The following is a 143280-nucleotide window of genomic DNA, read 5'->3' as shown; positions in this document are numbered from 1 at the left end:
CCAGCAACCACCGACTGGTAAAACATCCTCAGGAGCTTCCTGCAGATGTTAAAAGACCTCAGCCTCCTGAGGAAGTACAGTCGGCTTTGGGCTTTTTTATACAGGTGCTCTGTGTTATATCCAACACATAGCTAACACCTTAAAACAGAATTAGTAGAAAGCAGATTTATGCAGCAGGTGAAAAGTTCAGTGTCAACAAAAGCGTAACATCATACATGTTCTAAATGTTTAACATATTTGAGCGTTTGTTGCGTCTGTTTGTCCTTTTTCTGTATTCTTTCCAAAAGATGCAGGAGGCCTTGTAAATACAGATTACTACTGAGCCCTTCAGTTCCTTAAGACTTTGAATCCAATCATTCAGTGGATGTTAGTTATGAGAAAGCTATTACCAAATGAAAACAAACTAACATTGATACATTCAAAAAGGCCAATGCAGAGTTATGTTAGCCATATTAGCTGTCTTTCATCTGTCTTTGGTTCATCGTGGCTTTATAACACGCAAGTCTTCTCTGGCTGTTCACAGTGTCTGAAACCCCAGACCGACGAGGACGATGTCCACGCCAAGTTTGCCAAACTACTAACTGATCTGAACAAGGCTGATGCTCCATACTCCCTCAGTCTTGCCAACAGACTTTACGGGGATCGGTCCTACACGTTTCTCGAGGTGTGAGAGGAAACCTGTTGTTACTTAGACTTACAATAAATGACTAACCTGTGCAGTGAGCCCTGTTATAAGTCATGAGGCCAAAGCTGTGCACGTTTCTCCCTGCTCCCTGGATTTTCACTTACACAAAGTTTAGGACAGTAATGCTAATTTAATACCATGAAGTTGGCTACATCTAGTCAGTAGTAGTGGTAGTACACGTTCACTGTATTTACTGGAAACATTTCACAAGAATATGTTCTATGATAAAAAACAGACAAGTCTTCATAAAACACAGCAATAAAATAGAAACATTTGCATTAAAACTAAATAACACAAAAACAGTAAAACTGAAAAAATAGAACTAAACAGATAAAACAAAAATGAAATATAATCATTTTACAGTTTTATTTATTTACAGTTCATAACAAGAGACAAGGCACCATTTCTCTCCTTTGTGTTCCAGTCATCACAGCAGATTAAACTTTTAAAATATTTGCAAATAGTATAAAGAAATATATAAAGAAGTAAAACACTAATTTATTAATACTTAGAAATACTAAAATGTACATTTGTCAGCAAAAACTGCTGCCATCTGAACCGAAACGTTACAAACCAGCTTACCCACAATCTGTGTATTTTTCTATGCTGGCTACTTAAATTGGCATCCAACAAGCTATTTGCTTTAATCTTTTATTAGACAAAGGCTGACTGGTTAGTTCAAGCTTCAACTGCATCCAAAGGACTGAAAATGTTTTAACACAGTGACTGAACTTGATTGAAGTCTCCGTAGTTTGTTGAATCTGTTTCGAGTGACTTATTTTCACAATTCCAGGAATTTTTAAAAGGCACCAAAAAGCATTACAACGCTGAGCTCGAGTCTGTGGACTTCAAAGGAAATGCAGAGGAGGCCAGGGTCCACATCAACAGCTGGGTGGAGAAGCAGACACAAGGTAAGCATAATGTAACTTTAAATGATCTCCACTGTAAATCCTTGGGGATCAGTTGTGTTGTGTTCAGTTGAGACATTATTACCGGATTGTCCACCGTCCACATTATTTTCTGTTTCCAGTTCTTCCAGTCTAATTTCTATTCAGTATTAAGCAGCACTATCTCTGGGTTTTACTGTTTGGTTTCATGCTATTAATAAAACCATCACAGCAGTATGTTGCTGTAAATAGCAGGCCAATTCTTCTATTCTTATTATATTATGTGATGGGTACTTCTACTTTGATCACTTGTGTCTTTAACATATTTTTATTTTTCAGGCCCATTTAGGATTGGCTGCTATTGATTCTATATCTTTATATTATCTTAAGTGCAGCAGGAAATTCATTCATTGTTTTTATAAAAGCGCGATACAAATACAGGCCATTTATAAATCTACCATCTATAATAATAGGATACAAGGACTTTCTATGAGGGTTATAGGACTGTGGTGCCACCTGCTGGAAATGAGACAATCTTAATCCCAGTTGAAAGAAGACATTATTTTTGTAGGAGCCATTTTTGGGTTGATACCTTATGTTGCCGCTAGAGGTAACCTTTTTAAGTTTCTTTTTTTTAAACTTTATTTAACAAACAATGAGTATACAACATACGAACAGATGAAGTATACAAAACAACAGAACATGAACACAAAAAGCCAAGAGTAAAAGAAAAAGGTAACAATTATAAGAATACACGCAAAAATTCACATACATGTATTGTTTTGAGAGCCTTTGTGTATGGAGTGCCAGGACTGCCATAATGCATTAATTAAATACACCATTAAATAATTAATTAAATGTGTCAATAATTAATTAAAATTGGAATTAATTAATTAAATAAATAGTTATGACACATGTAATTAATTAATTATGTATTTCACATTTTAATTAATTATTGACACATTTAATTAATTATTTAATGATATATTGATTTATTTCATTTTGGCAGTCCTGACGCCTGGCTCTCATCTTGAAATAATTTTATCTGTCAGCCTCACCCATCAAACTCAGGGGGCGGGGTTAACGCTGATCGAGTCAAAACCATTGCTTTGGCCTGGTGGCCATTGTTTCTAGCACACAACAACCGGCATGTGGAAGCTAACAGAACTGAGCTTTGAAAAACCCTGTTTGTGTGTTACCAAATACCGTTTTAATATTTTTTTAGCAGAGAATGTAGTGGTTTAATCTTCATGTGTCTGGTCGGTTTGTCAAGATACAGCCTCTTTGCAAAAGTGTTTCGATGATTTCGGAGATGTCTGCCCAGTCTCACGGCAAAGCGTGGGATAGACCCGCTCGCCTCGCAAGCAATCCCACCGACAAAGCGCAGGCCCCGGTACACAGCTGTAGTAAACCCCCGCTGACTTCTTTTACTGAGGTTATATTTATCGATGTTTTATTTCCTGATGTTCTTATGTGTCCTACGTGTTTCAGTCGCCAATTCTGAATTATAACTAACATTAAAAACATGTTTAAGGAGGAGAGAGAGCAAATAAATCTGTTTAACATCTGATCTTTGGGTTTTTGTTCAGTAATCAGCGTGACCTGTGTATAAACGCATAAAAGAGATAACGTTGGTGTTTCCGTCATGTAGTAACTGCTGGCTTTAACTGTACAAAGGTTGTTCGACACTATGAAACACATACAGACTTCATGATGTTCGGCTAATATTTTTATTGCGAATATTAATCATGAGGGTAAACGGCCCTGTACACCACGGAGCGAGGTCAGCATATCCACGATATCCACGATATCCTCAGCTCCATGAGTTAACACAGAGTTTCCCAGCTGACTATCTAACTGCCAACTATTCCAGAGACGTGAAAATATACAGCATAAAGAAAAGTGTAAGAGACTCGGCAGCAGATTAGAATAACAGTTATACATTTAATAAATCACCAAATGAATCCAAGAAACGAGCAAACCTGTTCCGACAATTTGAGTTTGTATTCCCTCAGCTGCAGACTCGCTGCTGTTTAAATGTTTGAAAAGGAAGATTAGATATAAACAAACGTCAAACATAGACTCAGTCTGCCTTCACATTTGATATATAGTGGCTGTGTCCTGTTTTAAGATCATACATGTAAAATTGTTGTCTGACCTCCGTCGATCCAGCCGCTCAGTCCGTGGTTACCATGGTTACTGCATAAGCAGCTATAATGTTAACAGCTGGCACTGAGGAAACCTCCCGGCAGCATGGGTGTTTATGTTTTTCATTGCAAAAGAACTGTCTGAATGGTTAACTGAAGTTAACTTGGATAAATTATAGTTAAGGAGTATCACAGATAACGCCTACGTGAGCTGTGCGACTGTTCGCCACTACACTGAAATCAGCAGGCTATTACTGAAATACACGTGCTATATCATAAACTATGATATAAATAGGGAGGTCCTATTAACATGTTTAGTTTTAAAGGACACCTTCCTGCCTTTAGTCTCCTTCATGAGCAGTATTAGTTTTCTTCTAACATCCAGAAGTCTGCACCATGTGTTTCATAGTTTGTAACAAGCCTTTGACAGGTAAACATAACATGACCGAAAAAGCAAAAAAAAAAAAAAGAGAGAGAGAGAGAGAGAGAGAGAGAGAGTGTTGACATAAGAAGAGAAAATGCTCTCAATTATGAAGACAGGCAAATGGTTCATTTATGTTTGATGTGTGTTTATTCCTCCCTAAATATCGTCGGTGAAGTTTGCCATGCACGTCAGATTTTCCTGCGCATTTTTATACCTCTGCCAACAGAGAGAGAAAAAAAATCACATTCTAACAGACAGCTGGTGCTTAGAATACAGTTGAATAACTATTAAAAAACAGATGATATAATATTTCTGTCCAGGTTGCAGACTTCATGATGAACATGCTGTTGCAAACTCTGCTTCTCTCGGTGGAAATGCGCCTTCTCTTTCCTCTTTGTATAAAAACACTTTAAAAGTCAGTTTCATCTCAAAATTCACTGTTAAATCCAAAACACACCAGATAAAGAAAAGCGAATAGTTCAGTCTAACACATGTGCCAGTGAACCATTAAACGTCTGTGAAACTATGCAGTTATGAAACGTAACTTTAACCTCAGCCAAACCGATTTGCTCAGTTGTAAATAAAACAGCGAAGTAAACGTGACCCGACAGACAAAACCTGAGTGAATGAAGTCCAGCGTGAGAAAAATGTCAGCTCGTTCTTTATGTTACAGAAGCACAGAGACACAAGACCAGGCGGAAAGAGACGATCGTTCGGTGAAAATGAGAATCTGCGAATGCAACATGTGGAACACGGAGAGTGGAATATGTAAACAAACCGGTTAACGTAACCCCCTGGGTGCACTCTGCATGCTAATTGTTAGCAGAGCTAGTGAAATCTCTGAAAACATCTGAGCACTTTTGCAAACATGTTCTATGTTGACAACCTGACCAGACATACGGCGCGACATTCGCGGCTAAAACACTGTTAAAAGTGTAGCTGGTGACAGAAAAATGGGGTATTTTAAAACTACACCACCACCATTGCTGCCTGTGATTTGATCTGCATTCTGGGATAACTGGCTGCCCCAAGTCTACACAAGCAATCGATTTTCTAGGATCGACCTGTTTTGACTTACTTTGCACGGCAACCAATCAAATGTTAGAGAAGCTGCATGGGCAGCGTTAACCCCGCCCCCTGAGTTTGATGGGTGAGGCTGACAGATAAAATTATTTCAAGATGAGAGCCAGGCGCCAGGACTGCCAAAATGAAATAAATAAATATATCATTAAATAATTAATTAAATGTGTCAATAATTGATTAATTAAATGTGTCAATAATTAATTAAAATGTGAAATACATAAATAATTAAATGTGTCAATAATTGATTAATTAAATGTGTCAATAATTAATTAAAATGTGAAATACATAAATAATTAATTAAATGTGTCAATAATTAATTAAATGTGTCAATTAATTAAAATGGGAAATACATAAAATTAATTATTTATGTATTTCACATTTTAATTAATTATTGACACATTTAATTAATTATTTAATGGTGTATTTAATTAATTCATTATGGCAGTCCTGGCACTCCATAGTGGTTACATATGATTAGAATAATTCAAATGCAGTAAGTATACACGTTTTTCATATAAATATAGTCTAGAACTTAATTATTGTCTGTAGCCCACATAATTACACACTTTAGTTACATAAAACATGTGAGTTTCTGTATAGCCTGTATAATAAATAAATATGTAGCCCAACAAGTATAAAATCCAGAAAGCTACACAACATGGGACGGTTCATTTACCAACACAAGTCTAACTTATGTTTCACACTGTTAGAAAACAATCACATTGTTACAGCTTAAATGACACAAAATGTCAGAAATCTGCACTGTCATGAACAAAAATTTAAACCTAATTTTTCATGATTTGTTGGATGAACCCACTGAGGTCTGAAATACAATCGGCCATTTTTGACTCCTTTTGAGTTTACGTTTGTGTTTCACCCTCAGATTGTTTAATTTTATTTTTTCCCCTTGCCTTGTTTGGTGTCATTCTTTTCAGCTCAACTGAATTTAGTTGTTTTTTTCACTGACATACTGCATTAGTATTACTGATCTGAAATCACACAAAGAACTTAAAATCCTAGTAGTATTTTTTTACTGTAAAAAAAACACAGTATATTTTTATAACTTGAAATGCAAATATAAATTGTACATTTTGTAAACATAAACAACTATTTATCTAAAAATGCAGCCAATACACCTGCCGTTTTTGTTTTCTTTTTCATTTTGTATAAGAATTTAAAAATATTGCTACAACTAAAATGAGAGAACAATTAGGTGTCGCAATAAGATGCCCCACAAATGATGTGTGCCAGTAAAAAAAAGTTTGTCCACCAAAAGACAGAACAGCACAGGGATAAACCTGCAGGCCTGATAACAGCAGGTGTATCACTCCGCTGGTTTTCTACTTAGTGACAGTGTTTACATTGCAAATGTGCCTTTGTGACATTCATTAGTGCCCTACCTGACACACAAAACAAAACGACTACACAACAGAACAACTACACAACACAACACACTAAGTAAACACTCCACACTAAACGTCACAAATCTCCCACATCTAAAAACTCTCTCTCTCTCACTTGCTTGCTCTGTCTCGCTGCCGTTACCGTCACTCCTAAAACTTTTCCCTCTTCCTAAACAATCAAATCCCACGCGTTGACTGTTTTTTTTAATTGGTCGACATGGTACATTTAGGAAAGTGGTGGCTTTTTTTCTTTCTTTACTGTTTTCGTGCTGTCCTTACAGAATGCTTAAAACACACACAAAAACGTGACGACAGTATTTAGAAAAAAGCGTGGCTTATATATATATTATCATAACTCTGGATTTACTGGCCTGTAATTGAAATTTAAAAACTTTGAAGTCCGAATTTTCAATGTGGCTGAAATAGAAACTCAGCATGGCTGCAGCTTGTTGCTGTGTCAGCTTACATCAGTCATGTGATTTGGAGGTGCAGCGTGTCCGTAGACCACAGAGGGTTAATAACACTCACCTTCCTTCCATTTCCAGAGTGTAACATCCACCCACCTGTGTAAAAAGCCAAATTCCCATGGTGTTGTTCAGAATGTGCTCTGGCACAATCATAAGCATCGCTTGCTACTGAAAACAAGAAAAAAGCCGGTCCTGCTATGGGCTGAACCATTTGTTAATGGTGGAGGGGGGTAACACTATGCAATATTTTCAGTTTTAGCATTTATATTCACTGTTGACTGTAACTACACTCAAACTGTTAATGCTATCTTATTTTAATAAACAACACTGTCATATGCAAAACTGGGGTGGCACTTGGGGTGGCAAGGGATCATTTTAGGGTGACACTTGCCACCCCATGCCACCCTTCTAGGTCCGCCCCTGTCACTGTTATAGATGGATGAGTTCATTGACCTACTTGTGAATCTAGAGAAAGTTCCTCTCCTGTTTGTCTCCTGGTTTGCTTCTGCAATCTAAGATAGATATTTATGCACCGTAGCTACAATTCTCTATAAATATACTGTCCGTTCACGGTTGTAGTCCTGCATTCATTATGCGGTTTAAAGTCAGTTGGTTATCCTTACATTTCTTCTACAGTCTCGCACCCCTCAAATTCATAGTTACTTTGGATTATACTGAGCTTTTATATAGTCATCCCCATGTCAGAAAGCTTCCGCTCAAGTCTAATGCTATGAAAGCATACAAACTGTACTTTGTTTTTATTTTGCTGTGTTGCATTATGCATTTTTTAAATCTATATATACACATTGTACTGAAAACATCCTTGGAATCGCACTGGTTGCTTGCAAGTTGCCACAGTTGCTTGTAGTTTGCATGGAAGACTCCAACTTGTCTGTAAATACTTGTAAGCTCATGACAAGTGCTCATGTATGATTTTTAGTGTGAATGTAGTAACTTAACAGTTTTGGTAGTAATACAAACTAATGTATGTTCGTTGTGTGTGTGTGTGTGTGTTTGTAAGGAAGCTGCAGTGGCACCTAAAAATACAGCCAAGGCTACGGAGGCTGTTGAACCAATTAAAGGTGCTGCAGTTGACGGTGAGCCAAAAGTCTTGGCTTCCAAAGCAGAAACGGCCTCAACCACGCAGATTTGTATTTAGATCAGCTGGGTAATTTGCATCCTATCTAAACTACCACTATTGAACTTAACTACATTTCCTTTATTCCAAGACTCTGTGACTGCAGAGAAGATCTCAAAGGATCAGCCGGTCGCTGTTACCCACCCAACATTTTGGGAGCGGATACAAGAGCAACTGCGTCCAGAAAGAATCCGTAAGAAATCCCCAAAGATCTGTATGAAAGATTTCTCAATGTGAAGATATTTTCTATTTTATAATTATTTTTTTGTTTTTCTTTTGCTCTGCACTTCACAGGTTGTCTCAAGACAGTCAAACTTCCCAATTCAAAGGTAACATTAAAAAAACACTGTAAGAAAAACATGCTTTATCAAAGTGGTTAAGTTTTGATCTGAAATAGTTCAATTTGTTTTACAAGTTTGTAGTTGGGTTATATCTCATTGTCAGGTGACGCTCAAGTAGGTGTAAATGTAGAAAAATGTTAAAAATTCACTAGGGGTGTCACAATACCAGAGATTTTGTAGTCAGTATAGACACCAATAGAATTGCACTATTCTTGGTTACCAATTTAGTATTGTAATAAAACAATTATCTCATGTACTAACACATACTAAAAGTCCTTTATTGAAAAGCTAGTTTAACATGTTCAAATTATATGCTCAGTCATCCAGGACATGGTGGTTTTGAGTGCTTAAAAAGGTTTTTCCTTCCCAAGTTTGACATGTGCAATAGTGCTGTTTACACATTGCCTTTTGTGAATCAGTTATCACTGTTTATGGATCCACCTTAAATGAAAAGTACTTTCATAGCTGACTCTTACTGCCTTTTTTGTCAGTGAGTCAAGGTAGAGCTGCACTACGTGAAAAAAAGAAGTAAAGGAAAATTAGCATCAGAAACATTTTGTAATAGGTACCTGATTGTGTTCATAGTTGTAGACAGTGCTCAAAGTGAGGTTTATAAGTTAATGTTTGCATTTTTCAGATTTCTGTCTGGAATTGTAAACTGATCCTGAAATTCTTTTCATTTGCACAGCTTGTTTCGCTTGATTACAAGGTGCTGTTAATAAGCAACCTGCCAGAGTATCACGATGGCTGTTATGCAGAGGAGGACATCGCCGGTCTGCTCACTCGACACCGATTTGAGTATTACGACGACACGATCTACGTTATACCACAGGCACGCATGGTAAGCACCAGTTTGCATTGGGCTGGGTTATGACCTTCATTTTAATGGCGCTCTAAATCTCTTTTGTAAGATGACCTAACTAACATTTAGTTAGTTAATACATATTTTGTGAGTGCCTGTCTTCATGGTTATGCAGTACAAATCAGTGTTTGGTGGTTTGTTTTTCCTTCAGGCTTTTGCCCTCATGCCGACAGCAGTGGCAGCTAAAAACATCGTGCTAGTATCAGAAAATCATGATTTTATTCTCAATGGGTCTAAACTTCGACTGCAGGTTGAGAAGGGCAACATTTTAATGACGCCGGTAAGCACTGTGTGTAGATAATGCAATCTACTGTTGTGACAGATGTTATTAAAATTATTTGAAAATATTTGTTTCTGCTTGTTTATTTAAAGTGTGATTATAAATGTAAAAAAATATTTCTTTTTGTAGAAAGAAAAATACCTTTAAGCTGAAATAAATCGAACCGAATCCGAAGTGATGTAATGATTTTGAACTGTTTTTTTCCTTTCAGCTTGAGTTTTATAAGTCTCTGATGAAACGGCTATGCTATGTAAGTAATGCACATATCTCAGAAACAAAGACTGCACTAGAATACCTTTAGATTTATTGGTCAGAGTATAAAGTCATAACTGGAAGCACTCACATCCAAGTCGAAACACCTTGAAAAATGGGGACATACCCGGTTTTCTCGAAGCAGCAAGTGACTGACAATGGAGCACGATTAATCTACATCAGGAACATCTCGCCAGGCGAGTCCCGGGATCTCAGAGAAGCTTTGAAAAAAATGGATTGTGTAAGAAACTACCTGCCTCTTCTCAACAAGGTATAAACACACTCATAAATGCCAACAAGTGCATGTGTTAGAAGTCTGTGAAAGGCTGTATGAGATATGTGCTTGTGTAAGTGTAATCTTAACCATACAGAAAAATTGACAGATTAACCACACCAAACTAAAGGACATGCACCAACCTTCATAAATCCATCCTTACAAAGAGATAATGTGTCTAGATTTGGATGCTACTTATCTTGAGGAAAGCACAACTGCAAAACTATAGCGATAGTAAAGAGAGACTGCCGATAAGCTGCTCGCTGAGCAATTCTTCATATGCTCATGCGCACTAGTATTTATCACATTACAGCATTAGTGCAGGGGTCATGTTGAGCATGGCTCCAGTGCATCATTGAGCCAGGATTTCTGACTTTTGAATCCAGTGAACTCCACAGTAAAGCTGTACTTAGTTCACTCTTTCCACGTGTGCTTAGCACTTATTTTCTAACATTTACAATGTGAAGGTAAAATGTTCAGAATACATTTTCTTTCTTGTGTTTCAGGTGTTTATCGAATTTCAGTCTCTTCGTGATGCTGATCGCCTTGGCGTTTGGTACAGCCTTCTGAAACGGGCCACCGGCCACAAATTGTCAAGGCTGAAAATACCACAGTGTGGATGTACCTCACTGCGTAAGTGTTTTTTAAATGGGATTTTAAACAAAGATGATTTAAATGAATAAAAAAGATGGGTTAAGTTAATGGAAGGTCATCTGGTAAGACCTTTCTTTCGCTTTCTGTTTGTGAAACACTCGTGAATAGATTTTTCAGTTCTCCCCTGGGCTGTGGATAAAGTGCAGACAAAACTGCTGATTTATTGTTGTTCACAATAAATCATTGTGACACATTCCCTCAACTTTTATCCACTAACACTGTGATTCTGGTTCCCACAAATCCTTTGATGCTCATTTGCCTTATTATCTCTCTGACCTCTTTTCTGGCCCCTCCAGAAATCTTTGCTCCATCAGTGGTCAATTTCCTTCTGCTTGTCTCTGCCCCAGACACATGAACCAGAGCCATTACTTAAACTGCACTTTTTCAGTCTGGCATTTGATCTAACCCACTAATCATTGTTTTTCTGATGTCTATGATACCTTGGGTATCTGTAAAGGTGCTTAAAGTTCAAATAAAAGTCAAAACATTGATATTACTGGATCATTGTAAACATTAAAAATCAGGAATCCTTGAGTAAATACCAAGAGGTGTCCATTTTTCCAAATACTCACCTCAAAAACCACATTTCTTTTTTTCTGCTAAACTTGGTTTCATTTTGTCTTCTCTATGTGGTCAGTAATAATAATAATATATATTTTTTAAAAAGTACCGCAAAGTTTCTCTTCAAATAAACTTTGGTTCTTGAACCTTGTGTCTTGCAGAAAGCCCAATCTCAAGGTTCTACGTTCTCCACGATCATGTTGACCGGTTTGCCAGAAGGAAACTACAGACAGGAGGATGTCACCAAGCTGGTGTGGCGTTACGTCCCTGATCAGACTGTTCAGACTCTGTACTACAAAATAATCGTTTTATCACTGCAGAGGAGGGTGAGGAGTAGACCCAGCAGGCTGATACAGAGAAATTTGCATTTGCAAATTGAATTCAATTTAATGATTAATATTGAATGTTTCCTCTGCATCATTTTTCCCCTCCAGGCCTTTGTGTTTTTTAACAGCTGGGATGCGTGCTGCGATTTCGCCAGGGATTACCTTAAAAATCCAGTTACTGTTGGAGAGTGGACGCTCAGAATCCACATTGTTTTACAAGACATGCTTCCTGGTACAAGTGAGGTATGAAAATGGAGCAATCGGGGGCTGTTAAATCAGGGGCATGCTCCTGTTTCACTCAAACTATTCAGATCCCAATCAAAACAGATTTCTCCTCTAAGGAGTGAGCACAGCATCATCCTTCTCTGGGCTAATATTAATAGAATGAGAATACTTTATTGATCCCTAGGGGAAATATATTGGTTACAGTACAAACAGTAACAAAGACAGATACAAGAAGTAAGGAATAGCACAATATATACAATATATACATACATATAAGTCACTTATTGATAAATATCTGAATAAGAAATGGAAAAGCTAAAAATATGCATGAATTTCAAATCAACTATTTATTGTTACTTTGTCTGTATTTGTTCCTTTTTGCAACAGCAGCACAAAAGCTGCATGAACTTTATCCACTTTTCTGTTCATAGGCGACAACCCACGTCATTCCGCCACCACTTTAAATTTCCACAGAGCTCCTTGTGAAGTCAGCCGCGTGTAAACTTTAAAGACCCAGACATAGGTTATAGAGTGTTTTACTGACTATTAAGTAATGCCCTTACTTATTTTGAAACTTCAGTCGCTGCTAACCTTCAAGCTTCAGCGTTTCCCATCTCAAGTTTCCTTGTGGGCTAGCTATTCAGGAGCTTTCTGAGAACTCTCTCCACAGCTACATGTTAAGAGGAATTGAGGTCTGACAACTGTTGCGGAAAGTCACTGAGTGTTAAGGATGGTGAGTTAGTGAACCCAGACGCGGACCTCTCGTTAAAGTTGAACAGTGTCTTTATTTACAGTGAAGCCAATCCACAGTTATCCATAGTGCAAGTCCCTTCAGTGCTCCTCTCCCCGTCTCTCCTCGTGTGTCCACACAACTCCCGTGAATCAGTGACGTCTCTCCTTCCGTCTCGTTCGCTTCCTGGGAAAAGGCAAAACAGCCACGATTAGCCTCCCTCCGCTATCAAACACTTGCTTTACCCTTGCTGAGCTCGAGTCACTACCAGGCTTGGTGCAATACTCCAGCGCTGTCTGTCACTCAGCCACACCATTAAATAGCTCTGCCAACGACGGTGGATGATTGGCAGCAGCTGGCGAGGAATCAGTCGCAGGTGGGACAGCAGGTCAGAGCGGCAGCACTTCCGGCTCGGAGATCTCCCATTGCTACGCGACCGCGTAACAATCGCAGCGGAGCAGGAGAGGAAGAAACAGAGCGAGAGAGAGGAGAACAAACACACACATACACACAGGTCGCCGGTCGGGGCACCGTCAGACCTGACACTGAGACTCAAATAGCATCAAATAGTTCCTGCAAAACCTTGGTTATATGTTGTGTCGTTACTGTCCTGAAGTATGAATCTTTTGCCACAAAGATGCAAACCAGGATCGAGTCACTTCTCACTTACAGTGGAGTCCAATATTTATCTTATTAAATGTGGTCAATAGAACATTAAAAACACTCTAAGCAGGAGGAGAGTTATTCAGTATTTATTGTACAAACAGAGGATCAGTGATTGATGTAATCCCCTTTCATCTTCTGCTCTTTTCACAGGAGAGCATGTATAGAAGCATGATGAAATGGAGCACCACTGTAAGTCAGCAGTCACATAAATCTGTCTTGTAAAAGCAGCAGGCTCGGGTCTCCCTGATCTTAACGCTGGTTGTTTTTCAGCATGTTCTGGAGTCGGAGTCTCTGGAGGACCGGCTGCTGAGTGTGGAGGTCTCCGAGGTGAATGTGGACCTTGTCATGATGATCATGGAAGTGGTGGCGTCCATTGCTGCTTTTGTCAGATTCTTGCCGCTTGCCAACAGGGTACGATTTCATAAACACGTGCAACTGTTTTATGTTTTACAGAAGGCTGCAAGGCTTGTCATGGTGTCTGCTGTTCTTTTCATATTGAGAAACATTTTAAATGAGTCTGAAGGAGACTTTGTGTTTTTTTTAACACGAGTTGAGCAAGTTTAAATATTCCATGTACAGACAGTCCCTGCGGCAGGCAATCTGAATTTGACATGCCTTTGCAAACACTGGTGAAGAAGGACTGCCTGAAATGCAGCAAGTTCTCAACCAAGTAGTAATCTTATGACCTGTTCAGCCTTTTGTCCTGGCCCATCGAGCAGGGGAGATCCCTGCAGTTTGAGGCAGCGCTAAGTTATTCTTTTAGTGTTTCTTGCCCAGTGGTTTTATTGTTCAATCAAAAAGTTTGCAAAAGTATAGAAATATGTTTGCACTTATTTCCCATTTGCAAGTTTAAAACCCCAAGATTTTTTTTTCTTTGCCTTGTACTATCGTACAGGGCAGTAGAGAAACTCGCCAGGACAAATTCTTTATCGCCCTGTACAATACAAATCGTGCCTGTAGCACACCCATTGAGTACCACTGTGTTGCTCAAATATCCTTTCTGTTTTCTCAGATATGCATTGAGATGGCCGAACCTGGTGGATTAACACAGGTGATGGAGAGCAAAGTCACCAAGGACTATTTATCTGCTTGGTAAGTGTGTCCCACAATCAGAAGTGAGAAAAAGAGGAAATTTATTTTACACTGTGTTTGTTCATTTTCTTTAAAGTGTCTTCATGTCTGTCTGACCGTGTGCTTTTTTCTCTCCTCTTCATAGGAGTAAAGCTGGACGTATTGAGTCGTGAGTATCTTTCTTTTTCAGGTTTAGTGGCAGAGTCAAATATACCATACACTCCTCAAGGTCGTCTATAGTAAACAGTTCCCAAAGATGCAAAAAGAGAAGAATGTGATTTAGATATAAGCAACTCTAGATTAGGAATTTGAAATGGAATTTCTTATTTCACATGAACATTTTGTGACAACAAACCTCTTTTCGTGGTAACCTACTGGCATCTTTGCTTTTAAATTCCGTTTGAAGAGCCTGAAACAGCGTCTGCAAGACTCTGGTGACAACAAAGTTAACCTCAAAATGAAAACCAAGAAGACCGCAGAATCGACTGATGCAGTGACCAAAGGTGACTGCCAGGCGGAGAGCCAGAGGACCGAGGAGGAGGCAGTGACCCAGCCCGATGCTGCAGCCGCCCCTGCTGGACAGCAGCCAGAGCCCAAGTGTCCTGATGACGAGACACAGGAGGGAGAGGAGAATGATGGATGGAGCATGGCCGACATTAAAGGTACAAAGAGCTGCTTTAAATCAGCAAAATACACCGCTCTGACAGCCAAAACACAGTAAAGTGAATATAAAAAGAAAAGTTGTGATATTTTATGGCTCTGATCTCATATTTGTGCTCCTCACTGTGCTACAGACATTCAGCCTGGTGGTAGTAATATATTTTACATATGTGGTGGTTAAAAAAAGCTCCGTTGGTGCGATGACTATATCCCACACCATCACCAGCCTGAGATTTTGATACAAGGCAGGATGGATCCAAGATTTCTGACCCTACCATCCTAATGTCACAGCAGAAACTGAGATTCAACAGACCAGGCAGCGTTTTTATTTTACAGCGTTGCTGAGCCTGTGTGAATTGTACCCTCAGTTTTGCGTTCTTAGCTTAGAGAAGTCGAACCCAGTGTGGTCTTCTGCTGCTGTAGCTCATCTGCTTCAGTGTTGGATGTGCTGTGCGTTCAGAGATACTCTTGTGCATTGTAATAAGTGGTTGTTTGGCTTGCTCTGGCCTTCCGGTCAGCGTGAAGCAGTTATTTCATTCTCCTCTAAACTCAAAAATGCATTTCCTCCAGGGAACTGCCACTCACTGGATATTTTCTGTTTCAGACGATTTTATGTAAACCCTAGAGATGCTTCTGTGGGAAAATCCCAGCAGATCAGCAGTTTTTGAAATGCTAAGATCAGCAAACATGCCACGTTTAAGTGACTTAAATTATTTTTCTTCTTCATTCTGATGCTCAGTTTGAATTTCAGCAGGTCATCTGACCATGTCTACATACCTAAATCACTAAGTTGCTGCCATGTGATTGGCTGATTAGAGAGTCACATTAATGAGCAGTCAAACAGGTGTACCTAATAAAGTGGCCGATGAAGGTTTCAGCTTTTCAAGTAAATCGAAATCATTTGTTCAATTATTATTGAGTTATAATTGAATGTTTAAATATTTTATAAACCCAGTGGCTCCTGTAGCAGATTTGTTGATGATTAACGTGTCGCTCTTTTCATTTTCAGTTGTGGGTAAACGCAGGAGGGAGCTTGTCGGACCTGAGGCAAAGCCATCTCGCTCTCAGTCTCCGTGTGTTGTAGCAGATTTCAGACTGCCTCAGTTCAACCCTAACAGCCCCATCGGTCAGACACACACACTCTAAATTCAAATGTGTTGTTAATACTTGTCTAATCTTCCTGTTTCTGCTTCTCTGCAGGTCAGGAGTTTGTGGTCCCTAAATCAGGATTTTTCTGTAACATCTGCTCTGTTTTCTGCCTGAATGAGAAGACCGCCAAGGAACTCCACTGCTGCAGCCAGAAACACTACGACAACCTGCAGGTACGCACGCACATACATATACACGATTCAGCACACAAAATCACACTGTTGGCCTAACGATGTTTGTTTTCTCGCTTTTCTGTTTTTTTAGAAATATTATGAGGAACGTCGACAAAGAGCTACAAAAACTTTGTCTCAGACGTCTCCAGGCTCCGGTTCTGACTGATGGACCTGATCTACTGTATTTTTAACACATAACTGTGCAGAGTGTATATATATATGTATATGTGTGTGTATGTGTGTCCTGGATGACTGTGTACATGTTTGGGGTTTTGTGATTTGTTTCTTCCAAACGGCCGGCCGAGAGAACGTTTAAAAAAAAAAAAAGGACATTTATCATTTCTTCTCCAGCCAGCCAGCCAGCCCTTCTCATGGTTTTTACAAAGTACACAGCACAGCAGATTCTGCAATATTCTTACACATCAATTACACATGGAAACCTACCTACCTACTTCTGTCTTCATTCTAAACAATTACACTTTCTGGAAAGTGCTTTCAATAAAACACAAAACAAAACCATCTTTTCTTTGCTTTTTTTTATTCAACATCTCTTCACGGTGTAGTGAGGAAGGCCAAAAACAAAGAGAGCCTATCATGGTAATATTCAAGTAGGCGCACTTTTGAAGTGGTGAAAGGCAAAGGCATGAGTGCAAGCCTAATAAAAGGTAATAGGAGAGATGTCGAGCCGGCAGAGGACTTGGCAAGAGCAGGAAAAAGCAAAAAGGAAAGGCGAGTGCACGTCTCCCCGCCCCCCAAGCCAGGCCGAGAGAAGGCTTGAAAAAAAAGGACATTTATCATTTCTTCTTCAGCCAGCTGTTTTTCTCATGGTTTTTCCAAAGTACACAGCACAGCAGATTCTGCAATATTCTTACACACTAATTAAGCATTGGAAACCTACCTACTTCTTTGTTCATTGTAAACAATTGTACTTTCTGTAAAGTGGTTTGAATTATAGAGAAAAGAAAAGTATGTTTTGTTTTGTTTTTTTTCTTCAAGATCTGTTCACATGTACTTAGCAAGAGTGAGTACACAGCGTTAAAAAATGGTACTTAGTGTAGTGAGGAAGGCGAAAAGCAAAGAGAGCATATGAAGGTAATATTGAAGTAGGCGCAGTTTTGAAGTGGTGAAAGGCAAAGGCATGAGTGCAAGCGTAATAAAAGGTAATAGGAGAGATGTCGAGCAGGCGGAGGACTTGGCTGGAGCAGGAAAAGGCAAAAGGGGAAACGCGAATGCGCATCCCCGCCCCCCAAGCTAGGGCCGTGGCAGCGAGATCGTGGGGGTTCGAACTGGCGGCGCTCTGTACCAGAGTGCTCTGCCACACATCATACGCCAAACGGCCAGCCGAGAGAACGGTTAAAAAAAAGGACATTTATCATTTCTTCTCCAGCCAGCCAGCCAGCCAGCCAGCCAGCCCTTCTCATGGTTTTTACAAAGTACACAGCACAGCAGATTCTGCAATATTCTTACACATCAATTACACATGGAAACCTACCTACCTACTTCTGTCTTCATTCTAAACAATTACACTTTCTGGAAAGTGGTTTGAATTAAAGAGAAAAGAAAAGTATCTTTTGTTTTGTTTTTTTTCTTCAAGATCTGTTCACATGTACTTAGCAAGAGTGAGTACACAGCGTTAAAAAATGGTACTTAGTGTAGTGAGGAAGGCGAAAAGCAAAGAGAGCATATGAAGGTAATATTGAAGTAGGCGCACTTTTGAAGTGGTGAAAGGCAAAGGCATGAGTGCAAGCCTAATAAAAGGTAATAGGAGAGATGTCGAGCCGGCAGAGGACTTGGCAAGAGCAGGAAAAAGCAAAAAGGAAAGGCGAGTGCACGTCTCCCCGCCCCCCAAGCCAGGCCGAGAGAAGGCTTGAAAAAAAAGGACATTTATCATTTCTTCTTCAGCCAGCTGTTTTTCTCATGGTTTTTCCAAAGTACACAGCACAGCAGATTCTGCAATATTCTTACACACTAATTAAGCATTGGAAACCTACCTACTTCTTTGTTCATTGTAAACAATTGTACTTTCTGTAAAGTGGTTTGAATTAAAGAGAAAAGAAAAGTATGTTTTGTTTTGTTTTTTTTCTTCAAGATCTGTTCACATGTACTTAGCAAGAGTGAGTACACAGCGTTAAAAAATGGTACTTAGTGTAGTGAGGAAGGCGAAAAGCAAAGAGAGCATATGAAGGTAATATTGAAGTAGGCGCAGTTTTGAAGTGGTGAAAGGCAAAGGCATGAGTGCAAGCGTAATAAAAGGTAATAGGAGAGATGTCGAGCAGGCGGAGGACTTGGCTGGAGCAGGAAAAGGCAAAAGGGGAAACGCGAATGCGCATCCCCGCCCCCCAAGCTAGGGCCGTGGCAGCGAGATCGTGGGGGTTCGAACTGGCGGCGCTCTGTACCAGAGTGCTCTGCCACACATCATACGCCAAACGGCCAGCCGAGAGAACGGTTAAAAAAAAGGACATTTATCATTTCTTCTCCAGCCAGCCAGCCAGCCAGCCAGCCAGCCCTTCTCGTGGTTTTTACAAAGTACACAGCACAGCAGATTCTGCAATATTCTTACACATCAATTACACATGGAAACCTACCTACCTACTTCTGTCTTCATTCTAAACAATTACACTTTCTGGAAAGTGGTTTGAATTAAAGAGAAAACAAAAGTATGCTTTGTTTTGTTTTTTTTTCTTCAAGATCTGTTCACATGTACTTAGCAAGAGTGAGTACACAGCGTTAAAAAATGGTACTTAGTGTAGTAAGGAAGGCGAAAAGCAAAGAGAGCATATGAAGGTAATATTGAAGTAGGCGCACTTTTGAAGTGGTGAAAGGCAAAGGCATGAGTGCAAGCGTAATAAAAGGTAATAGGAGAGATGTCGAGCCGGCAGAGGACTTGGCAAGAGCAGGAAAAAGCAAAAAGGAAAGGCGAGTGCACGTCTCCCCGCCCCCCAAGCCAGGCCGAGAGAAGGCTTGAAAAAAAAGGACATTTATCATTTCTTCTTCAGCCAGCTGTTTTTCTCATGGTTTTTCCAAAGTACACAGCACAGCAGATTCTGCAATATTCTTACACGCTAATTAAGCATTGGAAACCTACCTACTTCTTTGTTCATTGTAAACAATTGTACTTTCTGTAAAGTGGTTTGAATTAAAGAGAAAAGAAAAGTATGTTTTGTTTTGTTTTTTTTCTTCAAGATCTGTTCACATGTACTTAGCAAGAGTGAGTACACAGCGTTAAAAAATGGTACTTAGTGTAGTGAGGAAGGCGAAAAGCAAAGAGAGCATATGAAGGTAATATTGAAGTAGGCGCAGTTTTGAAGTGGTGAAAGGCAAAGGCATGAGTGCAAGCGTAATAAAAGGTAATAGGAGAGATGTCGAGCAGGCGGAGGACTTGGCTGGAGCAGGAAAAGGCAAAAGGGGAAACGCGAATGCGTATCCCCGCCCCCCAAGCTAGGGCCGTGGCAGCGAGATGGTGGGGGTTCGAACTGGCGGCGCTCTGTACCAGAGTGCTCTGCCACACATCATACGCCAAACGGCCAGCCGAGAGAACGATTAAAAAAAAGGACATTTATCATTTCTTCTCCAGCCAGCCAGCCAGCCAGCCAGCCCTTCTCATGGTTTTTACAAAGTACACAGCACAGCAGATTCTGCAATATTCTTACACATCAATTACACATGGAAACCTACCTACCTACTTCTGTCTTCATTCTAAACAATTACACTTTCTGGAAAGTGGTTTGAATTAAAGAGAAAACAAAAGTATGCTTTGTTTTGTTTTTTTTCTTCAAGATCTGTTCACATGTACTTAGCAAGAGTGAGTACACAGCGTTAAAAAATGGTACTTAGTGTAGTGAGGAAGGCGAAAAGCAAAGAGAGCATATGAAGGTAATATTGAAGTAGGCGCACTTTTGAAGTGGTGAAAGGCAAAGGCATGAGTGCAAGCGTAATAAAAGGTAATAGGAGAGATGTCGAGCCGGCAGAGGACTTGGCAAGAGCAGGAAAAAGCAAAAAGGAAAGGCGAGTGCACGTCTCCCCGCCCCCCAAGCCAGGCCGAGAGAAGGCTTGAAAAAAAAGGACATTTATCATTTCTTCTTCAGCCAGCTGTTTTTCTCATGGTTTTTCCAAAGTACACAGCACAGCAGATTCTGCAATATTCTTACACACTAATTAAGCATTGGAAACCTACCTACTTCTTTGTTCATTGTAAACAATTGTACTTTCTGTAAAGTGGTTTGAATTAAAGAGAAAAGAAAAGTATGTTTTGTTTTGTTTTTTTTCTTCAAGATCTGTTCACATGTACTTAGCAAGAGTGAGTACACAGCGTTAAAAAATGGTACTTAGTGTAGTGAGGAAGGCGAAAAGCAAAGAGAGCATATGAAGGTAATATTGAAGTAGGCGCAGTTTTGAAGTGGTGAAAGGCAAAGGCATGAGTGCAAGCGTAATAAAAGGTAATAGGAGAGATGTCGAGCAGGCGGAGGACTTGGCTGGAGCAGGAAAAGGCAAAAGGGGAAACGCGAATGCGCATCCCCGCCCCCCAAGCTAGGGCCGTGGCAGCGAGATCGTGGGGGTTCGAACTGGCGGCGCTCTGTACCAGAGTGCTCTGCCACACATCATACGCCAAACGGCCAGCCGAGAGAACGGTTAAAAAAAAGGACATTTATCATTTCTTCTCCAGCCAGCCAGCCAGCCAGCCCTTCTCATGGTTTTTACAAAGTACACAGCACAGCAGATTCTGCAATATTCTTACACATCAATTACACATGGAAACCTACCTACCTACTTCTGTCTTCATTCTAAACAATTACACTTTCTGGAAAGTGGTTTGAATTAAAGAGAAAACAAAAGTATGCTTTGTTTTGTTTTTTTTCTTCAAGATCTGTTCACATGTACTTAGCAAGAGTGAGTACACAGCGTTAAAAAATGGTACTTAGTGTAGTGAGGAAGGCGAAAAGCAAAGAGAGCATATGAAGGTAATATTGAAGTAGGCGCACTTTTGAAGCCAACTAATTTCCGAGATGTGGGACTAATAAAGGTTTATCTTATCTTATCTCTGCTAACATAGCTGTAAACTTTTACAGCTATTACAATGAAAAGAAAAAGAAATAAGGTTTGAGTAAGCATTGAGCCACCAACCAACCTAATAATGAAGTGCCTAAAAATACAATTTAAAATGACTCTTTGCTAGGTATGAAAATGTGCCCGATATCCTCTGAAAAACTTTGAAAGAGCTTCTGAAAGTCTGGACAGCTATTACTCAAAAACACTTAAAGTTTGGCTTCTTTGAAGCAGAGTACAGTACTGTGTAACGCAGACACTAAAGCTGATGCGCCAGAATGTCATACGAACGATTCCTTAAATACATGGGGGAGCAAGCGAGTCAGATACCAAGGGCACAAAGATGAAGCAGGTCTGATCAGCAACAGTTTATTTCCCGAGGCAGTAGAAATAAAACAACCCAAATACTAAGAAAAAAGTATACACCAAAGGCCTATCTCCCCTCACCACACTCCCTGCCGGTAACTGATGCCCTCAGGGGTTGGTGCGTTGGTGGTTCTTGGTGTCCGGGGCTGGGCGCTCAGGTATGTACCAGCTCACTCCCAGTGACTACTTGGCGGGGCCTGGTGCCTGTTGCTCGGTCAGGCCTCTTCCGGGGCAAAGGGGGCCCTCGGGCCTCCGGCCTCTGGGCCTGGGGCTCGGTTCACTCTGGCACAGCTGGCCGCCGGCAGAGCCGGCGGGCACGCCACTGCAGCCCCCTCTGGCTTCTGCTCCGTGGCCACCAAATGGGACAGGCAAAAAAAAAAAAAAAAGAAAAGAAAAAAGTATACAATAAAATGTTCTCCATATGCTAAAATTCCCACGGAGACTAGATAAAACAATTCTAAAACCCATAAAAATACCATTTTCTACTTGCACTAAAATCCACTGGTGTAATTGTCCCACAACCCCAGATGAATGCTCATTATGGGTCCACCAGCAGGCCAGAAATTCCTTCTCCAGAGCGGGCTCCACGCCAGCCTCATCCCAGAATGACGAGGAGGAGCCTCCTGTCCCCCTCTCGTCCCTTCACTGGACCCGTCACATCCCAGCCCACCTCGCATTTTGCACCGGAGTCTGTCCCTATCAGCTAATTGTCCCATGCCCAGCCAATCCACAGTGGATTAAAACAATGTAGAATAAAACGCTAAAAACCATGCAATACGAACATTAGAATAAAATCATGCAATAAAAACTACACTCGCAAATAAACGCTAAAATCAAAATAAAACCAATATAAAAGATAAATACAAAGTTCCACTGTGTGACAACTGTACTTGAGTTGTTAACAGCAGATGCGTAACACTAAAAATATATCTATAATACATAATACATAATAACTATATATTATTATGTATTGTGGCATGAATTATATTACTTCATGCCATTTATATATAAAAATATATAATGCAGGTAAAAATAAGGACCATTTTGAAAACCTCACAGTCAGAAACTGTGAAATCTTTGCTTTAATCGAGAACTCGACACCTCATGTTTCAGGACACTTCTTTGAAGGCGAAGGGCATCTTCATTCGTGCAGTGGTCCCAGACTCTCCAGCTGCCCGGTGTGAGAAGCTGTTACCAGGAGACAGGATCTTGGCTGTTAATGGAATCAGCCTTCTTGGACTGGACTACCAAAAGTAAGAAATCTATCATATCTCATATTTTAAGAATTTGGCACGAGCAACTTTGTTTTCATATCTTTCCCTGTTTCAGCGGGAGGGAGCTGATCCAGTCGTCAGGGGCCAGACTGAGGTTACTCGTGTCCAGATCAGACTGGATGGCTAAGATTATACAGAATGAGTGCTGACGCTACATTTGCTGAGAGACTTGTGACACACCATCAGCACTTAAAGATGATTCTGAGAGCTTTTGGAACTTTCAAGTTAAAGGATATGGACAATTTAAAGAAAATCTTCAATCTTCTATCAGGTTTTAGATGTTTTGCAGCTTTTTAATTTACATCACAGTGGCATCATAGTCCTTTTTTGTGTATGGTCAAGGTTACATTAGCGTTATCATTTCCATTGGTAGAAGACAAGACCTTTTCTCTCCATGCTCTCTCCAACTACAAGACCATCACCACAAGAACAAGAAAGCTGATGCAATAACACACATGGAACATTTTTCACAGTGTTATTTAAGTTCAACTCTCTTGTTTAGTCATTAGACATTTCTGGGTCCAAGTATTTCTTCACTTCAAAAGAAGCAGACGAGCCCTGAGGCACTACTGGGAGTAAAAAGCGTGGCTGTTCTCCGAAGTTTTGCAATATCATTTAACATTCAGACATCCAGAAGTAAGTAAGTTAGCTTGTTGACATGTTGATATACCATACTCTGATTCAAATATATTTTTAAAAACAACAACAAACAAAAAATTAACATGTAGACCACTGCAACAACTGTAAAGGTAAATGAAGACAGAAATCTGTCTTCCAGCAATGTTTGGAGGCTTCTTGACATATGATCATCTGCTACTTATGACAATAAAGCACATATAAGCATATCGACTAAGTGAAGATGTAGGATGTGGATTCAGTTGTTCTTATTGTACATGTCAAAGAGAAGGCTCTGAAAATGGACAAAACTTCAGTCAAGAGAACATCTGAAATAAGACCATCTAAAACAATGTGTTACTGGATGGTCTGGATTTCTTACCATGAACAAGTCCTGAATACTTTGAAAAACAAAGGGTTTTTTCTAATTGTATGTGTCTTGGCCCTTCATTCACATGTCAGTGTTTAGATTTTCAGACGTTTTTTTTTTTGCATTTATATATGGACAAGAAAAACAAAGATTTTGTCACGCAATGTCAAAGTTGTACACCTTTTTGATGACAAATTGTGTTAATGTTTGTAGGTTTCTTACTGGCTAACGTGTCTATAAACAGTTAGGATTATATCACTGCAGCAAAAGTGGAGAAAAAAAAAAACAAAAGCAGAAAACCCCTTTTTTAAAAATAAAATATGCAGATTAAAAGCCACTTATGCAGTGCCTTCACTTTTTCAGACTGTATTTTTTATATTGTCTATGGCTGCATATCAATAACTTGTAAAAAGAAAGATCAAACTCAACTTAAGAGAAAGTTGTTTATTTTTCTTCAATCATAATTGGAAATTTCTCCTTCACATGTTTATATATACTTTTTTTAATTTTTAAATGAGAATGGACAGAACCAAGAGACAGGAAAGAGAAAGAAGGAAAGAGAAGCTGGGAAGTGAGTTTACAGAAGGAGAGGGAAAAGAAAAATAGAGAAGAGGGATAGAGAGAGAAAAGACGCTGTAATCATAGCAACAACCAACATATGCATAAGTAACACTAAATAATAAATACTGCATGTTGCCGAGCAGCACACAGTACTAATAATGCACGATATGTTTAGAGGCAGCAGCCAACCCAGACAGTGTGTGTCTGTGAGGAACCATGGGCACAGCTGTGCTTGTGAGCATGTTTGTATTCAAAAGGTTTCTCCATGTAAGTGTCTAATAGTACATGTGGGGAGCCATAGTCCTGCCCCCCCGGACATGAAGCAGACATGGAGGAGATCCAGGCCATAGCCATCCAGAGGCCCCCCAGAGCACGGGAGCCCAAAGGGGGACCACCACAGGGGCACCTAGAAAAGAGCTGAGGAGAGCCCCAGACAGGAGTCACCCAGCAGCCACAGTGGGCCTTCAGCGATGACCATGCAGGCAGCCAGCCAGCCAGAGCAGACCGAGTCCTGGTCCCAAAGATCCGCGAGCCCTCATTGTAATTAAACATTTTGAGCCATCACCTCAAAGCAAGTCAAAATCAAATTTACAAGATTCCCTCATTTCTGTGTACTCCAACTGTGTAATCCAAAGACATGACATTAGTGTAAGTGGTAACTCCAAATTGGCTAAAGGTACGAATGTCAGTGTGAAGGGTTGTCTCTCTCTTATCCCTTTGGTAATTGGCTACATGGCCACAGTGGGGATATGCTCCAGCCCAACTGATACTCTGAATTGGATAAATTGGTAGAACAGGTCACCTACTAACTAGAAGGTTGGTGGCTTGATCCCAGTCTGGTCCAGTCTGCATGCAAAGTATCCCTAGGCAAGATAGTAAACCCATGTTGCTCTCCGATGCATCCATCGGAGTATGAATGTTAGGTAGGAAGCACTTAGAAACAGTAGAAAAACATGCTTGTGCGAATGGGTGAATGTACAAGTTGTGTAAAATGCTTTGAGTGCTCAGGATACGGTAGAAAAGCGCTATATAAGAACTAGTCCAGTTACATGTTGCTGATTTGCTAGTTATGTTATAGTTGAGAAACTTGTAACATCACACATCATTTAAAGAATTCCACCCACATTTTACCCACACTGGTTTGCCTGTTTTCTGTTAACAAAGTCTGCAGACACAGTCAGTTGCAATCAATACTTTTGTTACCATGCGGATGGGAGAGCAAACAGACAGCCAACACGATGGTTGCATAGTCATGCACCTCTTTTATAGCATCACACAAACATCTCACATAAGCTCTATCGCTATGGTATCATGACGCACTCATAGCACACTATGCTCACAATGCGATGAGCCACTTTTGCATTATCTATGAAACAGTAGGTGGTTGTGTGCCAGGAGCGTGCTCTGTTCATTGCCCCTCACAGTCAGCAGATACATGTTAATCATGTTATGTTATGACGTGTTCTGCATTACATCCTGGTCTCTTTAAGGGCAAAAGTTATAAGGAGGTTATACTGTTGACATGTAGAACACGAGGCAAAGCACGACTTCATAAACAAAGGACTTGAGGTTAATTGACATTCCGAGCTAAAATTTTCCATTACAAGGGATAACCAGTTGACAGGGGATCCCATAGCCACAGCACTCTACACAACCCTGACCCATCTGGAACTGAAGGAGATTTATGCCAGGCTTATTTTCATTGACGTTATGTACTGTAACAGGGCGGCCCTTAGCGGCTTTATCTTCCCAGAGCCAACCACGAAGCCCAAGTACTCCACTTCTCTCTTGGCTATGGAGCACTTCTTGGGATTGATAGTCAGTCCAGCCATTCTAATGGAGTGTAGCACCTTCTGTAGGTGAATGACATGCTCTTCCCAGGACTCGCTGTACACCACCACATCATCCAGATATGCTGCAGAGAATGCTGACACATCTCTCAGTACATGGTCCATTAATCGTTGGAATGTCGCTGGCGCACCTTGAAGCCCAAATGGCATGACTTTAAATTGGTACATACCAAAAGGAGTTTTGAAGGCTGTCAGCTCTCTCGCTTCTGGTGCCAAAGCCACTTGCCAGTATCCTTTACACAGATCGAGTGTTGTAATGTACCTTGCTGATCCAACTCTCTCCAGCAGGTCATCCACCCTGGGCATTGGGTAGGGATCAAACTTGGATACTGCATTCAAATATCTGAAATCAATACAGAATCTCAGGGTGTCATCTTTCTTTGGTACCAAAACAATCGGGCTCACCACTCACTACTTGACACCTCAATGATTCCCAGGTCCAACATCAGTTTTATTTCTTTCTGCAGCACTGGCACCAACCGTTCTGAAATTCTGTAGCTCTTTTGTCGAACGGGTGCATCCTCCTTCACCCGTATCTTGTGCTGAACCAGTGATGTGAAGCCTGGTGTTTCTCGAAAGAGCTGTGGGTCCACGAGTGGTTTTATATCAGCCTGCTCAGTAGGAGACAAATGAGAAAGGTCAACTGAAGCACAAACTTGAATGTTAGTTGGAAAGAACTTCTCAGTCACCTCCTCATCCTTAACTGAACGCACCAGTAACTGATAGACCGGCTCTTGTCGGCTGTGGAATTCCTTCAACAAGTTCATGTGAAATGTCCGATATTTTTTAACTCTTTCTGGCATATTCAGCTCATAAGTGACTTTACTCACTTGTCTGACGATCTCGTATGGTCCATGCCATTTTGTCAGCAGCTTGTTATCGCTGGTGGGAAGCAATAACAGTACTTTCTGACCTGGAAGGAAGACCCTATCCCTGGCCTTCTGATCGTACCATGTCTTTTGATGTTTTTGTGCAGCTTTCATGTTGTCTTGCATCAATGATGCCATTTTCTCCAACCTCTCTCTCATGGTGATGACGTAGGCTGCGATGTTTTCGCCCTCTGCTTTGGATTCCTCCCAGCAGTCCTTAAGCAGATCCAGGGGGCCTCTCACTTGGCGACCATATAAAAGTTCAAAAGGCGAGAAGCCAGTGGAAACCTGCGGGACCTCCCGGTAGGCGAACAGAAGGTATGGCAGCCATTGATCCCAGTCAGCACCTGTGTCAGAGACAAACTTACGCAGCATACTTTTGAGAGTCTGGTTGTATCTCTCCACTAGCCCGTCCGTTTGGGGGTGATACAGGGTGGTCGTAAGTCCCTTTATCCCTAACAACTTATAAACCTGCTGCAACAACTTGGATAGAAAATTCGGTCCACAATCAGTCAGAATTTCTCTTGGTATGCCTACCCTAGAAAAAAGCTGCAGAAGACAATTAGCGACGTGACGGGCTTTAATTGATCTGAGTGGGAAGGCCTCAGGAAACCGTGTCGCATAGTCACATATGACTAATATGTAGCGATGACCTGTGAATCTCCTCTCTAAAGGGCCCACGATATCCATGCCTAGCCTCTCAAACGGTGTTTCAATAATTGGCAGTGGTTGCAACTGGGCTCGTGCTACTCCTTTGCCTGAGGTCAACTGACAATTTTCACAGGAACAGCAAAACTCAGAAACTTGGACATACATCCCTGCCCAAAAAAAACGGCTACTGATCCTATTCAGTGTTTTGTGAAAAGCCATATGACCTGCCCATGGAATTGAATGACCCAAATCATAACTTTGTTTCTTAACTGTTGTGGGAGTGCTACAGCTTCACACTTCCCCTTTCTCTGGTACAAGATGCCTCCTTTAATCAAGTAAACAGTGTCTGCAAGACAGCTTACCTGACCTTGACTAGCCCCCTCTACCTATGTTACCTTCTCAAACCAGGGTTTTAGAGTAGGGTCGCTTCTTTGGAGTGCACCTAAATCTGAGGGAACATCAAACTCAAGTTGGTTATTTGGCTTAGGGAACAATGCTGTACCCTTTTCCCCTGAGCCTTTGAACTTTTCTCTTCTTTTCTGAGCCCTAGACTTCCTAATCTTCCCTGGCTCTGTTTCGAGAGACTCCTCAAAAAAGGGTAGCTCTTTCATCATTTCCTTTGCACTTTGTGCCCTTGTGACTACATGACAGGGTTTAAATGGCTCAACTGTCATATCTAGAGGAAGTGAGCTTCCAGATTCATCACCTAAGCCTTGAATGTCTTTCTCAGCACTCACTTGAGGGTCATAATCTGACTGATGTATTAGATCAAAAAGAGTGGGGATGTCATTACCAAGTATCACTGAATATGGCAAACTGGGAACCACAGCTACCACTAACAAGTGGGTTTGACCTCCCACTGTCAGGTAAACCTCAGCAGTGGGGCACCTGTGTTCGTCTCCATGCACACAACTTATTGTAGCCCCAACCCCACTTAGCTTTTCTCCTGAAATTATGCTAGAATGTACAAGAGTTTGGAAGCACCCAGAGTCAAGCAAAGCTTCCTCTTTACGCCCATTAATTAAAACAGGGACAGTACAAGCTTCCTTTCCTACCGGCTCTGTGGCTGGTCTTGGAACTGCACACAAAAGAGATGGTTTTGACTTAAGGGCAGGGCAAAATTGTTGTGTATGGCCAAAGTTATGACAGTGATAACATTTAATATCCTGAACTGAAGACTTAAAGGATTTCTTCACATTGTGAGGTCTATGAGAAGGGAGCTGCCTAGAACTAGAAAGATTTCTAGCCTGAACTTGACCAGAACCCTGTTCACCCCCAATGGACTTACTTGGTTGGGTGTAGTGGGTCTCCCGGCTGAAGTAGGTGCTCTTGCTTCCTTTTCTGGCTGAAGTGAAAACCTCTGCGAGGCTAGCTGCTTCCTTTGCCGTCTTCGGATCATGCTCACGTATCCAGATCTCCAGCTCTGGGCTAACCATTCTCAAAAACTGCTCCAGAATTATCTGCTCAGATATTTCTTCTACAGTTGATTTTTCAGGTTTAATCCATCTTGAAAACGGGTCTTTCAATCTTACATAAAGTTCACGTGGCGTCTCACCTGGTTCAACTTTCAGAGATCTGAAGCGGCGTCTGTAGGTGTCAGCAGTGATCTCATATTTTACCAGAATTGCCTCTTTCACCTTATCATAATTCTCAGAGTCTGTTAAATCCATAAGAATGTAGGCTGTGCGGGCTCTACCTGTCAACAGGGGAACCAGACGAATAGCCCACTCATCTCTGGGCCATCGACACACGTTTGCCATTCTTTCAAACGTAGTCAGAAAATGTTCAATGTCATCTTCTGTAGACAGAGGAAAAAGTTTTGGTTCACTTAAAGACTTGGACCCACTGGCCACTGGAATGTCTTCACCTTTGAATCCAAGTTCTTGTTCTTCAGATGTTGTAGGGGGCGCTGGCGCCTCTGGTGGATCAGGCTTATCAGTTACAGCGTTAACTTGTAGCTGGATTTGCTGAAATTGATGCTGCATGCCTTTCCACCTTTGCTCCTGACGTGACAAATCCTTCTCCCACTTTTGGTCTCTGGCTGCTTGAGACCGCATAAGAGATTTCACCAACCCTGTCAACTCCTCCAATTTGTCCTCAGGGCTTGTTGCTGCCATGGCCTCTAGCTCAGATGAAGCTCCAACTCCTTCATCAGGCTGCTCCTCTTGGCCTGGCTTTCTTCCACCTCTTGTCATCATCTTCTCACTGTGCCATGAGTGACACACTTCTGACACCACTTGTAACAGGGCAGCCCTTAGCGGCTGGAAACACAGTGAGATGGACCAAGGCAAGTGTAGTGGAACAAAAAAGCATTTATTTCCTATACAGCTCCCCTTACAACAATTAATTTGTCAAGCTTCTTCACAGCACAAAAAACCACACTCTAATGACAACTGGTAGTGATGGCCCGCTTGAAGCTGACGCTCCGGAGCGTGTGTCGAAAAAAACAACACACTGGTTCAGAAGCACTGTGTCGAGGCTTGCTTCGTTTGGCAAAAGTCACGTGACCAGTGACGTCCGAAGCTTCATTACGCACGTAACTGCTTCGGTACCTGATTCAAACAGATATAAGGAAGTGAATCATCCACGGGATTCGTGGAGTGTGTTGATGGTGACAGAGAGCGAAGAGGTGATCATTCCACTGACAGATATGGAGCCAGCGAGGAAGAGAGGACGTTCTGGCGTGTGGGAATATTTTGAGTTGATTTTGCTCAATTCATTTTATCTGCCGAAGTGAAAAACTTGAAATGTCCAAAATCATGTTTTCATAATGTAAATATCATTACAGCATATGACTTCAGGAACACTTCCATGTGATTTAAAGCTGATGAAGACTACAAAAATGTATTTGACACTATACGTACATGACATTGCTACAGTTTAGAAAATCATTTTGTTTATTGTTTTTAGGTGATAGTCTGCAGGACCCAGGAATACCTGCATATCTACCAACTTGCAGTGTAGTTCCTGCACTCCACAGCCTCTTCTGTTCCATGCAAGTGGATTTTCTCCAGGGCAGGAGAAACTATTTCTAAGAAAAGAAACAGACTCAGCCAGCGCACAGTAACACTAATCCTCTTTTTAAATGTAAATAACAAAAGGGCTACCTGACATTGATCATGTTTTTACTTTGCAAGTTCTTGATTAGGGGTGGGTTTTGATTATCGCCTTTCTGATTACAATCCATGCTAAATTGAATAAAGTGATATTGATTCATTAAAATCCCGTGTCGATTTGTAAATTAACGTTATTATGCCTGAAACGCCAGCATCTCAGGTTAAACCTCACAACATGTCGTCAAACACCATGCAGCTAAAACAGTAACTGGGAGCAGGTTTACGGATTCTGCATACAAACGTGAACACAGAGCGCGGACCCGACGCGTCAGAGTCAGATTTTGGTGCGTCGTCGGGTCCGCGCTGTGTTTGCCTCTTTTTTTTTCGCTGGCTTCTGCAGCTGCAGGTTTCATAACTCTCTGTTTACATCTCTAATTAAGTCTCACATGTGTCAGCTTTCTTTTAATAGATACGAAATTATGGATATATACTGTTAAATGATCAGACTTGTAATATTTCTGACTGAGGCAAAACTTTCCAGATTCCAATCAAATTGAATCGGATCCTGTATCGAATCAAAATGATTCTACAAATCAGTGACGATGCAGCCCTACTCAGCTTCCTAAGCATTTTCCCTTTCCAGTTCACAATCAATCCCACCCCTAGGTCAAAAATATGTATAGGACAATTGGCCTCATCTAATATTTTGTATGAACCTGTCCAGCTGTCCAGTGATTAAACGACAAGTAGATGGAGGCAGGACTTCACAGCAGGGGCATACTCCATAATGTGCTGTGCATTATCATATGTATATTATATATATTGCTCACTTATTGTATTTACCAACATCAAGGAGTTATGAGCAAAGAAAGGCCACCATAGTGCATGTTTAAATAGGGAAAGTTTATTGATCAAAATGTATTACGCAAATACGCATTACATTTTTTTTCAGCCCCCCAATCGAGAAAAGAAAACCAATTACATGTTCAAAGCAACGGAACGGTGGCCCAATATCAGAGAGAACTCCACTCTTGAGTGAGCAGTGATAATTGAGCAGTCCGTTTTATTTTGCAGATTCAAGCTGCTCTTCAAAATTTTCACCACCAGATGTCACCGGAGAGGACTGTGTTGAAAAGCTTCGCGTAATGAACCGTTTTTCAATACAAGCTTCAGTGCTTCGGAAAGCTTCATTTGGCCATCACTAACAACTGGCAGCCTTAAATATGTTCAGCTGTCACAGACTAAACCATTATTCCACTCTCAGGTAAATTCTTAAATCCCAACCTTCCACCACAATATCCAATATATCAATAAGAATAAATAAATACATAAATACATTTTCACATTTACATATTAATAAATATTTCACACTTTAATGTTACACCAAACCCAATGTTATAAAAACCCAGAAACCCAAGCACAACAAGATTCACCACACTCTCTTTACCAATGGTCTCTCCCGGAACCTTTAAATGGTGTCTGGACCCCAGGGGAAACATTTGCCCAAACACCTTGAAGAGGACACAGGCAAGAAAGGTGAGTAATCATTATCTTACAAACACTTATTTGCACCACTTTTATCCCTAGATTTCACACACACACTTGCATTAGTTTTCCTTACTGGTAAACCTTAATCAAAATCTCAATCACCATTCTTTTCTCCTGACAGACAACTAGTGATGGGCAGATGAAGCCCCATGAAGCACTGAAGCTTTTCATCCAATTGGTTCACCCCAACGCGAAGCTTCATGAAGCTTCATTTGCTCTAGCAGGACACCTACTGGACGTAAAAATAATAGCTGGCATGAATTTGAAGAGTGTGGCATTTTGCACACAGCCTGTAAATGTCAACAACAAAAGGAGTGTGTAAAACATGTATATTGTAGTGATGGCAGTATACTGTGTATATTTATACTGGCAGTATGGGAAATGATTATTTGGAAATGCTTGAAATGGAAATGATCATTTACTGTGAGGTGAGGTGTGGTTGGGGTGTGGACAGTAGTTGTGCTTTTGTAACGTTGAGGTATGGACAGCTACACACTGAGGCTTTGTCCTGCCTGTTCACATTTTATTCTGTAAAAACTAAATTTTCACTGCTTTTATGACCTTTTTAGTGGGGAGAACATAGCTAGGATTTAATGATTTAACAAATCTTTTGAATCCTTTGTCCTCCACAATGCTAAATAGCTGGGAGTCCTCAATCACCATGCTGACCAGGTCTTCATCTATTTGAGATTGTTCTCCTGAGGAAAGACAATAAAGATAAAGCACAAATATAAATATCACACACGTAACTTATAACAGTTGTATAATATTGTTATATCATTTAGTAACATTACTGCATCCTATATTATCATTGCATTTGATGGGTCACCTGGTCTTGCTCCACAATCGGTGTTCCCCTTATTCTCATGCAAAGCTCTGTAGTGCCTAAGCATGGATGAGGTGTTGTTGTCATATCCCAGCTCCCTGGCACATAGCAAACACTTCACCTTGTACAAAAGTCAAGACAGCTCAACATAAATTGTATTGCACCATCAGTATCATGAAAATACATCTTCTGTAGAAATTTACATACCTTGTTGGGAGGAATAAGATCAAAATGTTCCCACACAGGGGAGGACATCCTCCTCTTCTTAGCTGGCTCCATTCTCTCCTGACTTTCCTCACTCTCATAAACCTCCATACGGTCTCCAAACTCTCACTAACCGCAACTCTCCATCAAACACCCACATTTTTGAATGAAGTCTGAGGGGTTTATATCGCTGTCATATCTCGCGGCAAAGTTCGAACCACTTCATGAACCAGTCACGTGGTACAGCCGGGCAGCGAGGCTTCGGACGTCATCATTTTCAGCTCCTCCCATAAATGAAGCAAGCCTCGATACGCGCTTCGCGGAAACGCCCCCTCCATTACTCGACACACGCTCCGAAGCCTCGATACAGAACGTCCCATCACTACAGACAACCACCACATTCCTTGATGAGGAGCAGCTGTGCAGGATCTGAAATAAGGCTACCAACTGATTTTAAAATTCCCAATAAATAGTCAATAAATATTTAAACTTCTTGTGTGCAAATCCATGCTTAAAGTGCAATGCTAAATAAAGTGTTTGATAAGGTGCTTTTAATAAAGTGAAAGGTGTGCTCTAAAGTGCTATACAGATAATATAATATAAATAAATATAGTAAGGGAGTCCTCTTCCTTACATGTACATATATACATATATATATATTTTCTAGTATTTCTGATATTTGGAGAGTTGTGTAATCATTTGTACGCATGCTAAAAATCCACATAAGTACACCACCATAACCAAAAAAAACCCACACTGAACCTTTCAGGCAACATCAGCCTGGTTGCTTAAATGAATCTCTGCGTTCATTGTTGATCCCTTGTGGGCGACACAAAGTCTCACTCTGTACTTCACTTACTTGGAGCTTGTCTTGTTGGAGGAGGGCGATTTTTACCCCTCACTTTTCCTTACAACCTGCATCTTGTTTGCTAGAAGAAAAAAGGTACTCATTTAGAGAACATGTTGACAGTCGCCAAGCAATACTTTTGACCTCACATAGTTTAATAAAAAATGGTTGCAGATTATCAAAAGTCTTATCCAGGAGAATACATTCTGAACACCTGTACGGAGATTGCTAGTCACGCAAAACATAAGAATTACGAAATTAAACGTAAACTTGGAATTCCTTTTGTCCACATTCCATTTGTCATTTTGACACACGGTCCACACACTTTGACACACTTTTCTGCTCAGGTATAGCCAATGGCGTGTCCAGCGGGGTGGCCTGGGGGGGCACAGGCCACCCCCCCAACCAGACTGGCCACCCCAGGTGCCACCCCAAAGGCAAAACAATAAAATTCAATCAAATATCAAATGTCCGATTATGTTTTCACGGTGACGCTCAGATATCCGAGTGTAAGTGAATGCAGCATCGGCTTCTGCGCTATATGCATCACGTTAGCAAAGGTAGGAGAGCCAAGCACAAAGAGGCACTGCAGGAAACAATTTTTCGGTGAAAGAAAATGAGGACAGAATAAATGTCCCGGTAAGTAATATTAAGTTTGTTGAGTTTAGTAAACTTCGGTGAAATTAGAATACCAAGGAAAAAATAACACTTAAAGAATTATTGCAGCCGTGGAATATTTCAGACAGTATGCTACTGAGGGCAGCTAACATAAGAGTTATGAGTTATAAGATATAATCTAAGTCGTAACATTGCTGTATGGAGCTGCAGATTTGGTTGCAGGTTAACATAGCTGGACTGGCCATCGGGCTTATTTGACTTATTTTTTATTTTTTTTGTAACGGCATGAACAATGAGAGGTGGTGGATTGGCCAGATGCAGGTCGATGTGTAGAAATAACTCCGTTGTTTGGTGGTGGCTATGGCGGGGCTTCCACAGAGGCAACAGGTGGATGAGGGAAGGGGAGGCAGGAGGAGAGCCCCGAGGCAGCCGCCAGTCCGAGTGTCAGGTGAACTGAACTTCAGGTAAGAAGTTATGACCTGCAGTCTATCTGGGTCAGATATAAACCAAGTTTAGGTGGAGTTTATTTTCATGTTGCTGACTTTTTACCCTCAGTTACAATAACTCATACTGCGTTCTAGCCAGCTTGATGGAGTTTTTAGGTGGGTGGGTGCTATGATGTTACTGATAGTGAACTTTATTTTATTCATAAGGTTAGTAGAGTTGCCAACGGCTCCTTAAAAAAATGGAATGGTCCCTCATTCAGAGAAAATATTACACGTTTCGTATTGAGCTGAGAAGAGACGCAGTTTGTCCCGAACTTCAGCTAGAATGCAAAAAGACACAAAGCTGGATTTATTCTGTCGTTATGCGGCACAGCTGCTTCTTCTCTCATTCTCTCCCCTCCCTCTCCTGTTGCTACTTCAATCATGAAACTCATCAATGATCAGCTGATCGTCTCTCTTGTTTGTTTATCGCCCACTTTGCGCCAGAAACAGGAAACCAGCAGATGTCGCGCTAAACAACAGCAGCACGTTTAAGCTTGATCAGCTGTTGTTAGAATGTATTTAATATGAATTTCTAGTATCAGCTGATGTTTGCTGGAGCCACAGCTGTAAAGCTGCTGGTCATGATGTCAGTTTGGATATGTGGTAAGAGGGAAACATGAAACCAGGAGATGTCCTTACTGAATCATCAGAGCTGAACAGGTGATGGAGAAACAGGTTTACCTTTTAGGTGACATGAATGAGTTGAAGTTATGAACTGTTTCTGAGAGACAAATAACACCAGGATCCTTTTTTATGTAGCTGACAGCTGGTAACTGTGCAGGGGCGGATCTAGCAAAGTGTTGCCAGGGGGCAGGTAGGGCATTAACAGGGAGAGGGGGGCACAAAGAAATACTTTTCTTTCTTATTCTCATTTAAAATGTCTCGCTTTTATTAAATAATTATCTAAATCTTACAACCAAAGTTTTTATCTGACGTAAAATGTATAGAAATCATACATATACCAACAAGACTGTACATCACTGTCACAACAGTGTTTGTTTTCATTCAAAGTCTTTATGGCTTTACTACCTGGTGGGTCAGTCTGTAGTCAAAATGCCCGATTTTCTGTCCCAGTCCAGCCCTGCAGGTTATACTGGCAGTGTCACCATGCCAGCTGAATGTATTTTATCATCAGCCAGTGCTGTTCTTTATCAATATTACCAAAGTTTACCATAAGGCAGCATAGAAAGTATTTACTTGCTTTCAGGTTTTATTCAAATGTTAGTCTTTTCAGTTGTGTCTCCACTTTTTTCCTGTTTCAAAATCAAACACCAGTTTGTGAGAAGATTATCTTCTTTTTTTAACAGGCAGAGAAAGTTTTGCATTGGAACTGGCTAATTTGTCAATTGTTTGTTACAAATGTTCGTATTTTAATATTCAAAAATGTTTTTGCCCAAAACATATGTGCACTACATGTCAGTAAAAATACTATGCAAATATTGCTGTCCTTGAATGCTGAGTAAACACTGACAAAGCACTGATTGTATCTCTTGTACTTTATCAACGCAGTATCTAAAAACTTTGCACCGTAGTGGTTAAAATCTCATTCTAATAAGAGTTAAAAGTGCATTTGGTTATTAGGTTTATAGGATTATTGAATTATGGTTAATGGTTGGTAGAATTTTTTTTTAAAACATTATCTGCCAATTAAATCTGCCACCCTTCTCCAAATCTGTGCCCCTACCTGGCCCCCCCAACAAAAATTTTCTAGACACGCCACTGCTTGTGATAGTGAAGATTGCAACTGTGTGAATTATTCTACATGGAGGAAGTTACATAATGAAACAGTCCAGGAATTTTGCATTGCCTCACATAGGCTGGTATGTAGAGAGTACACGTCTACTGATAATGATACACATATGTGACACAAGACTTGCTGGCAAGGGATCATTTTATTACACATGTGGGATGTAGGATTTTGCATGTTACTCTTAGCAGTTCTAAACCAGCAACATTAGCGGCTGCAATAAATTTGACTGCAGAATTGGAACTTATTAGAGGTTTGCAAAATGGCCACTTTGCTCAGGATAGTAATGTAGTTGTAGAACAAAAGTCAAAGAGGGATGAGCAGCTGGAAGTTTTACTTGGTGTAGTGGAAGGGAGAGCGGTTCAGTGCCTGAAATTGGAGCCCACGCATTTTGCTTCTATTCCCACAGTTGTCTAAGGAGCTTGGAAAGAAAAGCGTCTGGACTTCTTTGAGTTGCTTGAAGACGTTTCACCTGTCATCCGAGAAGCTTCTTCAGTTCTAAGCAGGGGCGGATCTAGAGAAATTTTCTTAGGGTGGCATGAGGGTGGCAAAGAAATCAAATGGGGTGGCAAAATCAAAGCCTTTTTTTTTCTCCAAACACACATGTAGGTGGTTATATATGGTTAAAATGATTCAAATGCAGTAAGTATACACGTTTTTCATATATATATATATATAGTCTATAACTTAATTATTGTCTGTAGCCCACATAATTACACACTTTAGTTACATAAAACATGTGAGTTTTGATGTTATGTACTGTATAGCCTGTATAATAAATAAATATGTAGCCCAATAAGTATAAACTCCAGAAAGCTACACAACATGGGGCGGTTCATTTACAAACACAAGTCTAACTTAAGTTTCACACTGTTTTTTGTTAGAAAACAATCACATTGTTACAGCTTAAATTACACAAAATGTCAGAAATCTGCACTGTCATGAACAAAAATGTAAACCTAATTTTTCATGATTTGTTGGATTAACCCACTGAGGTCTGAAATAAAACCGGCCATTTTTGACTCCTTTTGAGTTTACGTTTGTGTTTCACCCTCAGATTGTTTAATTTTTTTCCCCCCCTTGCCTTGTTTGGTATCATTCTTTTCAGCTCAACTGAATTTAGTTGTTTTTCACTGACATACTGCATTAGTACTACTATTACTATTAATAGTACTATTACTGATCTGAAATCACACAAAGAACTTAAAATCCTAGTAGTATTTTTTTACTGTAAAAACCCCCACAGACATCTTGAGTAAATTTTTATAACTTGAAATGCAAATATAAAATAATTGTACATTTTGTAAACATATACAACTATTTATCTAAAAATGCAGCCAATACACCTGCTGTTTTTTTTTCTACAACCATTTAAAAATATTACTAAAACTAAAATGAGAGAACAATCAGGTGTTGCAATAAGATGCCCCACAAATGATGTGTGCCAGTAAAAAAAAAGTTTGTCCACCAAAAGACAGAGAACAGCACAGGGATAAACCTGCAGGCCTGACAACAGGAGGTGTATCAGTCCGCTGGTTTTCTACTTAGTGACAGTGTTTACATTGCAAATGTGCCTTTGTGACATTCATTAGTTCCCTCACTGACACACAAAACAAAACGACTACACAACAGAACAACTACACAAGACAACACAACACACTAAGAATCCACTCCACACTAAACGTTTCTTTACTGTTTTCGTGCTTTCCTTAGAAAACGCTTTAAACACACACACACAAAAACGTGATGACAGTATTTAGAAAAAAGCGTGCCTTATATATATTATCACAACTCTAGATTTACTGGCCTGTAATTAAAATTTAAAAACTTTAAAGTCATAACTTTCAATGTGGGCTGAAATAGAGACTCAGGGTGGCTGCAGCTTGTTGCTATGTCAGCTTACATCAGTCATGTGATTTGCAGGTGCAGCGTGGACCACAGAGGGTTAATAACACTCACCTTCCTTCCATTTCCAGAGTGTAACATCCAACCACCTGTGTAAAATCCGAAATTCCCATGGTGTTGTTCAAAATGTGCTCTGGCACAATCAGAAGCATTGCTTATTACTTTTCTTTCCAAGCTCCTTAGACTACGATGACCTGGATGACTGAGAACCTTCACAGACATATTCCCAGTTATTCCCACTCTTCTCCCTCAGCCTGCTAGTTCCAGTAACAGGAGAAGGGTTTTGGTAGTGTGACTGTAGTCCACACATATGGTGAAATTGCCCTTATTTCCAGGAAAGGAGGCGTGCATAGGGCCCAATACCTGTCCATCCCAACCCTTTTAGTATCTGTCAGAGGCTTGGAAAGTGCTAAAGAAGGTTCTGAATGCATCGATGGTAAATTAGGTGGGTTTGTATTGGTTATTACAGGGAAATCATATTCCATTATACCTAAATCAGTTTGGTTCTGTATTACTAAGGGGGGGGGATCTGATTTGCAAGAGTATAGTAATGGGGGGGGGGGGGATCTGATTTGCAAGAGTATAGTAATGGGAGTGAAGAGCAGAAAATGGGGGGCTATGCATATTCTTGGGGGTTGTCAGTATGTTAGTTTGACTCTTTAGCCCTAGTTGCTAATTTCTTTTGGTTTTGTTAGGTTTTGTGAGGTTTTGACCTCACAAAACCTAACAAACGCATTTGACAGACATGGTAGTTTTGCATTCATAGATGAGGCGACGAAGATAGATAGAAAGGGGACTGGTGTTCTAGTGTGACGAGGGGAGGCTAGTTCCCTTCCTTACTTAGTATAGGGCTGGGAATAAGATGCCACCTATAAGTCCTTGCGGACTTTAGTTGCCATTGTAGCGCCAAAAAGTCATTGATTGAATTTAAACTGCTATAAATAACTTTTAAGCCTATGTATATGTGAAACGTACATTAAATGTATCCCTCATGAATGATATCAAGTTATCTTGAACCACAAACAACATTCCTGTCACAAGGTAGAAGCCTCAATCAGTTTTTTGACAGAGTGACTTTAATATATCCGTTATTTAACCCATACAACATCTGATTGACATTAAAAATGTGTTTTTTAAGACCGATCCGGCCAAAGGATAGCAGAAATATAACAATAGATCTATAAAGATATTTTAAGTGGCCAAAAAGGACGGGATTGGTTAGGTGCAATAACACAAACATATTTAAAAAAACATGTAATTTTTTTTTTATATATAAGCCCTTTGCAAATCATGTACACTAAAGTCTTTTTACAAATATAAGTAAAGACATTACACATAAAAAACACTGAAACACAGACCAGATCAGATCCCAAGGGAGGTCTGGTGTTTCTGTAAGATCCGTATCGTTGTTTTATTGTCGGAGGGAACGTAGACGGGGAGAGATGATCCAAGTTCAGGCTGGGAGCTGTAATCGGAGCTCCAACCTAATGGTTTTCACTGCTTGCAGTGTCAATCATTTACATGCGGTTGTTTGCAGTGTATAGATCCCTTTGAAGTGTGCTGTTTTTTGCCCTCCCTCGGGTACATAGGTGGCCTCCCTTCAGCCTTTGTCTGCGATCCTCGTTTTAAAGTGCCAGCTGTGAAATAAAGTTTTGGGTCTTAGCTTGCGTGGCAGTGTTTTATTTTCGGCTCTCTGACTTATAATTGTGAATATTACAATATAAGCTCTGTTATCAGCTCCAATAACAGCTCTATTATCCCAACAAACAATGAAAAATAAATAAATATATTGTGTATTACTAAGTCCGTAAATTTTACACGAATCGTTCAATGATTACTTTTTTTTTTTTTTTTTTAAATTAAACTTTATTTACAAACAACAGTTTAACATACAAGGCACCATCATTAATCCGATTATGTTACATCCTCGGTTGAGCATTATAGCAAAACAAACAAACAAACAAAACGAACAAAAAAAACCCCAAAAACAACAACAATAAGCACAAAGTTAAAAGAGTTAGCACAAAAATAAAGAACAGTCATTGAAGGATTCGAACCAAAGGCAAAAACTAACGTGCAAAAAAAGGGCAGATTATAAAATAGGGAGTTTTTTGTTTTTTTTAACATAGGTTAAACTCTTTAAATAAAACAACAAGTTTATGGGCTTTCTTGTTATTCACAAGTTTCAGCGATTTAGCCCAGAGTCTAAAGTCATTCAGCCATCTGTTTATACATGGTTTAGCTTTAAAGTATCTGCATTTGTGAAGAAAAAATTTTCCCATTAACAAAATCGTCCTAATCAACAGGTCAAAATCTGCATTCTCAGCAAGTATTCCAAATTTTATTACTGTCACCGTCAAATGTGGTAACTGAATTCTCCTGGACTGTAGCCAGCTCCACATGTCAGTCCAGAAGGAGTGCACTGATTCACAGTTGAAAAACAAGTGATCCAGACTTTCAATATCATTTTCACAAAATGTGCAGGCGTTCACATCTAAATTAAATTTCCGTCTTAAGAATTCATTGGTTGGATAAACCTCATTAATGATTTTAAAGTGAACCTCTTTTACTTTAGGGGAAAGAGGAAGTGAAATATACTTTTTTCTTATCGCCTTAACCTCCATGGTCTCAAATTCTTTAAGGATATAATTTCTTTTAACCGGATTAGGGAAAATTTCGTTTATCAAAATATTCCTGATCACTTTGTTTGTAAACCTGCTGTCACCAAATTCAACTCCAGCTATGCAGAGCTGCCTCAGTCCAGGAGAAATTTTAGAGTGCACAATATCTTCTTTTATCATTGATCTCAAAGGGACTGGAATGGCTTTCACTAGGGATTTATATCTCTTAACAGTACATCTTACATCAAATTTCTCACAAAACGTCTCATGCTTTAATAAGACCCCATTATCATCCATAAAAGGTCTATACAGGCCAGAACATCCAGACTGGCCAACAGCCTGTATCCACAGGCTGTGAGGCTCCTGAACTCTCTGCCCCCCTCTCACGGACAATAACCATATCCAACTTCTTAATAGCAATGAACTGGTCTGCATTGGTGCATCATATCTTTATTCTCTTCCCCCTCCTGCCCCCCCCCCCCCTCTTTCTTAAATAGATAACTATCATATCTGATATCATATCTCACAGTACAATAATATTGAATGGGTTGCATTGTTGTATTTTGTCATGTTTCTCAGGTCTTTGTCTGAATTTCTACGAACATTATTGCTAAGGATTGTCTTATTGCATTGGAGTCACACTGGGTTAAATATGTACACTTGGGTTTTAAGGGGTATTTATTATTTTCTTCTTTTTTGGGGGTTGTATGGAAGCCCCAAACGCAATTTCATTGTTCTTGACAATGACAATAAATAAATAAATACTAAATACTAATACTAAATGAGCTACAGCCCAAATCCCTTTAGATCTCCATTCATCCACGTACACAGATTTCCTACACAAACGAATATACCTGTTGTTCCATATAGGGGTATTGTGAGGAGTAAAGTTATGTTTGTAGATTAATTTCCAGTAGAGAAGGACCTGCTGATGGAAAGCTGAGAGTTTAACAGGTAACGAACTGCAATCAAAGTCACAACGTAACAAAAAGTCTATTCCACCCATTTTGCCAAAAATCACACTGGGAATAATGTTCCAAAAGGAAATAATGTTCCAAAAGGAAGTTCAATGATTACTTGGTCATGAATGCTTGAGCTTTGACAAAGAATCGCACACTTGTTGGAAAGTGACGCAAACAGAAGCCAGCGCGAGACCACAGGAGAAGCGGGAGTTGCGCTACAGTCTCGAGCTACAAAAACAGTGATAGTGCGTTAAGTTGAGACAAAGTCCAGCAGTTTTTCAGCTCGAAGCTCTCAGAGCTGTTTTCAGTGAGCTGCTTCTGCTTGTTGAAGCATGACTGAGACAGAGTTATACACGCTGTACAAAGGCGTCTATGTGCCTTCAAGTCTCCATCCGCCCGAGAGCCTCAGGTACTACGAGGAGTTTGCGTTTCGTCCGGATGACATCCTTATTGTAACGTACCCCAAGTCTGGTGAGTGATCGCGGTTCGACTGCAAATGGTTTCTTTTATGCTAAAGAGGGGTTTGTTTCAGTAGGCTGGAAGAGGATTTTTCAACCTGTCGTTTTCTTATTATAAGCAGCAATAACACTATATAATCGTCCTGGCGTTGGTCTAACACGTCGTTTAAAACAAGGATTGCTCTTAGTTTCCATTTTATGCGACCACGTTAATGGTATGTATTTAGCATTAAATTTCATTGTGGGGTTTATTTTAAATGTGGGAACCTTGTTGGAAAGCTCTCATCCCCGACTGTCCGTTGAGTCTCCGGCAGAAACAGGTCTGTCAATGCCCGGCGTCTAAATATATGCAATTCACTCCAAACCTGAGAACCTCATTTCTCTGGATCACCAGTGACCGTCTGCCACAAAGTTATTGACGATGCTTCCATGTATATTTATGCCTAATGTCTTTGAGTTGACTACAGTATAGAAGCAATGTATGAGGGTTATAAAATACATAAATTACCTGTTTTATACACTGTTAGAAAAAGCATCTTGAAAAAATGGTAATATTCCGGCAGCTGGGGCGCCAAAATACGACCGTATAATTACAGAAAATAACTCCCGCATAAAAATACGGTTATTTCCAGTAATGAAAATACAATTAGTTGCGCTAATTTGACATGGGATTCTGCCTTTTCCAAGTGCTTTTAGACATTAAATTAGGAACATTTTTACGTGATCAAACAATGAAATTACGTATAAACAAGGTCACTGAATGTGGAAATATGAATCATAATACGTAAATGTACAGAAATATACAGTTAACAGTTGGTTTAAATAATAATTGATTGCATGCCCTGGGACAGACTGACAGAGGCGAGGCTGCCATCACTAGTAGGCGGTAGGTGAAGAGTCTTGACCACGGACACAACGACGGAGAGTGTCCGAGCCGGGGCGTGAACCGGCAATCTTCTGATCACAAGGCGAACTGCCAACTCTTGAGCCCCGAACGCCCTAACTAGTAATGATAATAATACTTATGTGATGAAACACAAGCTTATAGGGATCGTGTTATATACTTTTCCATAGCATTACATTTGAATTCAACAGTTCAATCTTTCAAATAACGGACAGATATTTGTGAGATCATGATACATTTGTGAATGTATTTTAATAATCTAAATATGCATATGCACAGACAGATACATTTAATAATCATAACTGTTGTGATATTTTGATACCACGGTAGCATTTACAGGATATTGCTTTATAGTGAAAACTGTTACTCAATAAGGCCCATTTACTAGTTGTTTTTCTCTTTCTCTCTGACCCAAGAATTGATGTGTAAGAATCACAGGCTGGTACCCCAAGGTACCAGCCTGTGATTCACAGAGACGAGACGACTTCCTTACTCCCATCCTCCCTTCCTTATCTTTTAGAAAAGAGCTTGTTAAAAAGCCAGGTGGTTTGTTTCAGAATTCACTAATGAAAGAACTCTGTATTCTATGTCTAGGAGTGTATTTTGCTGGGATGATCATAAATTGTAGCTGAAGAGAGAAACTACACAAAGGATACTTCTTTGCTCACAAGGCAGGAAGACGTTTCCTTATTTGGTCTGTACCGGTTTGAACTGAGAATCTGCTGACACACGAACCTTTTTCCTCTATATAAGCTGTTGTATGATAAATAAACCTCTGAGTCAGTTTGGAATGACACCTAGAACGGTCTCCGTGTCTTGTTCTTCTGAACTGCTCCCGGTACTCCGGCCGGTACCGTGATTGCCCGTTGATCATGCATGAGAATATTTTAATTTTGTTATATGTTAAAGGATGAACTCTGCTTATTGGTGCCCACGCTTTAGGAGGAAACTCGATCTATGACAGAGATTTCCTTCAATGACAATTATGTTGTATTACATTACAGTGATTTAACGTTAATTTACATTCAAAATGTGAAGTCAAAGTCTATTTACGTAACTTTAATGATGTTCTAGAAGAACAGAACATTACTGTAAAATGCAGTAAAATACCTTCATATTAGGGTTTTTTCCTACGGTCGCAGCCATACCCGCGACCTTGTTGTTAGTTCACATTCATTGGCCGATGCCTAGCGTCATGTTATTTATATTAATTGCAATTCCTACCTCTACATTTCTTTTTCAAAATATATAATTAGCACAGCGCGTCCGTGCAATGTTTTACATTGTGGCATGCAGAGAAATCTTAACCCCAAGCTGGTAGGGGAGCTCTTTATTAAAACACTTGTGGTGCAATGTGCCTCAAGGTTCAACAACAGCACAACAGAAGTCACTCATGGTACAGCACTCTCTCTACAAAACAACTGTCAGTGACGCTGCACCACGGTGTAAACACAACATTCAAGATAACAGTTTAAAGTAACGTAACCATAAACAATGAAACAAGAACATCTAAACAGCAGCACATGTCCCAAAGCATGATGGGAGACACTTCTGGATGTATTTTTACGATCTAAATATGCATATGTACAAAAAAATTTATTTAACAAACAAGTAAATTGTGTTTTATTACATTTACAGTGATGTTATGTTATTTTACATTTGACATGTCAGATCACAGTCTACTTATGTAAATGTAATGATGTTCTAGAAAAACAGTACACAACTGTAAACTACACAGTAAAATAATTTGACATTACTATTTTTTGGAACAGTGTAATACAGTTACCGTGGCACAGAGCAGCTGTACCTGTATTAGTGCATTATACCTGCATCCTTTCTTCATGTTATGTACAAACCCCTCGTAAAAATAATTTCAGTACATTCTATTTATCAAGATGAGCAATAACATAAAAAAAAATCACAGAACCACTGTTTGGCTGGTATTTCTGAAGAGACGGACCCTATATACCCTATGAATGTGCTGTGTGGTACTAAGGCTCAAAAATGTCTTCTGGCACTTTTCTTTATGTTTTTGTTAAAGGTGCTGTGACAATAGATATGACTTTACATGCTACTTGCCCTTTTAACACAATGAATCACGTCTGGTTGATTTTTAGTCATAAAGCCACAGACAGCAGAGCTTTTCTACCAGCAGCTGGGGGTGGCTGTAGCTCAGCTAGTAGAGCAGGTCACCTAATGATCAGAAGGTTGGTGGTTTGATCCCCGGCTCCTCCAGTCTGCATATCAAGTATCCATAGGCAAGATGTTAACTCCTGCTAACTAACCAGTTGCTCTCTGATGCGTCCATCAGTGTGAATGTAGTTAGAGTGCTTGTGAGAATAGGTGAATGTTGTATAGAGTGCTTTGAGCACTCTTGGGGAGTACGATATAAGAATCAGTGTATTTACAACTTAAAATGTGATGTTCAGTACCAGAATGGTGTTTTTTACTTGCAAAAACAGAGGAATACAAGTGAAGTTTTATTAGAGTTTGGACATATTTTCTACAAAGTATTTGTGAACACCAAAAACAATCAGCAGGCGATGGATGGATTTAAAAGGACAGACAGGAAGTGGACTAGATCAGCTCTGTCTTAGACAGGGACTTTAGCTTGGATAAAATTAAAAAAGTTAAATAAATACAGTGCTAACTGAAGAAAATGGATGGCTTATTGTAGTTTTAGTTTAAGCTTTCTCATTATTACAAGAGAAGAATGCATATTTAGGGAACTGTGTACAACTGGTTCATTGTCAAGCCAGCATTCAGTTTTGCTAGAATGGCAGGACAGATCTGAGCAGCACAAACGAAACTTTTTGCAGCACAAACCAGCACAAATGTTTGACATCAACTTTTTAAAATTTGACACTCAAGTTTGCCAGTGTCATGAAATGAGGTGAGCGAGTTTATGCTGACTACTGTGGGCCTATAGTAAATATTTGAATACTGCATTAAGCTCGCTTTGTACAGAAAGATCTTTTAGTAACAGACTCGTGAGTAGAACATAAAATGCCCACAGACTGTCCGGACCATACTATGCACAATCACAAGGTAAGGCAAACAAGTGAAACATATATCTGGTCTACTACATTAAGGTGAAAGATTCTGGAACTCGCTCATTTCTAAACCCTGGTTATTGTCACGGTTCTGGGTCTGGGGACGCAGGGTTTATGTTTTCTGGTTTTTGAATATTCTTTGATTTAGTGTTATTCATGTAATAGTCTTTGTATTTCTTGTTTCTTAGTTATTTTCTGTAGTTTCTATGATTTAGGTTGTGTTTATGCCTTTGCTGTATTCCACATTTCATATCTAGTCACCCTTTTCTCTATGTTCATGCAGCTCCTCTGTCCAGACTATGTTCCCTCCTTCTCCCTAGTCAGTCATATCTCCTGGTCTCAGTGTCAAATCCACGTCATACGTTCACACCGATCATGCTATGACAGTGTGAACGGCACAAATCCGATATTTTCAAATCCGATCTGGGTCACTTATGTGGTACTGAATCCGATACATATCCGATGTTTCAGAAAGCGACTGCTGTTTGAACGGTCAAGTCGCATTAAATCCGTCTTTTACGTCACTGACACAAGACAGACGCCAATTATCAGCGCCGGAGAAGCGCCCGATAAGACATCGTGAACGCTTCCTGGCCATCCGGTGAAACTGCTGGGAAGACAACGTTGGAGAAACGTGAACATTTTATTTGTACTGTATAATCTGCAGATTCTGACAGAAATCTGCAACTATCCTTTGAAGCAACGCTCCTCTAAAACAGCAATAAGGATAATTATTAGGTTATTTACATTATTATGGAAATAACAAAATTGGGAAACGTGAAGTCCGAAGTCTTTATATTAAGGGCCATCAGTCAAACAATAGTTTGCTCTGGGTCTAAACAGAGCGCGTTGTGTGTGACGTCTTCTTTTGCGCATGCGGGCCGCTTTGAGCGTTCACACTAGAGCGCGTTTGCTGTCGCATTTTATTTGTAGTGTCAACAAGCAGACAAAGAAATCGGATTTGATCAAAAAATCGGAATTGAGCATTAAGACCTGCAGTGTGAACGTAGCCTTAGTCTGTGTCTCATGTTTCCTGGATTATTTTGATAGGTCCTTGTGTAGTGCTTGCTTAGTGTGTTTAGGTTTGCTTCCTCCCTGTCTCGTTATGTTTGAGTACTCCCAGCTGTGCTGTCCTCCCGTGTCTCATTCCCTCATTATCCCTTTGTGTATTTAAGCCATTTGTCTTCCTCTGTTTGCTGCCGGATTATCTGCGTATCTCCCCTTGTGTTTCTATGTCTCGCGTTTCCCATTCTCCAGGTTTCCATGTCTCAGGTTTCCATGTCTCAGGTGCTCAGGTGCTCAGGTCTTTAGTTTCTTTGTACTTGTTTTTAAGGTTTCTCCCAGTTTAGGTTTCACTAATTTAGTCATTGTCACATTTGGCTTTGTTTGACTTCTGCTCCGCCATAACAAAGGCTCACTTTCAGTTCAAGTTCTGTTCCATCTCCAATGCTTGCGTTTGGGTCCTCTCACTCATAAGGAATACCGTCGTGGTCATAAAGATTGTAGCTAGCCGGCTACAAAGCCTGGTTTCCGGCTTCCTCTTTGTAGTGGACTTTCTCCGACCTTTGATTACGTTTCTCCTGAGCCTGGAAATTTAAAGTCTGTGTTTTCAGAAACAGAATCATCTGCTCTAAGGACTTAAAGAACTGTGTTACTCCCACTCCTCCCTGTGCTCACTCCTCCCTGGTCTGGAATAATAATTCCAAAGATTGTTTATTCTGAGACTGCGTGACTGTGAAACTGGGCTCCTCAGAAACTGAAACTCCCCTCAGAGGCTGAGCCTGTGACCTCAGCTGGCTCTGCACTCCTGGAGGCAGTGCAGCCTTCTTCTCCTCCTCCGTCAGCTGGGAGCTAGGCGAGTTCATCCAGCCAGCCATCCCGATCAGATTGCATAGGCTGCGCAGCCCCAGCTGCTGCATCCTGAGCCAGCTGTGTGCCCTGCACAGCTCCAGATAGCTCTGCTTCAGCCAGAGGTTTCTGCACCTGCTGGCCCTGTTTCGCCTCAGCCGAGCCCCTGCAGCCTCCTGTTTCAGCTGGAGGCTCACATGAGCCCGCTCAGCCATTGCCTGCCTCAAGTCGCACCATACAGTTTATACCACAACAATAAAATGTATTATTATGACTATCTTCTTCAGTCCTGCTGTCTCCCTGCCGGATCTTCTCCTCTTTCCGTCCTCGTCTGACCTCACCTCGTATCTGCTCCTCTTCCTGCAATAACAGAAGACGCCTCCCTGACTAGCCTTGATTATTAATATTATGCTACTGATTCTATTTATTATTTAAGTTTGGGAAATTCTGTTCGGACACCCTCAGCCCAGTATGATGTGTAAGCGTGTTGCAAAAACCCTCTGCACTCTACATGTTAATCAAGATAATTCAATTCAGTCGAACCGCTGAGCTCTAATATTGGGAGGCCCAAATAAAAGCTAAATCAAAACATGAGATTGTTTCTTTTTTGTAGGTACGACATGGATGCAGGAGATGCTCCCTCTCATCATCAGCGGAGGGGATCCGGCCTCCGTTGAGACTCTCCACAACTGGGACCGTGTTCCATGGCTGGAGGAGAATCGAGCCCTTACCCTCAACCTTGAAAAGAGGCCGTCTCCACGCATGTTTACAACTCACTTCCACTACAGCATGATGCCGCCATCCTTCTTTGAAGTTAAACCAAAGGTAGGTCTGCCACATAGTTTGGTTTGTGGGTCATTAAAGCTGTTAATTCAAATGTGAAATGGGATGTTTTATGGGTCTCTTTAATTCCTGCTATAGAGTAGCAGCTTCTCCTCCTTAATAATAAATAATTGGCATAGATATGCTGGGATTCATCCAGGCATAATCTAAATTGAGTGGTTTAAAACATGAATGTAGCACAGGCAGCCAACATGTACTTGTAAAAGACATGTAGCCAACAGCCCCTAATATTAGCCTGATAAAACACTGAGTATACAACTTGTCGGAGAAAAATGTGAAAGTCTTTGTCAGGTTTCCTCCGCACAGAAAACTGATGTGGAAAGAAAATGAAGTAACTGAAAGAACATTACAACACAATTTAAAAGACACAACAACAAGAACAGAGGATTTGTCATTACTCACCACTGACAGCTTCTTATGAGACCTCAGGCTATTACTTAGTAGTTCCTATAAGAAATACAGGGTTTGTATTCTGCTGTGCCTGTGTCCAAGTGTCTGGCATGGCAAAGTAAGCAACCATACAAAAAAAATCACCAGTGAGAAGGTCTGTGATTGCATGTGAAGGACAGGTTATGAACTCAAAGTGCTTTGTCTGTGTAATACATACATTGTAGTTTTATTTGGTCATAGAGCTACAAACTTAAATGTTGAATATTTAAAGTGAAGTAATGATTTGTCATTACTCCAGGTCATCTATGTCATGAGGAACCCCAAAGATGTGTTTACGTCTGCTTTTCACTATTTCGGGTCAACTTCGTTCCTGGTGAAACCAGGCCCACAGAGCGAGTTCCTCCAGAAGTTCCTAGATGGAGAAGGTTGTTCTTTTTTTTTACTCTGTATTAGAACAGCAGGTGACATTTAGCCTTTTATTCAGTTGTATTTTACAACTGGTAACAAGAGGAATAAGGATTGATGAAGTTGAACCATTAATGCAGAGACGTTTGCTATTGTATTCATAATAACTCAAAGGGAATCTTTTCTTTGTCTTTCAGTTATATTTGGTTCCTGGTTTGACCATGTGAAGGGTTGGCTCAATGCTAAAGATAAGGAGTCCATCATGTACATCTCCTATGAAGAACTTTTAAAGGTGAGAACAACTGCAAATGCTTTCCAAATAATTTAAACACGAAAAAAAGAGTCAAACACTGAGATTCGTGGTAAGAACATGAGCTGAACGGTGTTTGTCTGCACGGTGCAGGACCTGAAGGACTCTGTGGCCAGAATCGCTCAGTTCATGGAGAAATCTCTGGATACTGGAGTAATAGAGAAGATAGCAGACCGATGCTTGTTCAAGAACATGAAGAAAAACAGCATGTCGAACTACTCGGCTGTTCCTAAAGAAATCATGGACCAGAGCAAGTCTGAATTCCTCAGGAAAGGTGTGTTTTTGTAATACTACTGAGAATGGTTACCGCACCCAACCCCTCTCCCCCCGTCAAACCCCCCCGAAGTATGTTGGTTTTGAAGCTGTACTGTATGGTGAAATAGCATGAGTTATATCTCTTATCCACCCCCCTATAACTTCGACTGGCATGTCTAAACAGGACTCTGGGAGGAGGTGAATGTGGATGTAGGTTTTAAAATGAAAGTATGCAGGCAGGAAAATGTTGGAGTACCTTGGATTATTGGTAATTCTTTTTGTCCTTGTGTTCCTCCTTTGCATCACCGACCCAGCGCTCTTTTATCAGACTTTTAAAGGTTCTAATTGGTGCAGAAAAAGTTTTGACTCTGTGTTTGCACCTGGACGTGATACCTAGGTTTTAGAAATGAACCAAGAACTTTCTAAATGATCACCTGAGATAGGGTTTGGATTTTTAGCTTATAAGCCTGGTAATAGTACGTAAGGAACTGAGAAAAACTGTAACAGAATTTTACATTTACAACCTAAAATAATAGACACAACAGTTCCTTCAATTTAGGTTTAATTCTTCTCTGTGTGTTGTGTTTCAGGAATTGCTGGAGACTGGAAGAATCAGCTAACAGAGGCAGAAGCAGAATGCTTTGATGCTGTTTACAAAGACAAAATGAAAGATGTCAAATATAAATTTGTTTGGGATTAAAAGACTAAATGAAAGTCATTTCATCATAGAATTAGAGAAACAAAGTAGAGCATTAAATGGTTTGTTGATATGTATTCATGACGTAATTTCGTAGTTATCAACATAAAACTGGTAACAGCATTCTGATTGGTGCAAAACCAAAATCAGCTCTGTTTAAGTGAAACCCTGGTGGAGTGAGGGAGTTGTCAGGGTCGATGTCAGTGATGATGTTGAAAGAGTCCGCGAAATAATTTTCCACTAGGCTAGAGAACTGTGAAACTTAAAATATCCAATGTCACTGAATGAGAGTGGCAATAGGACCAGTAAAATGTAACATGTATTTGTTTATTCTATGCCATTTTGTTTTCTGCTTCCAAACTTTCAAATGATGTACTTTTAACTCAATACCATTTATATTAACTCTTAAGTTGCTTATTCTGCAGATTTTAAAGCATAAAATGTGATAAAAAGCTATATTGTTACAGATAAAGCTACCCCCTGATGCACAAGTAATTAAAAGCATGTGATATAAACATTCAAAAATTATGATCTAGTAATATAGTGCATATATTCTGCATAATTAAAGTATATTCTAATGCTCAAACATTTGTTCCATTACTTAAGTAGATTTATGCCTTTATTCAATATGAAACAGTTTTTACATTTGGGTGCAATGCCACTTTACATATAATACTTTTGCATACGCACACAGGTCTGCACAAGTATGCAAGTTTTCCTGTGCTGTGTGTTTTTCTGGTCAAATGCTCTGAAGTGTCACAAGGAGTTATGCTACCCTCTGTAGCTCAGATCGTACATCTTGTCTGTTAAAGTGGTCACTGTGCCAGATTAAAGTCCTAAAATCTTGCCTAAGTCATGTTTGTTAAATGTTACTACATGTACAATATTGTTAGAAAGAATGTACAAGCTAGCAGTGTATGGGACATCAATGATAACGTGGTGTAAATCATAATTGAGTTCAATGCAATGTTACATCACCAGTCATCTGAAGGCTGTTACGTCCCCTGGCTAGTCTAGGGGGTTGAAGGGACGAACATAAAGGTGGATAGAGAAGGAGGAGCCAAGATGGTAATTTTAGAAGGTTTATTTAATACTGGTGATGGGATTTGGGGTCAGACTGAGGTATAACGTCAGGGAGAGCCAAGGCCAACATAACAAACAAAACATCCCTGATGTAGAAATAAAAGAAACTTACCTAACTCCAAAGAAACAACATATACAACCTATAACCATAACCTACCTAACAACACATAAACAGGAGAAAACAGGTTGTCAAAACAAAAGGCAGCTCTCCCCTACAAGCCGTCTGAACATGAAAACAACAATGCTCATACAAGATCCAAAGGCATGCAAGCCTGCACAGGTATGGCAACCAAAATAGCCAGAAGGCACAGAAGCACAGCTCCACAGACCTTAAATAGTGCTCTGCTGATTACCAATTAGCCGGACTCTGCGCAGCATCCAATCGGGACAGAGGAGGTGGAGCCTGGACAAAACAAAGGGTTAGTAGGGAGAAGAGACATCCTCCTGGGGGATGTAACAAGGCACTTTAGATTATAAGGTAAAGATCATTCAGTATAAGACAGAAAACAGCAACAATCAGACTATCCCTTATGAAAAAGCCCTTGGAGAGAGTGGGAAGGAAGAACTATTTAAGCATGAAAATACATCTTGCAGAACCGGACTCAGTCTTCTGCCATGACGGGCTGTGAAGTGACCATAAAGACACAGAGTAAAACAAAATGTATGAGAAGATAAAACCAGTGACGGTTAATGGTGTCATACTGATTATCATGTTTGCTTTCACAGCAGTGGGATTGCTGAGCCTCACAGAAAAGAAGGTACTGTCAAGAAAGAATTAGCAGACCCAAAATGATCTGCTTCTTTAGCTTGCTATTTAACCTTCAGTAGCAAGCTGCAAACCTTAACTAAGCAATCATTATGAAGTCATTTGGGCTCATAAACCAATAAATGGTTTAGACAGGGTTTTTTTGTGTGTGGTTCTGAACAGACAGCCTTTGAAAGGTCATGCTGTAAAAGCTGGCTGTAACTGAACGCAAGATTGTTCCATAATTGTTTGTAGTTGTCTGAATCACTACTGCAAATCCTTTTTCTAATAACTAAGTGCAGGGTGGAGTTTAGAAAGAAATCTATATCTGTAAAATTCTTTCTTTGTCAAAACGTGAACTCTTTGCTCTTTCACGTGGGTGCGTAGGGAAAGAATTTACTTAAACTAATCATAAGTAACGATTATGGAATGCCTCTTTCCCCCCCATAGTTTCCACCGCTTTTCTTTTCTTCTTTCAAATGTAACAGATTGCAATCTTTGTAAATATGTAACTATTTAATGACTTAATTTTTTGTATTTCCGTTTACTCACACTTGCAAAATCTTTCCTCTGCTCCACTTAAAGTCAGAGGAAAACTACTGTGCTTTGTCCTGCAGTACACAGTCCTTTTGCTATTTTGCAAAGAACAGTTGTCCAATTAGCGCCTCATTCTATGTCACACCAGTTTTTACAGTGTAATGTCCCTGATGACACATTCTGCTTGCGTTTCAGGGTGACACTGATAATAATACAATTATAAGCAATTCATATATTTTTCATTTGTTTTTTCCCCCCCAAAAAATTGGCATTCGGTTGTGGAAATACTTCAGCATTCTTGAGTTGCGTAAAATTGAGCCAGAGATCATTGTAGGACTGAGCAGAAGATCAGCTGTGCCATCCCTTTATGATTTCAGTATTTTACTGAATAATTGTCCAAACAACGAAAGGGTCACAAATTAGGGCACAAACAGATTTTATTTAATTAAAAAATGAGGGAAGTCAGATCCCTCTTCCGTGGAACCAGGTCCCACTTTTGGTTCAGGAGACAGGCACCCTCTCATCTTCAAAAAAAGGCTTAAAACTTTCCTTTTTGCTAAAGCATATATTTAGGGCTGGATCTGGTGACACTGAAGCTCCCCCTGCTGGGGACATCAAGAAGCACTGTGTGTTTATAGAGCAGTCTGTGTTTAATCATTAGTTATTATTCATCTCTGGCTCTCTTCCACTGTCTTTTATCCTATTTTTATCCTAATTATATTATGGCTGCCCCTCCCTGAGTGTCCCAGAGGCTTTTTTCTGTTAAAGGGGAGTTTTTCCTACCCACCACTGCCAAGGCTCATGAGGTGCTGTTTGATTGTTGGAGTCTGTTATTGTCTATTATTGAACAGTGTTAAACTTGCAGTAAAAGTTGCCTTGAGGGAACTATTGTTGCTGTTTGCTGCTATATAAATTGAACTGAAACTGAATTTGTCCAGAGTCTGTTGCTATCTGGGCAACTAATCTCACAACTGTCTGCGTCTGATCTGTTTCTCCAGATGTTTATCTTCAGTTGTTGTGACCTACACTTGGCCCTGTCAGGGGCACAGCTCAATAATTAGATTTAAAAACTAAATGCAAAATTAGTGCATCTAATGGAAATTCACATTACAAAACATTTTATATTTTATGCCACACTTGTATTTTGCCTGTAACAAAATAACAAGCCGATTAAAACGACTCTCCTATTTTTTCTCTCCTGTTTTGTGAGTTAAATATCATGGTCAGCACGGACACAAACATACAATTCCTCCATCCACTGGAAATGGGGTCTCAGAGTTGCTGATCTCAGAGTTAATCAACTCAAGAGTTTACTTTCAAACTCAAAATTTCTTGTACATGCTTCCAGGAATAGAGGACTCAAGTGCACAAGAGTGAAAGTTTAACACGTTTATTGAAGTCACAGAGTCAGACGTGGTTGAACTGGTTGAGGCACCAAACGACATTCCTACAGTAAGTGCAATGATCTTTTGACTACCAAGAGGCTTGAGTAGCATGCCAAGGTGAGACATGTTAAGCCTTTAAGAAAGTTTGTTTGACGTCTATTGGGGTGTTGTCATCGGCATTTTTAAATATTCAACCAAAGAAATGGTAAAACCTAAGTTCAACTTTACACTTTTTTTGTTTGTTGTTGTTGTTTGTATGTGTTTCTGAACTCATAAACAACTGTTTTTGTTTTGTTTTTTATGACATACTTGTTCTTCACAGACACCCACTACAAATAGATGATTTATAGAATAGGATACTGGGGATTACACAAAATATAAAGCGTGTATTCATCAATCTCACACTGAAAAGGGAGTGTTAAAGGGGAAAGGGGGAGGAAACGGGATCTTAAACAACTTGTTTCAGACACTAGATCAGCAGTTGCTGATAATGTCACTGTCTAACACAAAAGCTGCCCTAAGGCTACCTCACTACCTCAGAATATACATTCACACGTCTCTGAAAACTGTTTATATGTCTGTTTGGTTTTATATGTCAAACTTAGAAACAAAATAGTGACAAATTTGATTGTGAGTGATATACTATTTGTGAGTAGCTTTCGCACATGAACGCCTCTAAAGCAGAGAACGGTTTTTTACCACCTTTATCGAGCAACGTGAATGCAGCTTAGCAGTAGCTAGCTAGTCGGCCAAGATGTTAGCATGCACAATGAGTTTCGATTTAAGATTTTCTACTAAATTGGACTTTTTTAACAGTGTTAAGATTCCCTAATACAAGTGCCGCCCCGATTAATCGCTGTAACTCTTTATATTGACCGACTAATGTCATTATTATTACTTCATAATATTTCTGCTGTTAGTTTCGAATGCTAGCCAGCATAGCGCCGTTGCTAGCCATCATAAGTATCTGTCATGCTTATATCCTGCCGGACAGAGATGTTGAATGCAGGCTAAGACACACGCCCCACAACTGTAACTAAAGGGTTGTTATCGTAATAACAGGTAGATGGACAGCATTTTCACTTAGTTATTTCGTTCTAGGTTGTTGCTTCTTTTTCCACAGTATTTCGTAACAAAATAATTATTTTGAATATATGAATATAAAAGTTGCAATGCAATGACGAGGTACATTAGTGTAAAGTAGTCGTTTCTTAGTGGATGTTTTGTTCTTGTTCTCCGAGGGCTCAAAAGCACTTTCGCTGTACTAAATGACACACTGTAAACCCTGTAGTTTTACATTTGATTAGATAATGTTATAAACATGTCATTTCTGCTCTTATTAAAGAGAGCTCTGAGGACATACAGATATACTGTCTGCTTGACACTACTTGCCTAACTGCACGGGCGGTTGGAGACCTCTGTTTCAGGTAGCTGGGTAATTATCATATATCACAAGACTGGGACAAAAGTCACATGGACTCTCATAACTATTTTACTTCTGCTGAGGTAAACTAGTTAAGACTTGTTACTCTTCGTGGTTTATTGTGATGCACTGAGAAGATCGAAGCACACTGATCACTGTAAGGTATGTTCTCACTGACAGACTATACATATATATACTATTCTGTGTCAGTAAAATAGCCCCGCATTTTTGCCTATATTAAAAGCTATCCAGCCTCTAATTTCCAATATATTTCATGTTAAATTGGAGCTGTTTTAATTGTCCTTAGTTTGATATTTCATGTTAAACATATCAAGAGTTTCAGATAATGAGGTCAGTGTATGTACGAGTAATCCCTGTGTGTTTCAGACTGCTCTGTTTCACCTTTTATTGCTCTTTGCTCAGCATGATGTCATTAAGGTAATATCGCCCGTATATATTCAGTGACACACCTGCTGTTTGTGTTGTTGGTTTGTGAGGGATCTCAAGTGAGGAAAAGAGAGCTAAAAGAACTTGTTTCAGACACTGGATGAAAACGGTGTGGCTGAGATAACTGATTACTTTTTTGGACTGTGAGCTACCCCTCTATAGTTCAAGAGGGTTTTGAACGTCACAGGAGTTGAGCAACCAAACGTGACTGGCAGGAACATCTTAGGCCTCTGAAGTTTCTTGTGTGTGTTTCTGTTTCCCCACGCCTTATTATATCACCACAGGTTGACAGGAAGTAATGTAACAGACAGAGTTTAGTAAGATCAAAACTTACTGTGCTGTAAGTTTTTCAGTGCGAGCCAAATATTCTGGTTAGTTATGATGTAATTATTACATGCACAGCACAAGTATGTACATTTGTATCCAGAACTACACAGAGCTGTGATTACTTTCTGTTTCCTTTCCTTGTGTAATGGATTGTTTTGAGCCTAATCATGTCACATGGCTTATTACCCAACAGCTGATGCAAATCAGCTGAAGCAAAAGCCAGGAATGTGAAACCTAAGGCCTCGTGCCCTCTTTGTTTTCTCCCCAATTTCCAGTGTCCAATCAGAGAAGAGTTTTGCTTACTTTACACTGTGTTGTCTTATAAATTCTCAGTCTTCATTAATGCTTTGACCATTTCTGGAAATGTGAGTGTGGGTACATCGCAATTAAGGACAGAGACATGACATACATGCATACATGAGCATGGCTGTTGGTTTCAGTTTCATTTCTCTTCATGCTTGAAACGAAACACAGCAGGGTGGAAGGGAAGGGAGGAGGAGGAGAGTATTTAAGCTTGAACAGGATGTTTCAGGTTCATGTCTTTGTTCAAGGAGAGATGAGTGCAGATCTTATCATTTGAAGGAACAGGTAAGATTGCTCTGATTCCAGCACTTTTGTACTATTGGCTGTATTTTATGCACACATATAACTATTATATAGTCTATATGTTTATAGAGCCTTTTGGTTTTCATAGATGATAACAGTGTAAACTCACAAACAGTAGTCATCAGCAAACACATTGTGGTTCTTTTGGATAAAACATAATCTGCTTCTGTGGTTAACATGTTCTCACTTATTGCTATTTTGATATAACTAGTGCCATTTTATTCACAGTGCTGCACATTTAGTGTTTGCCACCAGTGATAAAACATTGACTAGTGCACAGGATTAGTAGCCACAACAGTTTGATTTAGTGTTAATTTAATCTTGGACATTTGAGCATTAAAACCTGCACATTTCGCTAGTTTAATTTAAGTAAAACACATTGACACAAAGTCCTTGAAGAAGAAAAGCCAGTAGCTCAAAAGTAACTGGACAAACAACCGTCTTAACTTTAAATATAAAGGAGTGTTTTTAATACTGGTGTGAGAGTCATTAGCGATCAGCCTCTTGGAAATGGGAGAGTATGTATAAAAATGGCTGTAATTCCTTAACAGTTAATTTAACTTTTGTTAAATCATTTGAATTAAATTGAAAGTCTGCACTGCATTCACACCATGGTGCTTGATTAAAATCAAATCTACCGTGGTTGTGTTCAGAGGCAAAATTATAAACAGTCTTATTGTCCAACGACTTGTGGAACTGTATGTGTGCTGTTAATTGGAAGCATCTATCTATATTTACAGAGATGGGAGTGATAGATTTCATTTCAGATCATGCGTGATCATAAATAATAAAGACCTTTAGACACCAGACATGTAAAATTTGTGTGAATATTTGGTCTATTAAAAATGTTTTTTCGGAATCACTTCTTCTTAATGCAGCCGTTCACACCAGCAGCGTAATTTCACAGGAGGAATTTATGGCATTTCTTTTTCCAAACTAAGCTAAATTTTTGCTAAATTTGGGCTGTAGCTTAAATCACACACTATTGAATATTTATTGTTGTATTTAACGGTTAAGTTCAGACATGCGATACATGCAATGAAATGCTCAAAGCAACAAAACAGTAGCTCACAGTGTTGAGTAAATACACTATGCATCTTAGAAAGTAAAGCAAACCTAAGGTGGAGGAGGAATGTTTCAAAGCAGACCTGGTGAAGATGATGTTCACCGAGGACTGAGGAATACTGCGCTGCTTTCATCACTCAACAAAAGTTCAACATTTCAGCACTCCCCCCCTAAATATAATTTAAAACGTGAAACATCTCCCACTTTGATTCTGATAGAAATCAGAATTTGTTTAAGTTTGCCTCTAAAACAATACTGACTTGTTTAGGTATTTAATTAAATGCTGTAATGCCTATGAGATGCATGCTTTACTTGCTACCATCTTGGTACTCGGATTCTGTGATGAACTGGTGGACACTAGTTTGTGGTGAATCTGTCTTAATATTTTTATTTTATTATTATTGTGACTATTGATTTCTTTAACTTTGTTGTTGCTGTGGCTTTAAATGGAGTGACACTTATAGGAGTAATTCTTTGGGTTCCTCTTTTGATCTGTCACATATGTCTGACCATGTTTTTGTTGTGCTGTTGTGGGTGATGGATATACATGGTAAAGTTCACATACACGATGTGTTTCAGTTGTTCTTCATCTTCTATGCAACTTCGAAATAGCTGAAGCTGTGCCAGAACTTTTCACGAGTCATTCTATGGAAAATTAGTGAGTGTCACACCCTCAGAATCAGTAAATTTTTGTCATACAATAACTTTTGCATGTCTAATCAAGATACTGAATGTTCATATGTCATACTCCAAAAAATAGTCTGAGATAGAAAAAAAGAAAAAAAAAAAAAAGAAAGAAAGTAAAGCAAACCCTTCTTAGTAAAAAGACACCTCACCTATGAATTACCTTCTCACCTTCCTCATGCATGCATCAGCTGGCAGCCACCAGCTTCAACAGCAACAGGCAATCTGCAGCAACTGTTAGTTTTGGCTGTCTGTCTTGTTATGCCAGGCAGGTATTTGGCAATGGCTTTGTAACCTTATGATAAAACAGCTGACTGCTGGGAATGTGAACATGTAAAGTTGAGTCATTCTCTGGGTTAACAAATACCTGCCTTTATTTACATATTCATTTATCATACAATCTAAAACATGGTATTGGAGAACATAAGAAGCCATTGAACTATACATCAAAATAATATAATAATTAATTATATAATTATATTTGACCATAGCCACATTTACACTGGAGTTTTCAGGGCATATGTGTTAGAGACAGATTCTAACCTTGATGTGTAAGTAATTTTAAACACCGTATAAACACACAACATGAAGAACGTGCTCTCAGTGAGTTGGACATTTTTACAGTTGGCTGTAAAAATAAATTTATTAGCGATTACTTAGAGCAGTGGCGCCACCATTTCGAAACTGGTTAATAGCTGGTTAACACATTAAGTACACTGCCAAACACAGTATACACAGTAACACTAACTTCGGTCCTGTTTTCCCACTTAAGAAACATTTCTAAACTAAGCCCCATTGTATCTCGTACTGAACTGGAGATTGTCATTGGTGCTTTCATTTCATCAAGACTGGACTACCGTAATTCACTGTTTACATGTTTAAACAAAAACTCCTTGGAGTGTCTACAGATGGTTCAAAACGCTGCAGCAAGACTTCTGACCAAAACATCTAAGTATTCACATGTGACACTGTTGCTAATACAGCTGCACTGGCTCCCCATTGAATTTAGTCCATTTCAAGATTCTGGTTCTGACTTATAGAGCTCTTCATCGACATGCTCCTGCCTACATCATTGAACTTCTACAGCCCCATGTCCCTAGCAGGTCTCTTAGGTCATGTAATCAGGGCCTACTTGTCATTCATCATACAAGGCTGAGAACTAAGGGAGACAGAGCTTTAGCCACGGTGGCTTCCAGACTGTGGAACTCTCTCCCACTGAGCTTAAGATCTCGGGACTCAGTAGCTTCCTTTAAAAAACAACTAAAAGCACATTTTTTTAGAATTGCATTTTGTTAAGTGGTGTCTGTTTTATTTTATACTTTGTTATCCTTGCGTGAAGCACTTTGTGGTCTTTTATCTAGAAAGGTGCTATATAAATAAAGTTTTACTTATTTACTTACTATACAGCAAGCTATATTTCTAGCAGATAATCATATTGTCCATTAATGCTGGTCTCTTTTCTCCCTGATAGTGTCACTCAAGATGGAAAAAGTTCGGACGGAGCTAGTGTCCATTGTCAGGGAGCACCCTGATGGGATCCCGCTTAAAAAGCTGGCTATCGTCTATAGCCAGACATATCACAAGAACTTGACCTTATCCAAACTGGGCTTTGACTCCATGACCAGCCTGGTATCCTCGATGGAGAGGGATCTGGTTCTAGAAGAAGAACTGGTGTTTCACAGGGACCATCGTGGGGGAAACCAGGCGACAGCTGGGGCCAAATGTGGAGCTGCAGCTCAAAGTAAGGAATCAGCAACAGCTCCCGAAGTGAAAAAAAGATGTAAGACTTTGAAGAGAATTGTGAAAATGATGAAAGGACATCCGGATGGGATCCCTCTGAAGTTGTTGACTGCAGCCTATCAACAGAAATACAGCCATGACGTCTCCTTAGTCTCTATGGACTTCAAAACAGTTTCCAGCCTGGTAGACTCTTTGAATGAAGATCTGGTTGTGGTGGAGGATGTGGTGTACCATAAGAGTCACCGGCCTCACAATCAGCCTCAGGCTGGGATGTTCACGAAGACTAAAGAGAACAGCAGACCTACAACACCACGTACGCCTGACTCGCTTATCAGGAGCAGTAGCCCTGCCCTTCGTACTCTACCACAGCGCGATGCCAGTCCTCAGATTGTTCCTCCCACTCAGGCAAGAATGAACCTTCTTGGATCTCCTTTGATTTCCACTGCTTCCATATCTTCCTCCCATTATGTTCCTGTTATTCCCCTTCTTACTGTACCCCAGCCAGCTGAGGAATTGTCCCAAGAGCAGCTCTACCAGAGGATCTTAGAGGTTAGCTGTGCACTCTGATACTATATATATATAGATATATATATATAGGCATCTTTTATCTTTACAGTTTGATGCTGACTATCTTGACATCTTAAAAATCTGCAATACTTTTGAGGCTAATAGTTGCCTCTTAAGTTAAAAGGTACAGACATTAAAGGAATCATAATTTATTATTATTAATAATAATAATAATAAACTACATTTTATATATAAAGCACCTTTCAAGACCCCCAAGGACACTGTATAATAGGATAAAACACATAATAGAACAATGACACAATGAAGAACAATAAAACAAAAGCACAAGATAAAAAACTGAATTTTTTTAATGTAAAGATAGTAAAGAATGCTTTTTTTCAAATGTGTTTACTGGTTAGCCTAAACAGTAAACTAGAATGCAGTCAGCAGCTGAGCATCTACCATCTCTTATAGATAGTTCTCAGTCCTGTGTCTGTTAGCTCGCGAAGATGAAAATATAAAAAGAGGCCTAAATTGTTCCCTGACATGCTTAGGTTGGGGGGTAATATTCCTGGTGGGGTTATTTTAATTTACAGAGTAATGAGTTTTCATTGCAGGAGGATAAATTAATTAAAAAGTCCACTTAGCGTAAACATGTCTCACACTACCTGTGTATACGGTACATTTTTTTAGTACATAAATTTTGACAAGGTTGTCCCAGATTGACCATGCAGAGTTTTGCATTTGTATTTGCAGCATTCGATTTCATTTGGATTTTGACAACATTTTCCATTCCTCATACCTCTGACTACACGTAATATTACTCAGTATTACTCAGTATTACTTATATAGTGAAGAAAACAGTCGATCATACACAAACCCTAATAAATATATATAACACTGGCATCACCATCAGTAGTTTTCCTAATTTTGTTAGCTGATCGTTCCTTCCTTTCCAGTTTTGCAACATCACAACCGTTGACATAGAGGAGTTCAGCAATCAGCATTTTTACTGCTTTAAGTACATTATCCAGTTCCATAAACCCATTAATGTAGTTATATTTGATAGTGGGAACACACCCATGCTTGTAAATTAAATAGAAGGATGCAGTTAGAGACAGCTCGTTTTCCCTCTCACTACTTAATTTGGTTGAAGCCATCTGTAAGTAGTTTTCTCACCTAAGAATGTGAAAACATAAAGCGTGCTTTGCTCACTTCAATGTATTGTGAGATTGTCTTACATTAAAACAGTTGAAATATGCAAAAAACTGCCAGACACAGAGAGATTTGTGGAAGTTCTTAATAGAGTTTTCCATTTATGCATTACAAGCTTGTATCTGAATGAACTCATCTTCTACCAATGTACTCTTAAAACTGAACTTTGGCTTCTGCAGTACACTGTGTTATAGCAGGTATTTGCCTATGGAAACCAGTTGGTGTGTAAAAGTTTATTGATGTGTTTCAGGTGATGGGGACATACCAGCTAACTGCTCCATCAATGGAACAGCTTCAAACCTGCTATTCTCAGAAGTTTGGTGAAAAGTTTCCTCTTGCCCAGTACATGTCACTGTACGACAACTGGGAAGCCAAGAAGCTCCCCACTCAGTCTCAGCCAACAACTCATCCCAAGACTGGGGTGTGGCAGACCGCTGCAGGTAGCCAAACATCAAAACATTCCATTTCAAGCATAAAAGGCAAAGATTCTCAATAGTCCATATTAATTAAATAGTTTGTATTATCCTCCCACAGCAACACAGAGTCCTAAACCTGAAAAAGAACAGGAACAGGCCAGTGGGCTTAGCTTCCTGTCTGCCTCTGATTTTCCAGTGCTGGGGGCAGATCGGAGTTTGACCAAAGAGCAGAAGACCAAAGTGAGGGATGCCAGCCCGAGAGAAGGCAGCGGTCCTGTCTTTAATAAAGGTTATCATGCACAGCTCAGGGAGCTCCTTGGAGAAAATATGCGAGCTGTGGAGGCCATGGAAGCAGACCAGGAGGACTTCAATGGGAGGTGGAGAAACAGGGACATGGATCAGGATACGATCAACACTCTGATGGAGAGTGTCATACGAGAAATCGCTGGGGATGGAGAGCTGGTCACCACAAAGAAGGTGAGGACGAACTATACTTATTTTTTCTACTGTGTAGCTGTGCATAATATGCTATTTGATCATTTTCCTAATCATTTAGTCTGTTATGCAACATTAAATTATTCTCACAGACTACACTGCTTGCCTCACTGTTTCTAACCCAGGTTACCATCAATATCTTTGGTCTTCCTGATATACACACATATTTATTTACGCCAGTTTTCTCGCTTGCAGTTTTCTTCCGTCTTGTTTTTCCTTTAGTTTATCACCAGTTGTTTTTCAGCTGCATCTTTGTTTCTCATCTGCTGTCAAGTTTCCAAGAGGATATTTGATTTGGCCCTTCCCATTTATCTGGGCTTGGCACCATCACTACGGGTGCGCTAGGCTTGTGCTTTCCACAATGAGTCATGTTTCACTCTGTTACATTTGGACTAACTCGCTGCGTTTGATTATGTTGTTGTCCTCTCACTGCCTTTCATTCCTGCTTCCAGGTGATATCCCGGGTATGCAGGCTGGTGCCTTCTTTGGACCCAAGAGGGGTCGAGCACCTGCCTCTTAAAGCTCTAAAAGATCTTCAGTACCTCATTAGAGAGATCAACATGTTCATAGAGGTTGGCACGCATTAGTTTTCACCTGTTTTCTCACTGTCAGGTTGCCAAACTGAATTTTATTTTGTCCTCTTTCTCCCAGACCACCTCAGCAGTGACATCCATCTGTACCCTGTATGAGCTGGGCCAGTCATTAGCTGGCCTCAAGGACAAGAAGCGCTACGAAGAGCTAAACCTCGGCCCCCTTTGCAAGCTCCCCTTCATTCACCGCATATTCAAGATTGACAGCAACACGAAAGATGACGATATCCACCAGATCGAGACTGTAGACATCTTAAAGGTGCATTCACAGGGCTTCAGTTTTGTTTTGCACTTGAGCTTTAATGTTTATAAGAGCTTATTTTGTTGTTGTTGTTAAATTATGTTTTACAGTTACAGTATATGTCATAAATATATGTCGTTTCCATTCTTTTGTTTAGCAACTTCGTGTTTTTAGGAGGAAGCAGACGAAGGTAAAAGTGGACCTGGCTGAGTTTATGAAGCATCTGGCTGACCACTATAACTGTGACTCTCCATACGAGCTGGGCATCAGGATAACTGGTCTTGGCCTGCCCATATCGGTAAGAAGCACAATGTTCTGCTACATTCCAGGACGGTTTACTGATGAGTTATGATCAGCAGAGGTTTGGGACATATTTGCTGGGATATATTATGGTTACACAAGCTGCATGTGCATCCACAGCCACACCCCGCACAGCCTGGGTATCCTCCCAGATGAACCTTCTTGGCAAACATACAGGGAGGCTTGGGATCGAGTTAAAGTGCCAGCATGAATTATTGTTTTATTCTGCTTCCGGCTGTGGTCTCAGCTAGAGCCTATGTCCGCTTGGGACCACACTGATTATTTCTTTTGCTGAAGGTAGTTTCAAGTAACTGCTAAATTTAATGAATAATGCTGTGATTTCTTCTCTGTGAACCCCACTGTCCATGCGTTGTTAAGTATTAACTATGACAAACAGTGAGATGTGTGGAAATCTCATTCGTGAACTTATAACAAAAAAAACGACTTCACTTGTGTTTTTGGGTAAAGATTAACCTGCTATACTTTGCCATTATTCTCATATTAAACACAAACACATTTGTCTACTCTAGACAATCTCGAAGGTAGGCCGTAACGAGCACACCATCTTGGAGTGTGCCAGGGAGGTGATTCAGAAAGAGCTGGAGGAGGAGATATACGAACGGCTGAGGAAACTCAAAAAGAGCATCTTGGAGCCGCTGAAAGGAGCAGCTTCCTTCTCCTCTGCGGGCAGCTCGGATCTCTCGAAGAAGTATGCCTCAATGACAGCGGCCGAGGTCGTGCTGGCGGTCTTTACAAATGCAGGGGAGGTGTTCAGCCCCAGGATGGCCAAGGTGGGTGTCACACACTGACAGATGTCTTGTGTTACTGAATCTGGACTGGGTCATTCGCCAGTAAGAGGGTCACAGAATGACGCTAAAGCATCCATCAAAGTTTGAGTGAGAGCGTGTGTTAGTTGGTTACAACTTTAATAGCTAGACTAAAGCATTTAGGTGTGAATGAGTTATAGCAGGGCTGTAACTTGAGTTATGTGACTGACGGCACATAACTAGTAAGATGTGGTTTATATGTTTATTTTTATATGTTACCTGTGAATCCAACTGGCTGAGGTGAATGCTCACTTTGTTTTCTTCATATAGTCAGGATAATATTATGTGATGACAAAAACTCCTGTTCAACAAGCTCAAACATGAAGAAAAGTAAGCGGCCAACACTGTTTTGTATTAAGAACAAATAGAAATGAAAGCTGTCTCTAGTATGTCTATACGATACATCCCAGCTCGGTCCATACATACAAGAGACTGGAAGATAAAACTAAAAGCAAGGCACAGGGAGCAAATATCTATCAAAATCAAACAGGAAGTGAGCAGTGATAACTGAACAGGGAAACACAGATGCACAAATGAACAATACAGGGGAAGTGACACACGAGGAAGAAAAAACAATCACTAAGAGTAGAACTAAACCCAAGTACAACCAGGAACTAGAAACTAAATACATGAAGAAGACCTGCAGCAGGCTGGTGACCTGTCCGGGATGTGCCCTGCTTCTGACCCGGGGCCCTTTGCTGTGTGTCTTTTCCCCATTTCTCTGTCTTTTTTAACTGCTCTACCGTTGAATAAATGCCCAAAAAAAGTTACACCAACAAAACAAAAGTCCATAAACTCAAAAACATAACATGACATATGAAGGTGCACTTTGCTGCCTGCTGAGAGCACCTATTCCCCTCTCTTTCTATTAGTGATCTATTATTTTGTTATTTTAAGAATGTAGTTTCTATATAATTTACAGATTTGGATTATTCATATAAGATAGAAGTATAGTAATTAGTAATGCTGTTTGATTATAAATTAAGATGCCATCTAAAGTACTTAAAATACTAGTAGATGTTTTGTTTTTTCTGCAGACCAGTAAGATAATACATGAGGCCTGTAAAAGACTGGCCTACTGGCCTGCAGTGCTGTCTATATATAGTAATTATGCGCTGTTTTACAAATGTAAAACAGCTTTTGCCGGTTTTCATCAGAGAAACCAACCTACTGTGGATCATTTTACAGGAATTATCAGTGACACATACTCCATGGAAAAGGTGGTTTTCACCTCTTGTATATGAAAAAACGAATGGAAAAAACACAGAGTTGTGGGATTGTTACTCAAAGTAAACACACACCAATTCTTACATTGAGCATCAGTGCCCAAACTATGCCTGTGTTTCTATTATATTTGCTGTAAACCAAGCGAGACCTCACATTCTGCCCCAGAACAGACAAGTGAAAAACAAAAACAAAGACAAGACTGTGCTGGAAATGTGTTAGTCCAAATTGGCAGGTAATAGCAAAGCAGGTTTCAGATTTCACACCGTCCACATTTATCAGAAAAACTAGACTTTTGGAAAAGACTTTCTAGTTTGTTTGTTTTTTTCAGAGTCAGTTCTTAGATATAATAAACAGCATCCACACACAGTAATGGCACACACGAGATTGAAGTCTGTGTTTGCTCTGAGCAGAGAGAGAAGCAACAGAGAAGCTAGGTGTGCCTGTTTTATTTCTGCGCTCCTGTGACACAAAGCTCTATTTGTTTTCTGATCCAGCACGTCCAGAACTTCCTGCTGCAGGTGTCAGGTAATCGGCTGGAAACAGCTCTGTTTCAGCTGGCCATCTGTGGGGGATCCCTGGCTGTTCCACACGACCTAGTGCCCAAAGACAAGACCTCCAAACCCACGGAAAAAACTAAACCAGAGGACAAATCCACCAAATCTCTCCCAAGCGAAGGTTTCTAACGCAAGATGTTACACATATATTAGCTTATCCTATCCTAAACATGAATCTGTTATATTTTTAAATGGCAAATGCACATTTCTACTCTCTATTTCTCAGCTAAAGTGAAGCAGTATCTAAGGGACAAACTGGCTGCTCAGAACTCAGCTATCACTTTGGCACACATTGCTTCCTTGGAGAAAAAACTGTCTGAACACTTCCACGTGAAAGACTTCCTGTCTTTAGAGAAAGGCAGCTTCCTGGAGTTTTTGGTGAACAACATTCAGGTAGTTCTCTCATTTTTGATTTACTTTAACTCTGCAAATCGCAGGTATGGGACCAAATTAACAAAGCAAAAGAATTTGCGGTCATAATAAGGAGATAACAAGTTGCACCAAATCATCCAAATTCAGTGTCTCTCATCTGGTTGTGTGCAGCTGCTGCAGGACACAGTGGGGTCCACCTTGATTCTGGGCAGCAGCATGGAGCGAGCCGGCAGTGGCTTCAGACCCTCCAAACAAGATGTTTTTGAGTTCATCAAACAGTGCGGCGACGTAGCCTCCACTGATCCAGATGAAGTGAGTCATAAAAACAGACACAGATACAGCAACCTTTTTTCACAGTAGATGTTCTAAAACTACACTGCAACTGTGTTTCCTCAGCTCTCCTACATTGAGTCAGCACTGAGGTCTCACTATGGGGTCCGGGACAGTCGTGACTTGGGGCATGGTCCTCTGCACAGACTGGCTGACCTGGTCCAACGCCAAAAAGCACTGGGTGGAGGAGGACTGAGCCCAGTCTGCTATGAATCAGCCCTGTTTGCTAAACAAAGCAAATCAAGGTTAGAAGCCTATCACCAGACAGACAGAAATGCACCTCAGTATATGGGAAGGATTTGTAATGTTATGCTTTTCCTTATGTTTATTGTATATCTGTAAGAGTGGTGGAGGCAAAAACTCAGGCTTTGTTTGTTTTTTTACTTCTGGCACGGTGTGTCAGTGAGAGGCTCCACCCACCTGCTGTTCAAACCTTCTGTTTGTGAGGAGAAGCTAATTAGAAGAGGTTAGCTAAAAGGGACAGCAGCCTTAAATGGAGACATGGTGAAATGGCTTGATTCAGACACACTGTACCAAGGCTTAGTATTAAGATAAATAAGGATTGCTATGAACTCTGAATCAAACAAAGCCGCTCTGCCTGGACATGTAGAGTCCAACAATAAATATGTAGAGCTGGAAGTGAGCATGCTAGGTCCCCTTTAAAATGAGAAAACCTTATGGGAGGATGAATAACTTAAAGATAAACTCCCCATCATTTGACAGGTCCAGTTTTCATGTCAGTTGCCTTTATTCTTCTGTCTTTCACATCCATGAACAGTGCTGAAGGTGGATTTGAGTCAGTGGGTCGGCTTGGTGAAATGTCCAAGGATCAGGCCCTGGCCAGCTTGCTCTCCTGCCCTCTGCTGGAGGATTTAAGTGAGTGGAGCCAGTGGGAGCTGATCTTTAAACCCCTTCACGGCTCCCTCAAGGAATTCATTGAAAAAAATGCAGGTAGGCACGAGGCATATTGCTTTGAACATGACCATTTTTAGACTTTTTAAACTGAACAAAATGTGATGTATGGAGTGGCTGTAGCTCAGGAGATATAGCAGGTCATACTTGCTGAGCTACAGCATACCGTATTCCTGAGTCAGCTAACTCAGGCATGTTGTAGAAAGCACTTTGAGTGCTTAAATGTAACTTAACCATATACAAGGTGTCCCATTTCCCATAAACCAGTGATCGGTGTAAAATGAGTTGATAAAACGGTACGTCGTTCAGTGATACGGTATATGTGTAGACTGAATCCAGAATGAATCCTTGGTAATATAGAGTGCATTATTTTTACCTTCTGCCATTCAGTTCAGCTAATTATGTACAAACAAAGCCTTGTTTCGATTTAAAGATATAAATAAAAAATGTTTGTTTCTGCTGTCAAAAAGTGCCAAACGTGTGTAGAAATCATGTTTGATTATCACATTAAGTCCACAAGAGGGCAGTCGATACAAGGTGAGACGTAACTAACCGTACCAGTGCACTCATTTCAACATAAACATGACTACACACTGTAAAATAAAAAGATGATTAGATTAAGTTACATACTTTAAAATAAATGTGGAAGACACAGAGTGAGCACTGCTGTGACTGCAACAACAAGTGTAGCTGAAAACTGCAGCAGTGCCACACACAGCTGCTCCCACTTTTACGGCTGTGCTGCAGTTGGGTCCTGCACTTTGAGCTCCTGCAAGCTCTTACTAAGATAAATATAACCTTATTTGTTGAAGGCCTTAGTTTACATATTCTAAGTTTTAACATTAAAGGACAGGATGACCACCACTGTGTCTCACATTGCACAGAGAAACATTTATCCTTTCACCTTTTGGTTTGGCTTTTCCACTTTAGCTTTTGAAGATGTTTAATTGTAGTTTAGTCAGTTGTTAATTTTTATTAGACATTTGTAGTGTTATTATATGGAGAATAAATGCCAGAGATCAGTATGGATATTAGAATAAAAAAAAGAGAACATTATGAAAGCAATTGACTCACATTCATTCAGACATCCAAAGTCTCAATAAGCACGTCCGTTACAGCCTCATCAGAAGAGCTGTGATAAAGTATTTACCAAATTAACAAGGACTTTGCAAAACCATTACTGTTAGTTACTTTGCTACTTTGTTTTATTTTAGTTAATAAAAATGCTTTTCTAGTTTTGGTTCGCAGTTATTTTTAGTTAACTAAATCACATTTCTTAAGACATATAGAATCTAGTGTCTCTTTTATTGTTTAGTGTTGGAACAGTTAAAAAAGCCAGCAACCTCGAAAGCAAATTTTAGATAACTGAGTACTAATTTGATTACATCATCTTTTCATGATGTTTTCATTTCAGAATTTGAATGAAAATGGGATGAGTTGAATTTAAAAAAAACAGAAGCTGAATAAAAACAACAGAAGTTGAAAAACACAGAAGAGAAATATTTCAGAATTCTGAATTCTGAGAAAAAAATAATTCAGAATTTGAATTAAAAACAACAGAAGTTGATTGCGGAAAAGAAAAAGAAGACGTGCCCATTTGTATTTTTCCTAGTTGCCGTAATCCTCTTCCATACCGAGACACATAAGCTGTCTGCATCATTTGGGTATTCAGGCTTTGATAATTAAATTTGATGTGTCCTCTTGAGCAATTAGCAGTAATACAAAGGCATCAACAACTAATGGGTGATTTCATGTTTTACTTACTGCACAGGTAATACAGGCCTAGCAGCATTAGAGGTCACCCCCGGTGTGCTGTTTAGGGTCACCACAGACACAGGAGACAAGCACTTCTCTAGTGCCACTACGGCCCTCGATCCTGTGGGCACAGCTGGCCACCTTGTGTCCATGGTGGTAGCTGACGGAATAGTTAATGCTCCCATAGCCCTCCTGAGCAACCACATGCAAAGCTCTCTGGCAGCAGCTGTGGCTAAAGAAGGTAGGTATTTAACAGGATAGATGATGGAAAATCATTTTGCTCCATAGAAAAGAGTAAAGCACAACTGGACTAACAGAATTTGTGTCGTTTAGATTTGTCCATGGCTGAGGAGGATGTGTCATGTTACGACAAAGTTGCCAAGTTCCTCCTGGAGTGTTTCACACGAATTCCCACCAGAACCTGTCAGGCTCTTCTGCTGCAGGTCAGGAGTGGATGCTGAAAAATGCATCTCATGTCTTCTGCAGAAGGCTAGAAATTCAAGATCTGATATGTTATATATTTATATCCAACTGAAATCTAGTTGATGTTTTGATTAGTTTGTGCTCTTTGGCACAACATAAACCCTTGATCATATTTAGTGTTATTGGACATCGATGCTGGCACTATGTGTTGATGATTCCAGTAAACAGCTTTCAACCAACAAAAAGGGAACATGTGACAACATTTCAGTGTGTCCTGGAACACATGAGTGGGCAGCTTTAGCCTCTGAATTTAGTTTGTTCAGCTAAATCGCTGAAGAGGAGGCTGTTATTCAGTTGTCATGCCAACCACAGACTTAGATGGCTTGTTGGACATCTCAGAGCTAAAGCTCTCTCAAGTTGTCTGCAACATCTTGTCTCTTTTTGCTTTGCAACAATTTGTACAATACAATGTACATAACAAATATGTGTAATCAAACATCACGGTCATGTGCATTTAAAATTCTGGCATTTATGTTCTTCCAGGTGTTTTTGGAGCCCTTCTCCCGTGTCCTGGGCCAGGCCAAATCTAAACGGGTCCTGATGACCGTGGCTCAGTCGGAGCCGAGGTACATGAACTGTCTGCATCGTTTGGGCATCCTTCTAGGCATCCCAGACTGGATCAAAGACTACGAGAAAAAGCTGAACCCACCTCAAAGCCAGAGCTGTAACACATACTCAGCACCTGTGGACCAAGCCAAGGTCAGAACACAAGCGAGGGAATCTATAAATGTAGCTTATACATTACACTGGAATTGAAGAGTCCTTTTTGTCAGTGACATACATCAGCACAACATCAATCCACAAAGTTATGGACTATGTATTTAGAGTATACTGGAATCTCACTGCTGCTCAAATAACATAAAAAATGGCATGCGGTATATGATAGCTGAGTTGTAAAGTAAGCAGTAATAGTAAGAGAAAAACACAAAAAAGGGGAAAAAAGCAACATATAAGAACTGGTTCTAGTGGAAAGTCTGCTTTTTTTAAGGGTATAATGCCAAAGACCTGCTGCCACGACAAAGCAGCAATGTTTAAACATTTTTATTGCGCAAAAGGAACTCTTGAGGTTCAGAATTGAGACTTATTATCACTAGATATAGGAGATATCTATATTTTCTTCTGCATCAGAGACTTCTTAAAGGGCAGATGTAAACTGCTGGATAGCTAACGTTTGAATAGAATGTATATAAAATAGGTCCCGTGAGCCAAAAACCTGGATTTCTAGACATTTTTTCTCCACTCTTGACTCTTGTATGATTTCTAGGACAGAGTCACGTCAAGAAAAAAAAATTAGTTAATCATTTTCAAAATGAATTTGAAATTCCAGATTAAACACTAAAATGTATTTAGAGAAAAAGGTTGAAATGTGGAGATTACTGCATCTACATATAACCCTCTACAAAATGCACTGTTAAACAAACTGATCAGCCAACTTGTACATACATCGTCTTGGTTGCACATCCATAACTATCATAACTGCATCTGTCCATTACCAGGCTGTTCATTTTGTACAAATCCACTCTCCCACATTCGTGTGTTTTTCTGTTTTTCTGCATCCTTATTCTCATCACACAATATGTTTACGTTCTGAAGAGAAATCATTTCCTTCCTTGTTACTGAAAACGATTCTGAAGTTTGATTTTACTCCCAGGGCAGCTGTGGCAGTTTGTATTGAGACAACAACTGTAATCTCCACATTTCTACTTATTTTTTTTTTTTCGAAATACAATTTCGACCTTATTCTCAAAAAGGTCGATAATAATTTTTTTTCTTAACACGGCCCAAATACTTGTTCGTAGATTTCAGTGATATTCCTGATGCAAGTCATTTTAGGCACGCAACTCTGGCTGTTTGCACGTGAGCAGCCTCCTGGTGGTTTTATTAAAATTCTGCAGAGGGTAATTAGAAAATGTACAATTAAAGGGAAATCAGCTTGTTTCAGACAGTGGATTAACTGGACGGCTACACAAAGGCCCACTATTAAATTACTAAGGTTTATTTTGAACTTTGAATCATGCAGTATAAAAATGTGGAGCTCCTCACAGATCCATTTTGCTGTGAGGAAACAGCGCTAACCAATGAGGTGCCATTAAGTCACATTGATCAGATTGATTGGTCAGTGACAGCACAGTAAATTTATTAATTAATTATTTGAATTGTGTGGAAAGTACAAAGCAGTAAAAATACAGAAATGTGAAGAAATGCTCAACAATGTTGTCTACTAGTTGTAATGTTGCACACTGTTGCTCAGCAGCATATTTCTGTTATTAACTTATTCTTCTTACCTTTCTTATGTCTTCAGTCTAATTTGACAGATTCTGAGTGCAGCAGTCTGTCAGCTCTCAACATGAGTGAAGATGACTTTCTTGAGGATAACATCATGGACAACAGCTTTGAATCCTCCCAGCTGTACCACAGCCCACACCAAGGTGATTGAAAGTGGCTCTCCACTGCAGGATTTTGAACTTTATTACTGTTTTCATACTGTGACAAATTATAATCTGCTTTCATTTTTGACATCTTTTACCAAATGTGTTCTTTAAGTCAACGATGAGCAAGACATAGAGGCTGAGGAGGAGGAAGAGGATGAAGAGCAGCTGTATGAGTTGGCCTCGGTGCCTAACGGAGAGATATCAGACGTCAGCAGCGACGCTGAAGGAGGCCAGGGCGAGGAACAGCTCAAAATGTCTGACGGAGATGAAAAGGAGGGTGACAGCTGTGAGTCCGAGGACACAATCCAGAGAGCCGTCATTGAAGACATCAGGTTTGTCACCTTTATCCATAACTGCTCTGTCCGTTTAAGTGTCATGATTTGGTTGTGGCTACTCTGTCACTCTTTTTTGGTCTCCTCTTTCTCTGACAGGAAAAGTGAGTTTGGCATCGGGGTGAAACTGACAGCTGAAGGCCAGAAACTGATGCAGGTCCACCAGGAGCGACTGGGCCGCAGCTTAGACCGCCTCTCCACTGAACTCTACAGCAAGGACACACACTTTGTCCTGGAGCTCATTCAGGTAGAAATCTGAACGTGTTTATCAGAAGCTTCCAGGAGTTTCTCCATCCTGATTTCTTAGATTTTTTATATTTGTCACACTTTCAGGTTTCATATCATCAAACGTATTTTAAGATTATACGAAGATAACCCGAGTTAATACAATATGCAGTTTTTAAATCAAGATTATAGATCATAAAAACCCAGAACAACTTCTAAAGAAGTGCAGGCCTCACTTGTCTTGAGGCACTTGGGTAATACAGTATGGAAATCATCTGAAACACACCTGCAAGTCCACCTCTGATTGGCTAAAAAAGGCCAAAATGAAGGTTTTAGCGTTGCCTAGTTAAAGTCCTGAGTTAAATCCGATTGAGATGCTTTGACATGAGCTTAATGTTTGGAAACTAAAGCAATACTGTTGAGAGTGGGTAAATTTGGTGGATCTTAAAAATTGTCTGATGAACCGAAACGTGGCCGGTGTGACAAATAAGAAAAAATAAGAAATCAGGAAGGATAAAAATAGTTTTCAAAGATCTGTAAAACAAAAAACAGCAGTTTGATTGTGGGTCTAAAATTCTATGAAAGGAAACTTCTTTGCTTTAGTATTTTGATTTGAATTTTGTCCAATATCCTCCGAACTCTTTGTATTCCTTTCTTTCAGAATGCCGACGACAACAGTTACCCGGCAGAGCCTGGTGTTGTTCCAGCGCTGGCTTTTATGGTGGAGCGAGACTGTATCACTGTCCTCAACAATGAAACCGGCTTCCAGGAGAAGAACATTCGGGCTATTTGTGATGTAGGCCGCAGCACTAAGGGAAAACACAAATATGGATACATTGGTAACTGCATTTGGCCCTCTTTCGTTCTTCCACCGTTACAACTGTGTAAAGGAATTTAAATTTTTTGTGTGTAGTGTTGGAGAACTTAAAACCACATAGACAAATGACGTTCTCCTGTTTTACTTCGTACAGGACAGAAGGGCATTGGCTTCAAGTCAGTGTTTAAGGTCACAGACTGTCCTGAGATTCATTCCAATGGCTTCCACTTGCACTTTGACAAGAACTGTGGCCCCATGGGATACATCCTCCCCCACTGGACTGAAGATACGAGGCCTCTGGATCCACAGCTGAGGGACATAAATCAGCACAGGTCAGATGACTTATTGATCCCAGTACCCTGAGAGTCGATCAGCTAAATTGAATTGATCTGTTACCAGTTTCAGTATTTACACCAGTGCTTTTCTTGGAGCTGTTTCTAAAAACAAACCTCTTATTTTAACTTTGGAGTTCAATATTACACAGTTGTGATAAACTACACTACAGAGTGCAGCTAAAACCCATCTTTACCGTCATCTCCCTACATACTTCATGTTTGTGAGATCCAAAGTAACAAACGGCATCTGCATTGTCAGCTTCTTGGTCAGGTCTGCTCATTTGTTGCCCTGTAATCTGTGGGGCTCTCAGTGGATCGCTGAAACGCTGACTGTGTCTGTGTGCATAAATTGGCACATTGTTTGTAGGTCAGCTGCTAAACGTTCCTCTGCTTTTTGCAAGCGTGGTCTCACGATAATTTGCCCTGAGTCAGAGTCTGACCCTCTTTGTTTATGTCCCCACACTAGTATAAATAGTTGTATTCCTTGTTTATTGTTATAATACGGGTAATTTAGTTTGGTTATGGGGAAGCCAAAACATCTGTTTAACTTTATTAGCAGTCTGCTGCTCACATTAGACCCATGGTCTAATTTTTTGTCTTCTTCTCTTTTCAGCTGGACCACTAAGATCAGCCTTCCTCTCCGGACTGAGAGCCATCAGACCAGGAACCTGTTTCATGACGTGCACCCTTCGCTGCTGCTCTTCCTGCATCGACTACGCTCCATCACCATCTACAATCAGGTAAGTCAACAGCAAGCGCTTGCACATGTGTGTTTTTGCACATAAACCCACCTAAATGGATTAGGAATAAAAGACCTTGTTGCTACTGTATTTATTGTGTCTATGTGCAGAGTGAGAAGCGTTTCATGACGATGACTCGTAAAGATCTCAATCACAATGTGCTCGAGGTGGAACACTCGGAGGGTACCGAGCGCTGGCTAGTGGTCAAAACCACACTGAAGCCCAAGAAGGTGATGCACACAAGCTAACTCCCACAACTTTTCAGGCGCACATATCATATTTGGATTTCAGAACAACAGCTAACCATCTGTTCCTATATTCCATCCCTCCTGGGGCATAAATAAAATCTGCTGTGGATTTGCATTTCTCTGATGTACTCCTGTAAATATGAGTGTTGATCGTTCTGCTCCTCAAATGTCTTTTCTCGGGTTTCCATCAGACTTTATGAAAACTTATTCACTGGATAGTATTTTCAAACACCACCGAGCTGATTTTAATGATCTGTCTGGCTGAAAGGGTTCAGTAATACCTGCTCTTACTCCTTCAGCTGTTTTCCTTCTTTTATTTCCCAGAGGCAGCGTCCTGTTATCTGCAGTTAGGTTATGTAAGAGAATGAGCAAAGCTGAGTGACAGAGGCTATTTGAGACACGCTGTGCTCTTGATTTTCTTCTCTTTTTTTCCAGTGGCCTCACTTTTTGCAAACCCATTTGTGCAAGAAGTCAGCCTGTTAGCAAGTTGTTGGCTCTGTTGTGACATTGATTTGTGCCTCCTTCAGATCAAAGAGGATGTAGAGTCGACCGAGCTCGCTCTGGCTTTCCAGCTTGGCAGCGACTCCACAGGAAGTAACATTGTGTGCCAGCCTCAGAAGCAGCCCGTGTTTGCTTACCTGCCCCTTCGCAGTTTTGGCTTCCGTTTTATCATCCAAGGTGAGAGTGGAGATGAGAGCAGTTTATTCACGGGCGCCGTTGGGTGAAGAACAAGTGCAGTCAATAACTGATGTCCGTTTCTTGTTTAGGTGATTTTGACATCCCTTCTTCTCGTGAAGATGTTGACAGAGACAGCTCCTGGAACCAGTGGCTCCGGTCTGAAATAGCACAGCTCTTCCTCCAGGCCATGGATGTCTTCACTGTAAGACATAGCTGCAGAAATAGAGAACAATAACCAAGAAAGTGCAATATTATATGATACATGGAATGTGTATGCACATTATGTTGCAGTATGAGATCATTAGAAACTAATATGCAAGTTGATTTAGAAAATATGATTTAAGGATCGTTTACTGTGACGTATCTGGGCAGGAGGATAAAATTTGAAAATTTGCTCAGTCATACTAACCAGAAATTATTAGCAGATACATTAAATCATTCTATTAGAAGAGAGCGTTAAAACTGCATATTTGATACATTACTGTGTAAAATAAATTCTGAGCACTGAAGTTTATGAAATCTGATAATATGCAGATTTGGTATGTAGCAGGAAATTACAGGTCTGTCTATTTCCAATAAAGGCTTGGTTCTTTTTGTAGCTGAGGTAACTAAAGAAAAAGTCTAGAACATAAAGTATTATTAGGCTAATATTAGATCTTGGTTGTGTCTCCGTCTGAAGAGAGCTTTTTCTTTTATGTCATATTCCATCTTCTCGTTGTTCCAGAATCACCCAGAGTTCAAGGGACTGAAGGGCCTGTGCCAGTTCCTTCAGTTTATCCCCCTGTCTGACGAGGTTTTGGACTTCTTCAAGCCTGTTGCCGGGCAGATCATTCAGCTGCTCAAGGGCAAATCCTTCCTGCCTACTCTCAGTTCAGGTATTATAAAACTAAACTAAAAACTAAAACTAGATGTGAAAAATGAAAGCAAGACCAACAATTTCTAATGCAGAGTGTGATACAGATTAACTCAATTTGGGAATATTTCTTGAATGAAAAAAGCTCAAATGAACCAAAGATTTCACTTCATTTAAAGTTAAAGCTGAGTCAAAAGGAACAAGAAATAACCTCAGAGTGTCCTAAAGAGGGAGCAGATCTAACATAAACAATAAGGTCCCCAAAATGGAACCCTGCGGCACACTGTAGGCAAGAGAAGTGGAACAGGACACAGAAAAGGATCATTCAGGCAGATATGAGGAGAATCAATCAACCAAAGCGGAGCCCGATACCAGCCCGAACCCAGTCTCTCAGGCTATCGACAAAACCTGGTGGTCAGAATTTAGTTTTTTACGAGTTTAGGTCAAAGTGTCACTTTAAAGAGGAGCTGTTTTAGTAAGATGAGCAATGCAAAAGCCAGACTGGATCACCCCAATACTGCATTTATCCAGAACATCTGTCAGCTCGTGAGCTACAAGCTTTTATAAAATGTTTGCAAGAAATAATAAACTGGAGATTAATGTGTAAGTGCTAAGAAGAAAAGATTCAAGGCTGGCTTTTTTTTAAAAGTGGAACATGACAGCATTCTTAGAATAAGCAAGGACTTGACTAGAGACCAGTGAAGCACTGATTACAGTTCGCATACAGACACAGACACGGGCAAACCTGTTTTAAACAAAGATGCAAGTAAAATGTTGAGTGAGCCAGAGGATATTTCCATTGAGTCAACACAAGTTTAACCAGCTCAGGTAAAGGTAAAAACGGAAAACCAAACAGGTTGAGCTGGGGTTAGACCAGAGCACAAACAGGAGCATGTCAAAGAAATATGAAAGATTATTTCTTCCCTGTAACACTGTAAACATTCCTCTGCTTTCTCTCTCAGATGGTAAGATTGTGTACAAGCTGCCCTCCCAGGTGGCCGTCTGTCAGGACCCTGTGATACGGGAAGTGATTGGTGGAGGTGAGCTGGAAAAGCATCTGTCTCTGTCCTATCTGCATCCGGATCTAAGCCCAGCACCGCCCACCTCCCTGCTCACTCACCTGGGAGTCCGATACCTGCGGGGAACGGATGTTACCATAGTAACCACAGCCATGGTCAAGGAGCTGATGACAGTAGGAGGTATCCATTCAGGTGTGTGCAGAGCAACACTGGCATCTCACAGTGAGGGCAATATGATGCTGCATAGTTATATTGTCATTATAATAAATGGCTAAACTTTAAATATTCCATTTTATTTCTTTTTCATTCAGTAGAAACAAACTGATGTTTTCTCTGCCTATGTAATGGCAAATCTGAACACCAGACTGTGTCATATGATTGTTGGGTTTTTCTCTGTATCTATGAAGCGCCTTGAGGCGACTTTTGTTGTGATTTGGCGCTATATGAATAAAATTGAATTGAATTGAATTGTGTTACTTTCAGATGCAGGTCTACATCAGCTGGCCAGGCTGCTGGTTTGTAACTTCCGAGCTCTGGAGCATGGATACGGAGAGGCAGATTCCATCCTGCAGACGCTCAGAGAGCTACCCATAATCCCTCTAGCTGACGGACGTGCGGTGGCACTAAGTGTGGAAGGAGTGTTCTTTCCAATGGAAGAGAGCAAGACCAAGAAAAAGAAAGCTCAAGCACAGACAGGTAATACTCTGACTTCATAACTCTATTAGTGGCAGTATGTAGTGGCTAAGAGGCTTGATCTGTGAAATGTGATCGGTGATTAAATTGCAAACTGATATCTTGATTATGTGTGTCCTTCTGAAATAACTTTGCCTTGCTTTAAGTCAAAGAATAGAATAGGAAAAGCCTAAAGTTTGGGGCTGAAAAGTGAAGCTTGCAGAAGTCCAAACAGCTTCACTTCCTCCAATGGCCACTAGAGGCTGCTCCAAAAGCAAGGCATTCCATTTTCTACTTTTAGCATAAAAACAGGCAGGCATTTTTACAGGCAGGTAAAAATAGCACTGGCTTTCTTAAAAGTTAATTTCAGCCCCTCTAACAACTGTGTGGGGGTGATTATTTTTTAATATAGAAAAGGTTAAACGCTTCTTACACGATGTGCTTGAACGTCATACACTACTAGAGGCAATAAATGAGGAAATGTGAGTTCTGCAGTGTGTGGAGCTGTTTATTTCATGTACTGTTACTTTGCTATAATTTGCAAATATGTGTCTCTGTGCACTTGTTAAATTAGCCTGTTAGCTGATAGCTTATCACTCCAAGCGCTGTTCTAAATACGATATCTTTGACTATACAAAAAAAAAAACTACATTGCACTGACCAAATACTAACAGCTTCAGCTTGAAATATGGAGTGAGTAAAAAAGTGGATGCTATTATGGTACTGACACAAGGACAAGCGCCTTTAGTTCCTAGCTGTATACCTAGCTTGTTTTCTTCTTTCAATGGTTGCTAAACAAATTTGCTAACATTAGCTGAGAACTTAGCCTTGCACACTCATATCCAAATATGGCAACTTATGGCTCCTAAAACCAATGTGAAGAGTAAAAGGCTTTAAAAGTATAATCCACAAAGAAATAGGCAACCTCACAATGGCCACATCAGCTTGTGTTTTACATACATAAGTAAAACTAAAACTACTGCATATTTTAATACTGTTTCTTAACAGATGAATAGCTGCAGTATTGTGATAAAAAGACAGGCCCAGCATACAGTGTACAGCTGCATGTAGAATTAAAGAAGAATTGTGAAAGAGTCAGCAGCAATGTCTCTGTGTTTTTGCTGCTTTGGTGCAGATAATTGCTCTGCACCTGCAGAGAATTTATAGATATGCATGTGATGATTGCACTTTGCTAAAACAAGCGTGAAAAAAACAAAACAAAAAACAGTGAACCAGCAGTAGAGATGGAGAAAGGAAAGCAGTGAGAATATAGAACAGTACGCTTTCACAGGTTTTCAGTTTCTAAAAATGTAACAAACTGATGTAGGAGAAACAAAAACGGATAAATAAGTATCACCTTGCTGATGGTGAGAAGTGCACATGTAACACTCTCCATCTGTGCTCACAAACCTCAGCCAGGAAATCCTTGCAAAGCTGGAAATTGTTGTGGAGCTTCATAAACTGAGTAAAAAATAGCACAGTGCATTACCTGGTACATTTGAATCAAGGCACTTAAGTAAACAGACACGGTAACAGACTACAGAACACATTCAAACTTTCTTTTTTAATGTCTGAGTAGATATAGAAATGGCATAGGGGGAAAGACTCTGAGCTCTCGAAAAGGTTAAAAGGATCTGCGTCAGTAGCTTTGTCTTCTGTTTTCAAAGTCAGCAGACTCAGACATGCAGGTTAGCCAAGTAGGTGTATGACAAACTTGTACAGTCTGCAGATGAAGTTGACCTCTTTCCAAGAATAAGCAGGCATGTAGCCACTCAGGTCGGAGCACGCTCGCACAAGCATTGAGGAACGGCACCGGTGTTGTGTTGTGCGTCATCGTATTTGAAAATGGTACCCAAAGCAGACGTTTAGAATGGCGAGCATGAATAATGGATTTTCACACTTTGATGTAAGCATCCTGCCGCTGCAGCTTGCTGGCTTTAATAGATGTGCAGTCTAAGTGGTTTAGTGTTTCTTTAAGGAGCCAAAGTGCTCGTGTTCCCCTCTCCCTCAACTGCCGTCGTGTTTCTCTGGAATCTGTGGCTCACATAAGCATCACCAATGTCTGTCTTTCAAAATTGTTTAGATTAGACAAATATCTTACTTTCCTTAGAAAGGGGGAGGGGAGCATTTAAAAGAATGACATCTGGCTTGCTGAGGATCAATTTATCAAGTTTATAGAAAATTCCACCATTGTTTTAAGACCAAAAAATATTACAAAATAGCTTTTTTGCACCAGATGTTTATTTGGGAGGCAGATCCATCATATTTATCTAGAACACAGCTGGTCGTGAGTCATTAAAAAATGAATGCAACAAAAAAACATATAAAGAGTAGATAGTACACTGGATCTGATAATCAATAACGTTCCTTCCTATAGGTCAGCTGTTAGACACAGATTTCAGGTCAATACAGGGAAGTCGTTTCTAATAAAGCAGTTCTTCTCTGGATAAATCTTCCATTGCACCTGGGCTCCCATATTTCATCCAAACATAAACCTTTCCTGCCTTAAAGACCTCATGCTGCCCCTCTCACTTTTTGAAGGAAGATTTCCCTCGTGCTACTCGTGTCAGAACATTTATTTTTCCACTCCTGCTCCTTGGTATGAATTGCCGTGTCGTTTCCAGAGAGAAACAGTTGCATCACATTAGAAGTCGCACAGCTGAACCTGTGCTGTTGGTAGATTTACCTCATCTGACCTGCTAATTTGTGCCGCTCTTGATGCATTGCATTGGTTGTTATTGAAATGAACTGGCTGCTTCTGTGTTGGTTAATTAGCATATAGGAACACTGTGGACAGTAATTCGCCTTGTGTAGTAAGTCTGACAGGAAGTGTGTGACCAGTGAGGTTTCAGATTTTAGGATTTGCTGCCAGAAGCATGGTCTTGCACGAGGACTAACAGTAAGGCTGGCTTTGATTTTGGGCATTGATCTGCCTCCTGTGGGTCGACTGCTTCATGTAAGAGCACTAAATCACCAGTGCACGCCACCGGTGTTTGAGAACAATAAAGTTTGACAAATTCTTGGCTAGTGAAAAACATGATTTTGAGTGCAAGGCTCCTATTCATAATTGTGAAAAGCTTTTGTCACTGGAAACAGACTCAATAAAGAATGTTTGGAAAGTTGATGGGGAAATAATAAAAGTCAGAGTGAAATCTTTACTCTAGCTGGTTTTTCGGGTCAGTGATTGTAGATTAAATCAGCCTCGGTGCAGCATAAACCTCAGGCTCTGCTCAAAGGCGAGGTGAACAGAGATGAGTGTGATGGGTTTAGAGAGACAGCGAAGTTAAACACAGTGTTCTTCTGAAATATTGAGCAGCGCAGAGATCAGTGGGAAAGCGTTCCTTCAGATGCAAGCCTTAAAAGGAAGAAAAGTAGGTCACTGGAGGTCTTTACTTAAAGGTAGTTGCTGTGTTTTATTGTAGTATTGTGTTAAAAATTAAGACAGTGTATGAGTAATTCAACATTTACCAAGAATTGTGTATTTCCCAAATCCAGGACAAAATGAGACTAGATGCCTGTTCAGAAAAAACGTCTTCCACATTTAGCACTTTGCCACAACAGCAGTCTTCTGCCTCTCTTCACATCTGTTACAGGCGAGTCTCTGAAGGGCGAGTCTGTGAAATGAAATGAAATGAACTGGAGTGACACTTTCTAGAGTCTGATGAAAAGGTTCACTCAAAAGAACTCAACTTTAAACAGGGTGGTTATTATATAACATATAACCCTACAGTAAATGAGGAGCATGCAGTAGGTTTTGTTTTTGTGACCAGTTTGGTGATATAACCTGTACTTTTCTTCTCACAGGACCACTGGCTGCATTGTACAAGGATGTCAGTGTGGTTCACCCGTCCCTGCTGAGCTGTTTGGAGCCTTTGGAAAGTCAGCAGGTTCATGAGCTGCTCAGAAGACTTGGGGTTCACGAGCTAGAGCCTCAAGAGCTGCTGGAGCAGCACATCTACCCTACAATAAGGAACAACAAATGGAAGGTAACAAACACTGTAAATGAATATGAGAGAAAAAAAAAGATCAGTGATCTTTTTTAAAAAAAAATTGGATGAATTTTCTTTCTTCTTTCTCTTATTTCTGTTTACCCTTTTCATTGAAGTCAAAGCCTACACCTGTGGTTGTGAGTTACTTGGTTTTCATCAAGCAGCACTCGTCCTCTAGCCAGGAGTACTCAGACACCGCAGTACCCGTCCTCACCTCCAGGGGTCTGCTGTGCCCATCCAATGAAAGGGTGCATTTCTCTGAAGAGTACGGAAACGTCAACTTACCATCGAAGCTGCCTGGTAAGGAGAATCCCACAGCTTTTATTAAAAGAAAGAATAACAGCTTGTGTTGGTGTAAGGCGCACTGCAAGCCACTTTGCAACCCAACTTCACATCAAATCATCCTTTTCATGACGTTTCCCACATAATCAATTAACACTGATTAAGTCTGCTGTCAATAATACCTGCTCTCTTCTCTGCTCGGGTCTTGCTGCTGCTCCCCTTGCCTGTGTGAAAGGGACAGCAACAGCCTTGCCACCAAATCTAAATATCAGTGTTCCTGTGACTATTCTTATAATATTCTAGTAACAAAGGCCCATGCATCACAGGTACCTTGTTTGTATGACTGAACAACTCATTTTAATCAGTTACATTTTCAGTTACCAGGTTCAGCATTTCTTTGTTGATATTCCTTCTGTAAACCTTTGTGTTGCTGACTGTTGTGTTTCCCTTTCACCAGGCTATGATTGGATCTTGCTGAGTCCCTGCTATGTGCAGACAGACGGTGATGTGGCAGGATGGAGAGAGCTGTTCAGTAAACTGGGAATCAAAGATGGTCTCATCATCTGCAAACAAAGACAAACACTCACTGCTACAGAACTGGTGAGGACGATATTCCTGAACCGTTACCTCAGCTAGAAAAGAATGACACACAGCTCACGCTGCACTGATCCAGTCAGATTGGCAGAAAAAGATCAGACAAAGGTCACGATGGCTCTGCATGTAAGCACAGGTGATAAAAGGCTATGGATGTGTTTTGTAAGGGCAAAATATTTAGTGGTTCCATGGACACCAGAGGAAGACCAGATTATATGTCTGCATCTGTGAGTCATCGTGATGAGTAAGGTAGTGATTAAAGGACGAAAAGACTAACAATTATGAGTCGCACCAGAACTAGGAAGATCAATGGCTGCTTTGAGGATAAGAAGAAAAACAGGTGGCTGCTGAGAAATGTCACTCAGGCATAGTCGGAGGTGTGCAGCTCACACATTCCTGACGCCTGTTTTAGACTGAGCCACAGCTACAGTGGAAAGTATGAGGATTTGTGATGATACTATCAGTCATGGTGTGACTGATACTACCTACATACAATGCTGGAAAATTGCGATAACATCATTCCTGTTTAAAAACACTGTATGCATCAGATGCTATTAACAAGTCATTACATTAAGGATTTTTTATGCTATTGTTAATGATGTTAAAGCAAAAGTAGGCTTTGCTCATTCTGTGGTTAGGGCCATGATAAGAAATCCTTCCAGAAGATCCATTTAGTAACTGTTCTAGAGCTGTTGGTTGTGTTATGCCGCCTATTAGCAGTAGAGTTTGCCCACTTGTTGTAGGATTGTGAATGTATAAATTATCTGACTCAAACGGCTAATTCAATTAAGTTCAATTCAGTTTTATTTGTACAGCGCCAAATCACACCAACAGTCACCTCAAGGCGCTTTATATTGTAAGGTAGTTGTAAGGTAGATGTATTATTGTAGACCCTACATTATAGGGCCTACAATAATTCATACAGAGAAAAAACAAACGATCATTTGATCCCCTATGAGCAAGCACTTTGGCAAAAGTGGGAAGGAAAAACTCCCTTTTAACAGGAAGAATCCTCTGGCAGAACCAGAACTGGACCTTGTGTTTTTTTGTCAGTTGAACAGTCAGAATCAAAAGTGATTCACAGTAGTTTTAAAACTGATTTATCTCATTAAGCCATTTATCAAGCAAGTTAGCAGAAAAAAACTGTCTATGATTACTTTACTTGCAACTATAGGCAACCTGAAACACATAAATCTATCAGTCTTAACAACTGTTTGTTGGTGTCCTATACTGTAACTGTACAAAAGTTGACAAAACAAAGTAAACACAAATTATTAAAGCGAGCAGGTTTTGGACCAATCAAAAAAAACTGGTTTTGGCTTTGTATGTGCCGCCAGCGATCAGTGTTCCTTGGACATGATCAGATTTCCTTCTTCTTCTTCTGGCTTTAGTAGATAACAACCTAAGAGAAGACACATTCAGTTTGCTACTGTACTCTTTATGGGCTATAAAGAAGCAAGCAATGCTTGCAGGACACCTCAGTTGATTTAACTTCAGATGGATTTGAACATTTAAAAGAGATGTCGATATCAGTGGTAAAGCTTACTTTTTTGCCATACTCCTCCACCAGGCCTCCAGCCCCTGGTCAGACGAAAGTGCAACGTGGCGCCAAGTCCCAGGGGAGGGCTATGTACTCGACGACTACCCGTGTGAGGAATTTCACGCTCTGGCCACAGCAGAACTGCCTGGCTCCCTCTTGTTGCAGCAGAGAATGGCTTTGCTAGAGCTGCTGGAGGCCAACTGGGAAACTGGGTAACAATCACACCATGAAACACACCATGTTCCCCCTCCTGTGTAATGTTTTTCCAGTGGATTTTGCCCAATTTCAGGAAACAAATGGTCAGACTAATGGGTTTGGGATTAGTCAGCATCAGGTGGCAATTCCTATTGTTTCTACTGTGGCCATTAAGTGATTACTGTGTTAGAGTGCAGACATTGTTGGGCATCCATCCGTCCATTTTCTTCCGCTTATTGAGTTCAGTGTTGTGGGGAGAATGGAGCTTATCTAGGGCGAGAGAAAGTACACTGTGGACAGGTCACCAGTCTGTCGCAGGGCTAAAGCATAGAGACAGACAACATTTATCCTTAGAATTACCCGTTAACCTAACCCCATGCATGTCTTTGGACTGTGGGAGGAAACCGAAATTCAGTGTAGTTTCATTTTATTTATAAAGCTCTAAATCACATCAACATTTGCCTAGATTTGCTTTGTACTGTGAAGTAAAGAGCCTACAATAATGCAAAGGAAAGCCTAACAATTAGATGACCCCCTATGAGCAAGCACTTGGTGAGAGTGGGGAGGAAAAACTCCCTTTAACAAGAAGAAACCTCCAAGAGAACCAGACTCAGGAAGGGGGGTGAGGGGAGGGAGACAGGACAAAAGACACACTATGGAAGAGAGCCGGAGATCAATACTAACTAATGATTAAATGCAGCGTGTCATATAAACATATAATGGAAAAAGTCGGGCCTCCTGGGAAGCCCCCAGCAGCTTAGGCCTATTACAGCATAACTAAGGGAGGATTCAGGGTCACCTGATCAGCCTTAAAGATAAACTTTTAAAAATGAAAGTTTTACACCTAATCTCAAAAGTAGAGAGTGGGTCTGTCTCCTGAATCCAAACTGCGAGCTGGCATTCTAGCATCCACAAGTAAACCTGCAGTCTCAGAGTCAAGTGCACCATTGGGTTTATATGGTGTTATGAAGTCTTTAATATAAAGTGGATTAAATAGCCTCTGTGTGTAAAAGGCCCCAGAATACATTGGAGCCCTGGACCTGTTGCTGTGAGGTGACAGGGCTGACCTCCCCAGCACCAGCAGTTCAAAATCATTTCTTCCTGAGGGAAAAAAGCAGTGACACACCGAGCTTTTGTTTGGGCTTGAGCTCACACAGGCATAACATTCGTAATCTGGATTTAGGTGCTTTTAGTGCGGTCCCATCTCATGAGTTCCTGTTATATTTGTGTGGGAACAGACAAGAGCAGTTTAGGTAAGGAGGTCACCCAAACTCATGCCAGTGAGCAGCACACAGCTGAATTATTTCTCGTGTAGATTTTCGTACCAGCTGTTGCTATACATCACATTTCAATGAATAATTAAAGGATCCCAAAATTGTTTTTGCGTGTTAAAACTCATTTATCATTTAGACTTTGGCTGACTGCCAAGCACTACCCTATAGGTTTTAAATTACAGCTATTCGTTGTGCCTGTCTGTGTGTCTACTTTTGCTTTTTCTCCTTCGTTTGAATTATCAGCAGCTTCGTTTATGCTTGTAGTCCTTATCAACTGCACTGTTTTTAGATGGTGTGGCTCCCGAACAGTTCTCAAATGCATCACAGCAGTGTCATTTTCAGTTTCAAAACAGTGACCTTTGAAAAAAGGGACTAAAGCACATGAAATTGAAGGAATGAATAGTTAACAATTAATCTTTAAATCAAATTTCAAATACAGAATGAGTAAAAATAAATAAATAAATACTTAGTACTAATGTACTACATGTCCCTTATATATACCATACCATTCACTAGCTCTAGAAACTGGTGTAATTCTTTTCTTTTTCCTCCTATTTTAATCTGCTTTTTCTACTCTTTGCCCTGTATGATGTCAGTGAGTGGATAACCCTAATATGGTGATATCATTTCTGATCATGAAAGGGCAGCCAACCAGATGAAAGCTGGCTTAAATGCCGGGGAAGGGAGCAAAAACAGTTTATTTTAGAAAGTAGGTGAACAGAGGGGCTTCACCAAGGCCCAATGTAAGAAAAATCTGGATTTTTTGAATGATGAATTATCCAAAGTCAGTCTAGTAAAGTCCAAATGACTGGAAATTCGCATAGTAGGTCCACTTTAATAAAGAAAGTCAAATAGACTGGCATTTATAAATCACTTTTCTAGCCATGTTTACCTACTTATGCACTCATTCATGCAGTGCTTTATTCTATTCATTTTATGCTATACACACAATCTCACACACCTATGAATGTATCAGTTTAACATCACTTTAAGACAAGAAGCTCAGTTCACCTCAAACCATTAAAACAGTAAATAGACGGGTTCTTATATAGAGCTTTTCTACTCTATCTGAGCATTAAAAGCGCTTTACACAACTTGCCTCATTCACCCATATCTAACATTCACACATTCCAGTGGATTTTTCGGAGAGCAACTTGGGGTTAGTATCTTGCCCAAGGATATTTAGCACCCATAGGTGGGAGAATTCCCATAAAGGCATGTGGAAAATGCTTAAGCAACAATATCTGCCTTCTACAGGGTAACAGGATGGGGAAAGTGTTCCACAGCATATATGAGATTGACTCAGAGAATACTATTTTTTAACTGGTATCTATTGCACTGATCAGGTTGGTGAAAATTTATCTGTATATTTATCTCACAATGCTGCTGAGAATGTAGTTCACACACTTCTGTCACTTTTCTGAGTCATTAAATCAGGACAGCTGGAGAATTGTCAGCCATGCACTGTAATGACCCCACATTAATGGTGTCGCGTGTCGTCTGTAACGTGTGGTGTTTTCAATCCACTGTAGAAGTGGGTTGAAAACATCTCAAACAGTCTCTTTCTCTGTCTCTTTCTTTCAGACATTGCTACTCTCAGTACCTCACAGCCCAGGTGATCGACAGTGATGGGCAACCAATCAAAAGCACCAAGTCTTCCTTCTACCATTCCTTGTGTCGTCTTGAATGGGTGCCAGCCTATCGCCCAAAACAAGGAGGCCAGCTGGACAGAAAGTACCTCTGTCCGAACTCTGTCTACCTGTCATCACCTGAAGTCACCAACTTGCTGGGGACCCATGTCGACTATGTGGACATTAGCTCCAGCGACTTCAGCAGAGCTCTTGGTAAAAATGTGTCTTTTACAGTGGCGATTACTTTTGTCCATTGCTATTCTTGTTGGTTGTCCTGTAAAGGAGTCTGTAACTGTGTTCCTGCTCTTGTAGGGATGAGAGAAACAATCTCAGTGGATGTTCTGATTAACTATCTGAAAACGTGGTGCATCAAACCAGAGGAAGATGTTCAGGAGCAAAGGCTCCCTGAGGATGAGTCAAAAAGGGGAACTTTCACTTCCACAATTCAGCACATCCACAACGTCTACACCTACCTGCAACAAAACTGTTCTCAGGGCAGCCTGAAGGAGCTCTTCCAGCATACACCTGCTGTGTTTATAGAGAACGAAAGGTACATTATCATCATTTTCAGCATACCTTTTCAGATTATTCTCAAAGTACCTGAAAACCACAAGCAGTACTTTGTTTCCTCAGGCGCAGTGATGACTGGTGCACTGGACGGTTCTACCACCTGAAAGAGGTGTGCTGGGGCGACCCAACAAACATGTTCCAGCGCTACAAAGAGCTCACACGTAAACCAGACAGCCCTGTCCGGGAGCCCAAAGTCCTGTTTCCTTTCTATCACCGTCTGGAAGACATGAAAGACTTCTTCATCAGGGTAAGCTGCCCTACTAAAGAAGAAAAGAAACATAAGGTTTCTTTTTGTTTTCTTTTTTTTCCCTTTGATGTCACTGTCAGCTTTTCAGCTTTACTGTCAATCAGTAAAAGCACTGAATCAATACATGAGAATAATGCAGATTTGCTTCTGTTAAGCTAACAAGGAAGCAGGTTTTATTCAGCACAGTGAGATCAGTGTGAAGACAGATTGTGTAGCCATGCTCTGAGTTAGTTCTGAGGATACTGAATGGTATTTTGGTATGGATTCAATGCTTTAGTCATTTTTCAAAAAACAAAGCTCACATGATTTTTCTTTCTCGAAGTGTAAAATATGACCTACTGATTATCTGCAGAGAGGTTGTTTACTTCCCATCAGTCTGGGTGTCCATTGGTGTACTTAGCATTTGGGGTCAACCAGGTTTCCTGGTATAACTAAGATATCATTGTATACAAACTCAGATTAATTTTAAAAAGCCATTTAAAAGTCTTAAACTTTCAGTTACTGTTCTTGTGCTAGAATTGGCTGTAGGTCACCTAGAGGGTAGTTGTTGAAAAGGATTGTATGGTTGTATTGTGTTTGGGCTAGAAAGCCATTGGATTTTTATTTTTGAGTACTGCCTATAAAATTTCAGTGGGAATTTTCATCACAATTGTCTGCTTTATTGTAGATTTGTCTTCAGATTTCCTTAATAACTAAAGTAAAGCAGCTCCATTATTCCTACATAGCAAATACTGATTGTGCTAAGTAAAACTTTATTGGCTAGCTAGTTAGCCATTTAAACAATGGCTTGCTCTGAGCGATGGCTTGCTCTGACTATCGTCAGAGCGCTTGCTCATACAGCAGGGGTGCCTAGTGGTGCCATATGGGGCAACTAAAAACACTGGGGTGGCACACCAACAGAATCTCCAGATTTATTATGCTGTTGTCAAATTTAGGTTACTAGAAAAAATATGACAAAAAAGAGAGAAAGAAAATAATTATATGCTTAGTTAATTTCTTGCTATTAAAGATGATATCACTGAAAATAGGCAGTCAATGTCTCAAATCATTGTAGGGTGTCTTCCTTTCTCTTTTGCTCATGTGTATTAGAATTATTACCAACAGAGGACCATCTTGCCAAAGGGGGGGAAGCAAATTTTAGGTGGCAGCCAGTGCTTGCCTTAGCCTCCCCTTGGTGACACCCCTGTCAGAGAGGATCATATGACTTTCGGGGTTTTCTCTGTTAGGGTCTTTACCTTACAATTAGAGCAGGGCGATATGGCCAAAAATATTTATCACGATATATATTTGAAAATTTGTGATAACGATATAACCGACGATATAATTGATGCGAGACAAAATACAACTCCACAACATTACTAGCGCAAAAAGACAACCTTCCATTTATTTTCACTTAAACAAGAAGCTGGTTTTTATGTACATTAAAGCTTTATAAAAATGTAACAGTGCAAATGCAAATTCCTTGCTGAAAGTTTAACCAAAAGGCATTTCCAGTAGAAATGGGCTGACATATCCTGAGCATAACCATGTATAATATCCACTGAAGTTAAAAAGAGGTGCTTTGCAACATTAAACTGCAGTGTGCAGTACGCATTTTTCGGACCATAAGGTGCATGGGATTATAAGGCACATTAAAGGAAACAAAGCAGTCAGATAAATCAAACTTTATTAAACTCATTCTTCTTGCTTCCTCCACTTCTGTACCATTGATTCATTAATGTTGAATTCTCTGGCAGCTGCTCTATTCCCATGTTGTTGCAGTATATTAATGACTAACCTCGTATTGTGGATGGATTATCTCAGTTGTTCTCCTGACTGAAGTTTGGTCCGTTTACAGCATCCTGCCATGCGATTGCATTTGTCTCTAACCATGAAGAACCTTCACGTTAACTTTTATAAGTGGAAAAGTGTTAGTGTTCGTCCTCCAGCTTCACTGTTTATGTTATGCTAACATAGCTGTATCGCTAGCGATCACGTAGCACATCATTATATACCAGCTAGCCAAACTTCAGTAACCCTACAAACGTCACTGCTGTTTAGTTTCCTGTCTTCATTTATGTTGGAAGTGATAGCAGAGCTGTACGTTTGATTTTTTTCAGAAATCTCTCCGTCAGAACATGCAATATCATGCTTAGGTAACTAGCGAAACTAGCGAGCTAACTTCCGCTAGCTTCCTGCTAACTTCTAACTCCGTTAAATGTAATAACTTTTGTTTTCATGGATGCCTGGAAGTTAAACTTTATAGTTACACCTGGTAAAGCAGCAATGCTGATCGTTTTATTAAAGATGAAAGAATTTAGACAGTTTTTAACGCTCAGTGATGCTGCAGTGTTCGTTTGAACTGAAGAATTTGGAGTTTAGGACCCAGATTACTCCCAGATTTAAGAGCATCTTAGTCCGACAAATACGACAATAACAACGGCCGCTTGCATGTTCTGCAAAAAAATGTGCTTTGTTGTGTATCTGACGGACAAACACCAAACCAGTTCCACATCACTGAAGTTGCACCATTTTTACAAACCAATTCTGGTTCATCTGTTTCACTCAACAATCGGCCATGTGCGTATGAAAACAAAGGCACTGCGCATGCGCGTTTTACTCCCATTCTATCGCGATATGTATTACCGTGAACGGTATAATATGGCCCAGCCCTACTTACAATTTAAAGCACCTTGAATGAATTGTGATTTGGCAATTTGATATAAATCAAATTGAGTTAAAAAAAAATAAAGGAGGACCGACTGTTAACAAAAATGCAGTACTATATACTAATAATAATACTAATACTAATTCAACTCTTTGTGTCTGCATTTCTTTCTCTCATGCATAGCTGCTGAATGTGGAAAACGACCCCAACATGAACCAGTATGTTGGCTTGTTGGAACTGATCTGTTCCTCCTGTCCCATACCAACTGCTGAAGTGCTACAGGATGTCTCGATACTCTATGCCAGACTTGGTAAGAACATTTAGATTGCCTTTCTTTCATTGACTCATACATTTGTTTACTGTTGATGTCCCATCTGCCAGGAGCTCATTATTTCCTGCTCAATAGTCTCTCCATTGACTAGCTTGATTTGATACTTGATCCTTCTTCTGTTTTTCTTTACATAAAATATTTTAATGCAATGTCGTATTTGTTTTAACAGCTAAAAACTGTAAATCCAAAATGTCCGGAGACCAGGAAAGAATTCCTCAGTCCAAACTTAATCACAGTTACTGCTCCACTTTGAAAGGTGAGTCATGTATCTATTCCAAAAACAACGCACCTTTCTTTACCTGTTCACGCAGAATTTCTGTTGGAAATCCAGCATTATCTGCCATTTGTCAGTGTGCCGCATGCTTTAAATGCAGCTGGGATGAATTTGTTGCTGCAGCATTAAAGCATTTTGAACTTGGGACTGAAGACAGTCAGACTGCACTGTCTGGAGTGGGAATGTTTATATTTTTTACATTTAGCAATACTCTTGTAGTACCTGCGGAAAAATATTTATTCAGACTTAAAACAATATAAATACTCAGCAGATCCTTTGTGCAGAAAGCTGAATGTAAGCATCAGGTGAAAGATGTGACGCAAAGATATTGTGTGAGGTAAAAGACATGGGTGCATGTTAGTGTTCTTAAAATGATGGAAAGTTGTTATGGCAGTTTGGATCACCAGTATGGTCAGCAGTTACAACAGCATGTGTCAAAGTTAATAAAGCAGTCAATTAAAGTAAACCTTGGTGCAGATTGCTGCAACTTGCATCATAAATCATTAAAATATGAGCACACAGAGAACCAACTTAACAGTCAACATCGGGCAATTCTTTCTACTTTTGTATCTATATGATGCTGACCGCAGATATGTTTTATATGGTCAGCACAGAAGTCCCGCCCACCTGCCGGGCAACCAAAAGATGGTTGGCTTCAAATAAGTGGAAGGGAGATGAAATGCTAAATCGAAATCTGCATTTAGTGTGAACCTCTTACAACCAACCTGCAGTTTTTGTAGTACAATGAGAAGAAAAGTCATGCTAAATGTCTACAGCTTATTCTGTGTGTACCTTTGCTGTTTATGTGTTACGTGTCTGATTTATATGGTTGTGTGCATGTCTGATAGGGATGGTGTCTGATAAGAAGGTCTTCCCTACTAAGAATAACAACTGGGTGAGTCTGGCACATAAGCCTATGATCAGTGACAGCAAAGAGCTGGAGAAGATCTTCAAACCTCATAAGCAGGTGCGTCTGCTCAACCTGCCCCCACCAGAGAAGAAGACGGCGCTCAAGAACAAGACAGGAAACTCTGGTATAGTGCTTTTACATTTTTATTGTTTGTGTTAGAATAGACTGTGATTGATACTTTCATGATTTTTTTTCTCTTAATAGACGCGGCAGATCGAACTGCATTCAATGAGGAAGACAGACAACTGTTTCTGGACATCTGTGGTATTCGTCAGCTCTCCGAATGTGTCAAGAGTGAGCCTCTGACTGAGAACCTGAGGCCCTGTCCGTCCATGCAGAGCCTGGTGCGCTGGATTGTTCCCTACGTTCAGAGGTTTCTCTATCACCATGACGAACTGAATGAAGTCTATTCAGAGCTGACTGAACAAAACATAGCAGGAAAAATCAAGCACCTCTCCTTTGCACAGGTAAGAGGATAAATCTGAAGGAACCCTAATTTGTCTTATTTTTTCCTCTTAAGAGTCTTCTTGTAGGTGCATCCACAACACCTAAAGCTCTGCAAGGAAGAAAGCATGAAAACAAAGACAACAAATATGCACTCCTTTGTTTCTGTCTGATTATTCACAGGTGGGCAAGCTATACATTCGCCACCAGCTGGATGTAGCTGACGATGAGGACCCTGTGATTGAGATCGTGGATGTCATCTGTCTGCTGAAGGATAAAAAAGAGCTTTACATCCAGAAAGATAATCTCTCAGCTGAGCTGGACATCTGCAGGTTTGTGTGTGATGGACGGTCTCAGAAATTAGTTTCTCCATCTAAATGATTCTTAAATGTCTTAATCATGTCTTAATCAGTGATGTTTTTCAACCTTCACTAAGTCAGGAAAAGTCTTGTAGAACAGTTCAGTGTTAAATGTTGGTGTCCAACTATTTTTCTATGAACTCCACAGAACTCTATTTTATTTTCCTTCGTTTTGCAGTTTTATGTGTAGTCATTAGAAAAATATTGAATTGAATTTGGAGGGAAACACAGAGTAGAACCTCATCATTATATGCATTACTATAGCATATTTACACGTTCTGTTCTAATTCAATTCAATTGAGTTCAGTTGTATTTATATAGCGCCAAATCACAACAACAGTCGCCTCAAGGCGCTTTAAGGTAAACCGTACAATAATTCATACAGGGAAAACTCCAACAATCATATGACCCCCTATGAGCAAGCACTTTGGCGACAGTGGGAAGGAAAAACTCCCTTTTAACAGGAAGAAACCTCCAGCAGTACCAGGCTCAGGGAGGGGCGGGGCCATCTGCTGGGGTGAGAGAAGGAAGACAGAATAAAAACATGCTGTGGAAGAGAGCGAGAGATAAATAAGTATGATTCAGTACAGAGAGGCCTATTAAGGAACTTTTACTAGGGACTAGTAAAAGCGCTATACAAATACAGGCCATTAACACATAGTGAGTGAGAAAGGTGACCGAAGAAGAAATATGCAATTCTGGATTTTGGATTTTTACTAAGTGATCAACAGTTTGTGGTGCAATTTGGACCAACCTGATGTAATTTAACAAAGCATCATTCACGTAATGTGTGTTCAGAACATGTGAACAGCTATTAAAGAAATACTAATATCAACAGAAACTATTAAGTTCTGCAAGCTCTGGCACTGAAGTTCTAGCCATTTTCCCCAGAGTGTTTCTCAGTGAGATATAAGTGAATTAATAAACCCTTTTATTATCAGATTATTTCTACAATTAATTTTTAATATGGCATCGAGTCTTAGCTGTCAGTTGAGATCCATGCATCCACATGATTTTATTAATATGATGAAGACTCATATTGATCTTTGCTGAATTTCAGAAGTCCTTCCCTCACATGCATTTAAGTCTCATAAAGAGAACATATCCTGAGTAAGCTGTTCATAGACTTACCCTGTACATGCTTTGGCATTTGTCTTACAGTAGCTTGCAATGCTGTGTGTGTTTCAGGGAGGTGGTGAAATTGTTTTGCACAGAGAGCAGCCACCAAAAGGAGCTGACACCTTTCCTTTTTGGCCTGATAACCTCGCGCAGTGTAAGTGATATATAATTCCTTCCAGCATCGATCACTAATCCACAACCAGTGAAAAGAGTCTTTAGTCATTTGCACTTTTTCATCCTGCCACTTGCACAAACTCACCACATAGCTGACCGTAGCGCCGGGTAACGGCCGTTTCCCTGGAGAGCAGTTGCATTTGCATTATTTGCCGACTCACAGAGCAGTGCAGCAGCAAAAGATGCTCAGATCTGGCCTCAGCTTTGATCCTGCTCCACTGATCATTCTCTTCTGGTTTTCCAGTAGAACAGAGCTGCATTATATAATCAGTTTTGACATCTGGATCAAATGTTTGATTTAGGTTCCATTTTGGGATTTTCCAAAGTCAATAAAATGAAATTCTTCAGTGTCTGATTAAAGGCTTTAATGATATGATCCTGTAGCGTAACATCCCTTTACACTGCAGTCAGACAGATATGAGAGGCTTAGGGGAAATCTGGCTCCTAACTTATTATATTCACTTATTACTTAGAGTATCCCAGGAAGTTGATGACTAGAAGTTCGTGTTAATTAGGACATCGGAGTTTTACTGAGAATGTCTGTCGTTGCCACTGTTGGCAAGAGAATCTGAAAAGAGAGACCTCAGATCTAGTCAGCACTGGTCTTATTATGTAGTGATTTTATAAGGAGGAACAGGGAGAATCAGACAGATGATGAATGGATCAGACCTCTGTGTTCCTCCTAAATAACTCAAATGCAAGTCCCACAGGTCTTCCAGTGTGAATAAAATTATGAAATGCAGTTAGTTTTGTTCTTTGATACAAAACAAATGCTATATGCTGTCCAGGCAACAATAAACATGAAGCATGCGGACGTGCCAAAACTGCAGTACCTTCCATTTGAGGCAGGCTCCTAAGGCTTTGTCTGTACATTGCACCTGGTACAGTTTACGGATGCAGCTTGTTAGCTATGTTAGTTAGCTGTAGCAGTTACCTTAGCACTCCTGTGTCTCATCTGATTATGGTCATTTCTGGATGTAAAAAAAAGAACATGGCAACAGGCAAAATGTAAATGTTTTAGTTTTAAAATACAAAGTCCACAAACCACTGGTGATATCATGTTGCTACGTCCATCTTTTTTATACAGTCTGTCAACCTTGCCTAATATTATGTGTATGCCGTGTATACTATAATAACTACAATAACTATAATAAATACATATGCAGGACCCAAGAGCCCTGAAGAGATTACTTGCCAAAGAGGAAATCAGAGAGCTGCCCAGTGAGGAGGAACTGTGGGAGGTCCCAGAGCCTCACAAACCAGACATTCCCCCTGAAAGAGGTACAGAAGACACATGGTGGAAAAAACACACACACAGCCATCCTGTCTCACATGAAATGTTGGATTTACATAAATATCAGAACATATCTGTCAGTCAGGACAACAGTGACCCCCTAGGCCACAGAGGTAGTAACCTTTTGGAAAAACAGCGTAACCGATAGGTTATCGTTATGTTGATGGAATTTGATCGAACAGAATACTAAAGGTGAAAGTTGAAAAGTCAAAGCTTCCACTTGTTTCCATTAATTTATTCACCATAACAGACACATTAACTCTCAAAGTGAAATAGGTTTGATTAAAATAACAGTTTAATTGAACGTAGCATTGCTTGATGTCATTGCGATGGCTCTGTTTACACTCTTCTACACCTCTAATTGGCTATTTTCACACACACCATGCGATTTAAGCTGCTGTAACCTGGCCACACCTGTTGCACATCTGCAAGCTGCTTTGCAACCCAGCCAACTCCTATGTTTTTCTTTCATTTTGGCTTGTCTGCATGGGTCGGACTTGTCATTAACACCTGCTCTCCTACAACAGAGCCATAGTGCCAAAAATATATATCGGTAAATAAGGTTCTTTGTTACTCTATAGTGCTCCTCACTGATTTACTTACCTTTGTGAAATTGCAGAATGTTTGAAAAACAGCCTGAAAAATCCATGTGTTCAGCCCAGTGTTGTTGTGCATGAGAATCACAGTTTGATGCAGAATATCAGCTCAGTGCTACAACTGCAACACGAGCTGAATCCTAAAACTCACTGCTGCTTCCTCTCACGCTTCCATCTGCAGTTCCTCCAATTCTCTCTGTGACACTTGCCCCCATTTCCATTATCATTTCATAATATTCAAAGTGGTTTTCTTCGCAGTCTCAGCCTCACACAAACACTCTCCTTCAGCACACACACACACACAGTGCACATAACTGGTGTGTTTCTCGCATATGCTAATTCGAGTTTGTTCACTCTTGTGTGTGGTGACATAAAAGAGCAGCTGTTGCCAGGGCTCAAAGAGCAAGAGGAGCAGATCCCATACTGCAGCAGAGAGCACACACATACACACACATTTTACAAGGATTAATATGATCAAAGACTTTTTCATTACACATTTTGCTTTCATGGCACAACAGCTCTGAGACAGGCTCACACTGTGTATGATTGGTGTTTTATTTAAGGTTTCATTTCAATGTTTCCTTTATATTCTTTGGATTTAACTGAAACTATTATCCTCCAGTGCTGTCAAGGAGTTTCTCCTCCACCAGCTCCACAGTCGAGCCATCTCACCCTGGACAAGAGGACGGGGAACAGACGCTTGTCTGCTGGCCTCCTCGAGCACCAATACACAGCACAGGAGGCAGTCGAGCTGGTACTTAATGCAGATGCTCAGAGTAAAGAAAATTTTGTTTATATTAGCAGTATAAAAAGTGCATGTTTCATTTGTCACATTTGTCAGGAGGTCAGGAAGATAGCAAAGTGGTGGAGGCCGTCATGAAGATGTGGCCTCCTCCAGCTGGACCGAAAGAACAAGGCCTGGAGATGGAAGTCGCACCCAGAGGAAGCAGCCACGAAGGAAACCATCCACCCAGAAGCAGCAGCAGCACCAACAGACCTGCAGACCAACCCAGCCTTCAGAGGCTTCCCAGTCATCCAGAGCAAGCTAACACAACTGCTGCTGCTGCAAACACCAACACACCACCACCACCAGGTTTCACATTCAAGATCCTTAAAAACACAGATATTCGGTTCAGTTTTATTTATATAGCACCAAATCACAACAAATCACATCAAGGTGCTTTGTATTGTAAGGTAAAGATCGTACGATAATACAAAGAAAACCCCAGCAATCAAACAACCCCCTGTGAGCAAGCACATGGCGAAAAACTCCCCTTTAACAGGAAGAAACCTCCACTTGAATAATTAGATTCCTGCACCAGTTAACATTCTGATATCAGAGGTGACACTTCTCCATATTTATGCTGCAGCAGAATAAAAAGAGTTATTAACCTGCCTAATCTAGTAAACTTTCAGGTGGTTTAGTGATTTTGCCGCTGCAGGCGGATTTGTGGGTTTCCAGTATAGCGAGGGCCTCTGGATGAGAGATAACAGCTTAGGACTTTTTCGTTTTTCAGTCAATAGCAACAAATGCAACTAAATTTTATAGAACAAAACTGAAGCCAAAAATAAACACACTTCTGTTTACTAGAATCTGACACACAAGTGAGTCAGATTTTCACAAAAAACAAACAAAAAACATCACAGTTTTAAGATGGATTTGACTATTAGCAATTTATATTCAATTCAATTCAGTTTTATTTATACAGCACCAAATCACAACAACAGTCGTCTCAAGGTGCTTTATATTGTAAGGTAGACCCTACAATAATACATACAGAGAAAAACCCAACAATCATATGACCCCCTATGAGCAAGCACTGTGGCGAGAGTGGGAAGGAAAAACTCCCTTTTAACAGGAAGAAACCTCCATCTGCCGCGACTGGTTTGGCTGAGAGAAGGAAGACAGGAGATATATATGAAAATGATTTTCTTCTTCCTCTGCTCAGGCTGTTTGTGTTAGAAATGGACAAAGAATAAATGTGTGCAGCTTTAAGTGTTTTACCTTTGCAAAATTATATTTTCACCACAGGGCAGAATGGTAACACAGAACCGTCTTTCTCAGTTTGTGATAATCACAAGAAACTGAAAATACTTACAGAGAGGGAGAGACAGGTAGATTAAAAGATCGTCCACAATAAGTTAGTTTTATTGTCTTAACCAGCTGCATCTTGCATTATCAGTTAAGATGTTGATTTTAGCTTGTTAGTGAGCAAAGACACAACACTACAAACAGAAAGTTCTTGTGTAATTCTGCGTTGTGTCATTATTCCCAAACTGTTACAGCACATCCTGTAAAAACTAACGTTTTCCATTTGGTGTTGTCTGTCACCAACAGAGCGCCGTCAGCAGAGTGAGACCACTCGGTCTGACACAGCTGAAGGTGGAGAGAAAAGCCTTGCAGCTCCCAGACCTCCACCGAGTCCTCCATCTGAACCACCTGCTGAGACAGCCAGCAGCCAGCCCATTCCAAACAGCCTGTAGGCTTCTTCTCCTCTTCCCAAATATGTAAAATATTCAGAAAATGTTGATTTTCACTCTTACTGAGTATGTATTTCTAATCTCTCTCCTTTGTCTCTCTCTGTCAGTGCTGTACCTGAGGCTGTGGTGCTTTCTAGTACTTTCCAGGGGACTGCAGCAGCTGCTGCAGAGATCCGTCCTCCTCTGAACCTGGACTTTCCTCACTGGAACAAAACCAAGGCCACACTTGAAGACATGGAGCTCACCTGCCAGAGACCCACCACCGTCAGTATACCGACTGCAAGCTTTGGTTTCCTAGTCGCTGGTTATCAAGTCTTTCCTAATAGCTCCTCTGTTTTGTAGGTGGTCTTATCAGAAGACGAGATAGATGTGGCAGCGATCGGCGAATGGGGGGAGCAGCTGGTCAACTCCTTCCTGTGCCACTGGAGAGATAGCAGCGACCCTGGACGACCCACGCACGTCATGTGGTGCAATCAGAGCGGGGAGACCGGTCAGCCATACGACTTTAAGCTCACCTTCGGATCCACAGGAGAGCCTGAGGTGGTGTATGTGGAGGTGAAGTCGACTATAAAGAAAGAGAAGTCATTTATCCACATGTCTGCCAACGAGCTGGACTTTGCACTGAAGGAGAAGGAACGATACCACATATACAGAGTGTACAGCACTGGAGATGCTCAGAACGTACGCCTTTGTCGGATTCAGAACCTAGCGCAGCATCTCCACACCAAAGACTTAGCTCTTTATCTGTTTGTGTAGTTCCTTTTAAAATCTGTGGAGATATTTGCACAAGTTGCCTAAAATAATTTTGTGTAATTTTTAATGTTTGTAGTAAATGCACTGATTTGAGTCCTTTTAGCTGTATATTGTGCCGTTTATGTTTAATGTATTGTATTTGCTTTTGAGCAAAAGATACATTTTGCTCCTTTTAATGTCAACTGTTTTCCATATTCAGTGAAGTTAAGCAATCTGCTAACCTTTTTTACTTTCTGTACCATTCCTTTATTCCTTTGAAATAATAAAAGTGTGTCTATTGAAGAGTTTCTTTTATTGAATTTCAAGGTACTTTATATGTTTACATGACGAGAAACCCATCATCCAATGTTCCCCTATAAGCAAACACTTGGTGACCATGGGGAGGAAGAACTCCCTTTTATCAAGTGACCTCAAGTGGAAGGTGAAGGACAAGAAAGGAGGATGCAAAGAGGAGCATAGTGAGGCTATGAACACCAAAGAGGATTAAACAGAAACTACAGGAGAGAGAAGACAAACCTTAATGACTCACAGTAGTATATTATATGTTTGAGGAGGGAAAAGAGGCGAGTGAAGGGTAAGTGCATCAGAATAAAACATTAATTTGTACAGCACTTTACAAAACAGTTACAACGTGCTTAAAATAGTTCAACCAAAAGAAAGTGCTCATTGTGTCAAAATAAAGCTCAAAGATCACAACCAGACTAGGGGCATAATACTTACATAATACTTAATGTTGGACGACAGATTTCCATGTTTTTCCAAGCCACTGGCCACCTTTGGGTCAGACAAATAACTGGAGACTTGATATTTGGAATCACTGAGCTAAAAGATCTTTTGTGACACCCATCACGTAACATCAGGCAAAGTCCCCCAGCAGTCTGACCCTGTGCTAAGGGATGGTTCATGGTCACCTGATCCAGCCCAAACTCTGAGCTTTATCAAAAAGGAAAGTTTGAAGTGTAATCTTGGAAGAAAAGAGGACATCTCTGTTTCCCAAATCCAAACCGGAAGCTGGTTAGAAACTCGGAACCACAAGTAAGCCAACAGTGTGAACTTAACAGGGCGGCAACAAAGAAGCACTAATATGAGGAAAATACAACCTCTCGTTATTTGTTTCTGGTACATGTTAGTAACTGTGATTCGGCATTTTTGGCCAACTGAAGACTTTTCAAGGAACTTTTAGAACAGCCTGAATTACAGTTGGAATTACAGTAGTCCAGCCTTAAAGTAATATGGCTGCCTCTACCTAAGCCAGTTCTGGTTTTGAGCTCACCTCTCAAATTCATTCTGATATAGTTAGAAGTCTGACTAAGCCCTGATATTCTGTCTAGTTCAACCATTACTGCAAAGGGAAGCTAATGAAATCCCCGCCTGCTACGGTGGTCTTTGGACCCCCTCTTTGACAACCACACCCTGTGTAGCTTCTGTAGGACAGTAATATCTCCAAAGCAGGACACTTATTAGGCATGTGAGGAGTGCTAGTGGAGAGATCAGAAACAGCCTGGGGAAACGGCACCTCCCTATTTTCATCTCATGATGCAACCTTATGGTAACCAGAGGGCTGTTTCCTGCAAAGAATCAGTCACGGGGAGCACTGAGGCACAAAATGTACAAAATAAATCAATAGCAGGGGGTTATTCCTGTAAAGGAGCAAAGGGGTCCTGAAATGATTTGTCTACAATCCTTTGCAGCATTTTACATTCTGTTGGAGGGCCAATAAAGTATTTTGAGTGTTGTCATTATATCGTGCAGCACAGAGCTGAATATTGTGCTGATGTTTTGTGATATGAGGCCACAGGCATGAGTCAAAAAGGAGATGACTAGCAGGTGATGTTTGTTTTCGTAAACAACACATTGATATTAGAAGTGGGACTCTTCTTGCACTGCATAGCTGCCCCCCTCTGTACTGGACTCATGCTGCATTCATGTGTAGCTTGTAAACTCAACATTCAGTTGTTTTTATGGTTGCTGTTGTAAGCTAAAGCATGGGGCATACTGCCACTTGGATCTCAGCAAAATACCATTTAGATCTGTATCAGACTCCAGACTTGTTTTTAAAGATAGAATCCATAAGACAAATAATACTGTCACGGTTTAAGTTATATTCTTTGATTTATTGTTTTTCATGGGTTTGGTTTTCTTTATTGTTTTCTGCTTGTGTTACTTTTATAGTTTCTAGTTCACTGTATCTTCCCTCTGTTCCACGTTTACTTACTCTCGTCTCCGTGTGTTACAGGAAAAATAATTCTATGTTTCTTTACCTTCTTTTAAATGTGCAAGCATGCCCTTTTGTCTATGGTTAGATTAGTTTAGAATTATCTTTTTAGACTTTCTCAGCAAAGACATACTGTTTTGGGACATATTGTTTTAGATTGTTTTATCTCTCACAGCTTTCTCCCAGCTCTCTGCTGACGAGACTAGCGCCACATATGGAGTTGTTTATTTTATCTGTTTTGTATTTTTCTTATCCTGTTCTCACTGTCTTTCCTATAAAAAGTGCCCAGCCTCTGTACACGTGTGAGTTGTTCTTAGCAGCTCACCCGTGTACACGTTTGATAAAGAAAGTAACTTTGTCTCATTGTGTCTTTATTTCTCCTGGGTTTTTTACAGAGTTTTCCCCCAACACCGTGTTTCATGTTCCCTTTGTTCCCCTTATCAGTCACGTCTCCACTTCACAGTGTCTAGTCTGCGTCTTTGTGAAGGTTTCATGTTTCCTGTTTTATTTTGATAGTTCCTTGTCCTGTATTCAGTGCATTCAGGTTTGTTTCCTCCCTGTCTTGTTATGTCAGATTAGACCTAGCTGTGTTTCCCTCCTGTTTCCCATTCCCTCGTTACTCCCTTGTGTGTTTAAGCCCTGTGTTGTCCTCTGTCCGTTGTTGCATTGTACCATCCCATGTGCTGTAAGTTTCGCTGTGCTTCTGGTTTCTATCATTCTTAGTTCTGTGCGCCTTATTTTCTAGTGATTCTAGTTTCCATGTTCAGGGTTTTGGTTTGTTTTTTGTAAAGTTACTTTATGGAGGATTTTTCTCAGCGAGTAAAGCTGCTGCTTTAAGTTTACGTTCCGTGTACGAGTCCTGCATTTGGGTCCATCCTGCCTGCCACACATGACAAATACTAAGCGGAGTTTTCTTTTATAATTTGCTGTCCACATGATGAAATTAGTCTTGGAATGAAATGCTACACATGGATAGCCACCACCATAGTAATAGCAACATAAGGACCTTGGAAATTGATCACTCGAGAACAAAACAAGTATTTGCAGAATCACTAATATGTGTACAAACAAAGCTGAAGCTGCAATGGCCAGAACTAGATAGCATTATGAATTTGGTAATAAGACTGGCAAACTACAGCAGATATTTAGAAAACCCAAAAGATATAAATCTGGAATTTAAAAACTAATATCAAGCCTTATATGAGACCGACTATGATAGTGACAGTACTGAAATAAAACAATTTCTAAGTGAATTACCTCTGCCAAAGATTAGCACAACAGATAAACACATATTGGAGAAAGAAACATCAGAGGACGAGTTTCTTCTCGCTGTTAAATTGTTACAAAACAAAAAAGCCCCAGGCCCTGATAGATTTCCGACTGAATACTTCAAGACTTAACAAAAATCTACTAACCCCTCTCACAAACACGATCAAGAATACTTTTCAAAAGGCGGCACTCCCTCGGTCTTTAGTGCCTGCAACAATAATATGACTTCCCAAACCTGGGAAGGATTAACAGAGGTAATTTTAGGCCCCTCAACCTCCTCGAGTCAGACTATAAGGTATTGCCTAATTTTTATAGCATTTCAAATAGAAAAAGTTATTTCTAAAATTATTCAAGCAGACCAAACAGATTTTGTTAAAAACAGGCAAGCAGCTGATAATGTTCGGAGGCTGTTTCATATAACTGAAACTTCTAAAATGAGAGCTTCCCTTGGTGATATTATCCATGGATGCTGAGCAGGCGTTCGACAGAACTGAACCTAGCTCTCTTTTTGAGACTAAGGGTCATGAATTTTGGGGACTCCTTTATTAGATCTGTTAAAAAGCTTTTCAATGGTCCCAGATCCTGGATTTTGACTAATGGAGTTCTGTCGGACGCCTTCACATTGTCCCGTGGTTGTAGGCACGGATGTCCAAGCTCGCCTGCCTTGTTTTACATAGTTACAGAGCCATTAAAGGTGGGATTTATTTTCATCTTTAAGGCTAATATCTTATAATTAGCATCACATAACTGTGTTTTATACTTTATTGCACACAGTTAAACATTGTAGAGTAGTATTAGAAGTAGGTGGCTATACTATAGTTTAGTATAGTAGTACAGTAGAGGAGCCCCCTTCTCTAAGGAATTTGAGGAGTGAAGGCACCAGAAGGTAAACATAGTCGTAACTGTCTGCCTTTCTCTTTATGCAGGTCTGACAGGAGGGTAAGAGGTGGTTGCCATGGTGATGGTTAAAGAGGCATCTCCAAATAAGGAGATGCCAAGAAAGTTGCGGAAGAAGAAACGTGAGCCAACATCAGACCTAAGCCCACCCTAAACTGTTTTGACCAATCACCTTAGTATCCTGTTTATCACACAAAATGAAAAGTGTTTACTTCCTAGGCGTGGCAGCCTTTGTCTCTGAGCCAGAGAGAGGAGGTCCATGGTGCCATGTAAAACTAGTTTGAAATTCTAACCGTTTTGTTTATAAATTGGGAAAACTTATAATAGGAGCATATTTGTCTTCTCTCTCATAAAAAACCCTACATTAGTCATTGCTATTTGTTCAAAATTCTCCATTACAGGCTTAAAAATAGGCACGAGGAGCATAAACTGGACTTTATGCAGATGATCTATTAGTATTTATAGCTCAACTGAACAATTCCTTTCCATTTTTTTCTTGCACGCCTCAAATCATACAGTGCAGTTTCGGGCTCTAAAATTAATTACACTAAGAGTGAAGCATTTCCAATTAACATGACAGAACAGATCAGATACTGCCTGGGTAGTTTCAAATACCTCGGTATAACTGCTTGTTCCTCACTTGACAGAATCTACCAAGAGAATTATATGTCATTAATTCATAAATCTAAAGCAGAGCTGCAGAGGTGGCTGGATTTTCTTCTCTCCTTAATTGGTAGAGTTAACACAATTAAAATGAGTCTTTTACCTAAATGTATCCACATGTACTTTCACTGTATTCCCTTAAAGGTACCAGCCTAATTTTTTAAAGAATTAAAAAAGGCAATATTTTTATTCTTATGGCGAAAAAGGTATGTGACCAGACTTCCCCTGTGGTGTGATTATTTACATCTTTGTTTTAGACTGAAAATAATTCCACGGGGAAGCTTTCAGTTAGAAAAATGTAATAAGAAAGCAATGCTTTAAGTCCCTACAAATATTGATCAGAACAGCTCACAACCCGGGGCTCTGATCTAAGAACTGGGTTAAGGGTTTCACTAGTCAGCTGCTAAGTTCCATCCATTTTCTTCCGCTTATGTGGGGCCGGGTCGCGGGGGCAGCAGCCCAAGCAGAGAAGCCCAGACCTCCCTCTCCCCAGCCATCTCCTCCAGCTTGTCCGGGGGAATACCAAAGCGTTCCCAGGATATAATCTCTCCAGCGTTTCCTGGGTCTGTCCCGGGGCCTCCTCCCCGTGGGGCATGCCCGGAAATGTCACCCAGGAGGCGCCCAGGGGGCATCCTTGTCAGGTGCCTGAACCACCTCAGCTGGCTCCTTTCGATGTGGAGGACCAGCTGCTCTACTCTGAGCCCCTCCTGAATGGCTGAACTTCTCACCCTATCTCTAAGAGAGAGGCCAGCCACACTTTTCTGAAGCCCATTTCCGCTGCTTGTATCAGCGATCTCGTTCTTTCGGTCACTACCCACAGCTCGTGGCCATAGTTGAGAACAGGGAGGTAGATCGACCAGTAAACTGAGAGCTTCGCTTTTACACTCAGCTCTCTCTTCACCACAACACTCGCTCCCTTCTCCCGTCACTCGTGAACAAGACCCAGAGATACTTAAACTCCTCCACTCGGGGCAGGAACTCGTCCCCAACCCAGAGTGGGCACTCCACCCTTTTCCAACTGAGGACCATGGCCTCAGATTTGGAGGTGCTAATTCTCATTCCCACCGCTTCACACTAGGCTGCGAAACGTTCCAAGGCGAGCTGGAGGCCATCACCCGAAGAAGCCAACAGAACCACATCATCTGCAAAAAGCAGAGATGAAATCCTGAGACCACCGCTCACCACTAGGTTCGACTAACGGACGAACACTCCTCTCCAGCACCCTGGCATAGACTTTCCTAGGGAGGCTGAGGAGTGTGATTCCCCTGTAGTTGGAAAACACCCTTTCTTAAAGATGGGGAACACCACCCCGGCCTGCCAGTCCAGGGTTACTGCCCCTGATCTCCACGCAACATTGTAGAGACGTGTCAACCAAGACGGCCCTACAACATCCAGAGCCTTCAGGAACTCGGGGTGGACCTCGTCCTCCCCAGGGGCTCTGCCACCAAGGGGTTGTTTAACTGCCTCGGTGACCTCGCCCCCAGAGATTGGTGGGTCATCCCCTTCGTCCCCAGACTCTGCTTCCACCACGGAAGACGTGCCAGTAGCTGCTAAGTTAAATGATAAAAAGTTGTTAACACTTTACTTTTGGACACACAGAAGTCGCCTTTTAAGTCTCACAATGGAAACAAGCCTTTCTGTTTTTCTATCTGGGCAGTATCCTTTGAAGGCATTTCATACATTTTCACTGCTATGCAGATGATGCCCAGCTATATCCATGAAGCCAGATGACACAATTAATTAAACTGCAGGAATGAGACACTAAAGACCTGGATGACCTATAATTTCCTGGATCTACACTACCAGTCAAAAGTTGCACACACCTTCTCATTTAAGTTTTTCTTTATTTTCATGACTATTTACATTGTATATTTTCACTAAAGGCATCAAAACCACGAACGAACACATATGGAATAATGCAGAATTTTATATTTTAGACTCTTGAAAATAGCTGCTCTTTGCTTTGATTACTGCTTTGCACACCTTTGACATTCTCTCAATGAGCTTCATGAGGTCGTCACCTAAAATGGTTTTCCATTAGTCCTGAAGGAGTTCCCAGAGATGCTGAGGACTTGTTGGCCCTTTTGCCTTCTCTCTTCACCCCAAACCATCTCGACTGGGTTTAGGTCAGGTGACTCTGGAGGCCAGGCCATCTTGCACACCACAGTTGTGAATAAATCCCCAACAGCGTCACCACCAAAGCACCCCCACACCATCACACCTCCTCCTCCATGCTTCACAGTGGGAACCATGGATGTAGAGACCACCCGGTCACCTTTTCTGTGTCGCACAAAGACACGGCGAGTGGAACCGATGATCTCAAATTTGGATTCATCAGACCAAAGCACAGATTTCCACTGGTCTAATCTCCATTCCTTATGTTTCTTGGCCCAAACAAATCTGTTCGCTTGTTGCTTTTCCTTAGCAACAAGCAGTAGTGGTTTCTTAGCAGCTATATGACCATAAAGATCTGATTCATGCAGTCTCCTCTGAACAGTTGATGTAAAGATGTGTCTGCTACTGGAACTCTGTGTGGCATTTATCTGGTCGCTGACTTGCAATTTCTGAGGTTGGTGACTCGGATGAGTCGGATCAACAGCAGAGGTGACTCGTGGTCTTCCTTTCCTGGGGATGTCTTTATGTGAGCCAGTTTTTTGTGCACTAAAATCCCCCACAGTCCCGCGATGCATTGTCCTACAAAGCCAAGGCGAATGTTCCTCGTGTTTGAAAACAGCTGAGCAATTTCACTTCAGAGCAGGGACCACGGCAACCTGGTCCCAGGAGGACAAGAAGAAGCCTCCCATCTCCGTCTCGTCCCTCCACCAGGCTCGTCCATTCACAGCTCAGCTTGTGCTCCACCCTCGAGCTGTGCACCTCTGCCCTGCTGTCGATCACATGCGTTATTTCCCACTGTCGCCATTTCTGCTGTCAGGACTGGGTCGGCATCCTCACACGAGCCGTCTCACCTGACAATCGGGCGACAGGTCCTTCCTTCACACGCTTGGCTTCCACGCAGTCCTTCCTTTTCATATCTGGGCCTACCCTCTTCTTTATCATCAGGAAAGCTAAGGCTGCCCATCAGGAAAGCTAAGGCTGCCTATAGGAGGAGGATTGAAGATCACTTTGCTGACAACGACCCCAGAAAAATGTGGCAGGGGATCAATCACATTACCAACTACAGAAGCAATAACCAGGCAACATCTGATGCCTCACTGGCTGAGGATCTAAACCGTTTCTTCGCCCGCTTTGAGACGACCAAGCCCTCAGCTGCCACACCACTTCCACCCGCCCCCAGCACTGGCACACTAACACTCAGGGAGCATCAAGTGAGGTGTGTTCTAAGGTCAGTGAATCCCAGGAAGGCGGCAGGTCCTGATGGAATACATGGAAAGGTTCTCAGAGCATGTGCTGACGAACTGACCGGAGTCTTCACTAAAATCTTCAACCTTTCCTTGTCATCAAACACCGTCCCGCCCTGCCTCAAAACCTCCACCATCATCCCCATCGCCAAGAAGACAGCTGTGGCCAGCCCAAATGACTACAGGCCTGTTGCACTTACGCCTGTAGTGATGAAGTGCTTTGAGAGACTGGTCTGTCAGCACATCAGGGCCGGTCTGCCTCCCACTCTGGACCCCCACCAATTTGCCTACAGGGCAAATCGATCCACTGAGGACGCTATCACCATAGCGCTCCACACTGCGCTGAGTCACCTGGAGCACCGAGGAAGCTATGTGAGAATGCTCTTTCTGGACTTCAGCTCAGCATTCAATCATATCATCCCGGAGATCCTGGTCCAGAAACTGTCTCACCTGGGACTCTCCACCCCCATCTGCCTCTGGATCAAGGACTTCCTGACAAATAGACCACAGTCTGTCAGACTCGGCCCCCACCGGTCCAGCACCATCACACTCAGCACCGGGTCTCCACAAGGATGTGTTTTGAGTCCCCTCCTGTTTACGCTCTACACATCCGACTGCTCCCCTACCCATCTCTCAAACACCATCATAAAGTTCGCGGATGACACCACAGTGGACTCATCTCAAGGGGGGATGAGTCGGACTACAGAGATGAGGTCAACAGACTGACTGAGTGGTGTTCAGTTAACAACCTCCAACTGAACACCACGAAAACTAAAGAACTTATCTTGGACTTCAGGAAGGGCAGAGCAGACCCGGCCCCACTTTACATTCACGGGAGCTGTGTGGAGAGGGTACACTCCATGAGGTTTCTGGGCGTGCAGATATCTGATGACCTCTCCTGGACTGCAAATACTACGGCGGTGGTTAAAAAGGCCCAGCAGCGTCTCCACTTTCTGAGAGTGCTCAGGAGGAACAACCTGGAGGAGAGGCTGCTGGTGACATTTTACAGAGCCACCATAGAGAGCATCCTAACGTACGGCATAACAACATGGTATGCAGGTTGCTCAGCTGCGGACAGGAAAGTACTGCAGAGGGTCATCAACACAGCCCAGAAGATCACTGGCTGCTCTCTGCCCAGCCTGGAGGTCACTGCAAACTCTCGGTACCTCAGCAGAGCTGGCAATATCATCAAGGACCACTCTCACCCCAGCAACCAACTGTTTGAACTATTACCGTCAGGCCGACGGTACAGGTCACATAAAACCAGGACAAACAGATTCAGGGATAGCTTCTTTCCCAGAGCTATCACTGTAGTAAATAAGCACAAAAACAATTGAACCTATTCCATACCGTCACTGTCATTATATTATGCTGCTATTCATACTGTCATTATATTAATGCTGCTATCCTGTATATATTGTACATACTATTGTTTGAGTACTTACGATTGTTGTTTTTTTTTGTACTTTTTATATTTTACATTTATATTTATTATTGAAACTTGCACCAAGGGAGTGGCACTCCAATTTCGTTGTACTCTGTACAATGACAATAAAGGCTATTCTATTCTATTCTATTCTATTCTATTCTATTCTATCAAGTCCATTTGACAGCTAGTAGGCCGCAGTGGATTAAAAAAAATATCATACAAAACACTAAAAATGTCCAATATAATCCAAAAAAGATCTACGCTCACAAATAATACCAGTTATAAAAGACAAATACAAATTTCCATTGTGTGATACACACTATCTCTAAAATTAGAAACATTCTGTCTCCAAGTGATTTAAATGTAACAATTTTACAATCTTTCTCCTCACATACAAAGTCTTGAATAACCAGGCCCATCTTTACCTCACAGTAACATATCACCCCAGAAGAGCAATTCACTCTCAGACTGCTCCCTTACCTTTGGTTCCTAGGGTATTTAAAAGTAGAATGGGAGGCAGAGCCTTCTGCTCTCAGGCCCCACTTCTGTGAAACCAGCTCCCAGTTTGGATTCAGGAGACAGGAACCCTCTCACCCTCGCCCTACTTTTAAGATTAGGCTTAAATTTTCCATTTTGATAAAGCTTACAGTTATGGATGGATCAGGTGACCTTGAATCCTCCCTTAGTTACACATCAATAGCTCTATGCTGCTGGAGGTTTCTCATGACACACTGAATGTTTCTTTTTCACCCTTTTTACACTCGCTATGTGTTTATACATCACGCTATATTTAATTGTTAGTTTTTATTAATCTCTAGCTCTCTTGTGTCTTTTGTCCTTTCTTCTTCCTTCCACCAGAACCAGGCCGTCCCGCCCTGAGCCTGGTTCTGGTGGAGGTTGCTTCCTGTTAAAAGTGAGTTTTTCCTTCCCATTGTCACCAAGTGCTTATTCATAGGGGGTTGTGTGGGGCCACTCTCGGTACACCAGCTTCCGCTCACAGTCCAAAGACACATATGGGTTTGGGATAAAGTGTGAATTGTTGTCTGTCTTTATTTGTGGGTGCACCCTGCCTCTCGGCCGTGATAGCTGGGACAGACCACTCCATTGATTTATGTGTTTATTCTTGGCACAAAAGCCTTAATATATCTTTGTACTAACCAACACTGCCTCAAATGACATTGCCTAAAGACATTTTATAAAAACATACACAGCAAAGTCTGTTTACATAAACGTTTACGAGTCAGAATCAGAATGCTTTATTAATCCCAGAGAAAATTATGTAAAAGCAAATATAATAATAATATAACAATAAATTTTTTTTTTTTTTAGCTATTATTAAAAATAGCCAATATCCAGTTCAAGCTATCTGTTGGTAACATATTTATTTATTTGACTGTATTTGGAAGAAGTTGGATTTCCCATCATCCCTGAATGTACCATAGTCTGTATGGAGACAGCGAGCAGCGGCGGCTCCCAGCGGAGCAGCGCTGCGATTGGCCGGGCCAGCGAGGAGGGGGAGGGCTTTGTCTCTCCTCCCCTGCCTCTGCTCTCCTCCCATCCTAGAGGACAGAGCGATGCGGAGACAATAGGACGCAGAGCCGGAGGAGGCTGCAGGATGCTCGACACCACATCCACCGACGCTGCTCGGAGGCTTCTCGCTGGACACCGATATCAGACGTTTCTCTGGGCTCACCTGGTCTTAGTATGTGCTCTCATCTCCCTGTGTGTTTACCAGTAGCAGCCTGGGCCGACAGGGCGGACTTCACAGTCTCCATATGGGTATCAACTGAAAGGTGAGTAGCGAATTAAACCCGGGCTGACCGTTTATCCTCACCTGCACCCTGACCGACCAGGCTCCGTTACTGTGTGTGCCGCTATGATGTGTGCATGCAGTGCATCATTAGGCCAATGCCATACAGCAGCGTTCACACTGAAAACAAAACTGTGATTTCTTCTCTATGTTGTATGTACATTTTCTAATGTCATTGATCTCTAGCAAGCAACAATATCATTGATTGTAAGCATTTTAGGTTGTTTACAGTATCGGATTGTGTAGTGGAATTTGTATTATTGATCACAACACAACATCTAAAAGCCCTCCCTCACCCCCACTATGCATCCCGTGTTTTTGCAGGAGGAGGAAGGGGTGGAGGAGGGGGGTTGGCAGTCAGGTATCTGCAGGAGCTAATGCATGTCTGTTCCTTTCCGCTATCTAAGCTCTGTTACACTAAAGTGACAGTGGTTGTCCCTTCAGTGAGTGCTGTCTGAGCACACACACTGCAGGTGACGATGCAGACCTGCTGAAAGCTGAAGCCTTTAGTGATTGGAGGATGATACAAGACCAGAATGTTTACATTCTGACTGGTCTACCTGCTGTCTATGTTTGCTGGATTATACTGGGCAATTTTGGGGACTTGCTTAGAAAAATGAAGGGTTACGCCCTATAGCCAATCTATACAAGCCGATCTAAGCCATTATTTTGGATAAATCATGTAATCAATGCCTCAATGCTCATCCACAGTGCCTATATATTGTGTTGATGAGATGCCAGCTGAACTTGAACTAGGGGCCGGGTGGAGAGCTGAGTGAGCACATACCTTTAAGTAGACCGAATAACCCAGATGAGGAGGTGATGGGAAGGAGTTTAAATAATGATTCTAAAGAACAGGGACTGGGTTGACTGGCTTGAAGATGCGGGTAGGACGACTGATGGATAAGACTGGTGAATTTGAATTAGTTGAAGATGGAAAATAACCAGTATTACCATAAGGATTTTGAGAGGATAGATCTTCCTTATTCAATTTTGATTAAAAAATCAAATTACCAAGTTAAATTTTGTTTGCTAAATATGAAGATGAAGCCCTGAATATAGCCTAGTTAGCATAAATACTAATTAAGCTAGTTGTTGCTGCCGTCTGTTTTACGCACCAATGATATTGGTGAGGTTTTTCAGTCAAATTCATCGCATCTGCTCTGTTAAGAGTTTTCAGTGATCTCCTGTTTATTGTTGATGCTAGTTAATGCTGTACGTATATTACTGGATCTTACCACTGTGTTTGATACAGTGGACTACAACATCTTGAACACTCATTGTGTTGTTATTTGTGGGATGGCTTTGAACTGTTTTAAGTCTTATTTGAGTTGTAGGTGGTTTTCCATTAGCATTGGCAGTTATTCTTCTAAAACTACCCCCTTAACCAGTGGTGTACCTCAAGGTTCCATTCTTGGTCCACTTCAGTTGTACACACACCTTTTGGGTTTATTTTTTTTTTAAAAACCCATCATGTTCCTTACTACTTTTTTGCAGATGAAACCCAGATTTACCTCCCTCTTAAACCCGTCTCTCAACCCTGTGATGGTAAAACTGAAATTTTAGTGATTCCTGTGGCGAATAAGCAGCCAGTTACATTTTTCACTATCCCTTTAGATCTTGAGACTCATTTCTTAAACCTCAGGTTTAAAGTCTGAGTGTTATCTTTGATTCATCTCCTTAATTAGACAGATCACAGCAGTTGTTATAGCCAGCTTTCTCAAATTAAGATATTAAATATAGTTAAAAACTTCTTTCTTTTCATGATCTAGATTGGATTACTACAAGTTATTATATGTTGGGTTGAGCAAAACACTTAAAACATGTCTGCAGCTGGTTCAGACTGCAGCTGCTAGACTCCTGAAAGATACACGGAAGCTTCACCCATTCTTAAACTATTACACTGGTTTCCTCGGAAGTACAGGATTCATTTTAAAATATTGTTGCTTGCGTGTAAGTGTTTACACGGGCTCGCCTACGTTAACTATCAAATCCTTTAGTTGTCCTATGCCTCTCACTTAGGTCTGTCGATCAGCACCTTCTAGTAATTCAGAATTCCCAACTGGCTCGTACAGGCGACAGAGCTTTCTTGTCCCCCAAACTCCAAAAATAACCAGCAACATATATTTTTTTAAATTTCTCCAAGTGCATCTCTTTTACTTTTAGTATTTCAATTTGTATTATTTACTGTTCTTTTTGATCCCTTTTAAAAATATTATTATTATTTATTTATTTTATTAGTAAAATTTGCTTGATTTTGATTTCAGGCCTTTAAAACGTTCTAAATAAAATCTGTAAAATCAAACTAAGGTGTAAATATCTACTGCTGAGGAGCTGTAATATAAGTAGGTACTAGAGATTTTGGCAACCACATTCTGTTTTTGTTCACTTTCCACACACACACACACACACACACACACACACACACACACACACACACACACACACACACTGACTGGTGTTTTGCTGCTGGCCTCCCTCTGCTCCCTGCCAGTGCACATTTACACACAGTCACTTTGATTATGTGCGTGTGCAGCAGTCAGCAGCTTTTTTTCAATAAATAGAAGACAAATCAAACGTGTCCAGAACATTTAAAGGCTAAATATTTTTGTTGCTGCAGTTTCTCACGTGGAAGGCAGGAATGTGTTTCTTTGCAGCACATCTATCAGGAGAATAGAAACAGTCACTCAAATGCAAAAAAATTAAGCTGTTATTGTTGGAGGGCAGCGCGGCTGCATCAGTGGGGGTGGACGTGGCTGTGATCGTTGCCTTGGCTCGTCGAATGTGCTCCGGCTCGGCCCGTTGGTTGCATAAGCAGTCTGGGATTTAGTCAGCTGCGGCCCCTGGTCGCTGCTCTGTTTCCACAGAGTGTTAAACCTGGTGGCACAGAGGGTCAGTGTTGAGCGAGTGGGGAGGGCTGGGGGGATGTGGTCAGCTGAAAGGAACATGCTGTATTTTGTGTCTGTTCCCAGAACGTTGAATTTTGCAGGCTGTCGGAGAGAACAGTCTGCAGGAAAGGAGGACTAACACAAGCATCAATCTGTCAACTGACTTTTTAGGTTTAGCATAAAACTGTCCCAAACTAGAGACCAGACAATCTGAATTTACCATGACTCAGGTTAGCATCTTCACATTGTATAAAAAGAACCAGAAATATTCCTTTCACAATAATACACTGGACTCAGCGTGTGGTTCTTATTTGTGCTTGTCGAATAATTTATTAAATATTAAACAATTATAGCAATTGTTGACGATTAATTCGCTTTGAGATGAATAGATCAATGATATGCTTTGGGGAAAATGAACAATGTGTATAATAATGTGTAGTGGAGCGAATGTTGAAGATGATTACAACAAATAATTAATATGTGAAAGGCTTATTTCAACCTTAGATAACTTTGTATAAACTTACAGTATGTGGTATGCAGTTGCCCCTAACTTAATACATCTGTTTATGTATTTATACTCCTAAACACCAAAAAGTACAACAACAGTGGTGTGAGACAGAGGCTGCCATTCTCCTTCACCTCATCCTGAAAAGTTTCCCAGCATTATTTGAACGTGAGCTGCAGGGAAAATACCAAATTTGAACCCTTTTGATCATCTCATTTTACCCATCCAGCTGCTCTGCAGTTGTTCCTACCAGCGATGCAAAGCACTTGCGACACGCAGCTGCTTTTGCATCGAGTTGTTTCTATTGTTAAAGGTGAGCCTATGTGATGCACTCACGCAGTGGGACTGCAGACTTCCCCTCCACACGGAGAGCCGACATTTATCCTGGCCTGATGACTCACTGAGCTACACGAGTCTTACTGCTTCTATACAAATACAGATGCAGTTTTAGCTGTGGTAAACGAAAGCACACGCATACAGCAGCAGGCCAAAAAACACACAGGTCTATAGAAGCTGGAAAAGGAAAAAAAGACCTGAAAACAGAGTGTGTTAGATAAAGGCAGAGTGTGATGAATGCTGGGATTGTCTGGTCTACACACACACGCACACACCATCTTGATGTGAATATTAAATATATAAAGATGCAGAATCTTCTGAACTTTGAGACTGTAGCTTGACCTACATCACAGACTTTTTTTTGCACATACTAGCTGGAAAAACTTAAGCTCTAGATCTGCTAATAAGAGCTGTGGGAACAGTTTGAAGATCACTGCTGCAACTAACCACACAAGCTGCTGTACCTTGTCAAAATTTTCCTTTTACTTTGATTTTATGAAACCAGTTTATTCTCAAAGCTGAAATTCGCTCCGTGCTCTCTCCTGGTTGTGTACACCTAATGAAATCGGGCTGGAAGTTTGGCTCCATTAAACGAATTGGTCGAGCACAGTGGAAGTGCGTTAATCCGGTTATGCTTAAAATGATTAGGGACTCAATCTAGTCAAGATCATCAGACCTAAGGCAGAAATCAATTCAGTATTAATATTGCTTTCCAGGGCGTCCTGAGTAAAGAGGTACGAAATAAGTTAAATCACATTAGCCAGTCGTTAAAGGTCTGCAGACTGTGCTGGACAACTGAACCAGTACAATGGCATTAATAGATACGGGTTCAGGAGATGATTACTGGGCCTTTTTGTCAGCCTGGGTCATATGTGCTATCTTCACAGCCACTGTAATTCCCATTTTTCTGAAGATACACTTGGTGCCAAATAGTGTGCATGTTTCCTCCTTTTTTGCAACATGTTTACTGCGTCCACAACTTTAGTTTTTTATCCATTTAGATAAAAATTTGATTCACCCATTAACTCACCATACATGTCTGTGGGGGGAAACCAAAAAGCTCCAGAAAAGTCCAAGCTGCCCCGTGGAGTTGAACCCAGAAACGTCTTGCTGTGACGCGATGGTACAAACCACCACAGCACGTCTTTTTGCATGTTTAAATCTAGTTTGGTTTTATTCAAACAGTGGCACTTTATATTATAAAGGATAGAACTACAACAATGTGAGAAATACAATCCCTTTCCATCTTTGTGGTAGCTGTTAGCATCTTTAGGACTCATTAGCGCTTGCTAACTGGTGCTAATTAGCTCTAAGCATTGCAGAGTGTCAATATCTGTGGCTTATCTGGGTTCCTCATCTACAGAGAGATAACACTGTTAGCAACACTTAAATCACTATATCACTATTTACTCATAACTGTAATTCTTGTTGTAAAATAATTAATTAGTTATTGGAAAATCAGTTTAAACTGTTTATTCAGTTATTTAGCGCTTTTTGATGGAGCTAAATGGAAAAAAAATGGAAAAGTTCAAATTTACTGCCCCAGTTTTCACTCAAAACAGCTAGCTTGGTTGAATTTGCAGATTTAAGTAGTTATTATTGACTGAATATACATTGTACGTTTATGAATGTTATCGTGATAACATACCAGAGCCAAACGCACACTCAGAAAAAGAACGAGGCACAATCCTGCAGTGCTACAGTAAGCACTTCTGATCCCCGGCAGAAACAAACGGTCTCTTCTGTTTACAACTCCCTCCTGTGCATGTGTGTTTTTATCACATGCACCCAAGAGCTTTTATTTAGAGGAGAGAGAGAGATACAGTACATCCTCTCTGCACTGCCATTTATCACCCAAACTGACTCATCTCTCCTCACCTGCTGCCGTCAGCCTCTCTTCCTGTCCGCTTCACACGCAAAAAAGATTACACTCCCACAGAGAACGCAGAGGTCTGTGGAGGGGCGACGGGGTACTTACAGTTTTTTCTGATTGCTTAAGCACATTTATTGTAACTATTGGCTAATTTTGCAAAACTCTTCACACAAATAAGAAAACCTGTCACCCAATAATCAAAACATTGTAGTTCTCTTGCAAAAGCAAACACAGCTAGATTAACTCTTCACACCTTCGTAAAAATGGTGTTTCCGTATCAAACAGTACACACAAGCCATCATCTACTAAGCACACAATGCGCCAACTGCACACTGATGGTATGAATACAAAACACATCTGGCTTTTGCTTCCTCTGTGCACAAGGTAGGCTATGTCAGTCTGAGCTCATACTTCTGTCATAGATCCATAAGCATAGAGGAATCCAAACTTCAAGTACTGGTGTTTATTCACACACATCAAAACAAACACAAGTGTTTATTTCCAAGTATAGGATTATTTGCAATCGCCATAATGACTATATGGGTTACTTGGTCTGCAGTGAACATGCTTCCTCTGCCCCCAGCATCTGGTCATCTAGCAATTCTGTAAAGTAACAATTTCAGTATTTGTACATCAATGGTATTGGTGTGTTTCTCATTGGCATATGGCAGTGCTACAAATCTTTGTGCGAAGTGACTGTACTAACCGATTCTCATTTCAAGATGTCCTTATGGTACTTGCTACAGTGTAGCGGCTCGAGTTAGGCTGGACCCGTTGGCCAGCTACCCTCAGGGTCATTCCACGGTTGATTACATGGTCCACTATTGTAGCTCTGATGTCATCAGCAATTCTATTTCTTACTCTTCCTACCCTTCCTCTCCCCCCTCCTCATCTTCCTCTCCCCCCTCCTCGTCAACCTCTTGCTCCTCCTTGTCCTTGTCGTCCTCTTCATCCTACTTCTTCACCTCCACATCCTCTTCCTCGGCCTCCTCTACTTCTCACTCTTCCTGCTCCCTCCATTGTACTCCGCACACACAGCTTACCTGTATTATAGTGCTTAGGCTGATTGCAAAGTGAACTAATTATCTAAGAAAGTTTTGACATGTGAAAGTGTGCCAGACAGTTGGCAAATTAGTGTTAATGATAGCCATACATGTGTATACTTTTGCTAGGAGTGTGTTGGAAATTTGGTAATTGAGTGTTGTGCAGTGAATTGTGCCTACAGTTTTGCAAAGTGTGTGTTACAAAATTGCAAACTGAGTGCAAAGCAGTTTTTGTGCTTTTAGTTTTGCAAACTCAGTGAGTGGTTTTGCTATAAGTCTGAATAGTTTTAGAGATTGTGCTACAGGAATCACAGTTAGGGTTTAAGCATTCAGAAAAAACTGTAAAGTAGCACATTGCTGCGTGTGTGTGTGTTTGATCACATAGTTGGCAACTTAACGTTGTGATGCATACAACTGAATGTTACTTTCTGCATCTAAAACCAGACTGTGCAATGAAATGTTATCCATCTGTGGATGTGTGCGGAGAATATGAGATATGTGAAGTACATGGAATGGCAGGCGAGTGTGTTGATGATGAGGAGGCTGCTGTAGATATAAAGCCAATCCAAGTGTCTGCTCATATAGAGTGGCTGCTTTCCAGCACCTCGGGTTGTGTAACGAGTGTGTGTGTGTGTGTGTGTGTGTGTGTGTGTGTGTGTGTGTGTGTGTGTGTGTGTGTGTGTGTGTGCGCGCTCCTATAGTTCCTCCACATTCGCCTGGATCAGTGAGGGTCAGTGCTTGGCAGGTCCAGCCGCTCAGGAAGAGAAAAAAGGGAAGCAATCACTAAGAATAATCACACTGCAGCAGGAATTGGATTTGCTAGAAAGGACTGTTATTGGCTGCCTGTGTGTGTGTGTGTGTGTGTGTGTGTGTGTGTGTGTGTGTGTGTGTGTGTGTGTGTGTGTGTGTGTGTGTGTGTGACTCAGCTCACAGCTCAGCTCTGGTATCCCCCTTGGCGAGTAGCATTTAGAATTACTTAAGCCTTCACTGCAGATAATTAGCATTTTCAGCGGCTATCACACTGCAGATCAGAGCAGCACGCTGTGAGCTTCGGTGTCGACAGCGTGCTGTGCATTGCCGACCTTGGAATGCAACACAAACATCACATATCACATGCTCCTGTTTTGGTCCCACAAGAGGACGAGAGCCTGTTTTTCTCTTCGTGTGCCCGTCCTATCACAGCCAACTTGTTGTACTTGAAATGAGGAAGAGTAGAAGGATGAAGCAGTTTTCAAAATGTTTCTCCTCTCTTCTTTCTGTACAGTGACACCAGCTGTTAGCTGCTATTGCTGCTCCTGTCCTACCCGAGTCAGTTTTTTTTGCACCCTGAAGCAGTCCGCACCATGACCTCCTCTCCGCTGGTTTCTCGAGCCAACATGGACATCCTGGATGAGCTGCAGCTGATTGCTGCCCAAAATTTGGAGAGACTAGAGGTCAACAAGTACTACGAGGTGATCAGAGAGCTGGGCAAGGGAACCTATGGCAAGGTGGATCTGGTCATTCACAAGATCAGAGGTAAGGGACCACCACAGAGTACATGACGTCTTAAGTGATTGCGCTGTCACCTTTTTGTTTTGGTCTCTGCACCTTAAGTGTAATTTTGCTTTTGGCTCCTAATGAGATGTCCCTTTGTTTAGACAGAAGTGTTAATAGTTAGATTAGTGGATGGAATGCTAAATTGCAAGCTTGGTTAAATAACTGCATTCATAAATGTACAGACAGAAACCTCCTTAGTGAAAAGTTACAGACTAATAATTAAAATAGCAGAAATCTCAAGCACGGTCTTCTTGGATAGACGACAACACCCCCAACTGGTCATGGCAGATGGCTGCGCCTCCCTGAGCCTAATTCTGCTGGAGGTTTCTTCCTGTTAAAAGGGAGTTTTTCCTTTCCACTGTCACCAATTGCTTGCTTGAAGGGGGTCATCTGATTTCGGGGGTTTTCTCTGTCTTTACCTAACAATATAAAGCGTCTTAAGGCCCCTGCTGCTGTGATTTAGTGACATAAATAACGCTGAATTGAATTCAAAGAGTTTCAGTTCACTCCAATCAGCACAGGGGTTTAACTTTAAGCCTCAACAAAATCTAAATAAGTGAGTAATTTAAAATAATACCTCAGTAAAGTCGTGATACAAAAACTGGGTTTTTTGTGCATCTGTAAAAAAAACATCTGTATTTTTCCCAAAAGGTACAAAAATGGCACTGAAGTTCCTGAAGAAGAAGACAACCAAGCTGAAGTCTTTTCTACGGGAGTACAGCATCTCCCTGTACCTGTCTCCGTGCCCCTTCATCATCAACATGTTTGGCATCGCCTTCGAGACCGACGAGTACTACGTGTTTGCACAGGAGTACGCCGTGGCGGGAGACCTCTTCGATATAATTCCTCCACAGGTGCTGATTCGCAGATAACGATAGTAATACAGATGATTACTGATCCACAGTCAGAAGAAAGTTGGCTTAAAACTGTAAAATCCCCTGAATAAAATAGTGCTTTTCCTTTCTTTGGCCCTCAAGGTCGGTCTTCCTGAAACAGTAGCAAAGCGCTGTGTACACCAGGTAGCCATCGCTCTGGACTACCTGCACTGTAAGAAGCTGGTCCATCGGGACATTAAGCCTGAAAACATCCTCATCTTTGACCGAGAGTGCCGCAAGGTCAAGCTCTCTGACTTCGGAATGACTCGCCGGGCTGGCTCACCAGTGAAAAGAGTGAGTAGTGTTTGAGTTTTGTACGCTTTTATATTCGCACGTTTCCTCCAGTGACTGTAACCTGTTGGGTTTTCCCTCCAGGTGAGCGGCACCATCCCCTACACAGCTCCGGAGCTCTGCGATGTGTCCCGCCACGAGGGCTTCTGCGTGGACTACAGCACTGACGTCTGGGCCTTCGGTGTGCTGCTGTTCTGCATGCTGACTGGTAACTTCCCTTGGGAGAAGGCTCTGCCCTCTGACTCTTTCTACCAGGAGTTCATCCGTTGGCAGAGGAGGAGGACGAACACGGTGCCGTCGCAGTGGAGGCGCTTCACCGAGCAGGCCCTTCGCATGTTCCGCCGCCTGCTATCGGTGGAGCAGGACCGCCGCTGCTCCGTCAAAGAAGTGTTCGGGTACTTCAGCCACTCCTGGATGTTAGACGCGGAGAACGATAACAACAACGGCAACATGGTTGCTGGAGGTGGCGGCGAAAGAGTTAGTGGCGGAGGCGGCGGAGGTGGCGGCGGCGGAGGAGGTGGAGGAGGAGTCCGTGGGGAGGTGGACGGCACAATCTCGTCATCATCGTCCGGGGAAGAAGACGAGGAGCATCTCGTGGAGAGGATGAAGCAGCAGACTCTGTCACCTCGCTCCCCAGTGTCGCCCCTCTCTCCCATGTTGCCAGTGGCGGTGAAGAGGGGGAGCGGAGGCAGCGGGGCCAAAGGAGGGATGATGGAACCCGGCGGGGGCCACCATTTCGTGTCCGTCTCCACCAACAGCTCCGTGTCATCCACCAACAGCTACGATCGAATGCCCCGAGAAAACGGCTCACCTGGCGGCCGCATGCTAGTGCCGACACCCATAGAAATCTGCGTCTGAGCATGTCAGGGCTCACCGGCACACACTTTTATACCTCTCATCCAACCACGTAGATGTTCATGCATGGGAAAAGAAACAAAGCGATAACAAAGCACTAACACGTCTCCTGTTTTAAACATTGTGGGAAAGGAAGAGCGCAGACACACACGCGCCGGAGGACTTCCGAGGACGTCTTTGTAGAACGCACACATTCCTCATGATTGGTCGAATGTCCTGTTTTAACACTTGGAATTCAAGGACACGTTCAAAATGCAAGTGTAGAAAAATGAAGAAAAAAACGCTACATTAGAGATTTCACCACTAAATCGATCTGACAAGAAGACCAAAATATATTCCTTAAAGCAATACTTGCAGCAAAAAAAATGAATTAAAATAACATAAAAAGATAAAAAAGTCAGCAGGAGTTGGGCAGAACTCCTCGTGATCTCTTCAACACTGATAAGAAGTTTTTTTTAAGAAGCCAAGGGACAAAAGATTCGTGTTTTTGACCGAAACAGAGCTCAAGCTAACACCTTACAAGATAAAAAGACTGACTGAGCCGTGGTTTCAGTGTTTTACTTGTAACAAGAATATGAAAGTGTGAATGTGTCCGTGTGCGTCGCCGTGCGTTTGAATCTAAAACAAGTAGTTTAATATTTCTTTGAGAATTTTATTATTTATTTGAATCTTTAAAAAAAGAAGAAAAAAAAAAGACTACACAATCTATTTTTTCTATTTTTTTGTAAGGTAGCTCTCTTTGTTTCCCATTCGACTCAGCATTGTGATATGGTGTTGAGGTATAGCTGTGTAACAGGTGTGGTATGCTGCTGTACATACTGAATACTTGCGCATTATGTGAGATGATCTACAGCTTTCCTTCATCTCAGACTAGATGGAGCGAATGCGTGCGATGTCTCTGCTCTTCACCATGAACATATCTACTTCACAGTTGGAAGACTTTTTTCTACTCACTCCTGAAATTCCGTTTGTATGATGTTCCTTTGAAGCGTTTTTTCCAAAAGAGAACAAGAAAAAGATCTGTCTGCTTTGCTCACGTTTTCATCCAGACCTTCACTTAAAAATGTGTTTTCTTTTAAACTTTGTCTGAAAAAGAAAAATGATCTGTTCCAATTAAGTGCAGGGGGAAAAAAGCAAACACTCAAGAGTCACTTTTTATAAACTGCATGACGAGTAATTCAAACTTCGAATCTGAACTGGCTTTAGGAGGAAAAAAAAGGTAAAATGTTGTGATGTGATTTTTTTTTTTGCAGTAGCACAATTTCTTGCATCATGTCCCAGAGTGAATATTGCTGTTATGACCTCTTGAGACATCCTAGGGCTAAAAGAAAAAAAATCTGAATATACTTACTTAGTTTCTATCCAGTGTGATGTATTTGTAATGCTATTAATGTTGTGTGCTCATCTCACCACCTTCAGGAACTAAAAAAAAGCTAAGCATGAAGACAGAGCGAGAGATTTGAATTTGAATCAAATGTAGGGACTTAAATGTTTTGCTTTTGGATTTAAAAAACAACAACAAAACTAATCCATTCCTTTTTGACTTCATGAATATCAATTGAATTATTTTTCTTTGGGGGGGTGGATCATGCGTAGTGTGTGAATGGATGTTCTCTGTGTTGCTTTTCAGACATAAACTGCATGAAACTGTATGTGCTAAAGCCCTCTTGTGAAAAACTGCTCAGTGTTTATCCCGTCACAGGCTGTAGCACTCTATAGTTGTAGTTAGTGTACCGGTGACAAACAACACGTCAGTAGCCTCAGCTCGGATCTGACAGAGGACCAGCTCAGCCCCTCCGCATGATGCGTTGGATCAGCGAGAGAGTAAATAACTGCATCTTGTGACAATCTCTGACCTCATCGGCAGCCTCCTGATTCAGAACAAAGGACGGTCCTGATGCGGACACTGCTCCCCATCTGTCAACTTCAAGCAGCGCTGTGCTGTGCGGAGTAAACCGTGCGAGCCCAAGCACATCCCACACTGGCATGACCGTATGAAGCCACATTACCTCATCGCGTCATTGTTCCTTTGCAGCGTTCACTCCGAAACCATCTTTCAACATTCGCGCTCTTCCCAAATAAACGTGACGTGCTTGAAGCACCCATGGCAACGTGCAACGATAAGCAACGTGAGGATTCTTGTAAATAGAGACACGTGGGAGGTTTTATTGACAATTCTTGTTACGTAAAAAAGAGCCGACACCAAACCAGTCTCCCAGTAGTGTAGACATTATTATTGATTGGTTTGTGAATTTGTGTTTTCAGCGTCACCACTTTGCTCTTGCTTGGAAAGCAGATGTGTCAAGCCAGAGGTGGATCTGACTATGAAGCCATGTTATGCGTTTTGTCAGTCACAAGTCACCGGCCAATGAGCATGGCCTCCATAATTCGCTTTTCTGACAAAAATTTGCAAAGTGAAACGAATGATGTTTTTTTTCCATTTACCACACATGGCTGGAATTCCTATTTTAGCCACAGGGATCATCGCCTGGTGGTCAGTATAAACAGTTTGGGTTTAAAGCACCTCTTTAATGGTTTCACTTTTCAGACATGGACACCATGGCCACCTTTAATACTATTTCTGTAAAAGGGCCAGTACGTAGGGCTCGGTGATATTAAATGATAAGACTGCAGATTGCCAGCAGCTCAATACAACTTCTGGTGGCTTTCACCTCATTTCAAACACAAAAAATGGCCCTAATAGAGCCTTTGTTTCTTTGGCACATTCTGGGCTACACAGGCTCTCATGCTGCTCTACAATATTTCATTTTCCTTTAAGCTAAGTTTAGATTTGCTATAACTAAAGGGGACCTATTCTGCTCCTTTCAAAGTAATTGTTATTTATTTTAAACTGAAACGAGCTACTTTAGCTCCTCCCCTCTAAGACAACTTTCTTCTGATTGGCTGCCGATTGTAAACAGAAGGTTTGAATAGCAGACAGGTGGGATGACAGTGTCTGCAGCTAAAGCTATGTTCCTGGGATGACTGTATTGAGTATATCACCTCCCTCTCGTGACATCATATTGATCCAAGGGTAGCTATCAGAACCTGAGTGTTTAAAACAAGTTTTAAGGTAGTTTTCAGCTCACAGGCATTATACATCCAAAGACCTCACTATCTAAGCATCATTAATATGAGTATCTAACACTGTAACAGTATGTTTATGACAAAGACATGAAAATGAATAAAAGGTTCCCTTTACTTTTATGCTATGTAGGCAGTTGAGTTTTGAAAATTGTGTTTAGCAAACAGGATCCGGGATTTTTTTCATCTGTGTCAAACAACCCCTGAATTCAGTGTTTTTAAGCTGTCTTAGTTTGGTGTCATTCAGCTTGATTTTTCTGAATTATTCTCTTGCATTAGTAAAGAGATCAACATTAGCTTATCATACCCCTAATGTAAGAATAGCCTGATGTTGCTTTTTACACAAGTAAAATTTTAATTATGTCGCGTATTTTGAAATTGAAATATTCAATTTTCTTCTTTAGCCTTGCTTCTTTTTTCCAAGCATGGAACCATCCGTAGCTAAATTAGCTAGCTAACATTTTGATAGTGGAGACAGAGCTATTGGTAAAGTCAGATGTTTTAGCATCGTCTTGCCAACATTCTTTAAAACAGAAAATTTGACTTTTTATCACGTTGTCTTATAAAACATTATACCCAAACCTCCAGTCTAACCTAACAATCCAAAGTAACTGCTGTTGTTAGTTATAGACAATTAGCCAACAGGATGTTATTTCTAATGAATGAATGATGATCAGTTGCAGTCCCTGTTTTATGAGTTAGCAAGCAAAACACAGAATATCAAAATACCAAAAAGTAAATCTTTATTTTGAAAGACACGCCCCGTACTGCTGTAGTTTCCTATCAGAATAATTTTAAGATAGTAAATGATTCACTAGAACTTGTGGTACAAGCACTGTGCTCAGATGAAATACCAGTGCAGTATACAGTACGCTGCAGACGAGGACACATCCGTTCACAAGCTGGGAGAGAAGATGAGTGACACAAAACTAGAAAGTGAGATGTGCATTTGTCATACGCCACCTTCCCCTTGATCCCTCCCAGCGTCTGAGTCAGCCACCGCTGCCTCCTCATCCTATTCATATTGTGACGTGCTGTAATGGCGTTCCAGTGTCTTTCTGTCCGGTGACATAGCTGTATTTCAAAGCATCATGGTTTTTGTGGAGTTTTAGTGAGTAGATGACCACAGCACTAGAACTTGTACCCGGTTCTGTCTTTGCAATACAACTGTCTTCCTGTAAGCTGAGATTTAGTCAATAAAATAAGAATTCTTGTTCGAGTGATATTTGCATTTTTCTTGTTTTTCCCCTCCCAAGAGTTCTTTGTTATGCAATTGAATTTCATACAGGTGAAATTATGTAATCGCATTCACACAAGGGAATCTTTAGGGGCACCTAATACCGTAAAGAATGTGGACAAATTTTATAACCAAGAAGAAATAAGTAACTTCAACACTCCATGGTAACCTGTGAATAGGCACTTGGTGATGGTGGGGGAAAAGAACTTCCTTTTAGCAGGAAGAGACCTCTGGCAGGAAAGGTTTAATTTTAAATTTTAATATGGGGGCTCAGGTTAATGATGTTCATATAGTGCACTGAAATTTATAAATGAATAAAACAAGAATAGTAGATAAATTACTTCTAGTATTGTATGAGTTGAAACCACAAAATATTTTGAATAAAGGTATATGCTGCTAGTAAAGTATTTTGGATATATGTTACAATGTTTCCATAGAAACGTAAATGCTGGGTGGCTGAGTACAGTGTCCAAGTATAATTCAGAAGAATAATTTCAGATTTTAGTTAATGCACCAGTTTTAAGGCGAACCCTTTAATTATCAACCGCGAGGCAAAGGTTCAATCATGTTTACCAGGATTTTTCAAAGTAAGTTAAAAAAAAATTATTTGCACCAAAGCAGATAAGAGGAGAATCATGCACAGAATTGTTTCTGCCATTTAATATGACGATCGTTAAGACATGATGGTGAATTATGCCTCTGTATATCAGCAGGAGGACTTTAAATTCAATTCTGGATTCAGGGAGCTGACACAGTAACTAACTTCTAATATTTAAGCCTAACGAGGCCATAGACGCCTGATAGTATGCAGCTAATGATGAATTAGCTTGTGACCTTCAATTTTTTACTAAAAATCACAGTAAAGAGCGTTTGTTTTATAGTTTAGCAAAAAGTTGCTTTAACCTGTCGTACCCCAGTGCAGTCGAAGAACACTTGTTGTATATAAATGACTTTTTTGCATTTTTCCTGTACATACAGCAAACATTTAAACTGATACAACATAAAGAAAATTAGCAGGCCCTTTACTTCTTATTCACTAAGTGGAAATGAACATAATGACGTTGGAAAAGAACAGCTGTGTAACCACAGTGGGTGACGGCTGAATTTAGTTGCCTCAGTTTCACAGTTGTGCATGCTGGGGCACTGCCGTGGGTTACTCAGACACTAACCGTGTACTTTATTTTCATTTTTGATAATTGTTGTTCTTTTCCCGCCCCTCTAGGACATTGTAACTAATCAATTTTCTTGAAAATATCAAACCACTCTGATCCCAGCAAATACTTGGAATCAGACTGATACTGATACACCATTCTTTATTCAGTTATTAGTTGTTATTAATATCTGGCTCTCTTCCACAGCGTGCTTTTGCCCTGTCTTCCTTTCTCCCCCCAGCCGGTCAACCGCAGATGGCCGCCCCTCTCTGAGCCTGGTGCTGCCGGAGGTTTCTTCCTGTTAAAAAGGAGTTTTTCCTTCTCACTGGTGCCAAAGTTCTTGCTCATAGAGGGTCATATGATTGTTGGGGTTTTCTCTGTTTTCTTTGTATTACTGAAGCCTTAAAATATAAAGCACCTTGAGGCGACTGTTGTTGTGATTTGGCACTGTATAAATAAAATTGAATTGAAACTGAATAGAATGGACTTCAAAGGAAAAATGAAATAAAAAGTCAAAAGGCAGTCAAACAAGAAAACAGAGTTAAGAGAATGGCAAACTGCATTGTAGCCCTTCTTTTACACTTTGTTTTATAATAATAATGGATTGCATTTATATAGCGCTTTTCGGGACCCTCAAAGCACTTTTACAATTCCACTATTTATTCACTCTCACATCCACACACTGGTGGAGGCTACAGTTGTAGTCACAGGGGCAGACTGACAGAAGCGAGGCTGCCATATCGCACCGTCGGCCCCTCTGGCCATCACCAGTAGGTGAAGTGTCTCGCCCAAAGACACAACGACAAGACTGTCCAAGCCGGGGCTCGAACCGGCAACCTTCCGATTACAAGACGAACTGCCAACTCTTGAGCCACGATCGCGCTTTTAAATAGTAGATTTACTCATGCATGAGTTCCACCTGTCTTTGTGTTTTTGCTAAGTGTTTGTGAGCTGTTACATTCTCATAAAGACAAAGCAGGTGAAATATGGTTATGAATTAAACAGCAAATGCATTGCTAACTAGATATTTCACATAACAGCTGTTAATGTCAAACTTAATATCATGAATTAATAAGGGAGCTTTTCTGTTGCATGAACTTTGGCGCCCTCTGCATCCCAGTAAAATTACTGGTTATTACCAGTAAGGCTTTCAGTAGTTTTGGATCAATGTGATTTTATAAAATGTCCTTTTGAACAACCAAGACAAAGTGGATTAAGTAAGGGCCCTGTCAAAGCTGGATAATTGTTATTCAGATTACATCTTTTAAACGACTGCGCCCAGAGCAGCATCTACGGTTTTATCCAGTTACTGGAGGTGTCCCAGGTTTAAATGCTTTCATCCCTTCCTTCTCTTTTAGGGGTGTGTGGTTGTTTTATGTATTGCATTCAACAAAAATCTGTAGATGGCTGCAGGTTTATGCTGCTGTCCCTTGTCTGCTTTCTTCCCAACCATATAAATAAAAAGACAAAAATGTCTCAACTTTGGAAAAACTGAGCCAAACTGTGGACATCACCTCAGTATGCAGGATGAAGGGATAAATGCTATAACTATATATCAATTTCACATTTATTTTTATCATAATATATAATTTCATATTAGTCATTCTGATGCTTTGCAGTATTCTAATATGTCTATATTATGAGATAAAAACTTTACTCAAGATAAAGATAAAAAATTCTTTCAGAAAAACAGTGAACAAAATATTTATTCTTAAACAATTACATGACCTCTGGTGCTCCAACAAATGGACAAGACAATACAAAAAAAGTTACCATAAAAATAAGACGATGACAAAAGTGTGACAGTGAAGCAGTCCATGTCCTAAAACAAAACACCGCATCACTGACGGACACATGGAGGCGGCGTTGGAATGTGACGAGTAGTGTGTAACCAGGACAGAAAAAAGGCGTTACATCTGAGGAGATGAGCACTTCCTGCTACATGTGTCATTGCTCCAGTCAATGTGGGGTTGACACAACAGAAGAAAACAAACATAAAAACCCATTCGAATATCTGAGATTCAGCCCTGAGATTAACACACATACGACATAGTTTTAAAAAAATCCAAGCATTTTGCAAGACTGTAATAATAAAACATTCTCCAAAATCTCTATTTGGTACAAGTGCTTGAAACTGGAAAACGAAAAACAAAGAACTACAGGCTCAGTGACACACCTGCTTACTTAAAAATGGTTGATTAAAACATTTATTATTTCACTGCAACAAAATATAAAAACGGCAAAACAGAAAGATGGCACAAATGGAACAGACATGGTGTTTTCAGGGTAGGGAGATGTGTGTGTTTGTATCCTGCTGCTGCTGGTGAGACACTAAGCAGACGAAGCCTTCAGCTGCCTCTGTGTGGATGTCTGTTGACATCGAGTAATGGCTTAATGGGCCTCACACAGCACAGCGCTGCTCCTAATGGCGCTAAGGAGAAGTACACAGACTTTAACACCAAAACTGATCACAAAGACTTTTTCTTCTAAAACAAAAAACAGAGTCTGACGTCCTCAACAGGTACGCTGGGTTTGAGCCAGTCCCACAGAGTAGGTGAGCACCTGTGCAGTCAGAGGGTTTTACTAGGAGGCGGCCCAGCACGTATCTGGTATTACTAACAACAGAGTCTGCTGCATAAAAGTGCATGCAAGCTGCCCTCAGGAACACCGTGTGCAGTACATCCACGGATTTGTTGTTGGACCACAAGCTAGTGAAGGAACACTGAGTCCATGTAGCGCTGGTAAGTCAGATAAGGCTTCTTCAAAAGCAGCATGTAGGCCCAAGTAAAGACATCAGGAACCTTAATACTAGCGCGGCCATTCCTATTCAATTTAAGACTGATGGAACACCAGAGTAACTGTTGCCCCTCCTTGTTGGGTCTGAAGTCAAGTGAGCAGCTGAGTGGTCCTGTAGTCTAAGGGGGCTGGTTTGTTGAGATGATGAAAGGGAAATCTAACACAGGATTCCCTTTCCTTAAGGAGTGGAAGAAAATTAATTGTTTAATAATTTATAAACCCCTAACACAGCTCCTAACAATTCAGACTGAAGTTTGTAAAGATCCAAACTGATTTAAAGATCGTACAGGCAGAAATTCTCTCAGGCCGAGGTGGGAGGCAGGCAGTTGGATCTGACTATTTTAAGTTGACAAGGTGACCAATGAGCCTCAAAAGCCAGATATAAGAGCCTGAAGCCATCAACGTTTGGAGGCAGTGGTCAGCTGAAGACAGTAATACTGCAGCTGGAGCAGAGGGCCAAAGTGCTTCCTGTGAAAATACATTCAAATACATGCACGCTTTGCGGCTCGCTCAGTAACACCTGCTGGGTGAATCTGCACGGGAAACAGAAACCATAATGATCCAACAAGGTGTTGCATTAAATCTGGAACCCTGTTGTGTTGACGATAATCAGGTACCTTTACTCTGGGAGGGTACTACCTTGAACCACCAGCCCCTTCTTTCTGTCTCCATGACTGGCTGTTTAATTCAACATCAAAACTGCTTTAGCAATAACTTAAAAAAAACTAAACACAACACTCAATCCAACCTCTTTGACAATTGCTAAAGAAACCAATACAAGAATAAATAACCCAAATATAATCAAATACTTAGAAAATCTTTAAAAAAAATTAAATATCTTTGATTGTTATTCATATTTAATTCAGAAGAAGAAGAAAAAAGAAACCAAAACATCCCATATAAATAACTACACAAATAACAAATTCAGCATGTTACTTCAAGAACGGTTCTCGTCAGTCCGCGGGTGGTGTTGGCTGATAAGTACTGTCAGACTGGACTGAGGGAGGTGACCGGGGTCCTCCAGTCCCAGTGCCTGGTGGGGGTTAACAGTGCAGTTGAAGGACAGAGGGTGAAGTTAAGGTTTGCGGGTGCTAGCTGTCAGTCAGAACAACCCTGGTCCAGTGTCGCCATGGTTACCAGCGAGGTGGTGGGAAGGCCTGCGAAAATGCTGCAGGTGAATCTTCTAACAGGAGAAAAACAAAAACAAAAAAAACCCCCTCTCAATGCATTTCATAGAGAGCAAAAAAAGTAGCAGCAGCTGCCACTACATGAGTCATCACACCAGGGTTCGGGATCCTAACCACCAGTAGCTCGAGTGATAAGAGCAGGTCGATTTGTCTCAATGTTTCTCATTTGTTTCCCATTTCCCTTAGTAAAAACTTAACCATGCTTTGTTAAAGTAAACCCTCCGATCTAATAAAACTAGCTTATATGTTTTTAACAAATACACTATATTGCCTAAAGTAATCACTCATCTGCCTTCACATGCATATAAACTTGAGCGAACACTATTCTTAATCCATAGTGACTAATATGATGCAGGCCCACCCTTTGTAGCTGTAATAGCTTCTGTTCTTCTGGGAAGGCTTTCCACAAGTTTTAGGAGTGTTTATGGGAATTTTTGACCAGTCTTCCAGAAACACATTTGTGAGGTCAGACACTGATGTTGGATGAGAAGGCCTAGCTAGCTCAGTCTCTGCTCCAATTTATCTCAAAGGTGCTCTGTCGGGCTGAGGCAGGATTCTGTGCAAGCCAGTCAAGTTATCCACACCAAACTCTCTCGTCCATGTCGTTATGGGCTTTTCTTTATGTACTGGTGCACAGTCATGTTAAAATTGGAGCGGGTCATCTCCAAACTGTTGGGACCATGAAAGTGGCCAAAATGTTCCTTTTACTGGAACTAAGGGGCCGAGTCCAACTCATACCTCACACCATAATGCCCCCTCTACCAGACTTTACACTTAGCACAGTGTAGTCACACAAGTACCATTCTCCTGGCAACCACCAAACCCAGACTCGTCCATCGAATTGCTCAACGGAGAAGTGTGATTCGCTGCTCCAGAGAACATGTCTCCACTGCTCTGGAGTCCAGTGTCAACATGCTTTACACCCATGCATCCAACACTTTGCATTGTGGTTGATGATGTAGCTGCTCAGCCATGGAAACCCTTTCCATTAAGTTCTGTACACACTGTTCTTGAGCTAACCTGAGTTGCTGTCTTTCCCATTCACTTCCAGATTGTTATAATATCATGAACAGTTAATGGAAACAGTTAAATGAAATCACTCATTTCTGGCTGCATTTCGATGTTCTAGAGGTAACAGCACGTCTACATATGATTTGATTGTGGCTGAGGTTAAACTAAAACCATGCTCAATACTGTTTTTCAGGAAGTTGATGCCTCGTGCAAATCGGTACTGTGGGTTTAGAAAACGAGCTAAATTAAAATTAGCTTGTGTACTTTTGCCGCTCAGCAGATACTCCAAACCAAGATAACCACTATACTGGCTCACAGCTTTAAAAATACAAAAAACGCTCTCTTGTTGCCCGATATATTTCAACTGTCAGTGGTTTGATCAGCAGAAAGCAGAAAAAGTATTTACGGACCTCACGAGGTTTCTGTCCCCTTTCGTCCCATCTGCTCCCTGGAGGGGCCTTTGAATGTCTTGTTCTAAGAAGACATCACAAATCCAGAGGTTACGTTTTTAAATGATCACAAGCCAAATCTTCAATAAGAGCAAACATACATTTTAAAAGCGCACACAAATACAGTTTTAAAGAGCACTGCTGCTCACCTTGTGCTTCTTACACTTCATGGAGAAGTTTTCTTCAATGAGTACACAGTCTGCAGAACAAGAACAGAACAGGAGTTGGCAACGATGCACTGATTCATCTGCAAGGCTCAAACGCCCCCACGTGCAAGTTCAGCCTGAGCGGAAGTGATAAGAGCCAACAGCCCTTCACAAAGGAGCTATTTTCAGAACAGTGCACATGCGTGCACGCACACACTGAGCACAAAGCAACAGTCGTGGGTGTATGTGTTCAACTTTAACTTTGTACCTGTTAAAGTTTAATTTGAGACTTCAGATGTGGAGCAAAAAAAGTAAATAAGAAAGAGTAAAAACAGTAGTCAGAGGGGCAGATGGCATACATAAATCTAAAGTTACTCCATCAAAGTGTGGGTGGTGGCAAAAATTCCAATCACCAGAGGAAAACCTGCAGGGCTGCGTGCTACTGTAAGTAAATTCAACACTCAAGATAAGCCTGAAAAAATAGACTGTATATAAAAGATGAACCTGGCCACCAAGCCCTAAAACATACTTCGCTTTTTTGACTATTAGAGAAAAAAATGCTGTATTTAAGAAAACTTGGAACTACCAGTTAAGACTATAAAACACTCCGTAAAAGGTTTACGGATGTCACCTAGAGCCAGGGCCGTTTTCCCACGGACTTCTACACAACTGAAAGCATTTTTCCCCAAACACAGGCGCCAGCAGAAAGAATCCAAGTTTGAGGCACTTCTGCATTGGCCAGAGTCAAATATGCACAAGGAGATTACTTCAGATTGTATCACTTCCCCTGCATTATCTCATTTTTATTTTGTGACAAAAGTCAAAGGAGCCTGGCTGATTGGGACCCACACCCATTTTCACACCTTGGCTCAGGTGATTAGAGGATCATCAGGGGGTCCTTTTGTCCCTCTGTGGGGGGGGGGGATACTCCCACTGGGTTTAAATCTGGGACTCTCCGCCATTTGACCTTAGAACTGAAGAAGCTTCTCGGATGAGAGGTGAAACGTCTTCAAGCAACTTAAAGGAGTCCAGACGCTTTTCTTTGCAAGCTCCTTTGACTACGATGACCTGGATGACTGAGAACCTTCACAGACATTTCGTGACAAAAGTTTCAAACTATGACGAAAATTATTGGTCAATGAAATTAATTCGGGTCCATCTTTTACATGCAGTCTACAACTTAAGCATGCATGCAAATTTTAAAATTGCACAAGACTGGCATGATAAGAGTTTTTGCTCTGCTGCGTACCTGACTCCAGAGCACACCTGTAGTGGTACTTGTTGGGGCAGCTTTTGAAGAAACAGCCCAGCGTAGCACCTGGGTCATTGCACGCTGAACACGTCTGAAAAAACAGCAGATGAGGTTAAGAGAAGACATCGTGCACACTTCTGCAAGCTGTGATTTCCATTTTTACTACATGGGACAGGATATATAGCACTAAGGTAATTACTATATAGTTTTAATTAAAACACTGCCTTCAGCAGCAGTCGTCATAATGTACAATGGCTGATGTAAACAGTGAGGCTCTTTAACAGTCTTTCAAAATAAAGCGAAACCGAAAGGCTGCATTTACCACCAATCTGACATCGGTCTGACTCACGATGGTTTAAGATGGTTAACACCTTATCACCTTGGGAGAAATTGAAAGAACGCTGCCTTGGTGTACCCTTCATACAGGAGACACTTTGACTTTAAGATGCCAATGTTGATCTTCAGTCGTATCAGGCATCAAACTAAAAGTCCCCGAGGCATGCTCAAGCTAAAATATACTATCACCTCTATTAATTTCTATGCATAACTCCTACTCCGGTGGCTGCAGGGACATGCTGGCACTAGCTGCTCCTCCAGCTGCAGTGTCTCAAGTGTATGTGTAGAACAATGGATGAACACAAGCTAGCTCAGGTTATCTTGAGCTGTATGACCTCAACCAACAGTCAAAAGTTTGCCGTGACACATTTTGCAGGGACTGTTTTATGAAACACACATTTGATATCATCATATAAATATCGAAGGCCTTAAGTTATGCAAGATTTCTACTAATGACTTAAAAAGAGATCAATGTTTAATTTAATGATCTTATCTTAAAAAGAGGCAAATGAAACATTGGGGGAATTCTGGACTAGGTCATCTGAACTACATGCTGAATAAGGATAGTTTCAGAAACTAGAACCTTTAAATCAACTTTCGGTCATTTTCGCCTTTTCTCACAAGGTTTCTAACTGGTTATATCAAATAGGTTATAAAGAGCTAAATTAGAACCTAACTCTGACTGCACAGTGCTTGTAATTATATGGTTGTAAAGCCACTGGCACCATTTTTCTCCTTAAGAATAACGGCCTTGGAGGACCCATGTTGGAACCGGGAGTGGCGTCACTCTCGAGGTTACCAAGTCTTGGTAGCAAAGTTGGAAGATCCGGATTTCATTTGCTCCTCAGCAAGGGGGAGCGTATATATTTATTACTAATACATCACTAACAACACTCCCTATGCTTGGATTTCAGTACTTAAAAACACTGCTGCAGCACGTTCACAGACAGAACCGGGTCAGTGCATATGACTATTTTAGCCAGTAGAAAATATACAACAGTAGCTACACAGACTACAGTTAGTGAGACTGCTCCAGGTTTCCGAGTTGGAAGCCTGAGTTCAGGGAGGTGTTCCAGGTGAGAAATCCTGACTGGCTATTTGCAAATTTTGACTTTTGGCCTCAAAAGAGAATGCACTGTACCCATCTTACTGTGTAGATGGTTAAAACTTTGCCAAAAAGTAAAGAGATCTCCCCAAAAATAGTGTCTCACTGTCGTTTTCCCTGCACCAATAATTTCCAGTGTTTTTCTAACTGAGCTAATAAGCTAATTATTCACATTTCCTCTTGCAGTGATTTGAAAGCATTTAAAATATATAACTCTCTTACAGGCACAGAAAACAAGCCACCTGCAGTACATTAACATCACAATGCTGCTTTCATTTCCAGCTTCATTACATCAGCTATGAGTCCATGTGCTATTGTGCAACACTCCAAATTTAAAGTGCAGATTTACCGTCTCCTGGCCTACTTTGACAGCCTCCTCCAGGCCGTACACTTTGCCCTTCACAAGGAACACGCCTGCAGACCAGATGCCGCAGTCTTCATGAAGCCAGTATTCACAAGGTTGGAGAAGCAACATAGGGGGGCTATACCAGTCCTCCACATTCGCAGAGCTAGCATCTGACCGCACTCGTTTAGCTGCAGGGCTGCCTGTGCCGATGGTGCTGATGTTCCATCGGTGGTTCTCTATTAGGCCCCTCTTCTTCAGCTGAGCTCCAGGCCTCAGGGCCCGCACAGCGGGCACAGCGGCACACTTCCTCTCCCTTCCTCTCATGCTGCAAGATGAAGAGTCCGAATCACTGTAGTCATCCTCTTTGAGGCCTAAAGTGCTGGCTGGTTTTTTGGTGCTCGGCTGGTAACCTTCAGGGAAGTAAGGGCCGTGAAGGTCCCCCAAGTCCATGGCGTTGGCTGACTGCCCACACAGGCAGCAGATAAGAGGGCGCTGATCCTGACCGTGAGTGGACACCCGGCCCAGCTGCAGACAGGAAGTGCTGGGTACGACTGCAGAAATGAAGCCGCTGGTATTAGCCTGCTGCTGCGAGCCCTTCTTGTGCTGCGCCCTTACCTCCTCTGGGTAATTGACGACAGTACACAGCGACGGAGAGGACTGCTGACGCTCCACGTGGATAAACGGAGAGAAACTGTCTGGCCTCATATCCCTTTTATCCTCCTTGTAGTTGACATACTTGAGCTTGATCTCAGGCTCTTTTGGGGAAAACATGGACGAAGACTGACCCGCTTTATGTTTCTTTCGCCTTCTTTTGGGAGTGCGAGCAGCCTTCGTCTTGGCAGTGGGCGACGCTTTGCTAGCAGGAGATCTGCTGTTGGCTTTGCCTTGGTTTTTCTTTGGAGATTTTGATGGTGGTGAAAATCTTGCCACCTGGATTTCCACTGAGGGGTCTGGCTGAGGAAGCAGTTCAGGCTCCTCCTTTGAGTTATTATGTAGAGCAAACTGAGGACTTGACTGTGGGGAGGTTTTCCTCTTTGACTTCACAGGGCTAGTTTCGGGTGGGTGCACAGGTTGGGAAACATTCACCGGTTCAGTCTTTGAACTCTCTCTCCGCGCAGCAGACCGGGGGCTTTTTGGAGGTGCGCTGCGCCGCGACTTTTTAGAATTACCGATCATTTCTGAATCAGAGGTAGAGTCTTTGCAGCTGTCAGTATTCAGGTTATTTGATTTGCCTCTTTTCAGAGGAGTTACTGCTTTCTGTTTCACTGGTTTCGCTGAGGCAGACACTTTTACTCGGCTTCTCCTTTTACCTGCTAACACAGAGTCTTTCTTCTTAGAAATAGATATAGTGGAATCGCTAGATGTTGACTGGGAAGCATTAACTTTGTTACTAGTGCGTATGCATCCTGATACTTTATACCTGCTTGAATTTATATTCATAACTATGGCCTCTAGCCGTGTCCCTCTGCTGGAACGTATTGGCAGCTTCTTTTCTTTCAAACTTCTCTCTAGTGCCTTTGCATTCCCGTTCATGTGAGGAATAACAGTCTTGTGATTGTTTTCAGGAACTTCCGCTGCACAAACATCATCTGTCAAGTCGATCAAAGGCTCCAGCGCAGCCTTTCGTCTACTGCCCGGCTGTTTATTTTCATCACTTGAATCCAACCTTGTGATGCCATCGCTGATGCCAGAGCTTGGCTGAATGGCCCCTTCTGTATTCAAGCTATCACACGAGACCCCCTCAGTTGTCTCAAGATAAGAGTTGTCGCCGCTGGGTGAGCTCGAGGCCTGAGGCAGCACAAATACATCTTCCACATCGTCCAGTGAGGTAGCAGAGGGGGAAACAGGGTCCTCCAGAGGACTTATATACTCCCTGCTCAGTGAACAAAGGTCTCTGGCACCCGCACTGTCTGAGGCAACCACCTGCTCTGGTGTCTTAGACATGAGAAAGAGCACCTCAGCGCCTGCTTTCTCCTCGTCCTTCTCTGTGACAGGGGTGACAGTCTCTGGAGAGGATTCGGCACATGCTCCTGAACAGTTATCCAGATGTGGGCTGTCATCACCAGCAAGGCTGTGATTCTCACCGAAAGTGACTCCACTGTTACACTCATGAGAGTCCTGTGTTCTGTCCACATTGTTCTCCAGTCCCCCTTGAGCCTGAGACAATGACTGAAAAAGTTCCGTCTGTGTGGCGAGGTCCTCGGGCCCCTCAACCTGCGCCAAGTAATGCTGGTTCACTGCATAGCCGGTCTCCCCGAGCCCTTTATCTGTGTCACAAGGAGGGTGGAGGGAGAACTTGCTGATAGGCGACACACTGTACAGAGGCGAGTGTTGAGATAGGGTGTCTTGAAAAGACAAGACGTGAGACCGGCTCACGTATGAAAGGGTGACTGTAGTGCGCGAGAAGGCATTGTCTGGCTGAATTTGATCCCCTGATTGGTGTGCGATGTCTGAGGAGCTGGTCTCTGAGAATCCCTGTAATCCAGGGTTGCTGTTCCCAGAGTTTGGGAACCAGCCGGGGCTCTTGACCATCGACAAGCCATCAAAAGCCGTCGTGGAGTTGAGGACACATTCTTCCCCTTTCCTGGCCAGGTCGATCACAGTGGGGATGCAGGAAGTAGAGAGCTCTTGAGGCTGTAGATCATCTATGCTCCCTGGTGGCTGCTCCATAACAACTGCAGTAGAAAAATGAAGAAGATATTCATGTTAGCTTATAAATGGTGGGATACAGAGATCAGTTTCTGGGTTTATTTCACCACTACACAGGATAACCAGAGTGGCTTTCCTAAGACCAAATACTCTTTCCCCCCAAAAGCTCCAAATCACAGTTTTACTTTTTACCATTACATTGAGTTGACACTTTGTTACACTGTTATTCAACACACTCAAAAGTAAGCTTATTTCATTTGAAGCAAAGAACTGAACCACAACCCCGTACAAATGAAGTCATGCTATTAAAATTAGCTTGGAAACTGACGTGTGCTTGATTTTCATTAACGCTGGAAAATATGGCAAGGGTTAACTGACAATTTACGCTTTGGCTTATTTCCAAATTGTCTTAATAGTATTAAATGTTCTGAATAAAAAGTTGTTACGTTTACCCAATAATCTCTGTCCGAACGCTGGACTGACTTTTTAACTACTAGAACTAACAGGTCGAGCTTGCTAACCACACTTAGCTTAGCCACAGCTAACGCTAGCTAGGCCCGGCTCCGGTAACATTCTCTAACTGCATTAAAGATTTGAGAACTTTAAGGGCTTTTTAGTTGAAGACTGGAAACCGTATCATACAAAACGTGATTTATCAACTTCTACTTATCGACAACAGCCACTGTTCATTTCGGCGAGGTCCACTGCCCGCAAAGTGTGATTATTCCGATAAATTGACAACTTTTATAGCTCAGTGACAGACACCGTGGGTTACATCCTACTGCGGCTCTTACTAACTTTAGTGCGAAAACAGCAGCCAATGAGATTTAAAGATGTTTTATTTTGTTTAAAATTGTGGCCTTTGCTTTATTAAATGAGTTCCGAATTGAAGAGTAGATCTTAAAGATTTAGAGAAAGACATCCTGTTCGCTAGTAGAGGTCCAAACAACACGTAAACCAAGGTATTATCAAATTACGGGTTACTTTTCATGGAGTTTGGCGAGACGTTCTCTCAATTAAAGAGAACAGCAAGCATCGGGGCAAGGCCCGGCTGGATGAAACAAAGACAGAGCGGAGGTAATGCGCTGTGCTGTTCTGCTGCTGATCAAAACTTACCCGGACGGGAGAAATCGCAGCTTTTTTAAACGTCCAGTTAAGAATCCCTCCCGCCCCACATCTCCTTCAGCAACACATCTATTCTAATGAACCCCAGTAAAAATTACAAAGTGAGAAAGCCCTAAATTAAATAAAGATCCACACACTTTCCAGGAACACACTACTCTGATAGCAGCACTGTCAAGTTGTACATAATCTAAGGCTTCCGGGCACTCCTTTCACAATAAAGTAATTACCAGTAGGTTTAGTGCTATAAAATTTTAACATGTCAATAAAAAGCAAAGTCCAAATACAAAAAAGGTTTCGCGAAATGAAACTCAGTATCTATTCCAGATAAATTAATTTGCCAGTTATCCAGCGGTTGCGTGCAAGCTGTCAAAGCTTCAGAACTTGACCTTGAAGTAGGCTAGCCTACTTCAAGGTCAAGTTCTGCTGCTAGTCACTGATGATGAAAAGTTTTTTGTGTTTTCTTTTTATTCAGCATTGCCGTCATCTGATATCGGGTGCCCTGACAAGTCAAACCGAGCAATGAAACAGTTGTCACTTGGCTAAGGAACAGAAAGGCATTATGGGAGACGAGTGGTGTGATCTAATAGAAAGTACTAATCAGTGCCTTACTTTTGAGTGTTTTATGATCTTTCGTTGCTACTGATAGCAGTATTAAAGAAAGGCCAACAACAACAACTACTACTAATAATAATAGTTCAGTTTCATTATATTAGCATCAAGGCACTACACTTGAGGTGCTTCATATTGTGAGGTACTACTAATAATAACAATAACACAGAGAAAATCCCAATAATCACACGACCCCATATGAGCAAGCACTTGGCGAAGGTGGGAAGGAAAAACTCCCGTTTAACAGGAAGTAACCTCTGACAGAAGAGGCTCAGGGAGGGGACCCATGCCACACCGTGAGCCATTGGAAGTGAGGTGAGGGAGACAGGACAAAACACAAGTTGTGGAAGAGAGCCAAAGATGAATAATAAATAATGATGAAATCCAAAGTGGTAACACACTTTAGGTTCAATAGCACAGTGGTAAGACTGAGATAAGGAAGTATTCCATCAATTAGTATACCACTAACATACACATAATGCATACTGTACAACAAAAGTTACATTAAAATCACTTGGTGATGTGAATAACAGTTGTTACAATGTAATGTGTGACCGTCCAGCAAGACGGTCATGGGAGTCTGTGTGGAG

General features: G+C 41.0%; 5 protein-coding genes and 1 long non-coding RNA gene across 17 annotated transcripts; 4 read left to right on the top strand and 2 right to left on the bottom strand.

The window, feature by feature from the left end:
- Nucleotides 1-11608: 11608 nt before the first annotated feature.
- LOC147322811 (uncharacterized) lies at nucleotides 11609-16957 on the top strand. Its single transcript, XM_086304708.1, has 10 exons — nucleotides 11609-11784; nucleotides 11893-12027; nucleotides 13556-13594; nucleotides 13676-13816; nucleotides 14418-14497; nucleotides 14622-14645; nucleotides 14876-15138; nucleotides 16146-16262; nucleotides 16337-16458; nucleotides 16550-16957. Exons 1-10 carry the CDS (start codon nucleotides 11656-11658, stop codon nucleotides 16622-16624), a joined length of 1125 nt encoding a protein of 374 aa, XP_086160834.1. The 5' UTR covers nucleotides 11609-11655; the 3' UTR covers nucleotides 16625-16957.
- An 18151-nt stretch (nucleotides 16958-35108) lies between these two features.
- sult2st2 (sulfotransferase family 2, cytosolic sulfotransferase 2) lies at nucleotides 35109-52887 on the top strand. 2 transcript variants are annotated; one of them, XM_086302759.1, is made up of 6 exons: nucleotides 35109-35177; nucleotides 49756-49967; nucleotides 50674-50800; nucleotides 50978-51072; nucleotides 51184-51364; nucleotides 51936-52887. In XM_086302759.1, the coding sequence occupies exons 2-6, from the start codon at nucleotides 49767-49769 to the stop codon at nucleotides 52043-52045; spliced, it is 714 nt and encodes a 237-aa protein (XP_086158885.1). In that variant the 5' UTR covers nucleotides 35109-35177; nucleotides 49756-49766; the 3' UTR covers nucleotides 52046-52887. The 2 variants fall into 2 exon arrangements, with proteins under 2 accessions (XP_086158885.1, XP_086158884.1); XM_086302758.1 differs by lacking the exon at nucleotides 35109-35177 and adding an exon at nucleotides 43081-43350.
- A 2997-nt stretch (nucleotides 52888-55884) lies between these two features.
- LOC147322808 (uncharacterized) lies at nucleotides 55885-102645 on the top strand. Of its 7 annotated transcripts, XM_086302757.1 has the most exons (48): nucleotides 59996-60318; nucleotides 61816-62484; nucleotides 62581-62633; nucleotides 64057-64246; nucleotides 64341-64699; nucleotides 65170-65289; nucleotides 65369-65566; nucleotides 65706-65846; nucleotides 66379-66639; nucleotides 68397-68577; nucleotides 68683-68849; nucleotides 69000-69140; nucleotides 69225-69403; nucleotides 69937-70109; nucleotides 71842-72066; nucleotides 72159-72268; nucleotides 72792-73007; nucleotides 74611-74737; nucleotides 74853-75072; nucleotides 75172-75319; nucleotides 75959-76136; nucleotides 76269-76446; nucleotides 77063-77189; nucleotides 77300-77419; nucleotides 77965-78115; nucleotides 78205-78317; nucleotides 78840-78990; nucleotides 79931-80179; nucleotides 80471-80683; nucleotides 84464-84645; nucleotides 84765-84948; nucleotides 85388-85530; nucleotides 87095-87276; nucleotides 90118-90377; nucleotides 90477-90714; nucleotides 90798-90981; nucleotides 93812-93938; nucleotides 94129-94215; nucleotides 95082-95267; nucleotides 95348-95610; nucleotides 95771-95919; nucleotides 97135-97219; nucleotides 98406-98520; nucleotides 99752-99883; nucleotides 99971-100222; nucleotides 101468-101609; nucleotides 101718-101874; nucleotides 101953-102645. In XM_086302757.1, coding segments are annotated over exons 1-48 (8841 nt in total). In that variant the 5' UTR covers nucleotides 59996-60317; the 3' UTR covers nucleotides 102367-102645. The 7 variants fall into 7 exon arrangements, with proteins under 7 accessions (XP_086158882.1, XP_086158880.1, XP_086158879.1 ...); XM_086302756.1 differs by lacking the exon at nucleotides 59996-60318 and adding an exon at nucleotides 55885-55909 and having other exon boundaries at nucleotides 61816-62633; XM_086302754.1 differs by lacking the exon at nucleotides 59996-60318 and adding an exon at nucleotides 56520-56854 and having other exon boundaries at nucleotides 61816-62633.
- Nucleotides 82678-88778, bottom strand: LOC147322809 (uncharacterized). 3 transcript variants are annotated; one of them, XR_015130678.1, is made up of 5 exons: nucleotides 85312-88778; nucleotides 84751-85154; nucleotides 84444-84619; nucleotides 84128-84273; nucleotides 82678-84014 (listed from the first exon to the last, which is right to left on the bottom strand). It is a non-coding gene; the product is annotated as an uncharacterized LOC147322809 (long non-coding RNA). The 3 variants fall into 3 exon arrangements; XR_015130677.1 differs by having other exon boundaries at nucleotides 84751-86926; nucleotides 87071-88778; XR_015130676.1 differs by having other exon boundaries at nucleotides 84751-88778.
- Nucleotides 102646-113765: 11120 nt separating the features above from the next.
- bsk146 (brain specific kinase 146) lies at nucleotides 113766-125558 on the top strand. Its single transcript, XM_086302750.1, has 5 exons — nucleotides 113766-113988; nucleotides 121915-122165; nucleotides 122838-123040; nucleotides 123164-123355; nucleotides 123437-125558. Exons 2-5 carry the CDS (start codon nucleotides 121994-121996, stop codon nucleotides 124208-124210), a joined length of 1341 nt encoding a protein of 446 aa, XP_086158876.1. The 5' UTR covers nucleotides 113766-113988; nucleotides 121915-121993; the 3' UTR covers nucleotides 124211-125558.
- Nucleotides 125559-131367: 5809 nt separating this feature from the next.
- LOC147322806 (uncharacterized) lies at nucleotides 131368-142416 on the bottom strand. 3 transcript variants are annotated; one of them, XM_086304987.1, is made up of 6 exons: nucleotides 142073-142416; nucleotides 138311-140982; nucleotides 136518-136611; nucleotides 135272-135321; nucleotides 135084-135147; nucleotides 131368-133632 (listed from the first exon to the last, which is right to left on the bottom strand). In XM_086304987.1, exons 2-5 carry the CDS (start codon nucleotides 140975-140977, stop codon nucleotides 135085-135087), a joined length of 2874 nt encoding a protein of 957 aa, XP_086161113.1. In that variant the 5' UTR covers nucleotides 140978-140982; nucleotides 142073-142416; the 3' UTR covers nucleotides 131368-133632; nucleotide 135084. The 3 variants fall into 3 exon arrangements, with proteins under 3 accessions (XP_086161113.1, XP_086161111.1, XP_086161112.1); XM_086304985.1 differs by having other exon boundaries at nucleotides 131368-133658; nucleotides 142073-142415; XM_086304986.1 differs by lacking the exon at nucleotides 142073-142416 and adding an exon at nucleotides 141409-141851 and having other exon boundaries at nucleotides 131368-133658.
- Between the last annotated feature and the right edge of the window lie 864 nt (nucleotides 142417-143280).

This window comes from Aulonocara sp. 'chitande type north' Nkhata Bay, linkage group LG8, assembly GCF_057382095.1.
Source record: "Aulonocara sp. 'chitande type north' Nkhata Bay isolate Kocher_YH1m ecotype deep benthic linkage group LG8, A_spYH_male_GT1.1, whole genome shotgun sequence".
In the NCBI taxonomy this organism is placed as follows: domain Eukaryota; kingdom Metazoa; phylum Chordata; class Actinopteri; order Cichliformes; family Cichlidae; genus Aulonocara; species Aulonocara sp. 'chitande type north' Nkhata Bay.
This window is presented reverse-complemented; position numbering and strand designations above follow the sequence as displayed.

Excerpts from the sequence above, each read along its gene's own strand:
- LOC147322811 (XM_086304708.1), top strand. The coding sequence starts at position 11,656 with ATGTTGACCGGTTTGCCAGAAGGAAACTACAGACAGGAGGATGTCACC. Across the intron at positions 12,028-13,555 it reads TGCTTCCTGGTACAAGTGAG|GAGAGCATGTATAGAAGCAT; the intron begins GTATGAAAATGG and ends CTCTTTTCACAG. Across the intron at positions 13,595-13,675 it reads TGATGAAATGGAGCACCACT|CATGTTCTGGAGTCGGAGTC; the intron begins GTAAGTCAGCAG and ends GTTGTTTTTCAG.
- sult2st2 (XM_086302758.1), top strand. The coding sequence starts at position 43,212 with ATGACTGAGACAGAGTTATACACGCTGTACAAAGGCGTCTATGTGCCT. Across the intron at positions 49,968-50,673 it reads TCTTTGAAGTTAAACCAAAG|GTCATCTATGTCATGAGGAA; the intron begins GTAGGTCTGCCA and ends TCATTACTCCAG. Across the intron at positions 51,365-51,935 it reads GTCTGAATTCCTCAGGAAAG|GAATTGCTGGAGACTGGAAG; the intron begins GTGTGTTTTTGT and ends GTTGTGTTTCAG.
- LOC147322808 (XM_086302751.1), top strand. Across the intron at positions 65,847-66,378 it reads GTCTTGGCCTGCCCATATCG|ACAATCTCGAAGGTAGGCCG; the intron begins GTAAGAAGCACA and ends TGTCTACTCTAG. Across the intron at positions 99,884-99,970 it reads CACAGGAGGCAGTCGAGCTG|GAGGTCAGGAAGATAGCAAA; the intron begins GTACTTAATGCA and ends CACATTTGTCAG.
- bsk146 (XM_086302750.1), top strand. The coding sequence starts at position 121,994 with ATGACCTCCTCTCCGCTGGTTTCTCGAGCCAACATGGACATCCTGGAT. Across the intron at positions 122,166-122,837 it reads GGTCATTCACAAGATCAGAG|GTACAAAAATGGCACTGAAG; the intron begins GTAAGGGACCAC and ends TTTTCCCAAAAG. Across the intron at positions 123,356-123,436 it reads CTGGCTCACCAGTGAAAAGA|GTGAGCGGCACCATCCCCTA; the intron begins GTGAGTAGTGTT and ends TTTTCCCTCCAG.
- LOC147322806 (XM_086304987.1), bottom strand. The coding sequence starts at position 140,977 with ATGGAGCAGCCACCAGGGAGCATAGATGATCTACAGCCTCAAGAGCTC. Across the intron at positions 136,612-138,310 it reads TCAAAGTAGGCCAGGAGACG|ACGTGTTCAGCGTGCAATGA; the intron begins GTAAATCTGCAC and ends CTGTTTTTTCAG. Across the intron at positions 135,322-136,517 it reads CAGGTGTGCTCTGGAGTCAG|ACTGTGTACTCATTGAAGAA; the intron begins GTACGCAGCAGA and ends CTTGTTCTGCAG.